This window comes from Toxotes jaculatrix, chromosome 5 (assembly GCF_017976425.1).
Source record: "Toxotes jaculatrix isolate fToxJac2 chromosome 5, fToxJac2.pri, whole genome shotgun sequence".
NCBI lineage: Eukaryota > Metazoa > Chordata > Actinopteri > Toxotidae > Toxotes > Toxotes jaculatrix.
This window is the reverse complement of record NC_054398.1, coordinates 3,101,039-3,226,186: the sequence shown is the minus strand read 5'-3', so window position 1 is coordinate 3,226,186 and position 125,148 is coordinate 3,101,039. Positions and strand designations below refer to the sequence as shown.

Sequence of the window (125,148 nt, the reverse complement as noted above, 5' to 3'; positions counted from 1 at the left end):
GTACTTATAAATATCCAGTTTAAATACACTAATAAAATAGCTTGGACATTTTCGTGACTTGATATATTAACAGCTTCCCAACAATTGAGATACTTTTAAAATTTCAGGATCTACAAACCTGAGCCACAAAAAGAAGAAAAAAAAAAAGATTAACACGAAGTTTGGTAACAGATGCTACACAGTAGCTGATAGAAGACATACAGTTCAAATCCTCCACAAGTTACCACTGTTTTATCACTGTGTTATTGGTACCTCAGTGGGCTGTGATTGAAAAAGAAAACGTTTGAATACATAAGAGCCAAATGAATAATGGATGGGTTCATCCTGTTTTTGTGTTGAATTATTGATAGAGATTGTTGACGGCTGGGGTTTTGAATAACTGGGCGATTGATTGCGCAGCAGTTATATTTAATAAAGCTTTATGACAGTGTGTAACTTTGGGAGATCTGTAAGTGTCGAGCAAATGATTTAGCAGTAGTGTATGCAAGTGTCAAATCAGCAAAAGTAAAATTTACTCATAGATAAAACATACATCCAGACACTTTGAACTACAAATGCCTGGTCTGTAGGGAGGTATATTTGTGCCTCAAGAAATTATTTGTTTGATAATAATTTTCTAATCAAAGCTTTTTTATCTTCTGGGAAAAAAACATCTTTCCCAGTGAGAAATTCTGCATGAATGTGCTGAAACGCCAGATGTCTGAGTTTTCCATCAGCGCTTAAAAACTGCATGCATTTGTGGATCAGAGACTCCACACACAGATTTAACCCAATCCACACGTGTCTGATGGCCTTTGCACACACATTTAACTATCTGTAAGTTAAAGCAAGAAATGTGTTATAATGTTTTATAACATTGCTGCATTTGTTCAGATTGGTTGGTGTTTGTTCGTGGATTGGACACCACCGTCATATCCCATCAAATCGTCATACACGTTCGTCGACCTCATTTTTAATTTGTCACCAATATCGACACAGAATTTTTTCCATAACTTCTCAACAAAATGTATTTTTCTGATCTTTGATTGTCCCATCACACATTCAGAACTGAGGAATATATTCAATTCAGACCCACATATATATCTGTTATTGACTAATTTCACGTTTTCTGGTGCAAATTTCTCCTGAGGTGAATTAAATGAGGAGAAGAGGTGAAGGTAAACATACTGGTTAGCGTGGGTGTTTTCATGCTCCCCACAGTTAGCTGTAGATTTGACGTATATAGAATTTACCTGCTAAAAAATGTGTGTGATTACTTTGATTATTAACTGGTGAATACACAGAATTCAGAGCTTTAAGGAGCGAAAGCACTTATAGAACAAAACAAAAAGAACACGCACATTCACACTCACAGACCCACACACACACACACACACATACACACACACACAAACACACACAGACAGTGTATTTACTGGTTTCTCTGCAAACGGATGCAGCAGCAGAATTTTAAAAATCCTTTCCTGGATTCTTGTCCCCTGTCAGATACCATCCATCTGTTATGGGTGATATAACATCCATCTGTTAATCCATTCCTTTTATGTTACTCATCATATAATTTTTGCACATTCATTCTGCACGATTCGCTAATGATGAGCTGCCTTTCCCAGAATACCTTTTAAAAGCCTGCACAGAAGGAGCTTGACTGTGGTGCAGCTGTGTAGGTGGAGAATGTAATGACAGTCGTGCTCCATTTCAGGGGCCGTTTCCTAAGAAGACGTGTCCTTCAGAGAACTGAAGGTTAACGGGCCGAACCTGCACATCCTCCTGGAATGAGATGACGGTGGATTCATCCAAGTGTCACTGAGATGTCTGCTCCTAAACTGATCCTGTCCTCAACATCTCATGAAGTCAGAAATTTTGGAGTTTGGACTTTACCACCAAAAAAGTTGAACTCAAATTGCCGAAAAGCAGAATGATACCAGAGTTTATAGGTTGTGATGCTTAAAGAATTAAATAATTTGTTTTATTACAACCTGGGACTTATACTCGTAAGTTTGACCAACATTTCACTCACCAAAGCTGAGATCTGAGAACACGATAACATATCTGATAGGAAATCTAATGATGGCCTGGTTTAGCCAGATCATCTACACCACTTAGTTTGGAGGTGAAACTGAAAGTACACGCAGATTAAAGACGGCCTGTGGAGTTTTCTTGTATAGTAACAAACATAATGTTTAATTGCAGTGTTACTCACCAAGATGCTTTCTATCCTTGAGGTTTAATCAATGTGGCGAATCTATTTCCTTCCTCATTAAAACATTTGTAAAGCTGATTTTTCTTAACCGTTTGAAACCAGCATCGTTTCCACTCATTTTTACTGGCTTCTCCTTTTCTGAACAACGTGTTCAGACAAACGTCCCTGGCCACTGTTACAATTTGTAATCATGTTTACATAGCTTTACTTCTTCAGAAACACGACGTAGACCATTTCAGACAATGGAGCACAAAGTGAGTGGGGCACAGTGGGCTGTGGGATACTAAAGGCTCATAAACAATGAAGCGGTTGTGTCCTCCAGATTCAGGCCAAAGAATGCTGCATTTCTTGGCTGAAGTTACGGATGGGGTCAGCCTCGAGTTGGGTTGGACTTTGAAGGAGGAGGCCACTGAAATAATAATAGTGCATTTCATCTACTGAGTGCATGTCTGGACACTCATAGACGCTTTACAAAGAAAAAAATACCTAATGATATAAATCACTGGACAGTAAATATCTGAAGTTTAGTTCTTGCTCTGTTAAAGCTTCTGCACATTTATTTCATATCGAAATAGGCTTTTTTTTTCAATTCTTTTCTTCTCAGCACAGTGTGGCCGAACACAGACTTTGTTCAAATGATGATTGATTATTTTTTAGGCTGCAATATCTAAAAATTTAACAAAACAAATAAATATAAAAGGGATTCAGTGCTCTACATTGCTGTTACATCACTGTCAGTGTAGAAATAGGTTTGAAATGAAGATAAAATTTACAGAGTTTGGTTGGTGGATAGTCCATAATTTCTTCTTTAGATGAAGTTCCACTGTGAGAATTTGGACTCGAGACCTCATTATTTTTTAAATCCAGGTCCAACACGAACACTTTCCACACCATTGCCACTCTTCTGCCCAGTTTTGCTTAAGATATATTATTGCTGCATGAGCCGGAGTCGTGTTATGTGCTGGTGTTACACGAGCTAGCAGGAAGTCTAAAATCTTTAACGGATGAATTTAATGCTCCGTCTCTGAACCCTCAAAGATGGCGCCTGTGCCAGCACGATGGACGGCTCGGCTTCTGATTTAATTAATCACAAAGCACGCTCTGAAACTTCTGTGGGGACAGACTTTCCCTCACAATGTCGGTTTAAATCACTCTGCGGTTATTCTCCATCACACTTTCTCACCTTTTTGTGATCCTGAGGAAAACTACAGCATCTGTCCTGTCTACACTCTGAGTCAAGTGGTGTGTAATAACTCAAAACCTGTCTCCGCAGTGTAATTTGCGTAACAAATCAGCCGGTTATGGATTGTAAAATTGTTCGATTTTTTTTTTCCTGGAATGTGTGCAGTTGCTCACCTTGCATTTCTCGCTCTGCACACAAATATATTGAAACCATGCTCACTCAATTTTCTGTGGTGATTGTGCGATGAGACTGAGGGAGTTCAGGCCCTATCTTAAACTGCAGACAGGGACTCAAAACACATTACAGGCCTGCTCCGGCAATAAGCAGAGTGCTTACATGATTTCATGAGCCTCTCCCCTGGAACAAGTGACTATATTTCTCATTTCGATTGCAGAGTGGGAAGTTTTAAGAGCCCTTCCATCTGTGAGTGTCTTTTCTCAGGTCATTGGTATAAAATGGTTATTAGGTTACTGATGTTCCATGTCTGATTGAAGCACATATATTCTGTGCAGATTCCCATTAAAAAATAGGTCCGGTATCCAAGCTCATTCTTTGGACACTTAGTTCACTGCTTAGGTCAGCATGTTAGTCCGTTTTAACATGCACCAGAACTCCGTGACAGTCGATTTCAGATCTGGGTCAGTTTGGTTTTTCAATTTGAAGGGGGGGAGTCGCTTGCTTTAACCTCCTCGTTTACTAAATTAGTCCATGACAACAAAGGTTTTCCAGCAGCCGAGCGGTGTTCACTGCGTTCACTGTGGCAGGACAGTAAGTACGTTAGTGATGGTCCATTTCTGACCGGTGCAGTCCTGAATGACCAGCTGGAAACTGAACTCTGACTGTTTGCTCTCCACCAGCTCCAGACAACGCTGAGACTCTGTGTTCTGGATGGATCCGCCCTAAAGGACAAGAGAAAGGCAGAGAAAGTGAGCGACACAGTATCCAAACAATAACGATCAACAAGGTTTACTGATATGCTGCTGCACTCTGTGCTGTGCTTCCTCCGCTGAATCCATTTTCTGATACTGAGATACCTTTGAGTGCCTTATTAAACTTGTACACCGATCGGGCACAGCACTGAATCCACCTACCTGTTTTAATGCTGTGGCTGATCGGTGAAGGTCCTTAGTTATATGGAAAGAACAGTAACATGTTTTATGTTTATGAGCCTGAGGCCCTGGAAGAGAGGAGACTAAAGCTATTTGTGTCAAACTCGCTGTGTGCTTTAGGACGGCCGCTTTGTTTTAAAATCAATACGCTTTACATCTCCCCCAATAACACACACACACACAGACACACACAGAGGAATGACCAGAGAGGTTTAGTATTTCTAAGCACGCTGAACTGTGCTGCTTACTCTGCATTCCGTATGAAAGTGGTTGACTGCGCTACCTGTACTGTGTACAACAGTAACATAGTCACGTTCTCCTTGAGGCTTTCAGCTCACTGAAAATATATCGATTCTCTCTGTTTGCTTGTCCGAGTGCACAGCTGCCTCTGCGCAGAGCGGTTCGTCCACGTATTGGCTGTGTAGGAGTGATCACCGCGCACACTCACACATACAGCACGTGCACTCACCGAGCACTTTGTCAGGAACACTAAGGTGAGCTGTTATGCATCTCCACTGGGTGTTGTGTCTCTTCTGCTGGTGGGGCTGCTGGATAGTTTCCTCCCTTTGCTCTCAAACAGCCTCAGTTCTTTGATTCCACAGGATGTTGGAAACTTTCCTCTGAGATTCTGCTTCATATTGACACAACTGCATCACATCAGACCAGGCTACGTTGTTCCAGTCTTCATCTGTCCAGTGTCGGTGAGTCTGTGTCCACTGCAGCCTCGGGTCTCTGTTCTTGGCTGACAGGACTGGAACCTGACGTGGTCTCTGCTGTTGTAGTCCATCCATCTCAAGGTTGGACGTGTTGTTCATCCTGAGAAGCTTCTCTGTTCACCACAGTTGTACAGAGTGGTTATCTGAGTTAGCGTAGCCTTTCTGTCAGCTCCAACCGGTCTGACCTTTGACCTCTCTCATCATGGTTCTTGTTTTTCACAGTTAAACTCTAGAGACTGTTGTGTGTGAAACAGTTTCAGAAACACTCAGACCAGCCCGTCTGACATCAACAATCATGCCACAGATATTTGATGTGAACATTAACTGAAGCTCCTGACCTGTATCTGCAGGGTTTTATACACTGTACTGCTGCCACGTTGTTGGCTCATTGGATAACAGCATGAATAAGCAGGTGTAAAGGTGTTCCTAATAAAGTGCTCAGAGAGTGTGTACACATACATGATCACACCCACACACACAGTCACAGAGAGAGAGAGATTCACATGTTGTATTTACATCAGTTAACCTCTGCTGACACTGATCCCAGGCTAATCAGTGAAATACCAAGCTGTGTTAGTTATATCCCATCTGATTTTCTAATGATTGACCAGGTGAACCCCTTTTACAGAGGTTAAGTCTTTATCAAAAGCACTTTCATGTGAGGCAGGTAGAATATGATGCCTCTCAAAATCCAATCCGCGACTTTATCTTATCTTAATTATCTTTTCAGAGAAGGACGAACGACCCTCTTCAACAAGAAACTGAAAAGGTCCATCTAATTAGAGTCTGAAATTGCCTGTTTATCATCCTTAAATATTGTTGTGGTCTGTTGCGTATTTGTTGATGATTGCAGTATTTACATCTTTATATTCTACACCTTCTCCTCATCTGTGTCTGGGGAAAAAATACTCGGTCAGACTCTGTGTTAGCTAACGGAGTTTCTAAAACACTATCAGGCAAATGATTTTGTTGCAGACGTTACTGACCATGGGGCTTTTTGTCACCCGTGTCAGGTGATATATACTCGGAGGTTTCCTGGTTGTAAAACAGATTCAGCAGTCAGTGTGTTAAATCCTGAACACACTATGTTTTATATGAACTCCAACAACATAAAACCATTAGTCATGTGAGACCAGACCATGAAGCTCCTCTAATCAATAATTTAAGTGTAGAAGTCTGTGTTCTATCTCCTGGTAGAACACACACACACACACACACACACATTTTCATTCTCACAACCCTTTACGCACATACATATAGACATTTGCACAAATAGTATATACACACAGACAGATATTTGACATTTGTCCAGCGCCTTGTCCTCAATTCAGCAGTGAGCCCGCCTGTCAGTCTGCAGAGCACAGAGTTGGACCGCACTATTGATTCCCTGCTATTAAAGCAGGAGCACTAGTTAATCAGTCGGTCAGACAGCCAGTCAGCCAGAAAGGCATCAGACAGCCAGTCAGCCGGTTGGCTGGCAAGCTAGACAATCTGTCAGCCAGATGCTCAGTCATCATGTCACTCACCTGAAAGGATGTGGTGAGTAAGAGCACTGCATGAAGACAAAGAACTTAAAACACCGGAGCACCAAGCATGAATATATCCAGTGTAGATACACGGTTCGGCCACAGCATTAAACACTGGCTTTATTTTAGCCGGTCCCTTAAAATACGCCCGTATCGACCCTGGTACCAATCCTTAGGATCAGCCCGGGACATCTCTGAATATGTTCTGTGTTTCCAGCTCGTTTCGTTGGCCCCAAGTGGTTAGAAAAATCAGTTAATGCACCTTTCACATAACATCAACACTTCGAAGGCTAGGAATACTTCAAACGCCAGACTTACTCTGGTAGTTCTGTCTCAAATGCTGGCGGCACTCAGTACGCTCTACATAAATGTGATCCATGATATGAGTCTGTCTCTTTTCACTGATGCCAGATAATATCAGCTAATCACCATCATCCTGGATGGCAGCGGTGCATTGTTGACAACAGAGCTATTGTAACGTGTTGTTTTGAATCACCTCATCTCCTCTAAGCTCTGCCTTAAGCGGCTGTCTCCACACCTTAATGGCTGTACATCCCACTGGGTATATTCCTGGCCCCTGGGACTACATGTAATCATTGTTCCCCACCTGGCTGCCGTAAATATTCCCCTCTGTAAGGTTTTTATTTAAAATTTTAAAGATGACACGTATTAATACACCTGTTAGGTACGTACTCCCTGTGCAGTGTTCAGCTGCTCTGGGGGGAAAACAGTCCTGCTTACAGAAGGTAAATGGCAAAACTCTGAGAAATCAGGAGGTTGGAAATATGAGGTTTATTCTGCAGCGAGTGCAGTTCTAAGATTTGACGAAGCAGCTGTCAAACCAGTTATGTACTTTCTAAATATTTAAACTCAAAACGCTGTTTATTTCATATCGCACCACACAAGCAGAGGGTAATATTTGCAGTCCAGACACAAACCATTCCTGCTTAGGAGGCTCTGTGGGTGGGTCTGCTGCTGGTGATACACCCTGACTTTTCTCTTGTATTCTGTAGTGAATCTAATAAACATCGGTAATGTGCTCACCGTTTGCAAAACAACACCTTTTATAGGGCTAACTTAAGGTAAGGTTGTACATAAAGGCACACCATCAAAATAAAGAGCTGATGTAAGAAAACCCAACTTTATCGTAAAACCTTACTTGCTATACAAGACAATACTACCTGCTGTCGGGCAGATTTTTGTGAGGCAAATTTTTCTTTCTTTCCTTCTTTCTTTCACTCTCTCCCTCTCTCTCTTTCTCGCCGTGGATGGCTGTTCCCTCAGGGTCAAGCTCAGTTCAGTATTGTAAAAGATCTGCTTATCAATAATTCACAAATACTGACTGCCCACTTCACATGAAAGGCTGCCTCGCTCTGTCTTTCCTCTTGTTCGCTTCACTTCTCTCCATCCCTGCCTCGCTCTGAAAACTCTTCCTCTCTCTCTCCACTCCTTCCTCTTCTTCTCTCACCCTGACTTTCTCTAGCTCTCATCTCTTTCTTCCTTCTGCCTGCATTTCTACAGCCTTTTGTCTTTGTCTACTTTTAATCTACCTGTATGTTTCTTCTTCTTCCCGCCCTCTGCTTCCTCTGTGCCTCATCTCCATCTGATTACTTCTAAGCAGGGAAGACCTCTGATGTTTGCTCCTCAGCCCACACTCTTCACCACTCTTCCTACACGAATACCCTCAGTGTTAAAGATCATAAATGCATAAACAGAAAACTCAAACACAGATGTATGATGTTTGTAAGTCAGTAAGAGATCTCTGTAAAAAAAGATTGGAATCTGTTTTTTTTTTCTTTATAGATCCACATAATTGATTCAGTGTTTGGATAATTTCAGTTAGCTGGCCAGCTAACAGTGGTGCCTGGTTAGCAGCTGTAGGATAATAATGTCAGCAGCCCTCTGGGCACAGTCTCTACATTTCTGCTGCAATTGTTGTCATTCTTACAACTATTTCTGTGCCATTAAATTAAAACTGAAGTCATCCTCTAAATTAAATTAGCATTAGCTAGCCCCTGCATTAAGTCAATGCAGGGGCTAATCTGCATTAGCGTACCCAGTTCAAGGCCAGTTACAGGGCTGGTCACAGCACCATAACGCCAGCAAACCCACATTGAATTATCAGCAATTCTGCAGTTCGCCTCTCTATTTTAGCTCACTGTTTTGGTTCAGACGACACTAAATTACCATTAACATCGTCCAGTTTATAGTGTAAAAGCTCTAAAAACCCAAATATACTACCTGTTGGTGCCAAATACCAGATAGTTTGCAAATTAGTTAACAAGTAAATTGAAAAATAACATTAGCATTTAGCAGCTAAAGAACAGAGAGAGTATTAGATTGGACATTCATCAGGTGGAAATAAAAACATGACTGATAGTTTTGGTTTTCAATGTAAAACCTCAGTATTGTATAAATCTTGTATTTGGAGGATATCATCAGGCTGTAACTGCTCATTACTTTATAATGAAGTGGAGACATTCATATACCCACAGGCTTTTTACACTTCTGCAAATTTTAATTAGCTTTTACTAGAAGGTTTATGAAATGTAATGGTTTAAATACAATTTTATAAAGTAATGGATGGAGGAACAGTATATAATGGGATCAATCACATCTGCCCAACATCTCATCTAACGTTTATAAGGTAATTTGGTTTATCACTTGTACTTGGTGCAGACTGTGCTGATGGACAGAAAGAGAAGAAACAACAGTACAGCACGAGCCAGGGTTCTTATGCTGCTGTGTTGTATGCACACTCTATTGACGCAGAATAATCATGCTTCACTTTACTTTTTAACTTTTTTTTTCTTTCAACAATAGGGATTAGGTTTGACCTGAGAAATGCGATCAAATGTTGAACTTACTGTTTTTTACTTCACTTTGCCTTCCCTCTTGAATCTTTCAAACATCTAACATTTCATTTGCTCTGTTAGAAGAAGCCGGCTGTTTAATCTCAGGCCTTATTTGACTCCTCTACCAAACTTTTCATGAAGAAATAAGAGTTTTTTTTGTGAGATGTGCCTAATGGATTTCATGTCTTTGACTTCTGACATGAGTTAGATGAGAGATTTCTGACTCTGGCTGATGCTAATTAGAGACAGATTCCCCTGCCAGTTTGTCCAGTAGCTACAGATACTGAGGAAACTGGAAAGCTGTTTATGGTGAGGTGTTGTTCTCTCAGGGAGAGGAAGGACTTAAATAAGCTTCTTATTCAATCTGATGTCTGGGACAAAAAGAGCACGCACACACCAGAGATGCCAGAGGCATGAATACAGTAGTGTCTTCTTTATACTAATTATCCAACTCCCTCTACTTATCTGTCACATTTTAAGACAACATTAAAAGTGTGAAGATTAAAAATGAGACAGAGGGTTGTTAAAAGTCAGAAACTGTGGATGTGTGAAAGCTCATTATCCAGCCGAAGTAGATATGCTTTTAAAACGCCTATCGCATAAAATAATAGAAGAATGATCCATGCTTTTAAAAAAAACAGAAGAGGTGCTTCTTACAGTCAGAAGTAAAGTGGACAGGAAGAGGCATGAATCCCTCTCAATTATTTAAAATAGCTCGCTAAAATCATGGAGCTTAAGTCCAGCAGACAAGAAACAGCAGAAGGTTTCAGCTGCATACAGAATACCAATTAAGAAAGCAATGAGATAAAAGGCTGCATACGTCTAAACATGGACACAGCTGGTGTTTGTGTGTCTCGTGAATTGAGTGCCTGGCCGAGCGTGGTTTACCTGAGCAAACGTCCATGTGAGCTTCATGTGCTTGGTAGCTGCGTAGCTGCACTCCAGAAGCCTGGGTCTGCTGTTCACATCCACCAGACACTTGTTATCATCGTCGTCGATTGTCGGACTCAGCACTCCCAGGTGGAGCTGCTGGGAGCTGGTGTAGTACACGTTCTGCTGGGAAACAGAGACAGGGACTCAGGACAGAGGACTTTTCACACAGGTTTAATGACGGACTTTGAGTACCTCCTTTCAGCTTCAGTAACCACGTATCCCCCTTAGCTGTAGAATACCATCATTACGTGATGATAGTGGGTCTGCTCTTGTCATCTCCTTCAGTGTGCATTGTTCAATTCACAAAATCAAGGTGTGTTTTTGTGAGAATTTCTTAACAGAGCAGCTGTAATTTTAATCTCCCACATAGTGTTATTTTTATGCAAATGAGTTTCATCAACATCAAACAATAAAAAGGAGAACTGATTTCTGGGTAATATGCTCACTGTATTATATGCTTGATCTTAGAATCGCTGTAGATGCACCATTATCATGTACCTCAGTCCACTTTGTCCCATGTTCTCCTTGCAGTTGGACCTCTTCACCTATACTTTATACAGTGATTTTTTTCATTTTCCATCCATATATTTTTTTTCTAAGCTTGTAATTTGAAACATTTATAATCATAATTTGTAATATGCACTTTCCTTTTATTCTATACTGTATGCGTTGATGTTCTCCCAGTGATCTGTGGTCTATATTCAGAGTGCGTTCGATCATTAGGATGTTTTACTGAATTTTGAGTGTGTTTTCTTTCACCTCACCTGAAAAAAATTTGCCATGTCTCAAAAAAACATTCTCACTTTTAATCTTGCGAGAAATAAACAGGCCACCTGTAACTGATCTAATTAAAAAGAAAAACAGAAGGCAAGAAGAAAAGGAGGAGGAAATATTCAGTGGCAGGAGATGAAGGAGGGAGAGAGAGGTCAGGGATGCAAAAGTAGATCCTGACTAAATATTAGCTGAAGAAATTTTGCATACCTGAAAAAAAACAACAAAAAAACAAAGGTAATGAATGCAAATGTTGGCCCAGTTTTGAAGCCCGCAGAAACATCCGGCGAGGTGAATCAAACACACATAAGTGGTTTGAAAAATTCAACCATAAAGAGAGACGTGCATTTGCCTGAGTCTGATAGAAAAGACAAAGATGAGACAAAGAATCACAGACAAACCTGACATGAGCAAAGCAAATGAGAAGGATCAAGACCGACATGAAATCAAAACAAGAATAAAAAGTTGAGATCAAGGAGCAACAGAAGAGTAGAAGCACAGAAGCGGCGCTGCTCAGAACAAACGGAAACACTGGCTGTGTGCTCTGACTCCGTGAGCGTGTGATTTTTTCCACAGGAGTGTGTGGAAGCTCTGAGGAGGTAATTGATGAGAGTGATGACCATCTTACAGGAACAGGACATTTCTAGATAGGAGCCATTATCACTCTGTGAAACAGCCACACAGCTTTTAAGCTGCTGTTTAAAAAAAAAAAAAACACCTGGAGACAGACAACACCAGAGACCGATGTATGAATGAGTGTATGAGTGTGCTGAGTATGTGCGACCTGAGTGAGGAATCTGTTTCTCTGTGTATGTGCATGTGAGCTAATACGAGTGATTAAACTTGCATCTGTCAATAGATTGATGCTCAGCTACCAACAGAGGGCTTAATGCTATCTTCTCTGCTGTCACGGCTTCTTAAAACCTCTAATGGAAGGATTAGCATAGTGCTGTGCTAGACGGATAGCAATCTCTCCTGACAGATGTACACATTAGCAAGTGTGGACAGAAGAAAGCCTGTAAGCTCGGCTGATTTTCTGGTGTTTAGTGTCTACCTTCAGCAGATGACATTTCCGTGTGATGTGAGCAAAATCTTTGGGAAGTCAAACAAAAAAAAGTTGCTGTTCAGTGACTTAATCTATGTGATGCATCTTAGACAGAGAGACAGAAGTTGTTCACTGTTGACGTACAGTGCAGAATGGATAATGCTCCATGTTGAGAGGAGCCCTTTATAGTAGGACTGTCAGCAGCAGCTTATATGAACACAACACTCTTGAAGCTGCAGCATTCACTACATTCTGACAAATAATATATTGACAGGTTTGCTATTCATGAAGCTTTCAAAGATTAGCCTTATGGAAAGCATGAAAATTGCACTGGTATTCTGCCTTTTAGATTCTGATATGTGGCTGTTTGGCCTGGTGGTGTTATTCTACAGGTCGGGAGGTCACCAAAACTGTCGCCCCATGGAAAATGGGAGAATCAGTCATTTCAACGGGGGCCCAACAATGTGTGTTTCTGTTCCACAGACAAAGCTCTCTATCAGCCGTAGTAATTATGACTCTGGGAGTCTGGTGGAATGAAATGTTAGATGTGGTCCAGAGGGAGTCCAGTCACATTATTATAGAGTGACACAGTCCACAAAGGGAGGAGGCCGGGGCAGGATGGATGGGTCAACAGAACTTCAGACTTAAACACAGAAGAGAACTGTCTGTTACCAGTATCTAACTGTCAGTCAGTGCTAGTTTCTGTAAACCATGACCACAATCATCGTAGTGATGAACGTCCCCTTACCTTAACAACAAAGCAGTCAGTCATTTTAACCCAGATCATGTTTCCCTAACCTTGAGGGTGGAGTTTTTGACTACTAGTGGCACTAGAGAGCAATGTTTTAAATGTAGGTCCCAATTTTTATACATTTGCATAAAGACCCTCATGCACATGATTTACAACTGGCCAAGTGTTTAGCACAATTTTCTTGATATACAGGTAGTGTTAATGTAGCAAGATATGCAGTGATGTGCAAAGGCAGGAAAGAAAAATACTGCTAACAAGCTAACAAGCCAACAAGCATGTGAAACATTCCAGGTTTCCGAATTTTTCCAAAAAATGTAAAAGACCCAGCAAATATTTTATGAGGAAGGTCATGTATTCAACATTTTTGTTCAGGGACACAAACGGTCCATAATGATGAAAGACACTGAATGTCAAAATACAATTGGCCCCTGAATGGCCCTGAGCTAAAACAGACAGACCTGTTTGTTTGCTACCTGGACGTCATATTGTTCAGTATGACTGTGACTTTGTCCTGAGCGAGGCTCCTGGTGAGCTTATTACTGACAGAAAGGGATGTAATCAGCCAGGCTAATCACTGGTGTTTCCCTCAGCCATCTGCTCTGGTGGCGAAGAGAACACAACACACACACACACACACACGCACACACACGCACGCGCACACACACACACACACACACCAGCTGCAAAGCTGTGTCTGTACATAATGAAAAGATTCATCCATATGAGTGGAGTAGACGGAGGTAGAGGAGGAGAGTTTAAGAGAGAGAGCAGACAATGAAGTTAACTCCAAAAAAGCTGATATTTATAGGCACAGGTAATGAACTGACTAAAAAAAAAAAAAACCTTTCCTGTTTCTACTACTGCACCGCTCACACGCGCTGACAGAGAGAGAGAGCGAGCTCATTACCGTATCGTACCCTGATCAGATCGTTCCCTTTAATAGGCTTACAGACACAACATTTTTGAAAATGGATTACTTCAGCGCAACGACAACCGTAACAACATCTCCATTTTACAACCACCGCCTATTAATGAGCCAAGAAATTAACCAGCGGCCTCTTCTACACTCTATACTGCTGTCACGCCTCGCAATTTTAGTGAAATTTAAAGCTTGTCGGAAATTCACACCTTGGAATAAGTTGCTGTGTAAGCGAAGATGACGTTTGATCCCAAAGGAAGGATGGGAATCTTTTTTCTAACCCACTGATGAATAAACACTGACAAACATGTTCTCACAGATCAATTTTATCAAAGGTTGAAGTTTTAGAAAGTCCAGTAATTGGGTTTCTCTGACACACACACACACACACACACACACACACACGCACACACACACACACACACACACACGCACACACACACACAGAGTGTTTGTCAAAAGTCTGGTAATTGGTTTGAGTTTTCTTTGTGTCAGACTGACTCCCTGGTGATATAACTCTATTTTAAATCATTAATACACTACCAACTTTCCTGAAAATGATAAATCAGTGTCTTCTAAAGTCTTTTTAAAGTGAGAAAAGTCACAGTTGGAAGAAAGCGTTTTCCTTTTCCCACATGGTTGGACCGTGTTTCAAAGTTAAATCTCTGATTAAACTTGTTCTGCTAACTTGGTTTCTCTTTATCAAGGCCTGGCTGTGTTTTATTCCCAGCCTCTTACAAACATCAAGTTCTGCTACAAGATTTCCTGCGGCTTGTTCATTTCTGCCTGAACATACAAGTTCAATATCCTGGTAATTTTTGCTTTGTAGACACCCACGCGTCCACCCACCACACACACACACAGGCGCACCATTGCTCACACTCACACATTTACGACACTATAGTTGTGAGAACTCTTATTCACTACATTTAATCCATAACTCTAAGATTTAACAGCCTTTTAGCAGCACATGCCCTAACCTCAGAGTCCTAAAATGGCCTCATGAAGAAGTGAGGACTCATGAGAGAGTCAAATAGGTCCTCACAAATATAGAAATAAGAGATTCTCATATAAATGCACACACACTCATGCATTCTGCTCTGGTAAATAGCCTCAAAGGTCTAATTTTCAGACTTTATTGATCCAGCCACAAACCAATCTTCTTAGCAAGGCTACACCAATATTGAGGCACAGATCAGATTTCTATTACCTGCTTAGTTTCAACTGGAATTTATCATCATTCTGTCGAATAAATATTGTTTTCCACTCCTCCAGCATTGACCTGAAATTAGCCCCTGACTCACATTAATTTTTGAAACTGCCAAATGTGATATAGAGATGGGCTGTTTTTTTTTTTTTTTATCAAAATGGAAAGAAGTGTGGAATGGCAAACCAACATAAAGTCCAAAATTAATATCATTCAAAAATCAGACACATCTGTAACATTAACTGCAAGAAATGTACTTTGGATCTAAAATCACAGCTTTACTTGTATTTTGGTTCATGTTTCTCATTTTTGGTTTCTAGTTCTTCATTTGCACTTTTTCTTTGTGTTTCTCAGTTTTTCTTACTTTGATCATTATGGTAAATGGACAAATGGTGCAGCGTTGAGGATTTTTATCTGTTGCTCTTCTATTGGTCCAATAAACTGTCAAAATAACTGTTGATGACAGCCGCCACGTTCTGAGCAGTGAAACAGACGGTCCCAGCTTGTTAAAGACCTGATCTTAATCATCACACAATCCTTCCTGTATTTTAAAACACACACACACACACACAGTTTAGCCGATCTCGTTTAATCATTCTGTTGTGAATCAGCTGAATGAGCATAAACAGGCTGTCTGTTTGCAGCTTATTAATGCTAATGTTTACCTCATAATCAAGCAAACCTGAATCTGAAATCAACATAAACACAGCTTATTAACACCACCTGCAGTGCTGAGCTATCAAACGGATTTGGAAAGACCAGAACTCCCATGGTTTCTGTGCATTTACATTTTTATATTTAATGTTGTTTTATTTTCTGCATCATCTCATTGTGTCTTTGTTGAAGATGCCAAAGATCCCACTCGAGGCTCACAGTCCTGAACATTTGACCATAATGAGCAAAGTCTGAAAAAGAATAACCAAGACAAACGGAGAAACACTTAAAAAAAAACACTTTGAAGTACTAAGGAGTCCTTCCCATGAGTCCTTTAAATACATATAATATATGCACTATCAAAATGTCACCTGCAACATAAAACCTTTAGCATTTTGCACCTATGCAGACACATTTGCAGAGTTGTAGACACCAAGTGGCAGATCAGAGCTTAAAAAAACCCCCATGAAAAAACAGAGTCCCTGTCTGTCTAACTTTTAATCACCACCATGACCTTTAGGTTTTCTGTACAGTAAAGCCAACGTGACGTGAACATGACATGAGGTCGATATCTGTGGTCACTTACTGGCATATGTAAAGAAGTGCTTAACTGAACACTTGCCAATGAATTAGCTACAGTGATTTTTCTCTCTCTCACTCTCAGTTTGTTAAGAGTCTCTCTGAGTCCTCTCTCTCTCTGTCTTTCTCCCTATCTCATCCTCCGCTGCATAAGCCTTCCCTCCCTTCATCTGTGTCAAGTGGCTGAAAAGGAAATTGAGCAACGTTATGCATCGATGACATTCAACAGTTCATCAGGTATTCAGAGCCATATCCATTCATTCAGATGGACACACACAGGAACGGAGTGATTCTGTTCAGAAGGAAGGGGACTCGGAGGTAATCTAAAGGAATGGACGAATCAGAATAAAAGAATCTGAAGGGGGAATAAGAAGGACTGGGGGGAATAACATTATAAAAGATACTCCACATGAATAAAGAATAAAGAATGAACAGCAATAAGGCACGATAGAAGACCAGTGGAATATCTGAGTCTTTGATGTTGGCTATGAAATGGCTCCTGCTGTTTTTTGCTCTGCATCCTAAGGCTGTTTATCTCTGATGTCTCCTAAGCATGGCATCTTTTTGGCATTCACCAGTAAGTCCAAGATCAGCCTAATGGTTTTGATGGTTGGAAATAGGTTTGGTATCCTTTATGTGTGGCACTTTGAGTGGGTTTAGTCACTGAGGGCTGAAATGTCATGAGTCTAATGCATGGACTGGACATTTATGTGAGAATGTGTGTGAAAATATCCATAAGCATCAAAGATTATGGATTTATCCATTATATATTAATATTCTTTAATCCGCCTATGATTACCACAGCAGGTACAGGGTAGATAATAACTTCTATTTTATTTTACGTGCGGTTTAATGTATGTATATGCACCTTTGATTCTAAAAGCACAAATATCTGGAGTCTATAAAGTGATTAGGCCCTCTTGCTGATTCTGTACTGTGTAATGATATTCTGCTACTACCTTGATTTATCCCAGCAAAGCTCCCAAATACCCCTGTTATCTTGCAGTTGGTAAATTATGGTTTGCTAGAAGTCATTTTTCTTTTTGGTAAGCTGAAATTCCTCTGAAATAAATATGAGCCAACAAATTATCTGTTCATTTGCTCTGCCTCTAATACCTCAAAATATCTCTATTGCAGCTAGATATCTGTTCACTAACAGACCCTCAGATTTTTCACAAATTAGCATCATATAGGCCAAATGAATAATACTGCATTATTCTGCGTCCCAGAGGAGAGGAATAAAATTGGCCCACAGGCCTCACTTTGGGCAGTGTTGGCTGTGACTGAGAGCAATCTGCTCTGCCAGGGGCTGAATATATTTACCTGCTATCTTCCCGTCCTATGCTCAGTTTGACTGAGCCAAATTCATGTTGTGGATGTGGAAACTTTTCACAAAGTGTCTCTCGAGCTTTGCACCCAATTTAAGCAAAACTAGCACAACTCAGAATTAAGCTTTTTATTGTGACGAGAATAAACTCAAGACCCTTCATGGCGGCTTTGCCCATCTCCATTTCTTGTGTTTAAATAAATAAATAAAGACAGTGAGGGAGATAAAAATGTATTAATACGACTCAATTTCTTTATCAGCACTTGCTGATTATGCTGTCTCCTGGAAAGAGAAAATGTGAAAGGCAAAAAAGACAGGAGAGAGACAGAGAACCGCCAACACAGCTGTTTCAGCAGCTGATGCTGTATTGCTGAGTATGACCCAGATAGAAAGTTGGATGTCTCTGACATCAAGGCACCGGTCAAAGCTATTAACTTTACTGACAATGGAGGCAAGGCTTGGAGTGTCCTCCAGAAAGCTCTTCTAAATACCAGGCTTGGTATGTTGTGGAGTCCGGCTCAGATTATGCAAACCTCTGTATGGCAGACCTTGACATAATGTAGACAGTTAAATATGATTTTTTTTTTTTTTTTAAATTCTGTAAAGCACCAGAGCATTTTAAAGTGGAGAAAAGTGGAAACAGTCACATTCCTTTCCTGTTTACAGTGTTTTTCAGTGCTTCTGTTAAAGGGGCAATAACTGCAGCCTTTACTGCCCCTTAAATTAAATGACCTCGCATCTGGAGTGGGCTGATAGAGTTGTTGATTGGCCTCAGTGGACTCAAGGACTACTTTTACATATTTCAGCTGCAAGGGCTAAGAGTTTCACTCTACAACCATAACAGCACATGGCAAAGTCCCGTTGCACAGCTATACATTGGTTTTTTCTCATTTCCTTTCAGAGCTCTGATTTAATTAACCAGCTTATTCTTTGTGGAAATATGACTCTTTTATTTATTTATTTAGAGCTCCACATTGCTGATGCCTCTAATGTGAAGAGAATCTCCACATTTCCTAAAAACTCCTCTGTTTCATGAACTCAGAACACTGCAGGTTCCTCTTGGCTTGGGAATGTTTAAAGCTGAACTAACCTATATTTTTACATAAACAATGGTCGCTCATAGTAATGAACCCACAGAGAATTATCTCCAGCTATGCAGTTCCTTTTAGCTTTGCATAGCATTTTAGCATCTTGTAGCTCACTGTTTTGGTTTTCTGGCCCATAACGCTGCTCATATCACTATTGCTTCCAGCAGCAGGCAGCCATTTTTCAGCCACAAAGCTCTGATAAGCTCTGATAAACCAGCTGTACTCTACTCTATTTAGCAGTTAAAGAGCCACACTCCCAGACTTCACTAACATTGACAACAAAAACTGAAAATTGTCGTAATATGCTTCCAACTTGTTGTGTTGCTTCCACATGGCCAAAAAAGCAAGCACGCAAACAAACAAACATTAACCCCAATAATTTAATGCAGCGTTAATAATGGTGATCATAATGTCAAAATATATTTGTGGATAGATGTTTAAAACTGGGACAATACAGTGTGTGTATTTGTATTTCTTACAAAGCCTTTTTGTTGTGTAGAGAATAAAGACTTTTCACTCAACCATCGCTGCCATGGTTGCTTTTCTAAACCCCTGACAACCTCTCCTTAGATCTTTCTGAATATTTTTTTTTCCATGTCTTTGAAGAGATACGAACAGAATAGAACAGAACAGAATGAGTGAGAACACACTGACCTGCGGCGTCATACCATGACAGAGATACATGATGGGAATGTTGTCTGTGTCCGGTCCTTGGTCCAAACACAGGTCGTCTCTCAGACTGTTCTTCAACTGAAAAGAGACAGAGAGATTAAAGGATAATTTGAAAATATACATAAACAGAAATCTAGAAATGACAAATTTAAGGAGAGTTTAAGCTTTACATGTGTTGGTAGGTGTGTTTTTTTCATTTTGGACAGAGGCTAGCTGTTTCCACTGCTTCCACTGTTTCACCTGTTTAGCTAAGCTAAGCATATCCTGGCTCCAGGTCTATAATTAATGCACAGATATGCAATTGCTAATGTCAGTTGAGCTAACCGTTTATTAGCCACCATGATAAGCTGCCTTCTGTTGAGAAGTTTGTACAGTGTTTTACTCAGACCACAGCATTTATTACTGAGCTAAAAAAAACAAAAAAACAAAACGTAGTCAGATAGTTGCAGAGTAAATGCTAAATGGACTGCACTGGATTCTTTTTATCTTGACGATTTACAAAGTGCTTTACAATTTCGTCTGTCATTCACCCATACAGACACTCACACACCGATGGGAGCCTCCATACAATGCCTACACATTAGTAGCAACTTTGGTTCAGTGTTTTGGCCGAGGACACCTCGACATGTGGACAGGAGGCGCCGGGGATCACACTGCCAACCCAGAAATTAGTGGACGACTTCCTCTACCACCTGAGCCACTGCCACCCAGAGAAAGGCTCTGAGAGCCAGATGCCCGCTGTCTGCACTCACTAGGCTCAAATCACCTGATTGTGTGATATTTCCCCTCCAGCTTTGAGGTGGACTTCTCAGGAACGATGAGTGACTTTTGCCCTGTGGCCACGGGAGAGGACCTGACAGCTGCTTCTGCATGAACTCCTGACATCTTGATTATTGCTAGCAACATATCCACATTCACATTTTTTAAAATCTTTTTTGTTTTGCTGGCCAGGATTTCACATCCCAATTAAAGACAATTAAAGGGATCCCTCTGGATTCCTACTAAAGAGACAGTAATTGATGTAGTGGTGGCAGGAATAGAGGACAAACCATGAGAGTTGGAGGAAGGTGAGGGGGAGGGAGAGCCGCAGTATCAATAGCTGAGCTTGAGGAATGGAGGAGCGGGGGGATGTGACTTGCAGTTAGTACTTCTTCTTTCTGTCATGTTGGACTGAGGACAGGCTGGATGCTGCAGTGACTCATCATCACCTCTTGAGGTCTAAAGTGGTATTACGAGATGGGACAGGCTGGGGCTAGCTGGTTAGCATGCTAACTTCAATAGATTACAATACAACATGCAACACAATATGTTTTTGACATAAGAACAAAACCGTTATTTCTTCATATTTTGCTGACAATAGTATATGTTGACTGTATATGCACCGTTCAGGCACAACATTCATAGCGGTAACTGGTTTTAACTGGTTTTAATGTTGTGGCTGATTGGTGTATAGGCAGGTCTTTCTGTCTCTCCCTCCCTGCATCTCTCTTCCTCCGCCTATCTATCTTTCCTTCTCTGCCTTTACATTATTAATTACTCCATTATGACAAAGTGGTGCACTACACATCTCTAGCTGAGTGGCTAAAGTGAAGACAAATGGGACCACTGCAGGCTAATTACTGCTGGCCAAGAGAAAGTCATACAAACACTTTAGACTAACCTTCACCTTTTTTTTGGCAGCTACAGAGAAATATTTCAAAAAGGAAAAGCATCTCTCAATTTTTTTTTTTCCACAGGTTACTACTGTAATTTGGCTATATTCCACAGAGAATTATAGACTAATTGGCCAATATATGTAAATCAAAACAAGACAATCAATACATTTCAATAGGGTCATGAAGGCACATTTTAAAGGAAAGTTCTGTTTTATTTAAACTTGGCTCTATTTTCTAAAAGCCTCATCTGCTAATTACCAGATCTCCACAGTTAAATTGGCAAGTAGGTTGTTGGGACATGTAGAACAGCTTCAGCGCTCCTTGACATTGATTCTACAAGTCTCTGGACTCTACCGGGGCGATGAACACCATTCTTGCATCCTTTGGAAGACTTTGGTGTATTGATGATGGTGGAAAGTGTTGTCTAACATGACGGTCCAAAGTCTCTCGTAGGTGTTCAGCTGGGTTGAGATCTGGTGACCGGGAAAGCTTTCACTTCATGTTCATACTCACGATGTTCACACATTGAATATATGAACATGTGCATGTAAACAAAAAGGAATTATTCTAAAAACAAACTTCAGCTTACAAAAACCTTTCCACCCTCACATAAATTATGTATTTGAAAAACAGACAGAGAAGACAGAATAGGAATCTGATTTAGGCACACTGTGGCACACAAGAATATTATATCTGTCTGGTACACAGCAGAGCCTTTTCCATCAATATCTCTGTTTGCAAGTTGTGTCAGGCAGTTTGAAGAGAAGGTCAGATGTCAATAAGAACTGCTTGAGCTGACTGGGATGAGGTCTGTTGTAAAAAAAATGATGATGTGCTGGTTCTCCAGACTACAGTCAGAGTGGAAGAAACTCACTCCACAACCAAAGCATATTTTACTTTTAGGCTAAGACTGACTCATAATCAGAACAAACCAGTTCAAGCCCGTTGGCTCAAATTATATTTGCAGAATGTGAATGACTTAAACTTTAATGGTTTAAATGTGTTACTACCCAATCCTGCTTAGGCTGTAGTGTATTGGAGATTGGTTTCATTTTGGTGATAAAGGTAGCTTGAATGCACAGACACATTCGGACAGCAGCAATGTTGTAGGTGCCTTCGAAATGTTCAGGGTCTGTTCTACTAAAAGTTCAACTCCCTGAATACCACGTTCGACAGCTTTACTTCCCCAGCTTTGTAAACAATCTGTGGCAGCCATCTTAAGCATGCCATTCAAGTGACCTTTAAAAAGAAGTGATTTGAATAGAAATGCCCGTTTATTTATTCAAGGGCTGTAGTCTGAGCCTCGGTCTGCTCCACCATTCCTCATAAACGTTAGCAAAATACAAGCATTAATTTTTAAAGATGATTGAAAATGCTAATTGGCTGCATCTCTGCTGGGTGCAAACTCTACTAAACTGAGTCCCAAAGGTGCAATATTTAGAGTTTATGATGAGTGAACAGGAGGGGAGATCTTCATTTCCTATTAATGTTTTTTACATACAGATTTTTTTCTCCATCTGCAGAACACTTAGTCTCATCCAAGCACCCAATCATGCCCCTTGCTGTTAAGACAGATCACTCACTACATCTCTACTCTGGTTCACTCATTGCGCTTTACCACCTGTCCGTGCTCCTCTGCAGTCACATCGCATACTGTCCTGTGGGGGTTTCTTTATACTTCTTGATCCACAATTGAGGGCCAAGCTGAGCTTTCTATTTCACACCATCTCATGTTGCTGCCACACGTATTACAATGGTTCAATAATCTGATATTTTATTGATCCCCAAGGGGGATTTCTCTTTCCTCTTGCCGCATTTCATAGACAAATCAGACTCTGCTGCTGTACAAAGCAGCAGCCGTGGTGCTGGTAGGAGAGCAGGGTCTTGCTCAAGGGTACAACAGCAAGGTGAATGCTTGTTGAAATAAAGGCTTGAACCTCAGACCTTCAGTTAAAGGACACTGCTGTCCCAAGACATCCAGAGCTGTGGCTACCACATCTCCTGCAAAAAATGAGAACCACATGGTGGTGGTAGCGGAAAAGTCAGGCCATCACCAAAGTCATTACGATTCATCCCATTGGAAACATGAATTTGTCTACCAAATTTTGTGCCAATTCATGTAGTAAATGTCTGAAGGATTTATCCTCTGGGGACCATGACTAGGGGGGAGGTAACAGTGGGGAGACTTGTCATGACTTTAGTAATTCTAAAATAAATGTTAGCTAAGGGCCTGTAACCATCAAGCAATCCTGATGTCAAACTGGTGAGACAGTTCAAGTTTCTGATACCGTGAGAAAGCGTTTCACTTAAAACAGCTTGACAGATCTTATCGAAATATGTCTTTTTTTGTTCAATATGTGCCGTGAGCAGCGCATTTCTCCAGCTTTTGTTTTATATTAAATAAGATATGGGTGTATAAACAGCATCCACAGATGGTATCACACCAGAACACTTGTTGTACTCTCCCATCTCCTGTGAGAGTTTGTTTTTGTCAAATATGTAAACTTCATATCTACATCTCTCAGATGTCACGGTGGCAATGCTTTCATCTCACGCTCTCAAAGCCGAGCCCCCACACACATGCTTAGCGGTGTCAACAAATAACTCCATCCGGCTTGCGCTGTGATTGAAGTGTTTATCGAACAACAAACACAAGAGGTGGAACGGAGGCTGTTTTCAGAGCTACAGACTCATTTGCTGCTGCTAATGTCTGAGCAGAGCCATACCAGCCTTTTTTCCCTCCATTAGTTCATAACTTTTTTGGTCTTTTCTTCAGCGACAGACTTGAAGTCATGCAGAGAGTCAGTAAGGCTGAAAGAATGAGACCTTTTCAACATGAAGGAAGCGGGTTCTGTGTGATGATTATTTTCACACTGCAGTCAAGCTCACATAAGACAGATGACTCAAACTGTATCTGCACTCAGGTTGTGTTTAAAAGGTTAAAATGAGATCCCAATCAAAAATGAAATTATTAAAATTATCAGTGAGTGGACTCAGCCGAGAAGTAGTCATTTTTCTTCCTCTATCAGCAGGAGCAGTCGGAGCGGGGGGATAATTCTGCTCAGGTTTCAACAGATTACTGTCATTTTTCAATTATGCAAAATCCTCCCACAGCTGTTAGCTGATGAGAGGAATAGCCATGCAGAAATTAAAGTGGCGTAAAAAGGTTCACCCTTTCAGTATCCCGCTGCTGCAATCTAAAGTGAGCTCTTACAACAGAGAAGTATATATCACATGTTGTGTGTGTAATTAGACACAGCATTAATGGAAAAGTTAAAATTATACAACTTGAAATACTTGGAAAAGTTGAGTCATGACGAGGTGCTTATGGTGTTTCAGTGCTATTTCAGTGCTTATGACACAACTATAACTGGGAATTTTGTTTGGAAGAAGGCATTCCCCTAATGCCTTCTTGTCGCATTAACTTGGCTGCAGCCTGAGTGAAAAAAACATTAAAAACTGAACACTAAAAAAACACGTAATTAGCCTCAGCATTGAAGGAAAAGTTAAAGTTCTTGCTTGAAAATGCCGAAAAAGTTGAGTTTTAAAGGAAATGTGCGTTCATGAGGTGGTGTTTACGCTGTTTCAGTGCTCGGGACATAACAATAACCAGATAAGTTTTGGTTTGTTTGCATACAGCTCACTTTTTGGAGGGGAAATCAGTGTAAAATTATCACTTGACTGCAGCCCTCCTCAGCTCTCTGGAGCGTTTCGCTGTCTTTTAGCTTATGGCTTTGGTTTTACAGCCCACAACTTCACTCTTTTGGTTCACTCTCACTCCTCACCTCAGGGTCTTTTCCAGGCCACAGCAGGCAGCTGGTTTCAGTGGAAAAAGCCCAGATAAACTAACCAGCACCAGACAGGAGACCTGCAAAGTTAGCGACTTGTGATGCATTTAGTATTGAAAGTTATTTAGGGGCTGGCAGAGACCAAAACAGAACCAAAAGGATTAGGTGACCTCAAATATGATATAAATAAATGCTGCACTGTGTCTGCAGGACAACAGTTATAGGCAACAGTTTGCTAACAGATTCCCCATAAGAACTTTATAAGGCAATGATATGTTTGTATTGTGTTTCCAGCTCGTTCTGCCCCCAAGTGGTCAATTAAAAAGACAATATGACGGTAAAACACAACACTTTTGTTCTTTATCTAAATAGGAGCACCTTAACTGTGGGAGCAGACCATTAAGAGTCTTTATAATTATCGTTGCCTTTTGCCTGAATTGTGACAAGAGAAAAAAACACATGAAAATATGTTCACACGTTTTCATAATTGCTTGCCAGGAAGCTGCCAGAACAAAGGCATATTAATTTTTGATAAAGCTAAAGGAGTGTCTTGCTTCTATTTCACAGTGAATCAAAATATGCCTGAATACTTTATGCTCTGCTTTGAGGTGTTTCTGTGTGTGTAACATCCAGTGGGGACTGAGCGAGGAAGTATACGGATGTAGCGTGTCTCAGACTGTGGAGTGGGATCCAGACTTCATACTGGATGAATGGCAATGTACTGTAATTAATAAGGAGGTCGTATTTCAAGATAGTGACAAATTGATTTACTTAAATTAAGGTTGCAGACTGAAAATGTTTGGAACCCAGAGAACTGGGTAAAAGTTAAACTCACCACTCCATAAGCGACTGTATTGCTGTAGGATCGGAGCTCGGGGTAGATGTTGGAGAGGAACCAGCTGAACGGTCGACAGTTGAGTCTGGATCGCAGGGCCTTTCTCTCAGAAATGTCCCCAATGTCTATTCCTGAGTTCTAGAGAAGGAAATGAACACAAACACATCTGAGTTTACTTTGTGGGTATTTCACAGAAAACCTAGAGCAAAACAATAAATAACTTCCTAAACTCCAATGTTGCAAGAAATCAAAAATAACAAGTGCAGAACTCAGGGCCTCGGGGTCCTTTCAAGCACTACTGCATCCTTAGGATGACAATACAAGAAAAAGAAATAATAACTGAGCAGGAAGACAGCAAGAAATGTTTAAAGAGCAGTCACAGAAAGAAAGAACTATATGTCATTCAATGAAGAGAGGCAGGACTGAGGAAGTTTCCAATCTACAATGAAAAAAAAAAAGAGTTATATGAGGAGGCAGTACAAGAAAATATCTACAGCAAAGAAGGATTTCAGGTGATGTGAAGCAACATCAGTCACTAAAAGCTGTTGGCTGAACAAAGGATGAATTGACTGAACGAAACAAATTTTTAGGGGCTAATATGTGGCCAGTATGGCAACCCCAGTGTTGGCATCACAGGAGACTCTGTGTGGATAGTGCTATACCTAACCTCCCCAGGGATACGCCCCTGGGACCCTGAGACTGAAGGACCACAAGCAACATCTGGACTGAACCAGTTTTCACCAGGATTTATTTGTTAATACAAAAACTTTTATTTGTTAAGACAAAAAAAAAAAGAAAAATCTACATATATTCACTTTAAGCTTCCATTGGATGGTCTGGAAACCCTTAATAACTGAAATGTACCCACACTAAAACAATCTTTATCAGGTGTATTCAAACCTTATTTATGCACAACTGATTTCCATTGACCTCCATGATGGCAGTAGTCATGGTTGCTAGGAGATCTGTGACACAGATTCTGAGCACAAATAAACATGTGCACAATTATGCCCACACGCACCCTCCCACGCACAGAATAAGCACCGCATCAAACTCCCGACACACACGTTTGTTCTTTCTGTTCACCTGCAGTGGAACATTCCAGGCCATGTAGACGTGGCTCTTGTACTGGTCCATCCAGACCTCAGCCGCCCTCAGAGCATTACGGCGCACATGGACCGTCAGGTTCTCTGTGTAGGGCTTGTGGGCACGCTCAATGTGGGCGATCCTCGAGCAGGGCAGGACCTCCACGCTGCCGCCACACTGCCACACCTTTTAACACACACACACAGATATGCACAAATGTTAGTAACTGCAGGGAGGTAAAGGTATGGATATTTTCAGTCGTTGTCAGGTACATGCCAGTTAATCCTGTATTCTCTAAATGGGGGATTAAATCTCTACTGCGACTGAGCCTGCTTGATGGAATTAATATGAATAAAAAGGTATCAGAGGAGCACACTGAGACTGCCCACCCAGGTGCCTGCTATTTTTACCATTCTTCTATTTGTTGACAGTGGAAACTGTCAAACATGTCTACTCAGGCCGAGCTAACATCATGACAGGCCCATGAAATATAAATGTTCCGATTTGGTTCACCATGAATACAACACAAGTGTGCAGCCCTCTGGTGTGTGCTCACAGCTATCTATGTGAGGCCTACGTTAATTTTAGCTACGCTATATGACAGATATGAAAGAATGAGTATATTTACAGGTAGAATAGCTCCGTTTGTGGCCAAGGCACCAGTGGGCATTCACGTCTGTTTTACAACTGTTTTAATCTCTCACTCTTCACCTGACAGTTTCACTGCTTTTATCTGGTTTTCTTTAACCCACAGTTCATCTGCTTTCAGTGATTAACCTTCACCAGCTCAGCTCTTCTCCCATTTTGGTCACTTTAAATCAACACATCAGTTCTGTTCAGTGCCTACCACTGAAACTTTAACCTCTGTTCAACACTTACATTTAATTACCATTTCAAGTTCTGTCACTGATTGTGTTTTTTTCTTACTTTTTTCTTGTTTTAACTATTTCAGATGTTCATTGATGTTCAATGATTTCTTTTCATTGGCTTCCTGTAAAATCAAGAACTGATTTTAAAATCCTTCTACCTTGGGCCACAAACTTATCAATCACTTCTCTTAAACCTATGCTAATTTTAATGGTAGCACTGCTTGAAATTCTGCGGGTACCTGGGGAATTTAGAGTACCAGTGAAACAGGGGCTGGAGAATGCTGATTTGAATAGAAACGCCTATTCTCTCTATTCCAGTCCTGCACCTTGTTTGTGTGTTTGCGCTATAATCCCTCTTGCCAGCCAGCCTCCTTCCCTGTCTCTTTCCAAAGCAAAAGAGCTACTGCAGAACAACAGTAAAACTGTAGCGCTGGCCCCGTGCCCAGGCAGGAGCACAGAGTAGAGCCAAAATCGGAGATAATACATGCTTCCCCCAGAAATACCTCAGCGTTCTCTGTAAAGGATTTACAACATGGGGTTAGAGTAGAAGGAGCTATTCTTCGAGTATAACAATCTATGTCTGAGCATGTGGGTGTGCTGAGCAAGATAGAGGATGAGACAAGGAAAAAAGCGGACAGTGAAGAGAAAGAGAAAGAGGACAGATTCAGAAAGAGTGTGAAACAAAACAGAGAAGGTAAAAGCATAAAAGAATGGAGATAAAGTAGGAAGTACAGGGGGAAGATAAAGGAAGTGAAATACAGGGGAGGGAGAGAATATAAGTTTCTCCTCGTATTCTTGACTCATCCCTTCCAAAAGCCTTTTCTTTTTTGTTTTTGTCTTCTCTTGAAATAAAAAGCCTTCTCCTGTGGGATGAAACAGGGTCATGTGGCAACTACTTCACAGAACATCATTATAATTGTGAGAAGTTGCAGTTGCATGTGTACGTGTGCAGGGATTAAAATGTCTAGAACTTGTGTCTGGCTGATTCTGCGTGTGTTAACCAGACAAAACGCAGTTTAACGTGAAACAAATCTTGCTCGTGGACTTCAGTCTTTAAAAGTTTTAATGAGAAAATGAGAGGCAAAAAGCAACAACAATTGAAGTTGTGATTTATAAATTACTCCGAGAATGACCGCCCATTGTGATATAAGACGGCGGCATGAGACAATGAGCATTAAATATGCACAATATCACGCTATGGTGCACATGAAGCTTCATAAAAGCAATCTTTGTCACAATAGGAGTGTGCAGGCCAGAGATATGGAGCACTTCTGCAGAAAATGGGAAAAAAAAAAAAAAAAATCACATCTCTGATAACAAAAGGCGCCTGTGTTTGGTATGAAGGGGATAGAAATAGAACAAACTGGCTGTTTTCTGACTTAAACCTCGGGTTGAACTCAACACATGATGAATTAGTTAGAGTAAGAGCAATGCCCTTGAGATGTGTGCAGAACTGATTCTGTCAAAATATCACTGCTGATTTACATAATCATTGATCTGAAATAAGGGGCTTTTGCCGTGCAGTCTGCTACTTTAGAAACATTTCCAAAAAATGGAAATATTAACTTTTACTTGTCATTCTTGATGTGTTTATAGTTAAAAATGAGTGGTATGAAAAAAAAACTGACAATGATGATGTGTTTGTGTGTGTCTAGGCGGCTTGTTGGGGCTATATTTGATGTCAGCTTCTGACTTGGAGCTCCCTGTGGCGCTGGAAGTGTTTGTCGTAAAAATGAAATGTCAATACTCTGGCTGAGGTTCTTGCTAACCCTTTGTTGCTTTTCAGCTGTTCAAAAACATCACACACTGTTAGATAGACAGAGGTAAACATGTCCAGCTCCAGGCCCCCTGAACCAACCCTGATGTGCGTACAACCACACCACAACAGTAGCGTTCAAGTGCCTCTCCACGGAAACAGGTTCATCTCAGTTCAATTTGTTGTCATAGCTGCAGAAGGAAACTGACTTGCAGCACTGGATGGAGCATCTGATGTGGGTCAGAAAATCAACAGCGGCGATGGTGAGATCTCATCCACAGACAGACTGGTCTTGCTGCTTATGCTACGCTGAATAAGCCATCCAAGTCTCCTCCGTGCTAATGTCAACAGGTGTTCAAACAATTTGTCTCCACAGGCAAAGGGCTTATACAGAATTATATGCCAAAAGAGCTCTATAATTGAGAATAACCTCTCTGATGTTGCAGAACCACTCATGGTCACCGAACAGCGAGGAGCTAAGGAGAAAGCCATTATTGAACTTGTAATACTTGACTGCAGAGGTTCATTCAGGCCTCATATGGAGACACACACACACACACAAAACTTTTATGAGCCAAAGAAAGACACAGTACTGCCAATGACCCAAAATGTGCAGAAACCACAGGACATCTTAAGCCTTGGGCAGACTTGGTCATTTATATTCATGGCATCAAATAATGTTTATGATATGAGGTGAAAGCCATTTTAAAGAGAATATTTAGTGTGTCATTATTCATATTATGAGTATTCTTTGCTTGTTTGAGCTCAGGCTGAGCCAGCTCCTGTAGTCATTACAAAATGACCCAAACTGATCACCACTCAACACACAGCTGTGGAGGACACTGAGTGGGGTCTAAATATTATAGCGTGTTTGTTAGATTGTCAGTTGGGCCTGTGTGCGACTGACACTTCACTGTAAATCACTGCAGACTTAGCTCAAGCTAACAGTTTCTCTCAGATGTCTCCTGCATCTCAGAGGTTTAGTCTCAAAGCTGTTCCAACAGTCGCATCATCTTGGGACTGATTTGTAGTCTCAAGAGGACGGTGTTTTTGCAGAGCCGTCTCACTCTGGAGATCAGAGATGAAATCCCTGCAATAACTGTTAAGGCTGTAGATGTAGTACCGGCTGAAAATTATATAAAATACTTTATATAGTGGCAGAAACTGCAACAAAACAGAAACAGTAGAAAAATCACATCTATCATGATGTAATAAATGTATGTAATTGAAAGTAAAGTCATTACATTATCTTAGAATGTCATCTGGCAGCTTTTACATCATTAGTAATCAGCTCAGTTTGCTTGAGTCAGACTAAATGAATAATGTGAATGACTGATAAAGCCCCCATTCTGTCAAAGGAAAGGTCATTCTTCTTCTGTACGCTGGACATGTCTGCTCTTCAGGATATTTCAATTTGGACAGTGACAACGGCTGATGCCTCTGTGGTATACGGGATCCAAATTACTTTTTGTGTTACAGGTATTTTTAGTATAAGCAGCACTGTATGCTGGGGTTCAGTGATGTATAGTGATGACACAAGGTTGCCATAGATGTGTGACTAATGAGATATAGGTTCTTAAGCCAACTCACCCTGATGCCAAGCTCCACGTTTTCCCCGCCATAAATTTCCATACCTTCATCTAACAGGCCAATCTCCTCAAAGTATTTTCTGTCGACCACAAAGCAGCCAATCAGAGCAGGGCTCCTATAAAAGAGGGTTAACAGAGGAAAGAGAGGAGAACAAAGAGGTAAATGCGTTTAGAGAATAAAGAGCAAATGCAAAATAATCTTCAAGACACACACAGAAGTGCAGTCCTAACCCACATTTAGCCCCACACTGGGCAACAAGTCCCTGAAGATCTATTTTTCAAGTGTGCTGCACATTTGATGCTCTAAACATAGGCCTTGGCTTTCATGAAAACCCTATGCAGTATGCATTATACTTACAAATGATCCAGCTGTCAAAATGATGCTCTCACCTAACACAACAAATTCATGACATTTTGAGGAAATCCAGGGGAAAAAAAGCAAACAGATCTTTCATCAACGGGAGTGAAAAATAACTTCCATTAGTATTCATGCGATCAGTCCCACACATCTCCTCTTATCAATATGAAATACAGCAGCGCCGCAAAAACAGCTTGTTTGGGTGAATTTCTCCTCCCTGTGGGTGCACAGATTGGCAAACAGGCAGAAACACTGAAACCCAAAAATGCTAATGGAGAGGAGGCCCTCCCACCACCGGCTCTGAGCACATTCTTTTCTCTACAGCCTCCAGATAACACACAATGAAATCGCATTTCATTTCTCAGATTTCAGAGTTATGTATTTCCTTTTATATCCTTTTTTATAGCAGAGTATATGGTGTACAAGAGATAGGCCTAATGTAAAGAGCTATGAAGCCAACAAAACGTCTGCTCCATAACACACAGGTCATGAACGATAAAGGATAATACATGAACATTTGGTTTTTCAGCATGAGATTAACTGTTAAACAGTGGTCATGACCCACACTTAGTCAAGAGGCTGCAGTGTACAGCTTAGCAATGTTTAAGTAGCTAGAAACATAATGTTAGCATCACTGCTTCAGCGTCTGGCTAGCTAACTTAACATACTGTTACACCTCCAGCAGCAGAATGTGTCCATAGGGTTGTTTTTATGAAATAAACGTTTATACTTCCTGTCAGAAATGAGAAAATGTCTGCCCCTGTTCAAAACTAGGTTTATATCAGATATTTCCGCAGACTGTGCCACTCCACCCTGCTCCCTCTTTTTTCCTAGACGTCTGCTGCTCAGTACCGGTGCCTGTGGCTGGCAGAGTCTGTGGAAACATTTTATGTTTAATAATTCAATAGCATTTAGGCTTTCCCCTTAAAATCTGTGTGGGGAACAAAAGTTTAAAAATCTGATGGTTCACAAGTTGTGTAGCGTGAATTCTCTAGGCATAATGGACATCAGAGACAGATATCCCTAGCCAGGAAGTAGGGAGTCACACTGAATGATATCTATAGGTGTGTCATGTCTGCGTGTTTGACTGATGTATGACACAGAGAAGCAGTATGACTCAAATCCATCTCACGCAGTAGGCTATCTTTGCCCCTGTCTCTCCATCCACGCCTCCCCTTCAGCTCTCCCACGCCCTCTGGGGAGGCTTTTGGCCTTCGCTTTCGGATTTGTCCCGGATTTGTCCTCCATGCTCGGTGCATGAAAAACAACTTAGTATTGTTGAGAGATTTTAGCAATAGTTGGAGCAGTAGTTGCTTGGTGTAGAACCCCTAACCTGGTCATACATTTGCTGCATGATCCACCACCAGCAGACTACATGCACAGCTTTAGCACTTGCCTAGAACAGTACTCCTGTGTTAGAATATCACTAGAAGATTGTCTCGACTCATTGTAATACTGAAATAATAAAGTTTTTAAAATACATTTTTTGACACAGTCCCCCTTTAAACAGTGGGTCACAGAATTATTCAATAATGCATGACTCACTTTAGCTGTTATTATACTTCAGAGTGGCAAATTCCCTGACAGATGTCCACTCCAATCAAATTCCTCTAACCAAAGCAATTTACTTCCAGTGAAATATGGGCCAACGGGGCACTTGCTCACTAGCACATGCTCAGGTGGCAATCAGACCCCGACAAGAAAACTCAACTTTTTTTTGTCATTTAACTGAGAAAAATGAGATATACACATTTACATTAGAAATCAGTCATTTCTTTAACAGGATGTTTGTGAGTAATTAAACACTGCCAGTGCTCTGAGTGTGTACTTGAGACCAAATCCAGTGACAAATTGCACTTGAGAAAAACTAAGACTCAGAAGACAGAAAAATAAAATAATTGGGGCTATTCATCTTCCTCCATTTCAATATTGAGCAGGATTTGTCCTCTTGTCTTTGTCCAAATCTATAAACACTGCTTCATTGATTTGCTTGCGATGAACCACAACCACAGATATTGTTGCAGATATTGGTGAGTAGGCAATTTTGCTCTTGTTGCTGGGCTGTTTTCCTGTGGCAGCCTCTGCAGCATATCTGAGCAATCTTTATCTGTCATTTTGGTAATGTTTTCCTGGCCAACGGTAATGAAGATCTGGATCATTATACCCATTTCAGAGTGTGCTCAGCGACTGCAGACAGTGTAGGCTGCACCAAATGTGCTGTAATAGTGGTGACAAAAATTACCTGCTTTTCTTTCGAAATCTGTGTAACTGTGCCCACTGCCTCCGATAAGACTCCAGTCTTTATGTGTTACACTCAATATGCCTGTGTGGCTGTGCTGCACCCCCCAGGTTTCATATGGGTGAGAATACTGACACTACATTTACCAGAATTTACATACACAATTATTCATGGGGATTAGTGTTCAAGAAATTATGATGTAAAAATAATGAGCTTAGTAAGTGATCTTATCAAACCTACTTCGATATACTTCAAGGCAAATTATAATAAATAGTACTGCACTGACTGAGTATTCTGATTATTTCTTGCCTGAGAAGACATTTGGTTTCTTTCTTTCTCCATATATATATTTTTTTTTAATTCCAAAGACAAAGTCTTACAGTCCTTCCTGTATTTACCTGATAGGGGCTGTGTTGTTGCGTTGTGTCCACCAGGACTTTGGTGGGTTGAGGTATCGGCACCACAGCTCCCAGTCAAAGCCCTGAGCAGACAGTGGGTATTCCTCGATCTCGAAGGTGTCGTATTTGATGTTGTCAAATGAGGGAGACACCACCCGGGTCCGGTCCTCCTTTATTCGCTGCAGAATGGGTTCCGCCCTGTGGGGACGACAGAGCACAGACAGAATGTATTTAAATGATGACGGCAAATTAATCCAGGCCTCCAGAGCACCAACCCAACGCTCCAGAATAATCTGTGGAGAAAAAAAAAAAAAAATCACAGAATTGTTTTAAAATAACTTCAGACAAGTTTTGAAGTTTGATTTTCAAAAATGTACAAGAAATATAATACAAAGGTTTGAACTACATATTTCCAGTACGCTCCCCAGTGACCAAGCGGCACACCAACTGTCAGATTCACATTCAAATACTGGTAAATCCTTACTGGTGCTTGGAATTTTAAGAACCTTTAATCCCGGACATCTACTATCACTCAAAGTGTGATCAATATTCTTTTCCCTTACTTAAATAATTTCACAAAGACTAAATTCCTTTGAAAACGTAAGAATAACTTTCAAATATAAAGCCAATAATTGCCAAGCTTTTTAGCCTATTTTATCCCATTGTTTTGTTTTACGATACACTGCCTCTACAGGATGTTGCAGTCTCCCAGTCTCATACCTTGTTTACATGTATTCATACAAAGAGACCGGCTCTCTCTCATTTCTCATCAAGTCAATCCACCAAGCAATTTCCATGCATCACTTTTCAGTTCAGGTTAAGGCAGCTCAGGTTGTTGAGCCCACATCGTAGGAGACATTTGCATTCAGTTGAACCTGGAAACCTTTTATATCTCTGCAGTTGTGGTGAGTGATGCCAGCATGTTTGATTCAGGCTGAGTAGCATCCTGTCTTACGTGTTTGAGTCTGTGTGTTTGAACAGGATGTCAACTCTGTTTGCGGCAGCAGCAGGCAGTAGAAGAAAGAGCTCTGAAAAACTCACTGAACACTACCAGTCAATCACCAAAATGCAGATGATTAAATTCCTCAAATTACACAAAGAAAAAGGTGAAACAAAAATAAATAAATAAATAAAATAAATAAAATGAAAAGATCACCTGGATAAAATGACGTATCAAAGAGGATGAAGTGATATAAGAAAGTGGGGGACTGTCAGTCCAGTCTGGAAGCTCAGGAGTGAGTCTGCAGTCCTGACTGATTCTTAGGGGGAAATTCATGTGTTACAGCAGAAGAAAATGTATTTAAATGAACTAAGAAAGTTAAGGAAATGAAATAAATTACTTTACTGTGCCTCAGAAAATATACATGGCTTTGTGAAAATATTTGTGCAAATACATAAGTGCAAAAACAGTTCAGTCGTGCAGCTGAGGTTGTGAAAGCTTCATATCAGTGATGTACTAACTTCACATAAAGGTAGAAACAAGTAATTGTTGTTGTTGACCCAATTAGCGGAGAAACACACACGGATCCAGTTTTATCAGTGATCTAATAACTTGAGACCTCAAGCAGACTGACAGAGGGATCACATGACCGACACAGCAGGTTCACACACACACTACAGGAGGCCCCCTTCAGTCAGTTACCCAGATGTACTGAGCTCTGAAATCACTCCCCCGTTCACTGCTTCATATACATCAGACATTCAACAGTTTACAGTGAGCAGGAAAACGAGACGTCAGACACAGAAATCATCAGAGCTGCACAGCTGTAACTTCCCCATCTATAAAATGCCACACATTGCTTGCAGACAGTGTTGTTCTGGTAGTCGTTCAGCTGTCCAGCTCGCATGTATCTCACTGAGCAGACGTGCTTTTTCTCTTACAGCTGCCTACACAGGTCAGCTAATGGCTCACGTTTCACTCTTGCTTTACACGTGTTAACTGTGACCAGAAGAACCTTTTTACACTTCAAGTCTGTTTTCTTCTGTTGTCCAAGCACAGCCAGAGTGTTTGTGTCCTGAGCTCTGAGCACTGCCAGCAGCCTGCTGACCTGCACTGGCTTCACAAATATATTTCAACACTTTCACTTGTTTACACATTTTACTGTTGTAGATTGAACTATAAATGGATAAAACTGACATTTTTGTCTGCACTCAATAACCTATAATAACACAGTGAAAACATGTGTTTAGGAATTTTAATTTCAAATGTGTCAAAAATCAGCTAGAACCACTGCCTCTCGGTTGTGCTGGGACTCCACCAGTAAGCTGTGAGGATGGAGCTGAATCCATGAATGTAGATGTGCTGGACATGACTCCTCAGGGAGAGCAGAGCAGGATCAGTGAGGCACCGTCCAGCATGGAAAGTCCTGGAGAGATCCGAATGCACCCTACTCCGCTCAGCCTTGTAAGCCATTTCCCAGGGTTTTGAATTTAATTTGAGGGGAAGGACAGGAAGTGGTTAATGTGGGAGGTTTCATAGCTGCCGAGGGCGAGGTTCGCTGCAGCACGAGGAGTTAAGATGGTCAACAGAGATCACCTCCGGAACTCTGGAGTCCACACAGGAGATAACTAGAGCCTGGATTACAAACTAAGCACAATCCTTGATCAGGCAATATGTGATTCAGTGGATGTTGAGAGCCAAGCAGCAGGGCTGGCTGTGATCATGGCCTCGCATATCGGACAGCTCTTAAGATTCACACAGGGTTTGTAGGAGTCCTGGACAGTAATGAGGGGGGGTGTTGGTACAGAGGTGTTAGTGGGGGAAGTGGAAATGTGGAAAGTGTGTGTATCAGCTTAACTTCATACACCATCACAGTGTCTAAACCACTTTGATTCATCCTCTGATTTTCAGTCCAACTCAAACACTTATAAGAGTACTTTCTATTTCGTGCAATCAGAGTAAATTTGAGTTACTGAAGCTTCACTGATGCAGTGAAGTTCTCATTTATTGGTAAAAAATAACAGGCACCCTCATGTACTCTAAGTATATAACAACAAAATCCTATCACACGTTTAAATGGGTTTTTAATATCAGGTGGATTTCAGATAAAACCTTTAAACATCGAACACTCATCTTTTGATAGAGAGTAAAAGGTTATGTCAGCTTAGGCAGGACAAAAAGGATTTTCAGGGAAAAAGCAGACAGTGAAGTCTTGTTTTTTTTTTTTAATAATCATCATAATCATAATTACTGAATGGGGTTATGAAATAAGATATTTGGGCACAGATAATGTACCTATGTGTTTGAAATGCAATATAAAGCATAACATTGGTGACATATGATTTTGAAAAAAGTAGTTTTACTTACAATGCAATGAAAAACAAACATATATATACATAAGCTGGCTGTTTAACGTGGTAGTTAATGGTAAAAATCATCTTTTCAACAAGATCAAACAAGATAAAAAATTACTCTGAACTATGTCAAAACAAAGTTGACGTCAGTGTCATTTACACCACTGCGCTACAACATTAAAACCAGTCACCGGTTTTATAATGATCAGTGTACATTTTGAATAAAATCGTTAATTTTGAGGTTTCTTACTTAACTTAAGACTGAGCAACATTTCATAACATCTTCATCCCCTTACTACAGTCACAAAGTAGTGAGGTGACTTGGCGTGAAGAGGTGGAACTTGATTGGGTGTCTTGAGTTCATTCTGTGTGCTGATTGGTGCTTTGCAGGCAGAATCTATGTTAAAGAATGACTTCTTTTTTTTTAAGGACCATTAAAGAACAACATAAAAATGAATCTACACAAATGATTAATAACTTGTCAAAGAATATTGCCATGTGCCATTAACCATATATTTCACAATTAAGGCCACAGTTTAAATAATATCCAGTATCTTTGTCAATGTTTTTTTAGGTCAGACAAAAGTTAGGATTTGACAAAACCTCTGTCGCTAAATTCAAAATGCTCAGGTAATTCTCACTATTGTTTTTCATATTTTGTGACAGTGGGAATTCAAAACAAACAAACAAAAGTTCAGCTCTGGAAATTGTCTCATGTGTCCAGCGAAGCAAAAACTCTTTGGTTTCCTTCTCTAATGGAAAAAACACGTCTGGTTAATGAAAACGATAACGAGGATTTACATGGTTGAACTCGGCGGGAAGCTATTTACCTGGTTCAAAACAATACTATTGATCTGGAGAATTCATGACTGCTGAGCGAAGAGAGAAAAAAAAAACACCTTTACATTTGCAGCCATGCGGGACAAACTGCCAAACGCTGTCGTTTAAATGCAAACTACCCTCGACGGTCTCATGAGAGAGAAAACACAAACGAGGAACCTTTCCTCACAGTCATTCATGTTTTATCAGTTCAGCCCCACAGAGGTTTATGATAATAAAATCACAAAGTCTCAACATCAGAGAGGAGGAGGGACTCTTTTGTTCTGCGCACTGATTCTTCGTTAGGAGATAAACCTGGCCTCTGGCTCATTTCTTTTTTCTCAGTTCTATATACACTCACACATAAACACATAAGCACAGAAAAACATACAGCGAGCCCACACACAGGGAGCTCTGAAATCTGGTTACCGGAGGAAAAATTGGGAAGCCAAGCAATTAGTGTGACCTCCACATCAAAGAAAGCTCGACCACTCAAGGTAAAGGTTACACTGTTCACACTTATGTCAACCTAAAGGAAATGATTTTCTCACAGCTGAATGCTAAAACGCGCTGGGTGCTCTGAAAGACTTTAGATTAGATGAAGGCATCCACTGCGAAACTGATGTAACTGATTTTCAAAGTATACTGGACAATGATCAAACTAGTTCTTTGTATGTTGGTGGCAAAAGGAACAAAAACTTTACCGCAGCCGTCCTGAAACCGAGGCAGGAACTACTCTGTAAACACACGTTTAAGATAACTCAGTAAGTGTTTGTTTGACTTACTGTGTCTGACACTTTCAGACTAATAACCAGTGAAGAATCATTGCCCTGTTCTTTGGCCACTTCTGGCCATTAGAATAAGCTGTAAGCACAACATCAATTTAAAGTTGTTGTGACTAATGTGTGAGCAAACAGTTGTCTATCTGCACATTAAGGAAGACACTGTCCAACATTAGCATTCATCTGGAGTCACATCTGTGTCCATTTGATAAATGTAAGTCCAATATTCATTCTCCTTACAGATCGGTTTGTTCTCCCCTGGCTGCCGAGGGAAACATTCGCTGCTAAACACTCGTCTGTGTTCACCAGTTAGTCACTAACTATGTCTGTCTGCTGTTTGTTGCTGGGCAGGTAGTTTACAGTGGGTCTATCTGAACTTTTTCACTGAGAACAACTGCTAGCTGTGGATGAAAACAAGGCTAATGAGAGCTGTGAGACTGACCCAAACACTGAAGTTGTGGCTGTAAAACTCTGATGCTCCACGGACGGGAGCATTACTGAGGGCAACTGCAGACTTTTGTGATGAGTCTCTGTGAGTTTTGTCACCATCAGTACCACTTTTATTACACATGATCATTTCATTACCCATTATTATAAAACTGTTCATTAGCTTTAATTATTAGATCTACCTTTTCTTACATGCTGGATAATTTGGACAATTGTTTGCATCTGTCTTTGTTTACGTTGCAGTTGCTGTGTTGTTTACATGAGGGGAGAGTCTGGACTTCTACAGATCCACAGTCCACTGATATGTACAGTATACCTCATCATGTAATTATGTATTTTTTAATTGATGTTCTTCATGCACGTGGAGATAAGTAGCAGAGCACATGTACAGCACTTGGAGATGATTGAGGATTATTGTGATCACAGTCACAATCTCTGTAACATAAAAGAGACTATAATTGCTTGTGTGCGACTCAAAATAGCCAGTGTTGCAGATAATTGCAATGTATGGTAGAGACAATTATGTAGATTGAACAGTCAATGCTTTGTTGGTAATTATACAGCAATTTCTCAATTTCTATGAAGAAAAAAAACCCTCTCTGACACGGTGGGTGGGTGGCTTTCAGAGCACAGGAGGGCGCAAGGAGGAAGAAGCATCGAGAGGAAGGTGTGAGTGGAGGAAGACAAAGGAAGAGGAGGGAAGAAGAAGAAAGTGATGGAAAAGGGGATTGAGAGGCATGCGCACAATTTTTGGATTACTACGCGTGAAATCAGATATTTTACAACGAGCGCTAATCATGGCTCTTATCAGCAGATACAGCACCAGAAAAAGAAACATTTAAACTCCACTGCAACTGTTGAAAATGTGAGTGTTTAAAGAGAGAGGAGAAAGTAGACAAAGAAGTGTTTATCTCCAGCTGAGCTCCTTTGTTTCTGTAAATGATTTCATTAGTCATAGACCAGTACCCCCCCTGTGACAATATGTGGGAGGTGTGTGTGTATGTGTGTGTGTAAAGAGAGAGAGAGAGAGAGATAGGGTTGGAGTGGGTGGAGGAGTAGAGGGGTTAAGAACCTTGTAAGTGGCTCATGTCTAATCTGGAACACTGCAGCAACAAATGTTATTTTGGATCCAGCCCAGACATCATAATGAAGTGTGTGTGTGTGTATGTGTGTGTAGAAGAGCAAAACAGTGCAAGCAAATGTGTAACCTGCCTGTGAATCTGTGTTGCACTTGTGCGTGTGTGCACGTGTGTGTGTGTGTGTTCTCATTCAAGTGTGAGTGTGTGATATTTTCCAGCCTGTCAAAATGATTAACAGGTACACAGCTCTGCTGTTGTATCCCAGTGTTTTAAGGAGGGGACCTTGAGGTGATGAAGTGTCAGCAGCTCAAACAGATTGACATTAAATTTGTGTTTAAAGGAAAACAGCACTTGGTTTCTGTCAGAAAAGCTGAAGCGCTGCGAAGGATAACGCGCTATGAACCTCAGCTGCCTCACCACGGTGATGGATTAAACATAACCAGCTATGCTAATGAGGTCAGTAATTAACTACTGCTCCCATTACATACCAGAACTTAATGGATTCATTAGGAAATATTTCCACTGAGTGTCAACATGCTTGTCTTGACATAACACAAAAGTTGGTATTAATGTGAACTCCATCTCTTTAAAGGTTAGGAGTGAGAGTTATTTCGAATAAATGGAAATGACTTAATTTAAATGCAAATGAATGCAACAAGAAACTCAAAACTCTCATCAAGATCATATAAAGAGGAAACACTTTGTCTAAATATGAAAGTACCAGCATCAAACACAGGGAGGACCAAATGCCATGGTAATATTACACAGCTATAAGGAAACATATGCACGTTTGCTATCTAACCCTGAGTCAGAGGAGAAGAAGAGAAGTCTGTTTCTTTGTTATCGTGAACCCAGCGCTGTGGTGCAAAGCAGGTCAAGTGCACCCTGCTTAGGGCACTGGGAGTGTGCTGTGGACACTTTTTAAAAAAATTTGTGGCCAGCCGTGCCTGGCACACCTGCGGAAACTTTCATCCTCTTTAACCATGAAATAGTTTTCATATTGCAGCATAAATGTGATCCTTGAATGACACGTAAACTAGGATTTGTCCGCCTGCACTTTAATTAAAAGTGTGGAACAGCAGGTGTTGCTTTGACCACACATGTTAATAAGTACATGGAGCACGCAGCGTTGTTTTGGATGGAGAGAGGAATGAATGGTCCTGAGGGAGTTATTGGCAGAGAGAGAAGTTTTAATTGACCAAAGATTTTTCATGAGGCTGCGTGACATGTTTTCAATGTGTCAGTCTCCAACACGTTAATTTGCAGAAGAAACTGTAGAATAATTAATCAAAATAACACGTTTCATATGCACATATGCACAGAGACTTCTGGGTTTATTTTGCAACAGTCTGATGCTGATTGCACAAAATTTAACCAGTGGATCTGCAGTGTGTAATTGTGGTTTGACAGTGTGTCAATATCACTCCTGAATAAAGGGTGTTGTGTGATTTTAGGAAAGTTTACAAGGGTGTGATTGATGTCACTGAATAAAGAGACTTAAAAAAAAAAAAACATTATGGAGAAAAAGCGTGCTGAAAAGTCGACCTGCTCTGAGCAAGTGGGTGGTCGACTGTGCAAAACACACTCATTCTTGGCACAGAGATACCACCAGAGTTCTTCATGTCAGTGGGATATTTTCAGCCTTGCTTTCTTGAACACTGGAAGCACAGGAAGATGGTTAGCATCCATGAAATGTTAAGAAATGTAATGGAAGACTAAAAGCCTCATTCAGACCAGATTCATTGTTTGATACTTTGCTAGTCTGATAGATGGAAACATGCTAAGTGATTAAGACTCTACAAAAGCTCATCAAATGGACTGTTGTTAATGTCAGCTACAGCAGGTACTGCTATTCTCTTTGGAGCCCGGGTTTTTATAGCCTGTATTTATTTGTAGCTGTAGCTGTTGGCAATGTCCCCATGGTTATATAGACAACCATCAATGGATTACTTTGATACTAAAAAAAAGCCCCTGATGATTCCCTGGTGAGTTCTCAGGCTTCTCTTTGCTAAGATTTCTAAGTGGATTTACGGACGTTTATTCACAATCAACACTGGATATAAATATCCTGGGGAAGAGTAAGTCACACTGAATCATATCAATACGTGTTTCATGTACAATTTTTGACTCGAATTTACCACACAAGGTATTTCTGCCTCACATCTCTCCGTCCCTGGGGGACTTCTCCTTTTGGCTTTGTCCTGTTGAATGTCCATGTCTATTACAGACTAAATCCTGTGATTTCCCAATGGTTAAAACGTCATCCGGAACAATGAGTTAAAGGAACTGAGGAGCACAGTGAGTATTTTGTTCCCTACCTCCCCCTGTAACATTAATCCCGTCCGAATGGGGCTTAAGAGTCAGCAGTCTTGCTGAAGGCTGTTAGAGTGAATTTAGACACAGCAACTCTTTGAGGTAAATGCTAACATGTTTACAATCCCATGGTAATGTTTAGCTGCTAATGTGGTTCTCAAACTTTGTTTGGCATGTACCCCAATCACTGTTAATTAGTCACTAACAGTGATCGGGGAAGCAACTAATAAAAAAGGATCCAAGTTAAATTTTAGTGAAATAAAGATGCAGGATGGCATCAGCAAACTCTTATTTTTTTATTTTTCCTATATAAATCATATTCATTCAACTTAGATTTACTCTATATTTCCCCCCTGGTCAACTGTGCCCAAAAGTGAAGTTGACAGCTGGAACGTGGAGGATCGATTTCCTTGAGGCTCCTGTCTTTGAAATTCCAGACAAATTTTGCTGATTGCAACTTTCTTGCTGCATAGACATTAAATCAAATTTGTCATTTTCATCATAGAACTGGTAGCTGTGGACTCAACATCACCAGCTAGTAACTAGTAGCAAACTAGTTTTCAAACATCAGCATCTAGGCAATCAGTTTTTAGCCACTGCAGTTTTGTTTATGGAGCCTTGTTCAGTATCAACATTCTCTATAAAATTGTTATTAAAATTATATTTGGGTTCAAATTGTATCAAACGCTGCAAGAAGCACATATGAGCCTGTCTGTCAAAAAGTCCAGATCTCATATTAATGAGAAGATCTACATTTACACCTGGATTCAGAGTTTTTCTGTGATGGTTCATAGAGAACAAAGGTTGTCACCCAAAGGAGAGACAGTCAAAGAGAATAACCACACGACTGCAGGTTTAATTAGGCCTTCCTGGACAGCAACAACCTCTACTACTTAACAAAATATCTCAATCACCTCTGTTTCTCTTTAAAACACATACATATTCTGAAAATCACTTCGTCGCCAGCTGCTCTCACAATCAACGTACTCTCCGACCCAAAATAGGAATAAATATGTCACAGCTGCATCTGTGGCTCTCTGGAGCTGAACGTTTGCACCTGTCTGAAAATGGGTTACAGCTTCACCATTCTTTAATAGACCTCAAAAAGGGAGAAATGGAATAATCCCTTCACGAACCAGTTTATAAACAGAGCTGAAATTCGTCATTCAGAGCTGAAATTCTTCACTCGCTTCACCGTTGTCTTGAGGAAAAACAAATTTAAACAGCAACCTTTCAAACAAAGGAACTGAATTAATACTGACATTCAGTTATTCATTCTTCACTCGTTTTTCTTCTCTGTTTCAGTGTCACAGCGCACTGTCAGACTTGGTTACAGCTACACAAGACAAAGAGGAATTAATGTAAAAGACGCTTGCAGCGGTGCACAACATCTAATACTCTAAAAATTGAAATGTCATAGATATGTGTTTGCCCAAATGACATTTGGATTTTGGTGTTAATCACATCTGGGCTGATTACAGGTGAAACACACCTGCAGTCAAATCGACAAACAAACATATCAAACATACAAACAAATATCCTTCCTCCTGTGGAGCTTCACAGCTGGAGGAGGCAAAAATGCAACAGTTTTGTATTTAGCTGCATCTTGTGGAGAAACTACAAGTGCTTTGAACAAACTGAACAGATCAGTGTCTTCAGCCTCACTGAGTGGAGCTCCTTCACCTGTCTACTGCATCGTCACAAAAAGATTGTGAAGCTGAGCGAGCTAGAAGAACGTTATTGTTAATTGTATTTAAAATTTAAAGACCCATTGATTGATTTTTTTTTCCTGGCTGGAAGCAACAAAACAAACCATCAGAACAGCACTGGCACATTATTACCTCAACTCAAAAGGCTGTTGTGGTGAATGTGCTAGCAAGCTGTTGCCTATTTTCAAATCCACCAGACACAGCACAGCATTAGCATTCATTTGGAGTTATGTTTCCATTCCTCTGACAAATATAATATTTGGCTTTCCTCCTTTGTTTAACTCTCCACCAACTCCTGAGGGAGAAGCCCGTCTTTTTAGTTTCTAAATGCTCCACTGTGTTCACCAGCTAGTCGCTAACTTTGTTGGTCTGCCATTTAGTACAGTGGGTAAGTGGGTTTAGAGCATGTTCCTTTTCTTTTTGCTGAAAACAGCTGCCTGTTGTGGCCGAAAGGCGCTAATGAGAGTGGTGAGAGTGAATCAAAACAGTGAAGGCTTTAAAATCAAAACAATGAACTCAAAGATACCAAAATGCACTGTCGAGTAGGGCTGCAGTCATGTAATAATTCCTTGTGTGTCCATGACAGGGGACATTTTTTTTATTTGGCATTAGGTGGTGGGGTGAAAATATTGTGATACTTAAGTAATATAGGTGAAATGCAAGGTTTATGCTGTTAAAATATATAAATGCTCATCCTTTTCATGTGTACTTGAATAGTTTTTAGGCAATGAAAATGTGAGGCGCCCCTGGTTCTCACAGAATATTTTTCACATTGTGTACAAACCATGGCCTAAACAAAGAAACATGACTCTTCAGTCTAGGCAGTCACACACTGGAATTCTGTGAAAATGGCTACTCACCATCCAGTGTTGAACTCCACGTGTGCGTCGAACAGGGCGACCACAGGAGCCGAGGCTGCCCTCCATCCTCTGACTCTGGACCTGATCAGCCCTTCCTGCTTGTCATGGTGGACCAACTTGACGAATCCTGGGCCGTGCTGAGCGTTGGTCTCCTCCACAAAGCTCTGCAGGTGCTCTTTCAGCTCCACTGGGGAGAGAGCAACACAAACACACACAAGTTCACACCGCTATCCTTGTTAGGACATTTTATTGACTTCCATTCATTGTGGGCAGCCTAAACTAAACCCTGAGCCTAACCTTAACCACAACCTCAGAAATGATGTTTTGCCTCATTAGGATCGGGCTTTGGTCGCCATGAGGACAACTGGTCCTGACAAGGTCAGAGTTTATAACGGAAAAGGTCCTAAGGAGATAACAAAAACACCTGCACAAACACACACACTTGGATATTAAAGCAAACTCAGTGAAGCCTGTTGCAATATTGATCTTATCGACAAAGCTCCACAGAAACTCCCTCATCTACACTGGACAGGGGAAAACATGTGATGTGTGTGTGTGTCTGTGTCCTTGTGGATGCCACATAGACCTGAGGTCGGACCATTCGCCCCATGGGCTCAAAACTATTTTTACCAAAACACTTAGCTGTAGTGTGGACACTTAAGGTTAAGGTATTATCCATCCATTATCCATGCCACAACAATAACACACATTCACATTTCATGGAGCTCCTGGCAGAGCTGATAGTACACGCTGATAGTATACATAAGCCCATATTGAATAGAGAAACATATTGAATTTACATAAATTCAAAAGCTAGAAATGATGCGCAGAAGGAGATGTTTGAGTTCAGTCGCTGTGCAGCAGGCAGTGATGTAGCAGGAGGAGGCAATACTCAGCACGCTGTGCAGGATTAGGTTGCAAAAGGAAAGTATGGCTCTGCAAGATGTAATGTTTACAATGGTCAGTCTGGTGAAAACCTAACCTAAACTTAACATAAACTAAGCTTCAGTTTTGGTGGTTTATATACAATTCATGACCAAAAGTATGTGGACAACTTTATCTACTTATTTTAGGGAACTTTTGGTCTGAGGTTCTTTTTTAGGGCTTAGTCCTTATTTCTAATCTTATAAGGGCATGTTTGCTTGTCATGGGTGCAGTTTGCTTGTCATGGGGAGACGCCTGTGTTACAGACATCACCAGGCACAGGAAGTCCATGTTATTTTGCATTATGGGAATTTTAGGATCAAAAGTTTTTGGAGCATTTTTTGCTGTAAACCTTGTAAATCTCTCAACACTGTGGAAGTGCAATAAAGCATCAAATGATGCGCTTCCAACTTTGTGGTGAGAGTTTGGGGAAGGCTCTGTTTGTTTCAGCATGACAATGCACAAAGCAAAATGGTCCCAGTTTGGCTGGAAGGACGTGACTGGCCTGCACAGAGCCCTGACTTCAATCCCATCCGACACCTTTGGGATGAACTGGACCGACTGCAAACTAGCCCTTATCACCCAACATCAGGGCACACCTCACTAATGCTCTTGTGGCTGAATGGGGAGAAATCCCTGCAGCCATGTTCCAAAATCTTGTGAAAAGCTTTTCTAGAAGAGTGGACACCGCTATACCAGTCACTCCACTGCTTTTGTAATGAGGTGTTTGATAACCACACACGTCTAATTCAAATAATTTTGTTCATAACATGCAACTAGAGCTACATCTTGTTTCTTGTTTGATCCCTCATGTGATCACTCCTCCTGCACTCCTTTGCAAAGCTGTGTCACCACATCGGTAAAATATCATGAAGATAGTGACTGCGTGACGCAGTGATTCATCACTGAAAACACTGAATCCTTCAAGACTGTTGTAGTTGCTGCAGTCTTTATATTAAACTCAAAATCACTGGAACAGTTCGGGGCCAGAGAACAAAACTTAAAGAACGAAAAATCCTCCAAGAAGGAGGGAAAAAAAAGGCAGGAAACATAAAACACAATGTAAACTCCAAAAGTCCTTACTTAAGATCAAAAGGCAACCAAGGTAAGTCCATGAGGGGAAAACACAAGGCTCAGGTACAGGAACAACCACAGGGAGTTGACTTGGGGAAACAAGGCAGAATCACACACTGGAACCAATACAGGTACTGACACAGGCTGAGCTGCAGGCACAGGGGAACAATGAGACTTGTATACACGAGGTAATAGGCAACAGGTGAAACCACTTAGGGCGGGGCGGACAAGCACAGAAGGCGGGAAACTAAACAAAGAAAGGAAGTAGACTAGGACAAAATACAAGAGGGTTAGGACGTCAAAATAAAACAGGAAATACTAAACTGAACTTCAGACACCAGAACAAGAGTGACAAGATTTCCTAAACTATACTGAAAATACAGAGCAAACCCAGGAACCAAAACAGGACTAAAAATGAAACCCAGAAATACTAAGCAAAACCTCCAGAACCCAAATAAGAGTCTATGACTTTAACCAGAAAACAGCTCAACAAACTAAACAGTAATTCACAGCAGACTAACGCAGTTCAACAAAAGTTCCAGATAGACCAAAATGAGTTCCCAGAGTCTATATACAAACAAAACATGCTGAAAATACAAGAATATGTCTTAAATAGAGATGGAGTGGACATCTGAACGCTTGCTAGCAAAGCTGAAAACACAGCAAGGAATAATTACAAAGCTCCACACAAGCAACGAAGGATTCGTTGAAGCTAGTTATGTAACAGCTCACAAAACTCCCAAGAACAGCAAGCCGTTCATCAAAGAATGTGTGGCGGACACTGCAGCAACAGTCGGCCCAGACTAGGAGTCGTTTGAAAAAATATCACTTTCAAGATGGACTGTGATGAGGCGCGTTGAGGATTTGGCAGCAACTCTGGAGCAACAGCTGAAAAGCCCTTCGGACAGTTTCACCTACTACTCCTTGTCTGTGGATGAAAGTTGTGATGTACGTGACACTGCCCAGCTACTCATCTTTCTGACTGAGGAATTTGCTTCTGTTCAAGCACTGAAAGGCACAACAACTGGTAGTGATATATTCAACGCTTGGTACTAAAATGTAAAAAACAAAAAAACAACTGAGCTGGTTTTATAATGGATGGAAGACCAAGTTTGACTGGAAAACAATGAGCCTGTTAAATAGGATGCAGGATAAAGTGTCTGAAATTAAAACAGAACTGAAATTAATATCCCTGCACTGCATTATTCATCAAGAGGTGCTTTGTAAGTCAGTGCTGAAACTGAACCACATAGTTGATATTGTGAAACTTGTAAACTTCATTAGGGCAAAGGCACTGAACCATAGGCAGTTTGTTACGCTGTTTGAGGGCCATGACTCTGAGCACACAGACCTGACGTACCACACAGCTGTCAGATGGCTCAGCTTGGGCAAAGTGCTGAAAAGAGTGCGAGACTTGAAGATTTAGGAGTTTTGTGAGATAAAGGGAAAAGAAATCCCCGAACAAAGCGACGATGAGTGGATGACTAATTCAGTATTTGCTGTTGATGTGAGTGGCCTCATGAATGAGCTGAACTCCAAATTAAAAGGCAAGGGTCTTTTTGCAAATTAGGAGTTGAAACTGTGGTGGATCCTGCAGGAACTATGTGCTCCAGCCACTGTGGATTTTTTTTCTTTTAATGCATTCTGTGACTTTCTCTCTCCCTCTGACCGGCCGGAGCAGCACCCTCTCTGTGGTCCGGGGCCTCCTGATTTAAAAATCTAGCTCTGGATGTATATCGCTGTTAAAGCCCTCATGGGGCAGTTGGCGCTTCTCGGTCATCAAGTGGAAAGCAACACATCCGCCCACCTGCCATAACTGCAGTTTGTCATCACAAGAGACATGGCATCACGTTTCAGGCCCCGCATGGTGAGTTTTCATGATGGTTTGGGGATTTCAAAGCACTGGAAAGGAGCATGCTTTTGATTTCATCTCTTTCCATTTGATCTGCAATCTAGTGCAGCCCTGGCAGAGCACTTCAGGTCCAGCACCACTGCTGAGATTCTATTAATCCCTCAAAGAGGAGAATTTATGAGGAAACAAGCTCAGATGATGGTTGTTCATTTTGGATTTACCAAAATATGTACCTTTTTGTAATATATATATAATAAAATCTCTTCAGCCAGGTTCCAAAACCCTGTGAAAAGCAAGTGGACGCTGGTATAGAAGTCACTCCACTGGCTTTTAGATTGAGATGTTTTATAACAGAAGTGTAATTAGGCCTAACTGTGGTCATGTTTAAAACTTGTTTAATCCCTTTGTGGTTGCTCCCTCCTGCACTCCTTTGTGTCACTATGCCCAGTGACTAAAAGGTGGCTGAGTAATTGTGTCTGAAAGCCTACAGATGTAACCTGTGCTTCTCTATAAAGGAAGATAACTGAATGATCTGCTTCAGAAAGTGTATTTCTGCAAATGCGTGACATGGAAAGAGCATTTCTGTTAAAATGACAGGACACTTGTTCAAGTCAGCCACTAACACATGGGCATTTGAATCATCTGAAAGCCTACAGATGTACTCTCTTCATATTTCTGTTCAGAAAATGTATTTCCCTGAATGAGTACTGTATGTTGGCTGAACTGCTTCGCATTTTTGGTGCAAGTAATCGGATCTGTTTGACATCTTTTTGCAAGTGGAAATTAAAATCTCAAAAGCCAATAGTTGAGATATTTAAGTCTGGACCAAACACACAGAACGACCTACTTACCAGCTAACTTACTGACTGACCAACATTGCCATCCCTCGAGCTCTGTGGTGAGCATGGCTTAAAAAAAAAAAAAAAGGTACTTCCAAAAACTCTGGTATGATGCAATGAAGCAGATGCTCCAAGAATATGTAGGAGATCTAAAGGGTCCATATTAAAAAATAAAGACTGGTATGCTGGCTAATAATCAGCTGATGTAGTACACACATACACATTACTGAACATGTTAATATCTGCAGCATGTTTTTTTCTTGCTTCCATTCAAGTGTTATGTTGGGGGTCATGTAATGTCCCCAAAACAGGTTGTGTTGTGTTGGTTGTGGTGGATAGACCCCCCCCCCCCGGTTTTGCCGCTGAGTTGGACAGGGTGATGTGCGCAAGAGAAGAAGAGCGAGAGAACCGGGAAGACGTACGCACGAATGTTGTTGTTTTTCCGAGCAGCAAAAGAAAAAACGCAGTGGCAGACTGTCGTATGACTGTTCTTTTATAAATTACTGAAAAAATAAACTCGCTGCCAGTTCAGCGACAGTTTGTTTGGGTTTTTGGCTGAAACAGTTACATCTGTCTTTCTTCATGAGTGATTTCATAATTTCATATACACTTTGCACACAGTCAGGTAGACAGACACAAAAACACAGTCCTCTCAGTCTCTCTCTCACACACACACACACACAGTGGAACAACAGACATCTTCATTTCCTCATTGTGATATCTCCGTGTTGTAATCCTGCCCACGGGCTATGGCTGCTGCCTTTCCTTCTCTATTCATTATAACCATCAGTCTGGATTATGTATTCTCTCTGTTTTCCTTTAATGAGCCACAGTTTGCTGCTGACCTGGAAGAAAGATGGGGCTCATTTAAAACTGGAGTTGGGACTATTTGAAGAGCACCTGTTTGTGTTACATGTACATGATAACATTCAAACATAAAAAAAAAAAAAATCCAGTCATTAAATCAAACACACCTCCAGTTACCCAGTTAATTTTCAGATTTCTGATGCATGCTGTGAAATATGTTGTTACCCAAATGTAGCTGCCAGTCAGAACCCTCTTCTCCTTCTGCTAAAAAATCTGAGGGACAAAGGAAACTGGGATTTCAACGCCTGCATGATGTTATCACGTGTTTGAACACTGTGAAGTTCTGAAGGGGCTGTTGGCTTGTTTACCAGCCTAATATTAGATAGGGCTGCAACAAATTGTTATTAAATCAAATTACCATGTGATGTGTTGAATTTTATTGTTGCTGCTGACAGCTTGACAAATTCAAGAGTTTAGTCACTGTCAAAGAAACAGTGAAAAATTCCAGCCACGGTGTCTGAGAACCCCACCAATACAAAACCCAAAGGTATTCTGTAGTTTCTTTCTAACAAGACTAAAGGTATGCAGAAAGTGGGGGCTTACCCTAAACAGCCAACTGTAAGCTAACTAGCAATGGATGCACTGATGCCTCTCACTGAACTTATTACTTACGAGGAACTCGCAGTCCATCACATTATTATTAAGACATTTCATGAAAAAAAAAAAAAAAAAAAAAAAAAGGACACCACATGGTGGCGCTACTAGAAATGTCAGGGTATCATCAAAGTCATTAGGATACATAATCTGGGAACTATGAATGTCATGTCATCATCTGCCGCTTACCTGTGCCCAGGTCACAGGGGCGACTGCTGCCCAGTCCACAATGCACCAAAGTCCTATGGCACCTCCCACAGGTGGTGGGCCCATGGGAGGCGGTGCCGCCCGGAGTGGGGCTCAAACCCACGACCCGGAGAGATTGAATCTCATGCTTTACCAACTGAGCTAACTGGGTGGTGGAACTATGAATGTCTTATGGCAATTTATCAAATCATTTTCAGATATTTCAGCATACTGGGAATTTATAATAGGCTTTTTCACAATTTACCGGTACATTTAAGATATTTGTTAGATTAAATTACAGTGAAAACGATCAACATTTGCAACTGTAATTTTGAATAAGTAGCTGAATTGGTGTAGGTTAGAATAGAGAGATTTGGCTAACAGCAAGACAGAGTAATTCAAAGTGATGCCACTGTGACATTAATAGAAGTTTGCATGGTTTAGTGATCTTTGATCAGAACTTTGAGGGTTTATGAATATAATCCATAATGTCTCTGCTAATTTGCTCTTCTGGTGGCAGTGCATAATGATTTCTGAGTGCATCTCCACTTCATCTAACCCACTGCCTTCATCCAACCTCAGATGACCCTCAGTTGTCATGTAATTACACCATGTACAATCAATGAGTAACAGTAATGATCATTCGCTTTCACTGAGTTATCTTCCATCGATTACCTTTATTATGAATTACCACCAAGCACAGTTATTCAGCATTAAATCACATTTTCCAGAGAATTTTAAGAGGGAATTATTTGAGGTAAATGTTGAATCTATTTATCTCCCTGGCTGCTCTGCTAATAGGCATTCAACCTGTGCAACTACCATAACTAAACTCTGATATATTGTATTATTGAAGAACAGAGGAGCACTGAGAGACCCATAAAATCTGCAGGCGACGGGAGCAGAAACAGATTTCTCATAATGGTAATTATAGATTTGGCAGCAGTGAAATATGTTCCATAGTACGTGATACAATTATTAACACCAGTCCTCCAACAGGCAAGTCGCACCCAGGCCTTGCCTGCGACTGCTGTAATAAGTTTTAATCTGTTTTCATACACCAGTGATGCAGCTAATGCCTGCACATGTCCTGATCTTGTGCACTGTCCAAGGCAGAATATAACATAAGAGGGACATAAAATACAGAGAGACTAGGCTGTAGCTCACCTACTGAACAGGACTCCACTATTCTACTACTCTGTACTTTAGATCTTTGCCCCGTAATGCAATGGCAAACCCTTTATCAAACTGGTGTGAATAAAATCAACTCTTTATTTGGCTATTATTTAACTGTGGTAAACAGCAAGTTTGTCCTTTAGGTTCAAAGAGGAATAGATTTTTTTCTACCATTTATTGCCAAATTTCAACAATCATTCATGGACTATATTTTTTTTAGTCTGGGACTCCACTAGAGTAGCTTTGTATGATTCACAGTTCAATCATGAAGCATTCTCCCACTGCAAAAGAGCACTCCATGGGCGCAAGACTAAAGTCGGCATGCTCTGTCCTGCACGTCTGAAGATTTTCACTGGTGGAAATAGCTCACAAGTGTTTGACAATCCAGGGAAGGCAATAGAATCCATCCAGGTGTGGTCTGAATTTTTTATTTGACAACTTTATGTTTCATTAAATAATTTTGTGGTAGTGGTTATATTTTTTGTTAGTGCACTCATTCAAACAGTCAAATATACTAATGCTGCCAGTGACAAGCACTCGGAGGACACTGTGGTGTTCCACCTGCAATGTAAATGGACTAAGATGTGCAATTAAATGATATTGAGGCCACTAAAAAAAAAAAAAAAAAAAAAACAACACTATTTTTGCAGGAAACACTCAGAATCCTTAATTAATTAACAAATGTTTGCAGTTCAGACTCAGGAAGGAGGTTAAGCACGAGGAGGGCAGAGTACTTATAATACTGGCAGATATACAAGGACAGACCCTGGTCCTGGCCAGTGAACTGAATTTGCACCCAACGAAGACTTAGAAAGTAGGTTGCACGATATGGGAACATTATCCCATAATTCCAGAGGAGATTTCAATATTGTTTTAGATAAAATCCTTGATCGCAGTAAGCCAACGCTGAGCAGCACAGCGCCTGACTCTGTTTGAATTGCTAAGTGAATGTGTACTTCTCTGGGCCCTACAAATGTGTGGAGGCTGAACCATCCAACAGACAGGGATTATACTCGACACAGGAGCAAAGGAAGTCTATTCAAGACTAGACATTTTCTTGATTTCTAGGCCCTTACTAACTACCACATTAGCCTTGTTCTGTTGACAGCATTCTGCTAACAGACTATGTCACGGTCAGACTGATATGATCCCATTTCAAGAGGCGTTGAGATCTCAGATGTGTCACTTTGATTCAACATTAATATGAGATGCAGAGTTCAAGGAGGAGCTTAGAACTCAGATTAGACTGCATTTGGAAACCAATGTACCTACAGCTCCCTCTGCCATGGTGGCACGAGAGGCAATGAAGGCATTTCTAAAGGGATTCATTCATTATTCAATATGCCTCTGCTAAGCTAATAGATTTAGAAAGGAGAATTAAGAACACTTAGACCAAACTGAAAGGGATTGCAGCTGAAATGGTTTTAAAAGAAGTGACTCACCTTAAGTATGAGTATAATACTATTGTATCCAAAACACAATTTCTTCTGTTCAGGACCAGGCAGATTATTTTTGAATTGGTTCATTAAACAGAAAGAGTCCAAATCTTGTAATGCAGCAGAGAGAGCTGGTGACGGGAACGTGGAAACCAAAACACTTATCCACCTGGATCAAGTGAGATTTATTAGACATAGTAATCGTTCTGAAAATGTGCAAACCTTTGAGGGTGTCACGGATCTCCCTAAACTAGTACCATATCAATGTATCACTGTTCTCCTCACTTGTCTATTATGCCACGATCTTCCAGCAGACAGCTACTTGTCTGTATCTTATCCTTTGAAGTCAACTTGGGCAGCAGATTTGAACATCGATGTTACAGACGAAGAGTGGGATTATATATGTGAAAACATTACGAGGGTATCGAGAGACATCAGTATTAGATTAATCCAATTTAAGATTCTAAATCGATGTTACTGGACCTCCTCCAGATGGACAGTGCTGACTTTTGGAAGAGCTGCAGCTCAGAGGGGACTCTCACATTCACTTACTCTGGGAATGTCCCAGGATTCAGAACTATTACTTACAGGTTAATGAATGAGTAAAAAAAAAACATTACCCAGACCAACTCTGAGTTCTGTCCGAGGCTATATGTTCTCAGCAAATGACGTCCCACTGTGGAGCCAAGGGCTTTATTCCGACCAGTATAACGGTGGGAAAGCAAATCATAACGAGTAACTGGAGAAACAGATGAGCCCTCTTTCCAGGAATGGCTCATAGAGTTGGCAAAAGTGGCATCATACGAACAAATTTCTTTCAGCTCTATGAACCACTATAATGCCCAAGAATGTAAGATCAAATCTGGGTTTAAAATAATGCAGAAAATCAACTGGCTATCAAATATATTTTGATAATGCTGTAAAGTTTCCGCACAAAGTGATTGATTTCAACAGAAATGATTGCTGAGAATGAGTGTGAGCTTTGTGTTTAAGGTTAAGCTTTAAAAGTCAGAGAAGTGGATTTGCTTTTGTATGTCATAAAAAGGAAATTATGAGGAAGGTTTCTTACAGCTGTTGCTGTGGTCATCGACCAGTATGATCTCTTTGAGCAGGTGGGACGGAGTCCTCTGGATGGCTGTGTGGATGGAGCGCAGCAACACTGACAAGGCCTCGTTGACAAAGATGAAGATGATGCTGAGCTGAGGAAGGTCTGATGAATACGACATGTTTCTGCACCTGGAGGGAGAGAAAGAGATTTTCTTTGGTGTTTTCTTCAAAGGCAAAAAAAACAAAACAAAATGTACTGAGACACAGTCAGGACTTAAATAACATTGTTCCATTAAAGGGGCAATGTGTGAGAACTGGCCGACTGTCGAAGTCATACACCAAACAAATACGGGGCAGCACATTACCAGAACGTTGAAGAAAAAAGGAAGTGCACTCTCCCCTTCCCCTGACAGGCTGTTGGGTATACTGGGATAAATTCTGATGGGCGGCAGTATTGGTGGGCCAGTGGACCGTAAAAAAATCGATAAAGTTTTTACTGCCCTCTCTGAGTACATGTCATTCAGGGAGCACATGAGAGTGTGCTGCGTGTGTGCTCCAGGACTGGGCTCTCTGGCCAATCACAGCCAAGTTTCAACCATCTTCCTCACATTAAGCTAAAATTAGCTTGAATAAATCTAACCTGAGCATGCTGACATTTTACCAAACCTGCATGGATTTTCCACACAGGATAGCTGGTTAACATGCCAACTTCAGTCCACATCCCTGCAACACATATGTAGACATCACTGACATGACGTCATCTGTTATTTCTTCACATGCACATATAATGTGAAGATAATCTTAGTTAATTTTAGAATGGTTTAAACTAAAATGCTTACTCACACATTACCCCTTAAAAGGTTTAATCCATACAGGCAAATACCACCATCACACATCTTGATGAATTAATCAATTAACAGTGCACTCATTGACCAACTGACTAACCCGTCCGGTCGTAAATCTGGGATCGGCCGAGTGAGGGATATGCGGTCACTAAGGTAGCCATTGTAGCCATAGTAACGGAACTTTTTAAGAGCGACCCTTCGACTCTCAGGGCCCAGGTCGTGACCCCAGTGGTTGAAGAGCGAGGAGGCAGGGTCTGAGGCCAAGTCTGACGAAGATGCAGTGTCTTCCCCATCCTTCAGCGGGGTCTCTGTGGAGAGAGAGAGGGGGAGACAGGTTTTTGAAGATGTTTTCTCCAGCAGTTTTCAGCCACTGTGTTGTGCGATGCTGTGACCGCTACCTTACCAATGTTGCACTGTGGAGAAATTTAATGACAAATGAACTTCCTTCAGCTCTATTCAGGGAGCTGTGCAGGAAAAATGACTGTGACCGAGCGCTAAGTACGCTGTGAGGTTATTAAACAAAACCTGTTTGCTGAGGGCTGAAAGAATAATTTCAGCAGCATGGGGGAACAGGATGGAACACAAATGCGATGTGAAATAACAGGGATTTTCATTGTCATGACAATTAACTCATTCTGACAGCCACACTGATCTGTTTCTGCAGAGGTGGACACAAATCCGCTAACATGCCCTAGGTAACAATTCATTTTTTTCCTTTTTTTTTTTTTTATTAGCAGCACTGTAGCTTACAGTTCTGTGCTACATGCATAGCATCGAGCTGCTTCCCGTGCATGGTGGAAAACAGTGACACCACAAACATGGTTGAGGCCTGTTTGGAAAAGAAAAGCAAACAACAGAAAGCAAACCTGCAGTTGTCTGAAATGTTTTTATTTGATGTGAATTATAATGTGCAGAGGGATAAAAAAAAAAATAAAAAAGCTGAGAAGCTGCACTCAACTTGAATCATGATTCGAATGGTGCGCAGTGCAGCTTCCCTGTCACCTGCTCTCACTGCATGGCAGATTTGGGGCAAAGTAGCAGCAGAATTTGAATTTGTGGTCTGTTGTTTGTCCGAGTGACTGGATGATGAGAATCATCTGAGAGAATGAAATATTCATGAGACTGAGTCATGCTAAAATTCCTGACTAAGGCGCACATGTGTTGGAAAGGTGGAAAGTGTATAAACAAAACACAACCGATCCATAAAACTGAAATTTACTCCAAAACAGCTTGTAAGTAATATTTTAAATCTTTATACAGACAACTTTCATGTCTTGCCTGAAAAATGAAACATACCTAAGCTGAACACACTTGTTTTTTTTCCTACTAAAATCTCATTCTCCGCATATTTTGAGTAAGAAAATATAAACTACAATGATACTGCAGATATTGTGCATTACTTCCAGGGGGTTGAAAAGGTCTTTGGATGTATAAATGGGAACAGTGTCCAAACTTCAACCCTCTAAATGGTTGACATTTCTCATTACAGCGGATGCCTGACACTGAGAGTCGAGCATTGTCAGGAAACATGCTGTCCATTTCCTGTAAGTTGCTACTAAGTGGAACATGTATTGATCTTAAATCCTATGATGATGATACAAGATGTTTTTCCCTCTGTTGCAGCAAGTCCACTTGTAGCTATTAACTGTTAGTAATTTAAGACATCTGTCCCTTCACAACACAGAACATTTGGGACAAACTGTACAAAGTTTTTATTCTAGTGGAAGCTAGTAAGCTGGACTAACTAGATCCCAGACTAGATTATAAAATGAATTCTGTCTCTTTCTTTTCTCCTCTGCCTACAAACAGGCTTGCTGAAGGTCTGTGAAGTGCCTCCTCTCCTTCCTGAGATGAATGGGTTTTTTATTAGTTTGAAGAGCAGTACTTCCCCCTTTGGCAATAACATGCTTAATGCTCTCGAGGGGGAAATGCCACCTCCCTCTGAGTCCCCTCTTTGCCTCGTAATAAGCACCCTAAAAGCACTGTTAACGACTGAGTCTGTGCGACACTCTTCTTGGCCACAGATGCATTATGATGCAGCGAAAGTTTCGAGGAGTTTTAAGCTGCCTCTTGCTGAAACCGGACAAGAAAAAAAAATGGAATGGTGCTTGAAAAAAGACATTTCAATCCCCTGATGCATTTTGTTAATGCAATGTGGACTTTAGCACAGGAGGACGGTATGAATGAGACCGTGTACTCTGGAAGGTTTCTCAGTGTAGCCAGATTCTGAGGAGGGAAAAGGACAGATGCATCACAGAGCAAGACGAGCTCAGGGAGTTTGTTGTGTCCTGCCCTGCACTTTGTCCGACATTTTTCATTATTAATTTAGTCGGACCCAGCTACTCTTTCTACGATGGCTCGAGGGCACAGTGTACCTCTGAAGGGGAAGTCACGGGGAATCAAGTGGAACATTGGTGTGGTTGTGTTGAGTGTGTGTGTGTGATACAGTACCTACAGTAGTGTGTGTATAGTGGTGTGGTAGCAACAGCGACAGTGTGCTCAGTTTATTGGAGAGTTTTTGTGGTGATCTGTGCTCTGCATGTGTGTGTGGACTGTCAGAGAAAGGTAAACACAACTCAGGAGCAAAAACCTAAGCATCAGATCCACGTTCAGAACCGTATTCATGAGATTCACGATCATACACATGCATACATATACATAAATAGCATCTTTCAGCTCGTTGGTCATTTGGTTCTCCAGCGCAAAATCTCCACTCTCATGATCCTTATTTCCTTATGTTGTTACCTTTCCAGCGCAAAGCAGCAAAGTTAGCCACTAGCTGGTGAACATAGTGGAGCACTTAGCAGCAAAAACTGCCTAAAACAGGCTCCAGCAACTGGAGTTAAAACTGAATATAGGACAAGTCACAAGAAACACAACTCCAAAAGAATGATAATGTTGCTCGGTGTCTGCTGCATGTGTAAATTTGCTTACACATCAGTGTTGGGTTTACAGGTTGTTTCGCAGGCAAAAACAAATAAATAAATAAAAAATGGATAATTTCTGCTTTAAGACTAAACTCAAGGTATTTTAGTTTTTACTTCGCCTTTCTGTTGTGGTGGGAGTCTGTAGCTATGTTTTGGAAAATATGGTTATTTGCTTTCATTGCAAGAATCTTGGGAAAGTGCCACAAAAAATAGGCCTATTTTTATTTTATTTTTTTTTCCCCACTTTGAACAGAGCGAGACGTCTCCTTACAGTCTTTATGCAAAGCTAGGTTAAAAACTCCAGCTCCATTTTTGATACACAGACATGAAACTGGAATCAATCTTGTCATCTCGCTTTTGAAAAGAAAACATAAGCATTTTTCCCAAAATGTTAAACATGTTAAATGTTATACATTTAATACTGTGCTCTACATATAAACCTAAACTTAAACAACTGAAATATTATTTGAGCTATTCTTTTAGCAAAGTTTACATTTTGTCCTGTGGGTGTTGTTATAGAAAAGTTCATCAAATACAGGAAGAGTTCATTTTCCATTCTATTTTCTTTTTTATTTCAGACAGCTCAAAAAAAAAAAACTTTGGTTGTGTCCAAATTTCTACTCTCTGACTCTAACCGGACAGACCAGCTCGTACTACCTGAAGGCCCCTGAAGGTCAGAGGTCAACACACCCAGGTGCTGCTCACTGCTCAGTCTGGCAGCATCCAGGACTGCATGGTGACAGTAAACACCGTCACTTTGTCCTGTGATATCCTTGTTGGGGATAGGGACTTGGCTGCCTGTCAATGTCTGCTCAGCTGTGATTACACACAGCACACATAAACAAACACATACACACAATGCACACACATACACACACAGGCAAGAATAGTTCATAAAAAGAGAGTGAGGTGATTTCTTTAACAAATCCTCACTGAAAGGATGTAACACGCATTTGCTGCATTGAAAATAAGCTTTAAAAACATTGAGACATACAATATAAATATAGTTTATCAGCTGCCTCAAAACCATAAGATGGAAGAGAGAAAACACAAGAGACAAATAAAGGAAAAAGCAATAATGTCAAAAGCGGAAGAGTTAGTAGAGAAAAAGCCAGAGGAGTTACCGTAGGAGACAAAATAAAAGTGCAGACAGGATGTGGAGCGCGGTACGAGAGAGTGATGAGGAGGAGGAGAGGCAGACAGAGTGATGAGACAACATGAGAATAAAGGGGATGTGACAGAAGGTATTCATCCCTGGGCATCTGTAAACTAGGCGATCCTGAGCTCTGTCACATCAGCTCACAGAGACACAGTCCTTTATTATCTCAGACACCAGGACAGCTCCGTCCACACGCGGACACACACATACACAAACACACAGACACACATATATGTCCTGCGGACCTGAAGACACGCCTGAACTCCCCACAACCCAATGGATTAGGAACGAGCCGCTCTGCTGGGTGACAAAGTGTCTCACCTTGTCCTCCAGTCATTTTATGCAGAAGTGGCATGCTGTTAGCTCGACGGGCCGGATGCCGGATGCTGTTGACTGACTCTCAACCCAAAGCACACACTGTGACAGGCCTGCAGTCAAGACCGCTGTGGTCAGAGCCCAGCTGTAAATGCTTTTACCTCTGAAATTCAAATGTGCCTGCTTTTGTGACTGAAAAATAAATTTACAAATCGGAAAAGTAGAAGAATTTAAGAACAATTTCAATCTGAAACAAAATGTATTCATTAGTACTGTGGCATTATATCTACTGGGGTGTGGTGGAATTAAAAATGACTGGAGCTGGAGACACTCAATTGATGTTAGAGCTGGGCAGATGAATCCTTTAAGTACTGATACAACTGATACTCAGTCACATTCAATGCTCTGAGCATATGAAGTGTGTTTGTAGTGCTGCTGTTGTGTGCAGGCATGCAGTAATCACCATTATCAGTGCAAAGAACTCACAAACATGTATCATGTCTGTCAAATCACCTGGTGGAAATTCAGATGTGATCAGAAGTCACCTATTACAGATGGAGACTGAATGAGACTCGGTGATGTTCAACATAAATTAATTTCATTTTGTTTTTTCTGTATCCCGCACTTTGTATTAACTGATAAATAAAAACTATTCATTTTTTTTAAAGCGCCCTGACTTTACTTCACCTTTTCACAGCATTGTGCTTCTAACCGATGTGGTTTCTCAAGGCATGCAGCAAGAGTGAACACTGCAAGGATGGCTTAAGTCCATCGCCATAATGCAAAGGGTGTGATTGATTTGTGTTGCAGTTAAATAAAGTTTTCACTTCATTCATGTTGGCCTTGTCTGGCTGAACATCATCTTTTTACTGTGGTGAAAGTTACAGATTACAGCTTTAAAGCCACAAGAAAATCCAAACAGACTTGAGAAACCTTGATGCAATAATACATGTATTATTTGTAATATGGTCATAGGTAAAAACCTGTCAGAGCATATGAAGGTTTTTGGATATGCTTAAGGAAAGTTAACCAGGATACTATAAATTCAAGTGCTGCAGGTCTGCTGTTTGAATCCGTGTGCAAATAAGAGCTTGTTCCAGAGCTGGAAACCTGCTACCTGCATCATTTCAGAGAACAGGACTGAAATACCTCTCTGCTCCATGTTTCTATTTTGATTTACATGTCACATAAAAATTTTGTGCTTGTTTGGCTTGATGTAAAACTTGGCCACCCGCCGCATCGTGCTGTCCGTCAAACGCTCGCTCGGCATCAGCTCGATCTGTAAGAGCCTGGCAGCTTGGCTGTCAGTTGAGTTTTGATTGACAGTCAACAGTAGACAGTGAGATGAAGTATCGGATGACAGTTTTACAGCAGGATGCAGTCAGAGGGGAAAAGAGCAACCAAAATAATTTTAAAGTCTGAACCGAGGAAAATCCAGGAAAATCAAAGCCCTGCACAGTCTGGATACGGGACGTATTTTGGTTCCAGACGTAGTCTAAACACAGGCTTTTGACTGTCCATCTTCCAACCAGATGCATTCTGCTGAGTATTTTCTGACATTCTCCACTGGATAGTGTCAAATAATTCAGAGATACAATAAATGCAGTCAGCAAGAAAGTAGTGCAGATGTCTTTTAAGGACAGTCACCATTATTGACATGCATGTACAGGCCTGTTGGCACGGAGGGGAACTGCTCCAGGGTTGTGGTGATGATTCAGTGCTGGATCGTGTTTAGAGAGCTCTCCTCCCTGTGAGTCAGGGCAACAGATGCTTCTAGGATCTACTTATTCTTTTGAGAAACCTTTGCCTTTCCACCTCTTAGTAATGACGCCGGCCTCAATTCAGCTAGTTTCCAAAGACTCACCACAAAACACTTTACATACAATATGCCTCCGCTGAAGCACATCAGTTCGGGGAAATTGACTGTCGCCGTCTAGAGAGGAGCGTTCAGGATCTGCAGTTCACGTCCTGTGTGCAATCAGCTCTCATTCTGATGGAGTGAAAGCGTGGATTCCCCGTGTTTGCAGACATCAGCTGTCTAGCGTTTGTTTTTTATTCTCTTCATCAAATCACACGATAAAATCAGAAGTTTACTCCGCGCCATTGATTTATGCGTGGGATATAACGATGCATGCAAACAGCGTAGACTGATCAGGACCTTAAATGGGACATGAGCCTGATTTGCAAAACACTGTGTGTGGATGTAAAAACACTCAATTATACCTCCGCGCCTCCTCCGTGTACTTTCAAGTTGCTCATCAGCCTCACATTGAAACACTTGCTGTGGCTGCTGCTTCGCAGGAACCTATCCCAGCAGGCTTTGCACTCGTAACACAAACACACACCCACTCACACCCGAGGATTTGAAAGAATTTGTTTTCGTGGAGAGAATCTCATTTGCTCTGCAAGCCCCGCAACATTATCTCTCTCCGAAAGCTTTTTGTGTTCCAATATTTAAAGAGGCATAAGGGAAAACACTGGCAATTCATTTGGCTTTTGTACTGACTCTCAGCCCCTTCACATCACATGACAGCCTCTTTTCATATCACAGTGAGTGATGACTCACAAAAAGTGCTCTTTCAATTGTTTGCTATGTGTTTGATTGCGTTGCCACGAGCATGCTCGCACATGAGTCATTTGCAAAATGTTGTGCTGCTCCCAACTGGGGCAAAGAGTGAGCCCATCTGCACATCCCTGAAGTAAAGGGAAACGAGCTTTTGCAAGTTTTGTGCTGCTGCCGCCGCCGCTGCCGCTGCTGCTGCTTAGGGTATAATGACACACACATACTGACAGAAAGTGTGTGAGTTTGTGTGTGTGTGTGTGTCTGTGTGACAAAAAGAGAGAGGGATGGGAGCCTGCAGCCTTGTGCAAAAGTTCACAAAATTAACTTAATCAAGCAGCAAGCAGATGGTGATGTGTTTTCCTCCTCTCTGCTCAGGTATGAATAATGTGTTTAATGGACCACACCTGGACAAGTCAAATCTGTATTTGCGGTATAACCACAGAGACAGAGCGAGACAAAGACACAAAGAGACTCTGAGTCTCATTAGCCATTTTTAAATGCGGCTTCTTAAATGTGTTGGCTTCATCTGTCTATTAAAATTACGGGTTTTCAGCATCCAAACTTGGGTGTGGAAAATGTTCAGCAGTGGCTGTTTTCAAACATGACAGCACTGTTGCAGAACCGAGATGCTACTGTGAAATTTGGCACCTTTTGTGTCAGAGGGAGCAGAGGTTCTGCCGAGGAACAGCGGTGGAAAACACTGATATAAAGAAAGAGCAGTGTTTCCTGTTCTCCCACAGGCTGTGTCTCTGATGGATTTCAGAAGAATACAGAAGCTCAAAATTTTGGGAAATACGCCTACTTGCTTTCCATCCTTGGGCGAGATGAAACCATCAATAGGACTAATCTCATGTCTGCATGTGAAGTACGGAGCTGGAGTAGGGACATGTTCAGGTTAACTTAGCAGTGAGCTCGTTCAACCCAGCCATAAAGAGAAAAGTAAAAATGTACTGTGTACGGTATAAGGTCCTGGTGAATGGCAGTGTTTGGAAAATAACTGGTAGTTGGTTATTCTTAGTTATTTGAATAACTAGCTATTTGGCCCAGGCATTTTACCTGCATACAAACACCAACTGCTCATGGAGGGAATTAAATCCAAAATCTTAGTGCCTGATTACTGCAGCAAAATTTGCGCTACTTAGAATCAGAGAATCATATCTGAACACACGCACATTAGTACACACATTCTTAGCTTCAGGGCAACTTACACTGTCGCCCAACTGTGGAAAACGTCCATAAATCTCCTTGGAAACGGTAGAAAAAGATCTTCCTTATGAATCCAGAACTTGCCCTAAAATAATCAGGTTTTAAAGTTTGCTTCAGTATCAGAGTAATCCAATGATCAGTGTCTGTACATCCATGGTTACATTGCAAACAGGAACTGCTAATAGCTAATTCTGCTACTTTTAATGGTGCTTAAACAGGCGGCTCAAAATGTATCACACAGCTAAAGTCCCATTCATGTCACAGACATTTAAACTGAAATTACAATCCTGAGTTGGAGATATAAGGAATTTCTAATATCAACGGTATCACCCACGTGGTGAAAAGAACAACAGACATGTCAACAAACTGTTTGTGTATTTACTTGGTGAACATCATACCTGTTTAAATCCCCCTAAGGCCTCTGCCATTATGGGAACTGTAGTTCCAAATCGAAGTGAGACAAAGAATAAGAGGAGTAACAATATCAAAATAATATGAACTTTTTCATGTTGCAACATCAACACATTTTGACAGTGCTAAGGCCCAGAATGGCCCACTGACATGGTTCTTTTACTGCTGGAACACTGACACTATCCACTCATATACAAATATTTGCACTTTGTTGAAAATCTATAGAAACATTGACATAAAAGACAAAAGTTGTACCCAGAGGATGAGGGGGGACAATAGAGAGGGGGCCAACAGTCAACAGACTTTGAAAATCCTTGATTTATTATATTAATACTGTAAGAAACTGGCAATTTACAGAGACTGATGTTCTGGTGTTTTTAATCTTTTGTCCTGAACCCTCAGGGGAAATAAATGAATAAGCACTAAACACATTTCTCTGCAGCTTAAAACTGGCACAATTACTTTATTATGTGATTTATTAAACTGATTTTTTGTGTGTGTAAGAAATGATAAGTCATGACAAATTATTAATACTTATCTATGTTTTATTTATTTAATCTTGTGCTGCCGTAGCCTTTCTTTTCATACAATGTTACTAAATCCGACCCACTCAAGACTTTTCTGGAAATGCGACTCGGGGGATTATTCAATTATGGGACCGACATAAAACTGCCACCACATTCAGGTATAGAGGCACCTGAAAATTGGCTATTCAGCTGTTGAGCTTCCCAAAAGAAGAGAACAGAGAAGATACACCCCAGCGCTGAAATTTCTATCTGCAATTTCCTTGTGCAAGCTGACTTATCTAAATTTGTACTCCCTCGCTTTGATAACCCTCACCTCGATGTTCACTGAGCAGAATAATTCAGAGTGTTTTGTCCTCTCGCTCCTCTCTTTCTGTTGCCTCTCCAACACAAAGCTTGACAGGCTGCTGATTAAAGATCAGAGAAGCAGATTCCATTATCAAGCCATTTCCTTCCTTTACCACACTAACAACCTTTTAAAACCATCAGCCATCATTTTCTTCCCATCACGCTGTCCTCATTCTATGATGGCCTCTACAAATGACTATCATTCCTTCTGCCTGCCTGTCTGTCTCTCTCACTGTACAATGTGTGTGTGTGTGTGTGAGAGAGAGAGAGAGAGGACAATGAATCGCTTCCCTCTGCAACTCGGCCAAAAGCATTATCCATCATGGCTCTCAAGAAATACAAACACATATGCCTGCACACACCTTTGCGCACACACTTGGGGAGAAGACACTTGCTTAAAAAAACCTGCACACACTCTCACTCACACGCACACACAACCACGGGGAGCATACATGATGGGAGGGTACTCAATGTCTTGATTGCAGCTCGACTGCAGTCTGGATTCTCTAAGTCATTCACTTCCAGAAATCAATACAAATTGAGTGGGTCTTTCTGTAAGTCCATATGGCTCTCTGCTGCTACAGACGGCTCCACTGCTCCACTAATTATGTTATAGCACAAGTGATAAGGTTTCATTGTCTCACACAAGCAGATGAGCAGCATAATGTGATTGCTATAAAAGGCATTTCTAGGAAGTAAAATAAATAAATAAATAAATAGAGAAAAATAAAATAAAATAAGAGATTTTCTTATCAGGCACCAATAATGTAAAGTACCTCGATCTCATTCTGCTTTATTTGGTTATTCTGCTGAGAAAAAAAAAAATACTGCATGTCTTTCAACGTGAGGTGAAAGAGCGATAACTGCAGAACATGAGGTGTGTGGCTCGAATAAAAAGCAATCTGAGAGCTTAGTCTTTTAATTGCCTGTAATGTAGATTCAGTGGAAACATTAAATTGCAGCTGTAGAACACAGACAGGGATCATTCAAACTATAAACCATGTGTGATGTCAATTAGAGAGAGTTGGCCAAACAGTTAGAGAGGGCAAAACTAATTGACATGATGGGAAATGTGTGACATGTTTTACTAGTTGGATCAAGTCTTGGTTTGTTTGTATCACATTTTCAAAAACCCAGCTTTAAGATGCAGGTTCATTAACTTATTTGGGTAACTCTGCTGGAACTGATCTGTTTACATTAGCAAATGTTCCTTCTTTAAGGGAGACTTGGGTTTGCAAAGTAATCTGGATGGTGTCACTGATTCAGGGGATTGGAACAAGACTAAGAAAAACTACCAAAATAAAGTTTGAAACAGTTGTAAAAATATATTTCCATTTAACAAAAATGGATTTTGAAGTTAATAAAGACAGATTTTTTTCACACATCCAAGAAGAGTAAAGTTAAGCAAAGTATAAATGCATGTTCAGAGCAAGACGGAAGGTGATAAAAACCGCTCAATAAAGAGCAAAAAAAAACACGAGCATTCTCCTCTTCGACCTCTTACACAACAATACTTCTGGTTGAAAGGAATAAATAAATTAGAGCCAGAGAAATGTCAACTTATGCAATTGAATTACTTACACAGAACAATTCTGTCCGGCGTCCCTCAGTTGAAATATACATCAACATGAGCTGCGATGCAGCTGTATAAAATATACAACAAAACAGATTGGAAAGGTTTTTTTTTCCCCTCCAAACAAGACATTTGCATTTGCGGCAGCGTGTTTGCTCTAACAGCACAATATGTTTGACTTCTGGGGGCACAATCAGAGGAAAAGAAGGTCATGCAAAAGAAGAGACCCTGGAGACACTGGGAGGAAAAACCTGTTACTGGTGCTTCAGGAAGCCAATTAGTACGTTGGAGGAAAACACCAGGTTTGTTTTGAGAAGAGAGGAGGTGAGAGGAGAGAGAGAGGAGGAGGAAAGAAATGAATTTACCTTTCAACACAAGCCTCAACATATCAGATCTCTGTACAGTAAAGATATATGCTGTCTGTGCTGATAATGAAGTGGAGCTTGCTCCAGAAGAGACACATCTGAAAACATCACTGCATACAAGTCACGCTGAGGTTTAGGGTTGCTGGCTAATTTACAGTCCACACCAGCCGAGGTTCACGGAGATTAAAGATGAAACTGTGACCTGGGTGAAGTGGAAACAGCAATGACAAAAGCTCAGAGAACGACAACAACAAGGACAGCTCAGAGAATGACAGGATTTAGGAGCTGTTTGACTGTCAGGAATCCTCTACGAAGCTCACTGACTGAGCCACTGAAACTATTCACGCTGTAAGAGCCGACCTCAAGGCACTGGCACAGATACTGCGTGTACACAAAGGCAGTGAACCACAGGAGGAAACAGAGATGCTCCTTCACAAGGCAAAACAACCACTTAAATTATGCTTTAGACTGAGGATGAGTTCTCAGCCAGAAATTTCTGGCAATCCATCTGATAGTCCAACCAATAATAGACATTTTACTGAAAACAAATATCGTACATAGACTTTATGGTGGCTGTACAAGAAAAACTCAGAGTAGGATCAGTGGGATTCATTTGCTGGGGAATATGAATGAATGAATACACCAAATTTCACGGCGATGCATCCAATAGCTGCTGATATATCTCAGTCTGAACTGACCATCTCTCGAGCCAAACCACGAGCTGTGACTGCTCATATACTGATGTAGTATGAAGTGTTAACTGCTCAGTGGGATAGGTAATGCTTTATGAAAACAAAGGTTAATGCGATTGTACCCTATGCTCTACCTCTATGTAAGCTCATTCGATGTGAAATTGGAAATATCCAACCCTTACACAAGGTTACAAGCTTTGCTGTAACAGGTGGGAACCACTGTTCTCCAGTGTTTGGTTTCAAATTGATGTTATTTTACACAATGTCATGACTTGCTGTTTTTCTAATTTTCTGATGCCAGTGAGCTAAAAAAAATCAACTAGTTCAGCCTGAGTGCCTTCGCACATTGTTGAGTTTGAAGCCAACTTACCCTTTGGTCCTAAGAACCTGCCAAAATCAATTTCCGCTTCAAGTATTCAGCTGTGTTTTCAGACCACATGTCCTGGTTTATTAAACCCACAGTGGGCTCATTCCTGGTTGGTTCCCTCATCATAGGAGCACTAATTTAGTAAAATAAGTCACAGCTCCAGCGGGAGACCAAAATTCTCCCATGGGTGCCTGACAAAAGGACGCAGGACCCCAAACTGTGTTAAAGGCTCCTCTGTTAAAAACGTGTCCAAGAGCTGTTTCATTGATTTGTTCTGTAACCAGAAACCAACTGGCAGCTTTTCAGACGTACTTGGATGAAATAAGGCTTTATATTCACTTCTTGGATATCACTGTGCTGGAGGAGTTTGGGTCTATCAGATGAAATGCACATCCTTTCCACATACGGGCACGCCATTTGCTGATAAATGACGATGAATCTCGTTTGACTTTACAGATCAATGACTGAACCGTCCAGTGAGGCTCCATGACGAGGTTGATGATCCGCTCCCAGCTAATATCTCTTACAGCATGTCATAGTCATGCTAATCACACAGTCATCACCTCACTGTGATGAGGTGCCAACATGATTCACACCCACTCTCATTTCAGCTGCCACACACAAGTACCGTCCAATCACAGATGGTGTTGCTAAGAATGAGTGACAACTAAGGCTGGGTTCCAATGGCCGGCTCTGAAAAAATATCTAATCAAATCTTTTATTTTTCCTCAACCTTTATTTTTTTTTTTTTTTTTTGATTAGCAAAGAGCAGTGTATAAAATGTTCAGACAGCAGGTTTTTCATTTTTAGATGGTTAAAATAACACAGGTAGACATTTTGACACAGCACATGGGAAAGCAGGGGTGTAAATAATCACATGAACAATGGCCGAATTCCATTTAGCTCCTTCAGGTTCGGGATCCTGGTATTGTGCAGTGTTGGCTCACTGTCACATCATCAGGTCTTGCTGTGACACTTGAATGCAACAGAGCCACTGTTAATGTTATTAGTAACACCTGTGCTTTTCTCTGCTATGGTAAGTCAGAATGTGTGCGGTGAAAAGGGCTCACTGCCGGCAGCAGATTACAGCTGTTGCTGCTGAATGCTAATTACACAAGCAACTTCACCAAAAAGGACAAAATGAAATGAAACGGTTTTGCTGGACTTTCTGGGCCGACTGAACACAGACGGCCCAGAAAGTGAAACTCATGCTTGTTTGCTTACTCATTCAGTCAGAACACACCTTTAAAGAAAGAAACACCACCCTGCCACTGTGAATGAAGTTTGTTTTTTCAGTGCAATAAGATCAGGATGGTGAGTCTACATCAGCACTAATCAGAATCTCCTAGTTAAAGCGTATCGGCTTAGTAGCTCTCCATCAGCATCTCCTGCATGTGGAAATCATGAAAAATCAAGTGTACACAGACAAGTGTGATGGTGTGTAGAAGAGCAGTATTTAGTATTCCTGTGGGCACTCTCTTAGCTAGCTTACTCTGAGGTACACATATTACTTTGTGTGTGTCAATAACAAATTGCTGCAGGTCAAGGTGTGTGGAAAGCGCTTGTGCAGAAATACATTTCAATGTTGCTGCACATCCTACTCTTCCCAGACAGAGTTGGATAAAGGCAACAGAGCATTCTGTGCCCCTCTGACATTTGCAGTACTTTTTTTTTTTTTTGTAGCTTTAAATGAAAATGCCATGGTGGTTTCTGGGCATTGTAGCATCACAATGATCTGTGCCTGCTGTGATCTGAATATCACTCTGAATCTTCTGTTTGGTGCTCCAAAGTAGGTTTTCTTATGTGGCGCTCAGGGGCGGTTGCTTCAGTTTTCAGTCGCACACAAGCTGTGACATTAGGTGCCGGCACATCTAAACAAGTCCTGCCGAGGCTTTTCAAAATGCAGAGCTGTGCAAGAGCCCAAGGTCTGCCCTGTCCATTAAAAACACTTTTTACATTTTAGCATGGGAAGAGATGCATGGACCATGGAGGCTTTTATGACATGTAATAAAAAAGACACTCAGCGATGTCTCATGTGCAGGCTGTTGCTGAATCACCGTGTTATTTCTTAGAGCTGAATGCATGAAGGGGATGCAGAGTTTGTGAAGGACATTGTGTTTGCTTGTGTTGTCTCCATCAGTTGCTAAAAGGGTAATGTTGGGCAGCAATATAATGCGCACTGACAAGGTGACTGCTGCTGGCCTTTAGAAAATAAAATCTCCTCATTACTGTACACATTTCATTACATCTGAACAATGACTTTCTTTTCTTCTTTCCTTCCTCTTCCTCTCTTCCTTCCCGTCACAGCTCATCCTCCAGGCTGTTCCTCAGTTTGTTGGTTTGTCGAAGGGTTCGTCTTTCACTCTGATCACCAGTCTGAGGTAGAGGTATTCTTCTGGTCTTCTGTCTTGTTTATCACAGATTTTCCGGCGAGCCTGCATATTTCCCTCAGTACCCACAGCAGTTTTTGTTCTAACCGTTCAGGAAAAAAGAAAAAAAAAAACCCAAAAAACAAAAACAAAAAACAAGTCTTGTCTATTCAAATAGTCTTGTCACTTGTCCCTGTCCTTCCTCATTCTCTCTCGCTCTGATTCATCTGTATGAGAGACAGCTGGGAATATCTGACAGCCGCTGCGGGTCAGTGGACTGGTACTCTGCTCTGTGTGTGTGAGCTTGTTGTGTTTGGGATTGTGTGTGTCTGTGTGTGAGACAGAGGGACGAGGAGGGAGCTGTGGGCTGATGAGGGGAAAATGCTCCAGGCAGCACAGTGTCCTTGGCTGAAACTACCAGAAACAAGCAGACAGGCTTTGATCACAAACTCACAGTTCAAGAATGTAAGACATCATTTCTCCACTGAATTCACTTTGAAAGCACTGACATTGTTTTGCAGACATGCTTTAAGTAAAGTTGACCAAACTGAGCTTAAAGCCGGCCCTGCAATTACTTTCATCAATGAAAAATTGAGTCTCTGTGTATGCTGCTAAATAACACTTAACCTGGTCTTCAGCGGCTGAACTTTAATGTTGCTATTAAGGAAGTAAATTTCCTGAAGCTTGACATATATAGACAGATTTTAAAATGTATTTATCATAACTAGCAGAGATAATGGCCAATACTACATAAGACCCTATAATTATTAAACATTTTGGGAAATGCATGCATTTGCTTTCTTTATGGGAGATGCCACTCTCATGTCTGTACAACAATTAGCCTAGCTTAGCAAAGAGACTGGAAATGGGATATAGCACTCTGTTCAAAGCTCAAAAATAAGTACATCAGCACCTCACAAGTTCACTAATTAACATGTTGTGTCTCCTTTGTACAATCTGTACACAAACAGAAAGCAAAGTTTTTGCATCGCTGCACTGACCCATAGAAGAAAAAACATTTGATGAAATATACATACAGTCAAATCCTAATAAAATTAATTGTATGCAATCCTGGCCCCCACAAATTAAGTTTCTATACGACTGAACTGCAACAGCAAATATGTTTTGTAGGAAAACTGAATTGAAAATTGATTGAACTACGTTCAGAGGCGCCATTTTTTTTTGTTTTTAATCAGTGAAGCGTCACATTTATTGATGGCAGCAGAGTGCAACACTGTCACACCAGAGACTGGGGGTGGCAGCCACAGTCCTCTCTGTGGTTAGGTTTAGGTTTAGGTAAGAAAAGCACACTGGTTAAGGTTTCTGAAAAGTCACAGTGACTGTTTTCTGTATTAAACCCGACCTGGATCTTTTCCTAACATTAACCGAACGCTATGAGAATCTAAACATAACCATTACAAAGCTTAATAATGCTGTAGTCACTACAAGTGAATATTGTACTGCAAGATCTGATATTTTGGTGGAAAACAAAAATGTTGTCTGGGAACATTTTCCTGATACGTTCAGTATTAATGTATTTGCAACTTTGCCAAATATGTAAATTAACAAAATATTTTCATTATGTTAAAAAAAAATCTCGCAGTTGCAATTTGTACAGAACATATCTGCTGTTCCAGTTAGGTTGTATAGAAACATAGTTTTTAGGAGACAGAGCTGTCCCATGTTAAATCACCGGCAGCCTGTAATTTAGTCCAACATCATCCCGTGAAGTAAAGGATTGCGCCCTAGATAGACTGTTCTCAACAGATGGAAATAGGTTGAATCACTGCTACACTGCAAGTGTGGGAAATGCCGTGTTGGTGGTACCATTAATTAATCTTTTCATGTGTAAACAGTTGCAGTCTCTGTTCCACGGTATATATATATATTTAATATATATATATTTAATTTTAAGTGAGCAGACTCCTGAAAACCCAACAGCAAACACAGAAGCTTGTCCCAGTCACTGCTCTGTGACGCTGAATCAATACAAAGCTGAATACAATGAAAAAGAAAAGAGTGAACAGAAGGCTGAGAGAATTCACAGTTGCTCCCCGGGGACAGAGATACTCTCACTAGTTTTGTTTCACATGTAATTCGGGAATAAAAATTCAGACGCTCTTTGATCGCCATCTTCAAGATAGAGCCATCCAGGCTCGTATTCGTTTATCATCCGTGTATCACACCGCGACTTCGGGATAAAATTAAATCCTCACACTTGGTACCAAAGTCCCATCAAACTTTCCTAACTCAACTCTAAAGAGCCACTTAAGCTGAACTCCAGTTTTGTCCCTGGTGCTATGACAAACTGAGGGTATTAAATATATAACTAGAGAATGAGTGGATGATCTGTGTAATACATTATACCTTTGTTACTACAGCAATGAAAAATACTATTAAGTATTCAGTATTCATCCTAGAGTGCTTAGTCTCCCTGCTCCACTGCACAATGACAGGAGAGGGTCGTGGCGGCTGCAGCGATATTAAATCATTTAGATAATGTGTTGACCTGGGGGGAGCACGGACACAGATGACCTCGGCAGAACCGATAGCAGCAGGAGGATGTGACTGGACAGTCAATACACCAGCACACACACACACACACTCACACAGAGGGAAATACATACACTTACATTCAGAGTGAGAGAGAGAGAGAGAGAGAGAGAGAGAGAGAGAGAGAGAGAGAGAGAGAGAGAGAGAGAGAGAGAGAGAGAGACTTGTACAATCAGAGGCCTCCTCACATCTCCAGAGGGATTCATATATTATTCATTTCTGGTGTTGGGACACGTTTACTGCTCGTCTCCGAGGGGGAAAGGTCTCAGTTGGAACAGGTTAGTTTATTTAGGAGCAGGACAGGCTGGAGCCAGTTTTTTTCATTTGACCAGTTTTGCAACATTAGGACTAAATCACTATTTCTTCTACAGAATGTAGCTCCACTGAAAACCTATTCTGCTGATTATCCAGAGTAGTTAGGACATTGTGCCTAGAAAGAAATGTTCCTGTTTAACGTTGCAAGCACCTCAACTTAAATTCAGAATCATGGACAATTAAGGATTTATTTCCAGTTCATTCACTAAATGACTAGTCTGGGTGAGAGACTGCTAATCTGTATGGGTGAGTGAGTGGCATAAATCAGAGCTTGACAAGATAATAAAACTTGCTTGTTCATAAATTTATCCATGTGTTAGTTGTTAGCTAATCGTAGCTAAACTATTATTGTTGTAATTGAACTGCTAAAGTTTACAAGTTGTTGCTCTTTAAGAGTTTTTGGCAGCGACCGAACAGCCTCAGGTGCTGTACCTCCACTCTCTGAACTGGAGCAGGGCCGGCGCTGATTTGCATGTAGCTAAGGTTAGCCAACGCACCGCTGCAGCGAGGGCTCCAGCCACGCCACATATGCCACATATGTGCATCTCACGCAGGCTGTGCGGCTGCTCTAACTCGTTAACATGGGCACTGAAATGATAGGCAAGAGGTTCCACAGCCGTCACACACAGGTGAAGTAAGAGGTGTAGTATGGGCTTAATATGGTGTTTAGTGCTGTTTGGCAGTGCCACTCCAGAAGCTTAGTGGGTGCGGAAGCACAAAGATATCTGGTATGGACAGATGCCGTTAAAGTGACATAATATGTTTTTAAGCATTTGTGTGTGTGTACCAGCTCTTTAAAATCTAAAAACGAATGAGATCCTGAGAATCTCATTTACATCAACAGAGAATTTTCTTCTTAACCCTCTTATCCGAGTAATGTGGATCAAGAACAGGTCAGATAAACCGGGCTACGCTCATACTCACTTTCATATTCATCTGAGCCCATGAAACATTCTACACTGCTGTCTCGTTTGGTTTCCACCATCTGCAAAGCTTCTGCTCACACAGTGTTATTAACTGGCTGGCACCAACATGATGCCCCCCCCCCCCCCCACCCCCTACTTCTCCCTGACTTACAGTAGGTGTGTGAGTGCATGGAGGGATGACATTACAGGCTCTGTGATGCCACATATCATTGCAAATGAGGCTGGGGACATCCAAACCTTCTACATCTGAAAAGTCAAACACCACCTCTCTCTCACAGCAGTCCTGACAGGCCTGGTGGTATATTTATGATCCCAGTTCTGGCACCATCAGCACTTTTCCAGGGCGGAGTGCATCTCCAGCAGCTACAGCTTGGTGCTCCTGACGTCCTGGATTCATTAGACTGAAAAATCTAATTGTCTGTAAGCGTCAGGAAGAAGGCACAGGGACCCATGTATTACAACTTATGTAATATAGCTTATTCATGGAGACAGGGGACAGGAGCTTGCTAACTAGTGGTAAGAAAATTCTGGTCGTTGGTTTATTCATGGCAGCAGGGAGATTATTTGCTTGTCATGGGACAGAACCAGCTTTAAAGCTGCATTATTCAATGTTTTTATATTAACAATGGATCAAATGATAAATGTAATGTTAAAGATGTTGCTCCTTGTGACAAAACCAGAGAGAATTATTTGCCTGTGCAGTCCAATGGTAGAGTCACTTCATTAGCACAACAAAGTCATGTCTTAGTCACCACAGTTTGTTTTCGTTCACCTATTCATTTCAGTCTTTGCCATATTTTTTCTGATCAGCTTTGATCTACAGTAGATGAAACTGAATGCCAACTTCAGATCATCATCGGCATTAATATTATAATTATTATAGTTTCATTCATGTTAGCCTATCATCAATGGCATGGGAATGACTGTACTGTAGTGATGGAATTAGACCGGTGGAAGTACACTGTACTGGCACGAGTACAGGATGACCCTGATTAGAAGACAAGCCCCCTTTTCCAACAGTGGTATGAGATAAAGACTCTTTGAGGATAGGAAACACTTTTATTCTAGTCCTATTGGGAATATTATTAATCCAAGGAGAAGAGAGTCCTCATCATTAAAACCTTCCTCTCATGTAAGTGAAACATGAAATACGATAATATGTAAAACCCACATTTGTGTAGCTTTTCTCTCAGTCACAGGCTCACTCTCTCCTGTCTCCTTGGAAGCGTCCAAAATCATTTTCTCCCATCATTTTCCAGACTGTCTTTCTGAGCTCACACTCTTTGACAGCCATGATTCTTGGCCGTTTGACAGATTTTCTCCCTGGTTCATTTCTGCAGGAAAAGACATCGGGAGATGCTCTATTTTCAGGAGTCATGAATTTATTTCCTTGGTGGCAGCAAAACACATTACGCAAGCCTCCAGAAACTCCTGCAGGTAAAACCGGGCTAACAACACACTTTTAGTGCTGACTAACTGTAAAAGACTCACCCTAAACGCACGTGAAGACGATTGCTATTGCAACATTAAGGCAACAAACAACCCATAATTCAACACTTTCTGGGGGAGACCATGTTACACTGGTAATCACTTACTCACCTGATTTCCAAAACAAAATCCTGTTCTCGTATTCACTCATGCCAATATGGTACATTGTGCTAAATTCATCAAGATAACAGGTAAACAGGGAGGGAGTCTGAGTTTGCATTAATTGGGTCACAGGGGAATTTAGGAATAAAAGCCAGTCTTTGGTATGAGTGTGTCCCACTCAAAGGTCTGGTTCTCTCAGCCACCGTGGTAAAAAAAAAAAGGCCTGGACCAACATTTAGGAATTTAATTTGTTTGTAATCATCATTCGGCAACAGAGAAGCTGAAGGAAACATGGGACAGTGTGTTTGTATGTGTGTGACATGCTCAAACATACTTTGGTGAACAACAGCAGTAAAACAAGTAGGGAAGAGTGTGAACTAAAGTTTTCTGTTGTAATAGGAAGTTTGTGTTATTTTTCTCTTTAACTGGTCTAATGTGCTTGTGAGTGTGGCTGCTGGTGTTGAGCATGAAGGGCACAGAGTGGGGCTGGGGGGGACAGGACTCACGCTTGAGTTTGGACTGGATTATGACTCCCTGACTGGGCCGCTTTGCCTACAAGCTGAGAGTGGCTGGTGGGTAGAGTAATGGCAATGAAAGACAGAGCTTAGAGCAGAGCTGTGCTTTGGTGTTTTTCAAGTAATAATTAGGGATCCAAATGTGGGCTGCATGGTTTCAAAGCTGCAAGAAAATCAGGATAATGAGGCTCTATGGTGTTATTTGCATTTCCCAATACACTGGATATGGAATAGGTTCCTTATGGCATAAAGTAGGGTGAATGTTCATAAAGAAACTCTATTATAGACGTCAAAGACTGATGTACTGGCTCATAAATGGTGACAGGAGGTTGTGCTGCCATAAATCTTACGGACAATAAGACAGGAAGCAACATTTAGGAGCTATCTGATCTCAGTGTTACTGGGTCAGCTGAGGAGTTTTATCAAGTGAACGCATCCAGTCGTAGATGTTTTCCTGAATTAGACTAGGAAAATGAGAAAACCTGCATGAAATCCATTTGGTATTGTGATATTTTTATTTTCTGTTTTACCACTCTGACAGATGGTACTGACATTTGCTGCTGTGGTTCCTGTGGTCTGTTTCTTCAGCAGGCCTTTCCCAGACAGTGATGAAGGAAAAAAAAGAAAAGAAGTTTTCTGATGGTACTTCACCTTCTCAAAATGTGACAAGTGCCCTGCTGAAGAGAAAGAGCATTCAGGAATTCAAAATGTCACGGCACCTCTCCAGCAAAGAAGAGCAGGGTTTTGTTCAAACATAAATTCGCTGTTCTTCGACAGCCTGCCCCGGGAAAATAAAGGTTAAAAATGAGACACAGCCTTGAGTCCTGATAATGTATGGGGCCTGTCCTGTTTCATTCTGCCCAGTGTCTTATAGCCTCGGTCCTTGCCATCCAGCCATCTGTCAGCCGTGACCTACTGGTGGCATGAAAGTGGCAGCACGCCAGAGACCGCAAGAGAGGGGATGAGGCTACAAGAGTAGAGCGAGGGCAGAGGAAAGGAAAGAGATGAGAGAATGGAGAACTGACTCAGGGATGAGTGGACGGTGAAAGAGGATACTGAAGAGGATGAAGAGGAAGAGGTAGAGTACAGATGTAATCCCCCTGACCCATAAAGCCTCCAGCTCTGATCAATCTGTTGACTTTGAAAGGTTTTCACATTAACATGAACTGAAGGCTCCAGGGCTTTGAAACATGCTCTGCACTGAACTCAATCATTACTCAGGGTTTTCAAAAAGCAGGCGACAAATCAATAAGGAAACTGCTATAACTGTACTACAGACTTTTATAGACTGTTACTGTAAAGCATTGGATACACTTACAGCTCTATGCAAAAGTTTGGGCACCCCTGGGTAAATGTCATGTTTTGTTGACAAAGGAGGAAGGAAGCTCTGCATGACTCCGACTGATCTGACAGGTGAGGCAGGTCGAAGTACAAAACATCCCACATCAGAAAAACAGAAAGATCCCAGACGTCCTGCTAGATACTGAATAATGCAATCGCAGAAAAAAACTGAGCCGCTCCGTCTGCAGGTGAAGATGCCCAACAAATATTATTATTACTATTAAACACTAATGTTCAAAGAAGTAAGAAAAAAGAAAAAAATGCTAGCATATATGGAAAGAACCTAAAAATAAATACATATAAGGAAAACAAACTGTATGGATATACATATGTGAGAAACATAGAACAGTAAATTCCAATAAATGCCTTTACAGCAAAAAAGGAGATTCTTTAAGTTTTTTTTTTTTTTCAGTCTATCACCATCTCTTATTGGAGTAGGTATGACTTCAAGGGCAACCGCTTTCAAAGAAGAAGGACTCCCATGTCCCACTTGATAATAATAAAAGGCTGTTGGATAGTTTGGATTTTTTTGTGTGGATGGTAGTTTTGTGCTCTCCAGGTCTTTCTTTGACTCATTTTTTAACATGTTGTGTTGATTTTTGAAGTGAAAAGAAGTAAACACAACTCCTGCAGCGAACAGACATTAAAAATGAAGCTTTCTTTAAATGTTAATGTGCCGTTACATCTTATTTCATGAACGAAAAAAATAGAAAAACTCAACAGTTATTGTCTTATGTACAAAATTTTGGGCACAGTTCTACTTGTATAATCTCAGAACTTCATTGTCTCTTCCTTAAATATTTCAGAGCTAATAAATTATCAGACTTTAAGCCATTTGATAACTTTCAATAACCATGAGCTTCTCTAAGCTCGTAGCTGGCTGATGTCTACAAGATGTCAAATTGGTGTCTACAAGTTATCAAAGTGCTGGGTAAAATTTCCACTGGCCAAAACGTCTTTAAGAAATGGCAGCTAAGAGGAAGTGTGGAAGTCAAAACAAGATCTGCAAAGCTAAGAAAACTTTCAGATCAAACTGTATGTCTGCTGTACAGAAAGGCAAAGGAAAATGGAAGAATGGATTCCATTAAATAGCAAATTCTGAAAGTAAATGTCCTGCAGTGAGTAAAGAAAGTCAAAGTGAAAAGAGTCTGGCTCCTACAACAGGACAATGATCCAAAGCAGACCTAAAAATCCACCATGAACCACTTAAAGAAACACAAGCTGGAGCTTTCAGGTTGGCCCTCACAGTCTCCTGACCTGAACGTCATTGATAATCTGTAAACGTGCTGTGTGTGAAAGGCAGACAAAAAAGGACACGACCACGGTGCCTAAGTGTCTCGAAATGTCTCATTCTCTTACTGACTGTGCCAATACTGTCTTTCCATGCCTTTTGTTTTCCATGATACACAGTGCTCAACGGGAAGAAGAAAGAAACAGAGTGGGTTACATTAGCCCAGGGAACTAAAACCCGTTAATGGGTGAAATAAAGGAAAAAGAAAGCCTTGGGTTTTGGTTAGGCTCGGGTGAAGGTTTGACAGTACCTATCAAGTCATAAAGACAAAGGAAATGAAATGAAGCTGCTGCAGCATCACCTACTGTCAGGTTTTACAAATAAACACATTATATATATATAAAACAATATATATAACATTATGATTATCATATCAAACCGGAAAAACTTGGTTTTGGAAACTGGAGTGTTTATGTCAAACCTGCATCCATGAAACAAAGGGAATCTTCAATGAGGTGGAAAATGTGATCCAGCCGTGCTGGTGTATACCTGCTGTGACTATTGTGTCTTCAGAGAGAAAAACACGGCACCACAACACTCTGTCAGCAGAGGATAACTCATCTGTCCGTAATGACATTCTGGATGATTCTAACATTCAGGCTGTAATGACTTCATCAGCACCACTCTAGAGCAGACATCTGTGTACTGCTTGCTTACAGGCAGATTGTACTTTAAGATGTGCTAACCATTATGCCCTGCCATATACCTGCAGTTGTTTACTGAGGGTTGCGACCCCTAAAATGGTGATTATTTATGAGAAGATGAATGACATAAAAACAAAGTTCTGCCCCAGAAAATTACATGATTGGTTGCCCAGGCAAGGGAGGTGCTGCTATGTGGCCAGTCCTCTTACATCAGAGTCTCCAAAGATGGTATTTAGGTCAGGGCTGGGAGGAAGTGGAGGGCACAGGAGACGGGTGACCAAGTTGAATCATGGCCTCGCCAGAGTGTGTTGGTTGGAACAGTGGCAACGTGACAGGACGGGTTTGGCGGCGTTCTGAGACCTTGCTATGAGACAGCTCAAGGGAAGGAGAGGCGTCACATGGTCCAATGAGAGGTACAAGCAGTGGCAGAGGAAGCACATGCCAATCAGATGGTGAGGATGTGGCAATAAGATAATGTGGGTCTGGTGGGAGCAAGCCATTAACCATATTATTATTATTTGGTCAGAGCTCTCGAAGGCTGAGATACTCCAGGCATTCGTAATCCATTTGGTTTACAATGCCCTCATGTGAGAACAGAAAATAATGGATGCCCCCTGTACCAGAGAAGGAAACCCCTGGAGCACAGAGTTCAATAGCAGATACCATCTGCAGAGAGATTGTCAGGAAGAAGGCTAATGACTTTATCGAGGAAGCTGCAGCAGCACTCAGGATCATCAAATGGGCTTCTTGCCACTGCTCTGGACTGGCAATTGACTTAGCAGCTCAAGTTACCTGACGCCATCACAGAGAACTCATTCAGGCCAGACATGGTCCTGATGTATGAAACAAGAAGGAGAGGAATCCTGCTGGAATTGACTGCCCCTTAGGAAGACTGTATGGTGAAGGCCTCTAGGAGAAAGAAACCAAGGTACACAGACGTGGTAGGTGAGGGCTGGAGTCAGGGATGCTGTGCACAACAAGTGCCCAACCACTCACACCTGAAACCTGAGACACGTGGTGGAAGCAGACACTTGTATTTAAGCCCCCAAAAAGTTTGGGACCCTTCAGTGCAAAACACTCAAAGGCTTTACATTGTTGTTAATAGTAGTTACTGTAAATGTAAATGATCCTAGCTATTCAGATTATTGGTAAGAAAATGAGAGTCTCTGAGTTCCCCCAGTCCCAATCACCTTCCCGCATCCCTGACAAACAGTCGTAGAGAGAGTCAGAAGGATGAGCGGGCAGGCATACAGTGCACAGACACACACATGTAAACTCTTCCTGCATGTTGTAGTGATGTCTTGCTGACAGTGAGGAAGACGGGCAGAAATACACACACCTCCTGCGTTTGAGTAGCCCTCTGCATTCTCCCTCTCCAGTCTCCTGTTCCCCTTCATGACACCCTGCCTTGAATTGCCAGACAAGCTCCCATTCTATCAATCAGCCGTAATGCCTTCAAGACAAACCCTGTCTGCTCAGCGTCTAGCTGGCTTCAGTCTCCCTATCGCTTCTTCTCTCTAGCCTTTCTTTTTTCACTGCACTGCCAACTCTGTGTCAACATAAAGCTTCTCTTCCTCCCTCTCTTCTTTCTTTCCGTGTTTTATCTGTCTGCCTTTCTTTGTGCCTCATCTCCTCCTTTCCTCCGTCTTGTGTAGAAAAATACTTTGGCTGGCATGTGCTTCATTGTGTGGGAGTGACAAAGTCCTCTTTGGCCTTTTACTTGATAAATTAGCTCAGTGCATTCACTAAGCCTGCATCACAAAACAAGCAGGTACTCTAATTATATTCGAGTAAAAATCGAATTCAGCATTAAGGTTTGAAAATTTTAAACATTTCAGTTTCTCATTCTCACACTGAAGCTTTGTTAGAATATATAAGCTATATAAGCAGACTATAGCTAAAACCAGATTTTCATAAATAGAAAGCTAAATGCAACTTAATGTACATCTCTCCACGGCAGCAGAGAGCCTGAATGGTGTTAACTTTATCTCATCTGTGCTAGAGGTAGCTGTTATGGCTAATTAACCTCCTTTGCCCCTTCTCCAGATAGGGGGCCCTAAAGGAAGAGGAGCAGGCTGAGCAGAAAATAACGTGGCCTGGGCAGATGGCAACCTGCAACCCCATGAGGTGGGATGGAGCAAGGGATGACAGATAGTTATTAAAGGTGTCTTTCAAAAAAAACCTTAAGATTTTTTTGTATAGTGGAAATGCAAACATGTACTGACCACTGCAGGTTACTTAAGATAACGTGTCCAGAGACAAGTCCATGGGTGAGTTGAGTGTCTGATATTTGAGACAGCAGAGATTACAGCTAAAATGTTTGAAAAATGATATTAAAAGAAAGCTTTGGGAACAAAGCAGTGCTGCACTGTTAAAGTTTAATGGGAAATGTGAATATTTTCTTTACAAAAGGCAAAATTCCCCCACACTGTCCATCACTTATACTCAATTTATTAACCAGAGAAATTTTGTTCTCTAGTTCTGAACTTTCTTGAAATCAGAAAATGTTCTTTTGCAAATTCACTGTGTCATCACAGGTTTCAACTTTTAATATTAAGACAGTAAACCCCCTAAAAGGGGTTTCTTCTCTCTATGTGAAAGGCAGGCCTACCGGACATTAAACATTCCCATAAAATCTGCAGCTGAAAACCAAATGTTGGTGATTCATGTGGTCCTATATATAGTCTAGACAACAACCTTAGGGCATTCACTGAGGAGAACTGTAGGGATATGAAGAGCAACTGAGAGGTTTGTGCAACACAACAGGGACACAAGAATTTATACTGGAGTCACAGACAGAACGTTACAAAGAGCTGTCCATTTTATCAAAAAGCAGTAAGTCAACCTGTTTTGTGTATGTGTGTCTAAGTGGGAGGTCTGCAGACTAAATACAACACAGCAGAAGCAGATAGTTCTCTTGTCAGCACATTATACCCTGAAAACTGTGTGGAAGCAAAAAAGGAAACATATACTCACACCTATTTAGTGTGTGTGTGTGTGTGTGTGTGTGTGTGTGTGTGTGTGTGTGTGTGTGTGTGTGTGTGTGTGTGTGTGTGTGTGTATGTGTGTGAGTGTGTGTGTCTTGGGGGCATTTGCTTATTTCCCACCTGCAAACCACATTGGGTTCGTGTACACGCACTTACACACACACACAAAGCAAGTGATGTATTTGCAGTTAGATTACGAAAGACAGGCTGTATATGGAGAATGCTTGTTTATGCAGACTATATATGTTTGAGATTCAGAGAGTAATTGCAGTGTGTGTGTGTGTGTGTGTGTGTGTGTGTGTGTGTGTGTGTATGTGTGTGTGTGTGTGTGTATACTGTATGTGTACAGCAGCAGTAATCCAGTTGGTTTAGCTCTGAGAGTCCCAGTCAGGGGCAGAATGATAAATCATTACGAGTGTCTCTGCTTCTTGACTTTATTCGAAGAAAGGACAGCTCAGGCACATCATTCATATTTTCTGTAAATGAAAATCGACATTTCATCCCTCTGATACAACCTCGGGTTTCGCCTTGGTTGCTAAGTGGTGTCTAAGTGTTTGCTCCACTGTGCTTGACACGGTCTTCTTCCAAATTTCAGCTCTCAGCTGCCTCTAAAAGCCTGGAAATTCACCTGCATCAGCTCTCCTTAAGCAGAAGCAACCTTGGGAGCCAAAAATAATACGTGGAGGTGTTGCCTGTACAAAAACACATTTCATCTGAAACAACTACATCTGCATATGGTACAGTGCTTGTACACTAGCAGATGGGATATCCTTACAGTACATCCGTTTGTTTTTGTTTCAGTGGATTCAGCTTTGACAGTAACACTATTTTCTTATTTTATTTGTTCTGCAAAATGCATCTGTTCACTTTGATTGATGAATGTGTCAAATCTGGACTCTTTCTAAGACAGAAGATAAAGAAGAGACAGGACTCTGCTGTGAAAGCAGCCTTCATTAGAGCCTCTTCTGTCGGCTGATACTGGAACGACCATCTAATCTAGCTGCATCATTTGTTGCTAATTAGTGTTAATGCTCTTAAATTGCACCGACATTTTTCTTTCAGCAGCTAGTGGGAGCCACGACTCTGAAGGTAAGAGCCACAGCCTCAAACAACAACAAACTTCAGGCTCATTATTTTCAGTCTCAATCATTAAAAACAAACCAAAAAATAAACAACAAAAAACAAAACTAAACACAAACAATATCTCATCTTTTTTTGTTTTAGCATTTTCTCCTAATTATGTACTTCACGTTCTTCTAGCTGCAGAGGCAGGTGTTTACAGTAAAGTGTGTTTGCAGTGTCCTCTGGCAGCTCAGCAACTTTTTGATTCCTGAGAAGTTGAAAACAATCACAAAATTGGTTTGTATTTTTGGTTTAAAACAGTCATAAATTAAAATTACTGAGTATTTTAAATTTAAATGCTGAGCATTTTAATTTATGAGATAAACTCAACAAAACTCTTAAACCCAACTGTGACAATAACATGAATTAAAGGGTCCTAATATGTTATTATTAATGTTAATTTCTAACAACAGAGTTAAATAGCATTATCTCGATTCAGCCCTGCAGTAAAGCTGAGTTCCTGCACACACAGAAGTTGAATCTAAAGTCAGTTTGGGACAAGCTGAGAGTAAAATGGCAAATCATCCACACACATCAACAAATCACCCAGAGCTGGACAGCAGGGTTGTGATGCTGTGGTCTCAGGATTAAAATGTGCCACACAGCCCTTCATCCGCTCCTGATCCTCTGCCTCTCTCTGCCCATTTTTACACTATATCATTCTACACACTCATAAAAGAGATCCCCTGCTGCGCATGTAGCCATCCCCTCCACAACCTGGGACAGAACTACTTGGGTAATTAAATAGGTATTTCTACATGAGGTAATGAAAGGCTATCTTTATTCCAACAGGCTGTTTTCTTCAGAACTTCATTAAATAAAATTATTTTTAGACAAAGTGGTACAGAAAAATTCAAACTATGGCTGACAAATTAAAGGTAAAATCACATGAGGCATCTTAATAAAGTGTTGTAGTGCCTCAGTGCTCCTTGTTCACAGACTCTCCAAGTCTCTGAACTCTACTGGTGGGATGACCAGCATTTTAAAAATATATTCCCTCAGGACAGTGGTGGAAAGCAGTGTCAAACATGATGCTCAGAAATCTTCAATATATGTTAAAGTGGTTTGACATCTAGTGAATGTGATAGCCATAGCACACGATGAGTGTGCCAGTAAGGTACAAGCCAGTTCTATGAGGTGTCTGAAGTGAAAGTAGTGGAGGAAGCAGTGCCTCCTCCCTCCATCTGTCCTGAGGCTTTTAGAGGTTCATTCCTCCTTCTAAATGACCTCGGTGCCACTTAATGAAGTGAATTTCTCTAAACTTAAAGATTTGAGCTGGGTCACACTTTAGGGCATGAGCAAACTTTGCCACTCGCCCGCAGAGCAGCGGAAAATTACATATCATTTAATTCCTGGAAAACAGCTGTGAAAACGGATGGCTGCTCCGGAAAGTTGGTTTCCTTCTGCTGGTGTGTACACGAGTGTGTCCTTATTTGAGAGTGCATACGTGCCTGGATACTGTCTGTGAGTCTGTGTGCAGCTGTGATTGCTGTATGCACTGAATCTGCAGTGCACTCAGTCTGTGACAATGACAGCACTGCAGTGATGAGAGAACATGAATGGCAGATGGAGGAAGAGAGAAACAGGGGTGTGTGGGGTCAGAGAGATACTGGGTCAGTATTTGCTTATCTGGAGAGGGATTAAGATTACGGTCACTAATCTGGACTGCACAGATGGATGAATGGTCCTACACTCACACACCCAAACATCCACACACAGACACATAGACATGAACACATATATGTGCCTCGTAAGATCAAAGCCAAGGAAGCACTCCTCTGTGTGATTTCAAGCCAACAAAATGACAGTCACCATGCGTAAAAGCACCACTCATGATAGAATACCTACATCTGTTAAATATTGTGGCTATAGGAGTAAAGCACAGGTACATGGGTGTTATTTTCTGTATTAACCCCTGCAGGAATTTGGGGTTCAGGTACTTAGACCGGAGGACCCAGGGAACCTGGTGACTGGTGAACGAAACACCTCCACCTGCTGAGCCACAGCCACCCTGATAAAATAACTTCTTTCGTGTTGCTTTTGCTGTTTCACTGCTGATTTCTGACGACCAAAGAGTCAGAGAAGCTCATTAGCTGTGTTGCGCTGACTAGCGCTATAGTATGTTCTTGGCTAGCTAGCTTGTTAGCAATTAGCTAACATAGCCTCCTTCCAGCGTAACACTCACAAACATGCACAGAAACAAGCTACGAGTCTGCCGTGGGTGTTCGTTGCACACTACACCAAACTGCTGACAGCCTTTAGAGCTAAACCAGTAAACTAAAATATAAGTTTGTTGACATTTTGCCCTGTGAGGCAGTGAAGTAAAGTGTCAAATGAAAGTCTTCATCCTCTCCAGATAATGACTGTGCTCAATAAACTTCACAGAAAGCTGAGCATTATATTTTTATGTGCCATATGTACAAGTGGGAACTCTTGCCTCGCCATTGCTCTAGAGGTAAGATCAGAGGCTTTTCAAATGCATTAGGGTTCAACATCACCGTCCTTAGGCCCTGCCAGTAGCTGGAATAAATTCACTGCTTATCATTCAGGTTACTATCACTAATATGTTGCAACCTAAAAGGCCCTTTCACAGCAGTAACCCAGTAATCTGTTTACCACGTTCTTTGAGGTAAACCATTAAACTGTAATGGATTATACCACATCTCCCAACTTCAAAGTAGGTTATTGTAAATCCATCAAATTTAATCTGTTATTCCTCTACTTAGGGTGGATGGTTAAATAGTGCAGGTGAACTATGCACACAAGACAACTCAACTTTTTTTTCTTCTTCTTGAAACTCACTTCTTTGTATGTGTGCTACAAAATTTCCATAGTCTGTCTGACATTTCATTGTCTTATTTATAATCCCAGTCTTTGGTCAGTCTTCTCACTGCGTTTCCCTGTAGAGTACTGTGTGCACAATAATAGCGCAGTGACCATAACAAATAAAATATGGATTAGTGTTAGATATCACATCCTCCTGCTATATGATACAGGTATTGATAAAAGAATATAAAACAGTATCCCCAGGAGAAATGAAAATATCCGAGCATCCAATATCATCAGCCTGAGTTGTTTTTCATTTGACACTGAGAATATTCTTCTGCTCAACCTTTGTTATTTTCGTTTCTTTGCTACCTCCCATATCTGTCCTTTGTTTTAAAATGAAGCTGGCTAAAATCAATATATGCAGCTAATATTTTAAAGCTGTAGTAATTAATACTTTTATATTAACAATGGCTCAAATGATGAAGTGTGAAGTCCTCCAACCAGAATGACCATATAGATCGTTTGTCCCGGCCCTCTGAGTCTACCCATAGGACTGTCTCATGAGACTGCAGGACTACATGACCTCCTCATAGTAACAAAATAAACACACAGTTAAGCTTATGTAATGGTCACAGTAGGAATAAAAACTACCATGATAGGTTTGTGGAAAGATGGTGGTTTGTACTTAATTGAGATTTGAGGACCTCCATCATCCTGGTAACAATAATAAACACCCAGTTATGGTCAAAAGAAACAATGATGACTATTAGTTTGAAGTGAGAAATTTAAAGCCCTTTTTTTTGACCCGTCCATCCATCACATCCTTTGCTCCTGTCACCTGACTTTCTCCTTTGGCCCCAAAACAATCACTACCACCACAAGAGGTTGTCTAACAATAAAACCTACCTATGGGTCATAACAAGTTGCTTGCACAGACAACCAGTAGAGTTGGTTTTTAGGGGACAACAATCTCAATGTGAAATCTGTTGTTAGCAAAGGCAAACCTATAGAGTACCAACCATCAATTCTGCACTTTACTCAGATCTACAAAGCCTTATAGCGTATTTGAACTCAATGCTTTGGTTCTACGGTCTGCAAATGAAGTGTTGGTTAAGTTGTCATCCTCGTTTCCAACTGCAGCAGACAGCTGCTTTAAGGCACAAAAGCTCTCATGAGCCATCTGTTTGCTGCTTGCCCATTACCGAACAGTAAACAGTTAGCAAGTGGCTAGTCAACATCAGCTATGGAGCTACTGTAAACACAGGAAACAGATTAAGTTGTTATCTGTATCAGCTATAAACTAATGTGATTGTTGTGGACGTTCACTCCCTGGTGAAAAGAAAATGATGCAGCTTTCATGTCCACGACTTTCAAAATCCTAAATCTTTTTACTCAAAATTAAATTTGTTGCCAAGAAAAAGAAGACTCCAGTACTGCTTTTTGATCATGAGACAATAAAACATAACTGAATCCAGTATTATCCGGGAGTGAGATGGACAGTGCATCCATACTTTAGAACCAGTCCAAGCTTAATCTTTTCCAATAGGCAATCATCATGATATTGATCAATTGTACTTTGAATATTTGATTCGTTAACGTAACCATCTATATGACTTTGAACTACACACAAATACTTATGTTGACACAACAGAACTGGTCCAATCTTAGCAGAGACCATGAAATATGGTAATGGATTATAAACACACATGGAAATCCTTTTTACACAACAATGCAAACTGTCGTGTATATTTGACCGATTGCACATGTCGGGGTGTGTTTGAAGACTTCGTCCCGTTCAGCGAGCAGGTCTTCATATTCCAGCAAACACGTCTTCTTCGATTTTCCTTTTGCAGTATTTTCTGTCATCTCTCACTCTCCTCCCCTCTTTTCTTCTGTCAAATCTCATTCTCTTTAAATATCTCACCCTGCCCCTGTTTTCCTCCTCGCATACTCTCGCCCTTGTTTTTTTCCAGAAGAGAAAGATGCAGAGCTCCTGAACCTGGTGAAAGTTCACGACCTAAGTTTCTTGTCAGGATCCATCTCGAGTAGTACAGAAGGTGAAACATTGACAGCTGAAGTGCTGGACATGATCTGAGGATCTGAATGTGTGTTGAGCCTTCCAGCTCAACACACACACTTGTCATGAGCTATGATGTTTTCCACAGCAGATCCAACCAGCGAGAACCAATTAATCACTACAGAGATACAACTAGCATAGATAATGTTTTCTGTGGTAGATTCCTTATATAATGCATCAACATCTAAATGTAGCAACATGACTAACTCATAATGAAGTGATGTGTTCACTCACATTTGACTTAGCTGGTGAAGGTTCTGAACATGTTCATGGACAGAGAGAAATTATTTTTGTAAAAAATATTGAATTTCAAATAAAAAAAAGAGAAAATGAATAAACATAATATGAAACTGAAAATGACTGAAAAAGCCAAATATGACTAAAATTATGCCACATGCCAGGACAAGATGATTTTCCAGCACCAAATCCTGGAGGTCCAGATTCTGAACCTGTAAGGTAATAATGTTAAAATGTTGATATGATGCTTCCATGTTTATAAAGTTACTGGGAAATAGTGACAGTTCTAGCCACTCACTTTTTGTCAGTCTGCTTTTCTGACACTCAATGGCTTTTTTTTTTTTTTTGGCCACTTTTGGCCACCGGTTGGTTTCTGTCTGAAATCTACACAGGCAATGTCCTCTATGTATTCACAAGCCACTAACTGTAAGAAAGAAAACAAGATCAGAGGGTGGTTTAAAGTAAGATACCTCATTCTTTTACAGTGAGTTTTTAGCTGGTTTAATAAGATTGGAAACATCTTGTCTGACTCTATAATCAAAGCTTAACTGTTCCACATCTGTGTATGACTTTGTGACAGCTGTGGGTTAGTGGTCCTACAGGTTTGACAGAGGTGACAGACTAACGGCTTTGGGTGGAACGTACATCACTTTTTTTTATTTTACAGAACAAAGACCACAAATACACACAGTAGTTAAGTGACACACAGTTGAGCAGTGTCTGCTTCGTGTTCCTTACAGGTGAAAAATGATTTTGCTTATTAAATCTTGTACTGACAGGTTGTAAAACTCAACATTGCCTACACTACACTGTAGGGGCTTAATTATTGGCTCAGTTGGTGAAATATGAAGGAACTGACCAGTTTATAGGTTAATCAATTAATTTTTTTTACTCTCAGCATCTGTAATGTCTCTGTCAGGCCACTGTATTTGTAATTTGTGCTGCTGGTTCATGCTGTGGGACATTGTTGGGATCAGCTAATTTCCCACTATCGCAATTTATGCTACCAGCTGCCATTTTCCATTGGAGTCATATTTGCTAGTGATTTCAGTTGTCTATAAACATGTAGCATGGGTAAAAAAAAAAGCCTCTTAAAAAGTGAGGATCAGTTTCCCAAATACATTTACTTCTAAAAAAACATTCTATATATATGAGTTTGCTGATGAAGACCCTGCGATACAGTCAAAAACTGTAGAACAAGAAGTAAATGAACCTTGTGAATGAACACTGTTTTATCATCTGTAAATCTACTGTTCTTACAGCATATCATACAATGGTGATTTCCCCCAGCTGCCTGTGCATCTTCAATAGTTCTCCAACAGGAAAACCATCCTGTTTTACAGTATATCCACACTACCAGTCCCACAAGATTGTAATGCAAGAGCACACACACCGGAAAAGAAAATCATTGGATGGATAAATAAAATGGTGAGACAAGAAAAGGCTTCATCCTCTGTGTGTTGGCCATGTTGGAATTCAGACCGAGCTCCTCAAGCTAAGTTCTACATGATCACACTTGGCTCAACTTTCATCATCTGATGGGAATTCGCTCATGAGATTTAGAGGCATCCTGTCATGTTTAAGAGATTTCAGCTTCACTTAGCACTTTACATGAGATAAGCTCCCCAGCTGTATCAGAGAACACAGTGCGGGCTAACTTAAGTGCCTCATGTCAAAAAGTTTGTTTTCCCTGTGTTATGAAATCTTGGACTAGTGAAACAAGTCTTGCATGTTGATGTAACAGGAGGATATCAGTCTGTCTGCACAGCAGGACCCAGATTAAAAAAAATAAAAAAAACAAAACACTGAGGTGAGAAACTCCTGGAGCCCAGAGGTGGTTATCAAATCCGAGAATGCTGAGTCAATACTGCTGCAGAAAGTTTTTCACCAGGTGTTTTGGGGAAAACAAACAGTGGAAAAGTCTCAAAAGTAGAGTGAAGTGTGCTTGTACTCTGAGATGGACAGTGTGTTTGAATTTGCTCCATCAATTAAGACACACAGCTTTTCATTATCTCCATTCATTCATAGATATAGATAGATAAATATAGACAGAGACAGAGAGACAGAGAGACAGATAGACAGATAGATAGATAGATAGATAGATACATACATACATACATACATAGATAGATAGATAGATAGAGTGATCAATAGTAGCAAAAGGATCAACAGGATCCTTTTGATTATTGTGACGAGAATGAACAAAATAAGATTGGTTCCTGAAATGAGCTGTGTGGCTCTCTATGAGTTCAGTGCTTTAATGTTGCCATTCGCCAATAAAAACCACTACAAATCTCTGCAAGATATGCAAAACCACTGCTGAGGTCTGTTTTTATCAGAGTGCCTTGGTCTATTAAGTCAAATCTTGCATTTAAGCCATGTAAAACGAGGATGAAGCAGAAATCTACATCTGTGATCATTAAAAGGTCATTTGTGAAAAAAAAAAAAAAAATGCTTATCGCTCAGCGCCGCTACAATGAGACAGTGCTGTGGAGGATTTTTGCGATGAATAGAAGTTTGAAATCCATTCTGTAATTACTGCAAAGCAGATTCTTTTTGTCAGAGACACATTTTTGAAATGATCAGGAACTGTGCTAGAAGAAAGAAAGGTGTCCACTGTTTCACTTTAGAAAGCAGACAGGTAAAAAGCGATAAGAAGCCACTGAAGCAACTTGTGCATTACTTTGTAATACGGGTAGGATTTCAGCAGCAATGAAGACAGAGATCACATGGCTTGTGTGTGTGTGAGGGGGGGCAACCCGGGAGCAACTGCTCCAACGCCAACAGTTCCACCTGAGGTACTGCTCCAGGTTACAAAATTAAACATCATAATCATTACTAATTCTCCCAAGCTTCATATCACGACCTTGAAGTTGCTAGAAATCAGAACTTGATGAATTAAATTAATGAATTGGAAATTAACACAAAAGTGGTCACATGTTTTTGGGTGTGCCACATTGACATGTTCCCCATAAATGCTGCTAGGCTGTGTGGGTCATGCTAACTTTACATTCGCCACCACTGCTGTAGAGACGATCAGTGTGAGCCTCCTACAGGTTCCCAAATAAACATGACTGACCCAAAGTAAACACAGAAATCAGCTGCCTGGAACAGCCATGCTGGCGATCTGCATAGGGATCTACATTTGGGGCAACCTGCCTGACGAGCTGATGAGCCTGTATGAAACTGCTCTGAGATATCACATTCTTTTTATTTTCTGATATTTATTTATTTACTTATTTATTTACTTATTTGCTTATTTACTTATTTATTTTTGGACCAGGGGATTATTTTCCAAAACACATCTCATCTCTCTCAGCTCACAGTGGGTCCTTATCCTATGGAGAGCTGAACTTTTGGAGGAGTGAATGCTGTTCACAAAATCCTTCCTTACTAATGAATCACTCTCATTCATGGGCACGTCTATAGTATTTTTGCCTGGACTCAACAGGTCCTGTTCAGATGGTTGTTTTTTTCAATGAGCAATGAAATTTGTAATTTCAAGCAACTTCCCCAAAAATGCTTAAAGAATTAAAATCATCCAAAACGGTGGGTTTAAAGCAGAGCAAGAGATAAAAGCGTAGCAGGACAGTGCTTATTCACAAATAAAATTAAATCAGAAAAATATGTAGCTCACACACACAGCTCACAAGTTGCTGTTCGAGGACATCAGTAATATGCCAGTGTCTTTATGTAAAGACTCATATTTTTCCATCTACGTTCCTCTATTTCACACTGTAGCCACTGGCCTTGGTTTTATTACACTGACTCTGCTTTGACAATATTGCATTTCCTTTCTTCTTCTTCTTTTTTTCATACTGTAACTGTTTGCAGATATCGCCCTTGACCTTGAGACCAAGCCTAAGCATGAATAATGCACTGTGAAATGTCAAAAAATCTTCGGGCCTCACAGAAGGAAAATTAGACATTTTTTTTTTCTCAGCAGATTTTTTTCCATGGCTGCAGGTTTTCTGCTGCGCTAGAAAAAAAAATCTCCCACAGAAGCAACACTCTACTGTCTGAGTCTTCCATTCCAACTATTTCAGACCTTATAGAACAACAAGTAATTACTCTAAGGACAGGCACTGTGCTGTTCATCTACTGTACATTTCACTTGTTTTGATAAGACCAAAAGAAAAAAAAAATCTCATTTGTCATTATGGTGTGAATTTCACCCAGGCATGAAATCCAAAGCCCATCACTGACAACGCAATAGACATTAACCAGCATGGATATTAATTTTTACAACAACAATTTTTAACAAGATACAGTGCAACGATACACTTCAACAGCTCAAACAACATTAGCATCCCCCAAGTTGTGCGAATCACATTATTATCTCTCTGTCTTCATGGTGTGAAATCCACTTGAAAGGCAGAACGAACAACATGGGGATGAGCTTGAGCAGTGACCCATGACGATGTATAAGAAGAACACATTATAAACTGCGGGGTATAAACACATGAACATCAAGAGCAAAGCCCATCACAGATGACCAACAGCGGAAAACTAATTATCTTTTAAGTGGCCTTGTTATATTTTAATAGAGAGAAATCCATCAGAAGTAGAATCAAAGCACAGAGCAGAGAGCAAAGACATCCTGCCAACTGGGGACATGGACGTGTTGTAACCATGAGAAGAATCTATTGAGGCTTGAACATCTATTATACATTTAATGATACTGACTCTAAGCAAATGGCTTAATGTGATATAATAAAGTAACAAATATCCACACATCTTAAAATAAATGTAATGAAGAATATACTGTAGGTATCTAGCACCTATAAAACAAAGCCCATAGTGCCTTCTTTAGCTTCTTTGTGCGTTTTAAAAAGTTAATTAGGCGTGTTTTCATTCCAGCATGCAAAAAAACCCCAGAAGTAATTAACGACAAAGGAAAGGCCTGAGAACAATGCTGTGCAAAACTTTAAGCTCTAACAAGCTGACAGAGAGAGGAAGAGATTTACTCTAGTTTTCCAGCCAGATGGTAAATACGACGGCTTTCCCTAAACTCTTTGGTGACAAGGAACCTTCTAAATAACTTCAAGTAGCAACTAACTTAACAAAGGTCTAACGTAGGATCCAGTGTTTTTGGAACTTGACCCATACTGGGGAATAAATGTCATGATATCTCAGCCTCTGCTGCATCAGTTTCACCATCACAGAGTCTGTCAGTTCAATTTGAATTTCTTTAAAACGTGTAAGTTCAGGAAAAAAAAAAAATCCTTAGGTTTTACTTATTTAAAGTTTAACAGCCATAAACTCAGCTAAAAACCCAGCTTCATCTGAACTATGTGGACGTGATCTGATCAGATTTGACTTAAAGTGGCCTGGCAACACAAAAAAAACCCACCAACTGTCATCACGTTTTGTTTCAGATTTAATAAATCCTGACTGGTGCACAGAGATGCACAATGTACAGAGAGATACCCATCCACTTCAAACCAGTGAACCCTAATCTCTCATAAATGTACGTTGACTGAGAAAATACGAATCAGGGCCTTTCTGAAAGCAACATTACTGATATAAACATTTACATTTGGATTGTTTCAAACACTTCACCCCAAATATATCAAACTGCAATTTTTTCTGCCCTTATAAAGACACAAATACATGTTTTTGGCTTGAACGTTTATTACGTTATAAGAACTGAATTTCTTAACGTCTGCTGCTAACATTGCTGGAAGAAAGCTGTGCTTCCTGTTGCCGCTGGCGGTCCTAACAGGGAAACTGGTCTGCTCTGATTAAACAAATCTGGCAGAATAAGTTTGCCACTTATTTACTGCATCACTTTCTTTTCAGTGCACTTCACTTTAGCCTTTAACTCTTTCTAATACAACATAAAGTGAATGAAAAGGGTCACTACTTGCCCTGTTATGTAAATTTAATTGCTATAAATTGCTCTAAATATAACAGAAATTAATTATAGCTTAAACTTAAAGTTTCAATACATAATGTACTGTCTGTGTGCCAGTGGTTTGTTTAGCGTGAGCAGGGCATCAAGAAAAAAAATATAGCAGCATGTAGATGTACGTATGCATGTATGTGTCTCGCAACTGAAGACTTCAGAAATGGGTAACAGAGGGTGACAAAACGATCTTAACCCAAGGTTCACTTACTTGTTTTCTTTTTTTTTTTTTCCCAGGGCTAAAGTGGGGTCGGGTTTCATGGAATTGGCTCATTGTCATGTTATCTAAGTAACAACTGAGTCAGCGTAAATTTGCTGATGAAGATCGTGACATGTGAAGGCTCTGAAACAACTTTTTTTACATCTCAGGATGAAGAAGAATGAACTTCAACACTTGATTCAATATATCCATATCTACATTTTACTTTTTGATTTTTAATAAATCTGAAAAAAAAAACTGTTTTCACTTTGTCATTATGGATTATTGAGTGTAGAGTGTTGGGCAAAATGAGAATTTTATCCAAATTAAATCTCCAACACGGTCTTTCTGAAGCCTGTGTATGTGATATCAAAACCGTGCTTAAAATAAGAAACTCACGAAAGGAGCATGACTCAAAAATCAATGTGTGAGCTGAGCATTAAGAATTAAGAGCATTAAGAGGATTCATATTTCCAGGGAGAATTTCATACAGGAGATATAATTTCCTTCACAAAGGGAAATATGTCACTAAGCAGGATTTAGCTTCTCATTTCCTCTGGTTAGGAGAGAGCGATTAGTGTCAGGTTGTGCAAGATGTACTCACAGTTTGTTCAATATAATGTGTCCTTCAACGTAAAAGTCCATTTTGGTGATCAAATCATTTCTCTGCACTGAATCTCAGGTCAATCAAGGAAAGTCAAAGTTATTCCTAAAAAAGAATATATCATTCTATCACTCATTCCACCATGAAGTGAAAATTTATATTCTGTTTTGCTGTCATTAAGTTCGGAGATGGAGTCAGGACGTGGTTAAAGTAGCCGAGCACACAGAAGCATATAAATGTAAAATTTGTGGTTTTATATAAACAGATCCAAAAGAAAAACAACAATATGTGGTTTTAAGGGGAGTGATGCACGGGAAGTAATTTTGGCAAACAACAGCCAGGCACGGTGAGTGTGTGAAATGCTTCCTGAGGTTTTTCACCACAATGAGATCGCCAGGTTTGGCTGCATCATCACTGCACAGTCAGCAAAACTAACACCTGTATCCAAAAGCGGTGCACAGAGGTGTTAGGCATCTGGACAAACTGCTGAAGACACAGATACACAACCCCGAATAAAATCACACGTCTGTTCATGTAGAAGTTAAACAAACAAGACACACTTTGTAAATATGACAGCAGTCTTTCTGCTAAGCTAGGCTAAACACCTCACGAGTCCACCTCTGAATGAGAGTGGAATCAATCTTCCTACCTCAATCCTGGAAAGGAGGCAAACAAGCACATTTTGTCAAATACTGAACTATTCCTTTAAACTTGTGTCCGCCTTAGGGGCAGTCGTCCTGCTCACTAAACACCTGCCTGTTGACAATGCGACTAACCGTGTTCAACTCAGGCTGTTAGGCTGGGAAAAACCTTACATCCCTGTATATAACTTACATTAACTCAAAACTAGGCTATCACCCTGTAATACCCATTTAATAAGAACACTGATTAGACCTGTCAGTCACCTTCATTCTCTCTGCCTGATTAGGTTTCAGGAGCAAAGGTGGAGATATCGATGTAACAGATGCATCAAAGTAATAGATTTAAAGTCTTTTGTGCCTGAACATATTTTGTTATGTTTCTGTAAATAATTTTTTTGGGGGGGGGAGCTTTTATTTTGTTAATTTTTTATTCCCTTTGAATTCTCCTCATTTGGATGGAGGCCCTGACGAGGAGAGGTGACAGCACTGTTCTCCAGTCTCGGTGGATTCCAGTTCTCATTTAAAGTGTGCAGAATGTGGATGTTGCAGAGATTTGTGCCAGTCTGGTAAACAAAGAGAAAACCTGAGCCGATCATTGAGAAACCACTGTGGAGGAACAAGTTCTGCTCTTTGATTCTGTTTGTTTAACAGACCTACAGCTAGAGAGACGAAAGTCTTGGGGAAATAGCTCATAAATTAAACTCCCCATTCTCTGTCTTCTGCTTCCTTCTACATCTAAGCTGTAATGAGTATGAGAGCTCTGGATTGGCCATTCACCTAGAAGAGATCTCTGCTGGATCATATGACTTAAGTTTCCTCCTCTGGCACTTTATTAAATCTGAAAGACTTGAATGTGACCTGAAATGCAACCTTTAAATCCTATTCCCAGCCATAACAGGCCAATTTCTTATGCATAAACCGCTGCAGATGCACACAATCTACTGTCTGTCAGGTGGATGAAATAGAGGCCACGGCAGATTCCAGGCAGCGGGACAGACAGGAGGGTTTGTCCTCAGCAGCAGGAGTGCCAGAGGAAAAGAAGGATGGTCTCCTTACACTGATCTCTGTCTTAGAAAGATGAGAATGTCTTTAGGGGGAAAAGCCAGCACCATTTGTGGGGATGATTGAAATGAGGACTTGACCAGTCTTTCTTCATTATGAACAACACTCCATATTTCAACACACTGACAAGTGAGATTTCACCTGTCAGTGTTGCTAGGAAATGGTGTAGGGAGCTCACTGTGGATTTACCTCCCAGAAGGGATAAAGAGAAGTAAGTAAGTAAAGTAATAGTTTAGGTTATAGTTACCAAAGCAACATGTCATCACTCAGTCCCCTCTTGGTTCTGTTTTAGTCTCCACCAACTCCTGAAGAATATCACGTTCTTTAGCTGCTACATATTCGCCAGTTCATTATCTTTATTTGTTGTCAAAACCAAAACAATGAGCTAAAAGTGGTTAATTTAATCCTTTGTTAATATAAAAATATGAATTAGTGAAGCTTCAACTTACACCTGGGTAATCTAAGACCGCAAAGAATTTAAGCCCCAGCGAATAACATTACTGATCCAAGCTGTATACAACACCCTTCCCAGCCTGGCAAACCTCCAACTCTGGGGCAAGGCTGACACACCTTCCTGCCCTCTCTGCTCTGGGAGAGGAACACTCGAGCTCAACCTGAGCAGCTGCCCCAACGCCCTGAGGGAGGGTCGCTACCACTGGCGACATGACCAGGTGCTGAGGAGCAGCCCAGACCACAACCCATAGCTTCTGAAGCTCTTCTCACCACTGCACAGGACTGGCAGCTGATGGTCGATCTCAGCATACGCCGCAGTGAGATCTTTGCGACCTGACATCTTCATTTTGTCAGAGGCCACTAAATAACTTTGCCCTGTTAGAACTGATGGTTTGAACTGATGGCTGCAGAGGCTTTGCTGGCTGCTCTCTCTGCAGAGTCTACACCTGACTGGGCATGAGTGGGCCGACAAAGAAAACAACCATCAGGGCCACGACAGAAGCAGCAGAGAGGCAAGTCGAGGCTTGATCGACCCCAGCTGGGTCGTCTGGGTGAGGGCGTATGATGTATGATGCAAGACTGTCTTTGCTGTCTTGCTCTACTCAGAAAGGCAACTCGTTTTTTTAAAGATCAAATTTGGTTAAATGCACATTCATGATGTGTTTTGTAAATGAGAGTTTACATGTATGTGGTGCTATGTTTGGAGCAAAGCCCTGTGTGTGGGGGTGTAATATTTAAAGAAGGAAAAAAAAAAAAAGGAAGCACAAAAAAGTTTTGCCAGACGTGGTGTGAAATCTTCTTAGAGTTGCACTTCAGCCAAAGAGAAAATCAGAATCTTGAGTTCACAAAAGGCAAAATGCTCCCATAAATGTTCCACTAGACCAAAACCTGGTTTGAACGTTTTTGGAATATTTTCCCACTGTATCTCCAGCTCCGAAACGAGGCTTAGATTGCAACCTTTTCAAATAATTGCTTCAAACAGGATTCAGGAAATTGCGAAGTGTTTATCCAGTCTATTAAGGCAGTAAGAAAACAATGAAGAGGCAGAGGAGTGCAAGCGCTTCCTCAAGGCACAAAGCCAAACATTAAAGCAACAGCAGTTCATTACTGAGCTTTAGCAATGCAGTTTTATAACCTGGAATAAAATGCAGCGTGCTGCAGAGACCAAAAGAGTTCTGGGAATTTTATAGCTTTTGTGCTCAAACCACACACACACACACACACACACACACACACACACACACACACACACACACACACACACACACACACACACACACACATACATTACTTTGCATGGATGCTCACACACACATGCATTACAGAGGCAAAAAGACATCCTGCTGTTCACATCTCATAAGCAGCCAGAGGGTAGTGTAGAAGTGTGTGTGTGTGTTCATCTCAGCTGAAAAGGCAGGATTTTTCTCCCTGAAGACACAAAACACCACTGATCGACTCATTTCTCCTGTTGCTGCTTCCAACACACACCCACGTACACAGACATACACACGCGCATGCATAACTGCGCTGCAGGTGTGCACTCACATGCTTCACATGAGAAATCATACTGTTTACACACACACACACACACACACACACACACGGAGAGACACGGTGACCTCTTTCACATATTCCACAATGATTTTGAGACATTAATATGGACAAAGAGATGAAAAAAAACAGTTTACACAGGTTTGAAGGGTGAGAGTGTGTCTGTGTGTGCTTAAGTGTGTGAGAGAAAATGTGTGTGTGTGTGGGTGAGAGAGAGAGAGAGGATTCCTGTTCTGTAATCTCTTCTTAGGACCCTTGGGGAAGTGGAATTGCAACACCTGATTATCTCCAAGCCTGAGCATCAACAGGAAAGGTGATTCTCCGGAGACAGATTGAAACGCTTTCTCTCACCCTCGTTCTTTCAATTTCTCCATTGTCCCATTTTTGTCTCTGTTATCTTCTTTCTCAATCACTTGCACACACACACTCGCTGTTCCTGTCCTCCACAGACACACATACACACACACACACTCTCTCTTGTCTATACGGCCTCCTTTTTTTCCTGCACCTCTGTTTCTCTCAATCCGTTTATCCTCTCGATGCCTCCTCCTACTATTCTCTCAATTATCCCTGTCACCCACGTCCCCCACGTCCTCCCTGTCTTTCTCTCTTCCACTTCTTCTTCCTCTTCTCTTTCATCACTCGGCTTGAAAGGCCCAGTGGTTTGACGATGATTGCCGCAGAGAATTTTCCATCACTGAAATAATTCTGCAATCTCCGCTGCCATTTCATTCCCTCACACTGCTGAAGGTTGCTATCAGGGGGGGAAAAGGCAGAATTACTCTGAACAGGTGAAGGAATCTTGGAATAGGTGTTTTCATGCTTGTTTCATAGTGAAATACTACTTTGCCAAAAAGCTGCTCACCTCTAAGGAAGCTAACCTATTCAGTGCTGTGCTATGACCTATTCTGTAGGTATTCACCTCTTGGAGAATTAAATTTCACTTCACTTCAGATTCAATTTGCAGAGGCCCCACCCCATACCCAGGAAAGTTGCGGCAATTTCAAATCCATGTGTTCAGAGAGATTGCATTGTGTCCCCTCAAGTGACTGACAGCTAGTGAGGCAGCGCAGGGCTGTGTTGCTGCAGCAACAATAACCTTCGCTTCATCTTCGTTCCACTGCATTCAGTCAACGCCACTGTTCAAGAAGTGCTTTTTTTTTCCGTGAAAGTCATAGTAATCATAAGCTCAAATGATTCTGATCATTCATAATTCAACTGTGAGAAGGAGGACTGGAAACCTTTCCACAGCAGAACCAAGCACACTCAGTGTGTGTTCTCCGGAAGGGCTTTTATGCTGTTTAGAAACCACAATACGTTACACAGACCTGACTGTATGATGAGACGTGAAGAGGAAAATCAGTTCGAGCAGACAATACTACAGGTCTGTCAGACTGGATGTTCACCACAGGACCAGCAGTGTCCTCATACAAAACTCATAAATAAGATTAATAACAGCTATAATCTCCCCATTCAGTCCTGTTCACAGATGGTGGTTTTGTGAAAACTTCAAATTCAGGGACATAAAAAGCCAGTTTCTTTAATAATTTGATTAATCACATCACATTTGGAATTCACACACATCTGAAGCCATCTGGGGCTCAGGGTTTAGTTTGTAGACAGGAGAAACCAAGCCACAGCCACCCCGGGTGCAACCTGTGGTGCATCACATCACACAGTGCATTTTCCTAAATTAACTTCAAATTACCGCAAATGAGCTGAAATACAGAAAACCTGAAGCCAGAGAGGAGTACTGGCGTGTGAAGCCTCAGGGGCCCCACAGGGACCCAACTAGAGCTGCTATGGTTAGTCATTCAATCAATAGTATATACTGTAGCATATACCAAAAACTGTGTCAGTATCGTGCTACCATTGTCCTCGCAGCAGGCTGGTCTCATTTATTTAGCTTTACAGTCCATGTCTTGCTGTGATGACAACAATGTTGTGAACTTGCTGCCTCACACTGCATCGCTCTAACCCAGCATTTAAGCTGTGAACCTGCCTTTTCTTTTACTTTACTTCTCTGCCACTAAGTGTATTTCCTTGCCCCTGCTTTTATGTCCATTTTCAATTTGCGACAAAGAAAAAAAAAAAAAAGTGTAATTTGGCTCCAGACGTCTGTGATCAGGCTCATCGTCTTCCAGCAGAGACTAAGCCAGTGTTCTGTCTTTGTTAAAAACTGTTTCTTACATCATGTCTTGTCTGCAGTGAACTGCTTCATCTTCTCTCTTGTGTCTCTTCTCCCTCTGTGTGAATGGGATTCTTGAGTCTGGCCTCTTCTGTGTATGTGGAGTCTGTTCTCTTCTCAGGACCGAGGTTTTGTGGCACAGGTCCCACCAGTGATTGGCGGGGCACCTGGAAGTTGCTTAACATCTTCACTGGTCCATATTTTACATTTAAGTTTGCACTTATATACAAACTTAGGTTATTTACCAAAAAATGTCATTTTATTACTGCTACTTCTGTCTACTGTGTCCACTATCGTTTCTGTTTCTGTTCACCCTCTCCACTGTTACTCTTCTTGAGGTTTTTTTCCTCTTTTTTTTTTTTTTAGTTTGTCCTTATCGGAATTAAGACTCGCAGGTGTTGTATGGGATTTGTGATTTGGGTCAACATAAATAAAATTGACTTGACTCGTCTATTCAGGTCTGAGTGTAGCAGATAAAATGGGTCTGTAGGAAAGCTCCCTGGCTCTCTCTCCGTTTCCTTTCTACACAAGAAGCACTGGAGCTATCTAATATGCCACTGTAATCACCGTGATAAAGTGAACATAACCAGCTATGCTAATGAGGTCATTCATTTAGCTAATTAATGCACTAATTAGGAAGTCTTTCATTGTCTGAACATAACTTATTGGTGGTATTTAGATGAGCTCTATAACCGCAAGTACAAAGGAGTGACTGTAGATTCAGGGAAATTAGTGTTTCTTCATTAAAACCTGATGCAGAACGTGGACCTAGAATCCTTGTGGGTAAAAAAAAAAAATGAAAAGAAAACATGGCATGGACTCAGATGTGATCAGGATAAAACACTGAGCAAAAATTGTTCAGGGAATTGCTTCTCTCTGTAGAAATGATGATTGGGTGTAGTGAGCTCCCCTGGCCTCGCTGTCCCAGCAGCCTGCCATTTGTCTGGCTGAGAGGCAGCTGCTACGTAAAACCGAAAACTCTCCACACCAGAGACGAACAGCCTGAGGGCACAGGGTACTTCACTGGAGCACAGTGAGAAAGTCAACACCTGTGGAAGAGTCACTAAATACAGGTTACCTCCAATCACACAAACCAATACATTACACACAGCATCAAACTATAATAGAATTAATCAGTGTTCCCAGTCCCCAGAGGCTGAATCCATTTTAGTTTTTTTAATGAAATTTCTCAGTAACTGTTGGATGGATTGGCATGAAATTTGGTACATTCCAGTTCCAATTCCTAAAATACAAAAAAAGAAGTCACAGTAGTTTGACTTTATAGGACATCTAACTGTTTTTATAAGAGAGGAAGTGTGTCCTCATCCTGTCCTCCACTCTGCCTCTGACACTCAGCCTCCTCCAGTAGGCTCAGACCCAAGCCACTACAAAGACCCAAGATAAGCAGTTCATTGAAAGATTGGGATTGTAGGATATCCTTCAGGCCAAAGGCAGTCAACAATCAAACGCTGCTTTGATGGTACAGAGAGACTGGAAGGATCTGAAGGGAGGGAGGGGCTGCTGAACAGCCTTTGGGTGAGTGCAGGCTGCTGAAGGCCTCAGATGGCAAAGAGCTACAGTGGGTGGCAAACTCACACATCTTAGATAATCTTCCCAAAGCACAATGCAAGTGTCTTCAGTCTGGAAAAAAAAAAAAACGCCTCCTGAATTTGTGGCATGAAGTGCAGAGCTCTGAATCTTACAGTGAATCTGCAGTGGAACAGCACGGTGAGATGAGCTCAGGTGCTTCCTCAGATTTCTCTTTGAACATTAAGAAAATCAGTGCCATCCAAATCTGGGTCTGGGACGGAAGATAAATATGTCTGCTAACGCTCCTACACGTCTTTCTATATAATTTTCCACATTTTCCACTGCAGTGACTCACAACTTAAATAGGTTTACAGTTCCTTCATTTTCACAAAATGTGCCTTGGAATTTAGTCTCGCCAACGTATTTTATTTCAATATTTTAAATCCTGTGATCAAAGTGGTAAACACTGATGTCAAGGATTTAAAGGACAACTCTCGTTTAGTTTAACTAACCATTGTTCTATAGGTTATGATAACATCGTACTTGCCAATTTAATTCCTGAGATCTGTCAACACTGCTACAGCAAAGTCTGACGTGTTGAGTCAGACGATCAGACAGGCTGTAAAAAAACAGTTTATCCAGATAATCGAAACCACTTTATCTGGAGGTCAAAGTGAAAACGAACACTTTGACCTCCCGTAACAAGAACAAACTCCAATGAAACCCATTTAGCATAAAGGACTGGAGTTCATCTCCATTATTATTCATAAACGTAGTTTATATAGCGCTCACTTTTTTCTTCTGAAAACCTACACACTTTGCTCTCTTCCAAATGTTTTTCTAACCTCGGGGTTTGTCTGTCTGATCATCCGATTGTTTGTGTTTCTTGAGTTTTTAGAGACGTTACAATGATCCCAGATGTCAGCAGTTAACTTGATGAGTATCATGAGGGATAAGAATGATGGCCAAAACTACAAAAATGAGATCAGAGCTGCAGAGTGCACCAGCCTAAAGCAAAAAAAAAACAAAAAAAACAAAAAAAGAGTTACCCAACACCCTGAAAAACAACCTCTCATCTTGTAGAAGTGTACTGCAGAGACAGGCTGTGTCAGTGCACGATGCATACTGCTGGGCGTAGTTACTGGTGCAACAGTAAACACTTAGGACTACACACATTAATAATTCTGGGTGTAGTCACAAATGAAACAGAGGGAAGTGAAACAAGGTACATTTTTAATTTGTTGACAAAAAGAGTATTGTATACTTTTTGTATACTGTATTGTATATATGCAGTTCAAATGATGCAGTCTGTGTATGTGCGAGAGGTGACAGATGTTATTGCAGCTATAAACACTTGTAATGTTGTCTCACCATCATGTGAGAACATTGGAGTGTTAGCATACACATTAGGTACAATGCTCACAGAAATGTGGCTCTGAGGCCACATTCTGAAGTCCACATTATCTGTCACGCCCCGAACATGGCTAACTACATGAACATTTTGTTTTTCGTAACAATTAAATATGGTGGTACCATCGGTACCCTGACAGAAAAAAAGTTCATGTCAGTTGGTTAAACAGATCCATCTTATGGATCCATCATCACATTTGTTCTAAAAGTGTGGGAAACTCTTAAAAGACACAAAATAAAACGTCTCACTTGATTCATGTGAATACGTATGATTAATTATTAATTACATATACACTGTTGCCCATAAAGTTGGAATAATTTTGTTTTCAGACACATTCCTCTTTTTATTCCTATTTATACACATCAGTAATCACATTGGAAGAGACTGATCAATAAAGATATACACTTTATCTATCAAGAATAAATCACATTGTCACAATCATTTCATGAGAAGAGGTAAATATATATTTTATTCCAACTTTATGGGCGATAGTGCATATCCTTATTTGTACTTATGTCAGGTAAACACACTAGACATCATCCGTTAGACACAAGAAGCTGCTGTAGGATCAGCAAAGTCCACGAAAAGCCTCAGGGCAGAGATTAGTCTTTGCCTTGTATGACTGTGAGCAGCAGCAGACTAAGTGCTAGGCATCCAAATGATTTAGGTGTTTTTCCCGTGACCTCGATGATAACCTATTCCCACACGCAGGAAGCAATCCTTGCATGTGACCTGAAGCTATTTCGCTGGAGGGGACCCAGCAGTCTCCCTGCTGTCTGCAGGACTGCAGTCAGCGTGCCTCATATCACCGAGAGCCAACATGACAGATTCAGGGGACCTGAGGTAGCACTGATTAAAGCAAACAGATTCAGTCGCCGGTAAATCCTGCATTCCGACAAGCCACCGGCGTTCCACCAGGCCTGTGTTGTGACTGGCAAGCAGGGAGCAACGTATCACAACAAATCAATCAGTCCACCGTCGTGCCAGCAGAGACACACAACAAAACAAAAGTATCATAAAGTTGTGTCTGCACTCCTACAAAGGAGTTTACTCTAAGCCTGAGGGGATTGAAGAGCAGACACTCCTGCTGCTGCTGCTGCTGCTGCTGCTGCCGATCGACAGACACTGAACGACAGTGACAAATGTGTTCAGTCAAGTATGTGACAGTGTCATATTAGTACATGTCTGCTCTGCCACTAATTGAAAGAAGAAAACAATTATTAAGCCAACAGTATAGTCACGTCTGCTGTTCTGACCATCTGGGACAAGATGAATAACGCTCACAACTAAACTGTGTGTGTAAAATGCATATGCCATGTGTACGTACGCAGCTTGCATATCAATCCTTTGTCTCCTCCATCAATCTTAAAATTACACCTGTCAGTTACACGAATGGTGAAGGAGAAGTGCAGTTTCACAGACTGTCTTGACTCTGTTGTCAAGGGGGTAAGGGGGGGGTATGATGGCCACATAAGTAACAGGAACTTGCAGTACAGACATGCCAAAGTAAGAGCGCCACCTAGGTTCTAACTTAGTAAATGCACCGAGGAGCTCATTGATGAACATCTACTTCAGCACTGTTAATCAATTTCCGTAGGACACAGTTCTCGATGTCTCCACTGAGTTTAATCAGGATGGCTCTAAGACAATCAGAGTTATGGCCAATGTCCTGCTGAGTTTGCCCTTTGCAAAGTTTTTCTGATTGAAGGCGGCCATGTTTTTGACTGATCTTGCCCATTTATAATAGAATTGTGCATCTCAGGCTCACAGGACTATATGCTGAATTGGGTGTTGATGAAGTTGAAATCAAAAATATTGCTGTTCTTTCACCGTGAGTCCATATGATTTGAAATTTAGATATAATACACTGACACACATTATTAATAAACTGGCAGAAACAGTAGGTTTCTACTCCTTCTGGGTTAGAACCCAATAGTTAAATGTTTCCTCTTTCAAAAGACAATAAAAACTTGTAGTAAGCTACAGAGAAGCAGAAGCAAAACCCTGTTTCTCTGCAGAACACCCTGAGGGGGAGAGACATCAGTCTCACAATCAAGCACCAGAGCTGACCAATGACCAGAAGCAGATTTGTGTCATGGTACATTTCATGTCCAATGTTGCTGTTTCAGAAACAAAAAATTGAACTTTTTCTCAGAATAAATCTTCAGGACAACGCACAGGCTTTGGAGCCAAACAACCAAAAATGACTGAAAGCTAATGAGGATCAACAACATGTAAAACTGCACGAATTGCAAAAGTAGTGAATGGAAATTTTTAATTATCCCAGGAAGGAAACCTGCTTGTTAGAGCCACGGAGTTTATGAAAGCAGTTGATTGTTTTGCATTGAAACTGCAGGAATAAACATCAGTTTGAAGGTCAGACTGTTCACATGGTTACTGTAAATAATACTGCTAATGTTAAAGGTGTTTAGAGTTTCAATTTGAGAATCACTGACAGCTGATAGAGGAGCAGATATGCTTATAATATCTGCTCAATTAAATAGGCACGCAGAGACTTTTTCCATGATCTTGTGTAGCTGATAAATAACCCTGTATTGACACAGTGTGTCAGGAGTGAAGCTTTTCCTGTTTACACTGCAGTCATCTCTAACATTGGATTCTGCATTAATGTAGCACATCTGGCATATATCCAGGGTCTGCTATACTCTGAGGAAAGAGCAGGATTTTCATGCATAATATACAAAATGCTGATGTTACAAATAAAACAGCCTGAATGAAAAGTGCCAGTGCCTTTTAAGGGCAACTTGCAGGTTATTTATTTTATTTTTTTGTTGCAAAATCAAGACTTAACTTGTTTTGACCATTTGATAAAGTGACTTCAGTTTGCTAACATCAGGACCCTGAGGTCTAGCTACAGAACTTGGTGACTTGACATGATTTTCATGCAGGGTTCTAAGGTTTTGGGAAATAATGCAGGTCATATAGTCACAGATGCACCTACAGCCAGTGCTGCAGTGCCAGTGAACAAGAGGATTTGTCTCCACTGTCTCTTCAACTACATCTGACCTTCACAGTGTTCCCTTCCATCATTTATCAGACAGTGTAAATTTACTCTTATGCATTTGCTGTAAGTGTCTATAGCAAACACATTTGTCCATTCAGTTTACATAATGGAGGGAAAAACAGTCAGTATAAAGCTGCGCAGTCATAACAATAATCAGTAATTTAATAATAATAGCAACCAACATTATGATCCTTGTAAAGGCAGTTCTCATGGACTGTATTAGTTGGTACAGGTGTACCTAAAGTGGCCATTGAATGATGTTACACAATCACATAAGCTCAATCTCTTTTTATCTTCGCTGTCCAGGATAAAGAAGAATGTTTTCAACAGAGATCAGAGATCCAAGGAAAACATGGTTTGAGGTAGAAAGTCTGACGCACAGCACTGAGTTTTTTGAGGTGCAACACACGCAAGAACAAATGTATGCGTACAAAATCTCTGCACACAATATTCACATAAGTCTTCTCATGATTAAAGGACTAAAGTGTTGTGGTTACCATGTTGGTGCAGGAAGGGATGCGTCCAGAAGAACATTTTGTTTCTGTTCTGAAATAAGTGAAGGGAAAGGAAAGGGAGAGAGAAACTGTGAAGGCCTGACACCACTATGAACTGAGAGATGTGAACTGAGAGGACAAGTGGCAGAGCATAGTGAGCCATGTTCAGGAAGTCCATGAACACAGCACTCCTGTGCACACCCACCTCTGGAGGGAGAAGCACTGAAGCATTGTTGGCTGGAACCAGGTACAGCGTACAGTCTACAGCATGGGGATGAAAATATGTGTGGTCCAATATTCAGCGTGCTGCTTGGTGCTCGGTTTATTTTGGTTCCAGTGCTCTCCGGCCATTAAATATTCTGGTGGTAAATGCTCGTACTCATCAGTATAAAACCCAGAGCGTGTTAAGAGGTGCTTGTGCTGTTATTTTATAAATGGGATGCAACACACCAGAATTTGTTGAATTAAATCACAAGCAATTCTGCAGGGGAAACATGAAAAAAGAGTTAAATTCTCCAGCTCCTTCATGTATAAATCATATTTTATGTCTACTGTCTCAGCCCAACAGCCTTTTTCCATATATATATGTATATATATAAAGAGAGAGAGAGTGTGTTAGATCACATTACTTTTACTTTTAACAAATTTTCTATATCCTTTGCATGTATTCACATCTGTAAAACTTGTGAACTGCACAACCTGATTTCTCTGCAGGCTTTTCTCGGGCAGCCCTGCATTTCATTTCAGCCATAATGACAGTGGAGAGGCTGCTTGAGTCAGTGATGGTGAGGTGTGTTATGTGGTTCACTACCCAAGGTTCCACAAAGGTGTCTGAGTAGTCTGCCCTGTCGAGGAGAAGCCACCGTATGGTTCGCAGTTGCAGTCAGTCCCTGTGTGTTATTTATTACGTGAGTCAGAGCAGAGTCAACTGTAATATCACTGAATTTAATCTAAACATTTTTTTTTTCTTTTCCCTACAATATGCATCAGCTCTGATGGAGCGCCTGAGAGAGGTCTGCTCCAGGTCACAACTCTCTACGAGACAGCAGTGCTGTCTTATCCTCCGCTGCACCTACTCCTTCTTTCCACATCCTGCCAAAACATCACAGGGGGATGAAGCACTTGGTCGTGTTCCCAGTTTTCAGGTTGAGATTATTCTAAGCCAACACAAAGTCAGATCAATTCTGTAATTTATATTCATATCACCCTGCAAGGTTACATATTCAATCACACTTGTTTGTTTTTGAGTTTCCTCAAAAACCTTGTGAGAGATTTTGATAACTGGACAATTAGGCCATGGGCCAAGGGCCAAGTGAGAAGGTTTTTGTTCTCAATATTTCAAGATATAAACAAATCAGGTGACGAATCAAAGGAAAATACAGACATGCCTCCACACAGGGCATGGAGGGTCACTGAAGGGCCGGATGAGAAGGAAAACAATGTGAATCTCCTGATGCTAGACTATCATATGAACTCCTACTGGAGACAGCTCAGCACAGGGCGTGTGGTTTCAGGTGAGACGGTGAAATACAACCCAGGCCAGGATCCTGTTTCACCAAATTCGCAACTAATACATCCCTGAGTTTAAAGACTTATCAAACGCCAAAACACTGCACAGTATTTGATCAAACCCTGAGACAGGGTTTTACAGCTCTGGGAACTGATCGTGGCAGCAGTTGTTTTACCCTCTGTGCTAATGATCGCCTGCTGAACAGCACAATTAGAACTTTTTACCAAGAATGTGCTCTTATTGGTATTTGATTGACCAACACAGTGAGTTGCCATTTGATGTCATGTTGTGTTGCAGCAAAACTTCGACAAGTTTAACTTTGTGGCTTCACAACACGACATTTTCTCTCTCTCCCCCCCCCCCCTCCCCCCCCCACCAAGGCCCTCTGCATCAGCTGCATTTACACAGTCGGACTGTCCAACTCTCTCTTCCCTTAAAGGTCAGCACTGTCAAGGTGGCTCGATATAGAGAGCTGAAGTCATGATATCATGTCCGGGCTAGTCTCTGCTCCCCTAACGTCTGTGACTCAGTGCGATCTCTCATTCAGCTTTTCTTCCATCTCGGAGCGTGTTTCCGTGGTGTACTGTCCATAATCTCAGAAGAAAAAAAACAAAACAATCTACAGCAGTCCATATATGAAATAGAAAACTTTGCAAATTTATAACAAAGTTAAAAAAACACTTTGTGAGTACACGAAAAAAGTCCATGAAAAAACTACCAGTGCAGGTATTAACATCACTGTAACTTAGTTTTGTCTGGATCTATAAACCTCTAAATGCTATAAAACACTTTTTAAACTTATTTTTCAGCAAAGGTGAAATGTCATGAAAAAGAACTAACCCACAGGGTGACTGAAGAAAAGCTTCAGGGTACATTTTGCCATCACCGTGATTTGGACAACAACAGTCAGAGCTCAGAATGTTGCCTACATTTCCCTCGACCCTCTGTGATGACTTTATCCCTGCACTGAGGGAAATCTCACTGTGTGTGATTGCCCTCCCCGAGAGCAGGAAGCTGGTATTTAGCCGCAGGGCAGCAGAAGAGAAAGTACAGCTGCAGTCTAGGGAGCTGAAAGTGAATCTCTGATGATGTTAGCGTCATAGAAAGATAGTAAGCATGGCAGAATTAGGAACAGCGAGGGGCAGTGGATGAAAAAGATGAATTAGGAGACACGTTCCACGACTAACAAAGAGAACAGAGTATTAGCTTGTGACTGGAATACTAGTTATTTTGGAATGTGTGTAATTGAATGAAGTGTGGTACCTGTACAGCAGTGCGTAAAGGAGTCGCTCTATGATCACATATGTGTTTGTAGGTGTTATGTTTTGTAATTTGTGCTTAATTCATGCAGCAAATCTCACGTTCAGTGTATTATTCATATACGACACACCAAAACTATTAGAACTATATATGTGTAGACTAAAGCTGGAACGAAGACACACCTATCCACATCCTATACACGCACTTATATAACAACACTAAACAGTCACTCTGTTATATCATATGAAAGTTTGCTCTCACAGTATTTTTGTATCCAGTATCATTTCACTTGATTAACACAATCTGTGTCTTTATCCTCAGGCTCACATTTTCTTTTTTCAGATTTTCACTGAGAAATACTCAGATATATAAAAGACTTGTTTAAACAGCTGAAAGAGGACAATGATCATAGCCACTCACAGGTAACCAAGTCCTCCTGCAACCGTTCACCTCTGAAAACCCTTTCATTGTACAAAATGAAAAGAGAAATAGGAAGGAGCTGCTCTTCAAGTGTAACAAGAAACAATTCAACTTCTTAATACACTGTCTGCAAGTTAAATCTACGCTATTGCACTGACTCTAAATGCTTTATCATCTACTACAATTTGGACTTCCATATTTATCCACTGCTTGAGAAATGCTACTTTAAGAAGAGACCTGACACCAAATGTCCCCGCAGCCCCAAGATGACAACTTTATGAGGCTTACAGCCTGTGATAGTCTTCCCAAAGCCCTGCTGGGGGAATTTAGCCGTGGGACAGGGAAAGCCTCCCTGTGGTGTCAGAATGCAGCCTCACAGAAATACACACGACAGTGAGTGACAGTGGCATCTTCGCTAAATGTTAGACTCCGTGTTGCACGCATGGTGTGAAATGTGAACAGGTGCAGCCATGCGGCCTCCCGTCGTGACAAAGGCAGTATACAGGTAGGCACAGACTGGAAGATGGATCGAGAACTTGTGCAAACACACACAGATTCACAAAGGCACACGTAAGCACAAAGTGCACACACATATCTCCTTACATGCTCCTTATAGGATGAGATGTGTATGCATGAATGGCTGAATTAGCAGCTTGTGCTTTACTGCATTTGGGATTTAGAAGAGGTGTGTGTGTGTGTGTTCGTGTGTAAAGTGACAGGGTGGATCCTGACCACTGTAAACACAGTCCCCTTCTCTAATGGACCGCTGTGCTTGCAGCTCTCACAGGACCATCACAGAGCTCAGGAGCCTGCCTTGCATTTCCACTCTGCACTTACGGACTCATTATGTGTTTAACACGGACGACAAAAAAAGCTGAATCTATTTTAAACAGCAGAACCGATTGGATGAGTATTCTGGTAATGCAGTTCAACATGTCATTCGACCACGACGTAAAACTCTGAATTCAAATATGGAGCAAACTTTACTGATGTTTAATTTCTGGTAGAGGAGAAACTACAGCAGTCTGCGTTTATTACTGTAAAGAGCAACATCACTGCTGGTGTTTTGATGAAAATGTATATCACTGAGTCACATTTTTGTCATTGAATGCAATTTTTGATGTGCAATTTGAATTTTGGATGTTTTCTGAGCTCGGTCAACATCTGTCACCAGCTACAGTTTCAGATAATATCAGTGCCAAACTATGCTTTTTTGTGAAGGACTCATTCCTCCCAATAGCTTATAGGCAAACAACAGCTGACTCCAGTAATATCAATTAGCCTTTGATCATGTTGTGTTAATGTTAGCTTACTTTATAAGCGTCTGCCACTGATTAATAACTCTGTTGATTTTTTCTCCTAAGAAATGAGATTTAAGTCGCTGCAACATCCTGCTTATCTGTGCAACAGGTCGAGCTGATAAATCAGCTTATTTAGTTTTAGGAGCACTGTCTGCTTCATGTGTCTTTTTTTTACTTAATGGTGGAAACTGATTTGCTGCAGAAAATCATCATAAACTTATTACTAATATTTACTTACTTTCTGTTAATCACTGATGTACTAATATTTTTTGTTGTAGCTTTTAGTGACAAAATTACCGCTCCTCTATTCCAAAAAAAAAAAGAAGAAGAAGAAGAAGAAAATGTGTCTTTGGCAGCCTTTGACACATCCTGATGATGGTTAACTTGCAGGTGCACATTAGTCAGAGTGAGGAAAGACAATCTGAACTGAAAGTAAGAGAAGCAAATGAGACTTTGGCTAAATTTGTGATAACTACTGGAGATGAGACAAATAATGCAAAAGCAACTGAGGAATGGTGGTATCAGTGTTGTGTCAGCTGCATCCACAAAGCCTTTTGGGTAAATACAATGCATATTTTACAAAGATAATACTTGTGTAGAGATACAAAACGCATTTGCAGAGCCAAAACGCCAAAAGGCTGATTGTGTGGCTCCTACTGATAAATTTCACATAATGTTCCATCCAAGATCGAATCTTGCAAACCAAAAACTATGGTGTTGTTTGTGTCTGTGCATACAATTAAAAATGTAAAAAAAGAAAACAACACTAGCAGTTGGGAATTTCCTGACACTTAAAAAAAAAAATCTTTGAGCAATACTTTACATAACAAGAAGAAAGTTTCCAATTTAGGCCCAAATAAAAGATAACTGTCTTAATATTAAATGAAAGTTTATCCCATGTGTTTGCATCTAAATTAACAGTCAGATTTAAATCTGATTAAATAACTATTCCCACAACAGGGAGCTGTGTTTTTTTTTTTTTTTGTTTGTTTTTTAATGAGCCTCTAATGGCGCAAGAGCTGAGTTTCAAGGTTGTCACGGTCAGCGTTTCCTGCACAAACATTGAGCTTATTGTGTCATTTCTCACCCTCGTGTGAATCGCCTTATATAACAGTATGTCATGAATGAACACCCAGCCGCCGCTGCTTCCACACATCATTTCAGCCAAATGAGTTTCATTCCAACAAGGTGCTAACAGTTATGAGCTATGTCCCTGGAAAAATCAACCCGCACAGAGTCAACAGAGCTGCTTTCTAATGTGGTCTCAGAGCAACAGAGACACAGGCTCCTGTTTGATTCCGTCTTGGCGTTGTGTCTCTTACACTTACAGTACAGCTCTGTGAGGGTTCGTTATGAGTAATAATCACAGTGTAGGCTTCCTGGCTGATGGAAGTGATACCAATGTGACAAAGAGCTCGATCCATCCTCTCTTATTCTTATGAAGAGAATTTCTGTCACTCTTGCGATGCTCTGACTCAGTCTGATCCGTATCTCTGTGGACTTTTAGTACTTTTCCAGAACTCAGCAGCCTTTTTAGGAACTCAGGAGCTTTACCTGCATTTCAACCAGAGGAACCATGGTCTGAATTTGGCTCCTTTACTGTAGCTCATGGTGCCAAAAGGCTACCCACTCAGGGGACAGTATTTTTCCAATGGTCCAGGAAGCTCTGTGCTGGAATTTGCAGCGCTGAACTTTACTAAACGCGCAAACACAAGCTTCACACAGTGAAAAAGTACTAGCTGCCACTAGAATCAATGTCAGGATGAGCAACAAATATTTCATTTAACATTTATTGATCCTGATACACCTCACTGATGAGAACAAGAATACTTTCCTTTGAATTTGAGTTGGTGTGAGAGTGCAGATTCAGGCAAGGGAGGGGAGATCTTTAACATTCACAGGAACAGACGTCACTCTTGATTTAATATAAAACCCCTTTCACTGTGGGCATGATCCAGCAGTTTGTATTGTCCACCTGAGTCCGTGTTTTGCTTCTTCCCTTGCTTTCCATCTAAATTGCATTATTTTGTATTATACTCAGGTACCTCAGAGCACAGAGCCAAAAAAAGGATTGATTTCTCTTTACAAACGTTGCTGTGTACCTGTGTGTTACAGTGTCACTGCAGCCTGAACTGACTGATGCTCGGATGTTTACAGTGATGGTATTCTTCACGCAACGATACACAGGCTCCATAGGCAGACTGTGACATCCACATCAGATATCACACCACTGCCATGCATCTTTGATGACACACCAGACACGCAACTTACACTGTGTGACACACATACACATACACATACACGTACACACACACGCACACGCACACGCACACGCACACGCACACGCACAGCCTTAGAAGTCCACACTCCGCCCTGCACACTCCTCCTCTTCAGCAGACTGTCAACATGGATCAACTTGCATTGACTCATAAAGAGACTACTAAAAATAAGACTTGTACTTGTCAGCATAGAAACAAACAATGCAGAACACAGATCCAAACACAACGTTGCATGTGAGGAGACAAGATAGATAAGCAAGCACAAATTGTGTCCACGAATCCATTTTGTGTCTTAGAAATAATTATTCTCGTGCTCTTAAGTCGTGTGTATCTCTCATCTAAGCAGCCCTGCAGCGCTCAGATGAACGGCTGTAAACAAACGTGTTAAAATATGCACTGTGTCATGACCTGAATCCCTTCTTCACTGAGCCTCTGCCTCAGCATAGCCAGCAGTGTAACACGGCCCCAGCCAGAGGGGCCACCTGATACCTTCACCACAGCCAGGACTCCTCATTGCTGCTTCGCTAACTGGCTGGAAAATCCACCCTAAAACTGAATTTGGACATAACTTAACCATAACACATAACTTTTTATTTCAAAATGCCTTTTTGTACAAAAGTCTGTTTTATTTTATAATGTTTTCCCCCAGTGAGCAGAAGTCAGCTGGGGGAAAAGAGACTGAGGATATGTGACTGGCTGAAAATGTCATTAGTAAAAATGTCACAATGAAAACAAACAAAACTCCAATACAAAACAGAATGTTCCTTCGATCTTTAACGTTACATATCTTACACTATTGATCCAAAGGAGTATTATTTCATTATTATTTAATACTTAACACTTTGGGTCTCCATAGCTCTCTGATCTTACTCTGATCAGTTCAGGATTTTGAGAGCCAAGACTCTGAGTCCGAGGTCATGAAGTGACACAACGAAGGACTAATGGACTGAATTATGACAACACCACTGTATTTTTAGAAGTACAGAAACGTTTAGTGCTTGAGAGTATTATTAATATGCTCATATAACACTCATTCAGACATTACGAACCCTCTGAGTCAGCCTTCAGTTCAATGCCAGTGAAAGTACTGTCACCAAAAAAGTTTGGTTTTTTTTGTTTTTTTTTAAATCCAAATACTGCTTATATTTTCTCTGTCCACTCTGCATCGAATTATCCTCATTCAAACCTGAGTTTCAGCTCTGCAGTCTGGTCTTTTTGTATCGGTGACAAAGCATAAACACATAAACACATCAGCCCCTGGCTGATAATATAATCTGGCACCAGCTCCGAGGACCGAATGGAGTGTGGGAGAGGAGTGTGCCAAGCACTCCGAAGGCTAAATTTACTCACCCGCTGTAACCCCGGAGCCTATGCAGATTCTATTAGCACGTCTGAACAGTTCAGTACACCATCAGTCTGCCATTCTCCATGTTAATGATGAGTGTGCTTTGTATTATACCAACATCTCTCTGCACAAAGACGAGCTGCACTTCCAGCAGTTAGGAGGATTCAAAGTGCTGCATCAGAAAACGCTGATGTTAGTGTAAACCAGCACAAACAGGTGTGAGGAAAAGTTTACGCCTTCTTAGTTTTGCATCTCATTCTGTCCCACACTGACGTTTATAGATAATGTCTTCTGTTCATCTTTTCCCACAAGAAGCTGATGCTGAATCACTGTGAAAACACTGCTTTAAAATTCCAGTCCAGTTTGGAAACACTGCCCCCTGTTGTAAGGTGACACTCTGACCTAACAGCTGGCTTTTTACCAGCCATTACAGAGACGCTGGTGTTGTTTTCACCTTGTGAGTCTCTGTATGTGTGTGTGTGTGTGTGTGTGTGTGCCATCATGGCAAAATGTGGCCCTGGAGACACCTACTGTGGCGGGACACAGAGGTGATGGGTGTGGTCCGACCCATGAGTGCTGGGTACTCTTGGGTCAGAAGGTCATCGTGCTGACTGGCATCACAGCTAATGTGATCCAATCGCAATGTGGCCTCTAGTTTTTTGTGCCCTGTCATCACCCGAGCAACTAACACACAACAGCAGAAAGAGTAGAAGTGTTTAAAAGAATGAACTCGTTGGCTCAATCAGTCTGTGTGGACAACGTTCATTAGTTAAAATTTACAAATTATTTCCATCATAAAATTCAGGCTCATTCGGAAATTTAAATTAATTAGGACCAGAGGTTTGTTAAATAAGTACATGAAAGGTAAAAATCACTCAAAGCCGTGCTGCTGACGGGTTGATCAATACAAAGTTCATTCATTTGCATAAATTAAAAATACTCTGTATATAATTACTGCTCAAGCATTACATGTTGAATTCTGCGCAGCACCTTCTTGTGTTCATATTACGGGGGAACAGTCTTATCTTTTTCTGCACTAAGAAAAACCCCTGATCAACAGCATTAATTGAGCCTCTCTGATTAGCTGCATGTTCTCCACCAGCTTATTTGAAACTGAAAATTAATCCTGGATCAACAGTCTTTCTCAGAGATGTTTGATAAGTGACGGCCCTTATCTTTCCAGGGGATGGGCGTTCTCTAGCTGTCTATCAGTTATTAGAGGAGAGAGCGCTTCTGTGTTAATCATCTCAGTGCCTCCACAGAGCGCGCATTTCACCCTAAATCCTGCATTCAGTTAGTGGATCGTGTACTGTCCCATTTAGCTGAGGATAAAGGAAGAGTTTGTCCCATTTTTAATGTGTTGACTCACTGATGTACAGCTCGGAGGAGGATAATTAAAACGTGGAGCGCCCAGACGGAGTAGTATTAGTCCTGAATGTGTATCACTGAAGCTTTTCATCAATGAACACAACTGTCCTCTCCTATTGTAAATAAACAGACCAACACGACTGCTGCTTGGTGTCCTGAAGAAAACGTTACGCAATGTAAACGTCACAATCTGACTGAGCTCTGGCCTGAATGTTGCTGTTAGACAAACGACCTAATCTGATTTCTGAATTTAGGTTGGACTTTAAGAGTTGGCCAGAGGGGGCTGTAAATGGGGCGACGATACAAATACAAATAGTGCATTAAAATGGGACACTAACTGTCAGTGGACTTGATGCTGTACTCACTTTGAACACCACTCAAAATCCTGATTTAGAATCACGATGAACCAATTATCACAGTCCATAACCCTGAAAACCAACAACAATAACAACAACAACGACTCAATGTGTCTGTGAACGCTTTAAATCAAAAAATAGAGAACAAGCTTTTTAACTCCAGACATTGTACTTCCTTTTCAACACCCGGTGCATATAATACCCACAATGCCACTTGGGTGCTGAAAGCTTGGCTAGAAGCAGCCTCAAGCCTCTGTCCTCAAGCAGAGATGAGGAGTGAGCTTCACAGGTCTGATGTTTGACCTTCTGCATGCAGACAGATGTGTGTGTGTGGAGCTCAGGCTGTTTTCACATTAATCCGCTAAAGGAGGAAAGTTTCTCAGTGTTGTCACCGTAAAGTTTCAGACCTGTGAGTAAGAGCATGATTTGTTTCATCACAAGTTGTCAGGATGTCAGTGGCCATTGTTCAGCACGTGTGATGTGGAAATTTGAAGCCTCAGGGTCACATACACAGAGAAAAGGAGAAGGAGTTTTATGGAAAAACCATCTCACAAAGCTCATTACTAATATGATGCCAGCAGAGAACATTGAATGTAAGGCAGTGAATGCTCACAGGGGCTGTGACTGATGGCTTTTTTCCCCAATATCTAATCATCTGTTGATTGTTTGTTTGTTTAATAGTTTAATGTTTGAACATTTTAAATGTCAGAAAACAAAACAGCGGAAAACGCACACCACAACAGTCTTAAACATATTCAAATTGCCGTGATTTAACACTGAGAAAAGCAGTAAAAACTCCCTAAGAACAGAAATATTAGTTGTTGTTTTTTTGCTTGATGATGTTTTTCAAGATGAATCAATTATTAAAATTGTCGTCAATTGATTTTCTGTCTTTCTACGAACTGATTAATGGACTAATGTTCAAAGGATTCTTTTTTTTTCTAAAGAAACAAGAAAAAAACCTGTATTATGTATAATATTCCTTTAGGGAGCTCAGGTTAAGATGGTGGTGATGTGCAGTAAGTTTATAGTAAATTAAAATTGATCCCACTTTTCTCTGGAGGCTGGTTCAGACCATATAAATCTCTCTTATAATCTAATTTTTTTTCCAGGTGGTGACTGTCACCAGATGAACACCATGCTGTGCTCACCTTTGATGTGCTCGTTGACGACGCTCTCCAGCCGGTCCAGCCTCTCGATAATCCTCAGGGTTTCCCCTTTACTGTCCTCCTCCAACTTTCTCTCCGCCTCGCCGCCGCTCTCCGCAACTTTGGGACCGCTGTTGGCCACATAGTTGGTGATCCAGCCGACGTACAGCAGGCACACAATGTTGGTCATGCCGCTCAGGATCACGCATGTCGACACCAAAGTTTTAGTTCTCCTTGTGCACAGCATCGCGACAATCCCTCCATGGGCTTTTTGTTCCCGACGCGCTCAGGCAGGTGAACTGAGGAGGAGACTCACTCGAGAAATGTGTACAAATGAGTCAACAGCGATGCGATGCTGTGGATTCACTTCGCGTCCGCGCTCTCAGGTCCCAGGTTGAGGCATTGTTAAATTCCTCCGGGAGACTTTGACTGTTTTAAACCTGCTGGAATAATAATATTTCTGACGGTAACACTAAGAAGGAGAGTCCCCGCTGAGCAGCCGGCGAATCAAGCTGCTCTCCGCCGCTGCAAAAGCTGTTACACTCGGCTCAGAACAGCCGCCCCCTCCGCCTGCCTTTAGTCCTCAAACAGCCCAATAGGAGAGGAGGAGGCGGGATCTGCTCACCTCTGCCGCCCCCCCTCACAGCTGGACTGCACGGGAGAGGGGTGGAGGGAAGGCGGGAAATGCAAGGAGGCTGAAGCGTATCGACCCGAACAGTGATGGATGGGCGGGGTGAGTTCATGAACAGGTGCGTTTATGCAAAGGCCGGATAGTCTTGGGCGTGTGCGCGCGTGCGTAAACGTGTTTGCGGAGCTTTAACCAGGTGTACCACGGTTGTTGTTTTTTTTTTTTTTTTTAACCTTTATGCTATGTATAAAAAAAACTATAGTGTGTTACAGTTATTAAATCAGTGAACTGCTACAGAGAGAACGAAATTTTATTTCTGCATGTAACAAAAAACATTTTGTACTCCGAAAAAAGACGCTTGGAATAACATTTAAAAAACGAACGAGCTAAAATAAAAGTACATTTAAATGAAATACTCATTATTTATTTTCCAAAGTCACGGGGAGCCACAGCAGAGGGATGAAAGAGCCAGTTTCATCATGTTGAGAGCTGCAAACATGCAGCTAAGAAGTGATAGTTGATACCATGGATGTTTGTGTTTTGAAGGATTTCATTTACTTACTTGTGCTAAGCAGATGAAGCCACATTGGAAACATCCATTCAGAGTCAGTCTCATCTGACAGAGTGTGAAAACGTAGCTCAGAAAACTTTCATCTCCAGCACAAATAAAGAAATGTCAGAGGAGTGAATGAAGATTGAAAGGATGTTTGGCTGCCCTTTCATCTTTGCAAGTTAACCTTAGCTAAATAGAAATAGTAATTTAACCCACTGTGCCACTCAAAGGTTACCGGCAGCTTCCAGCAACTTTTAAGGTGGAGTGTTTTCTTGCATGTTTCACATTAGTGGTGACTGGCTCTTCAAGCACTTAAAAATGTATATGAATTTCAACCAGATTATGCAAATGGAAAACGTTCTATTTCCTCACATGGGGAAAAAAAGTGGTGGAGCATCGTTTTAGTACGCTCCGACAGGACCACACCTATGGCTGGAATGCTCAGTAAACAGGACACACCATTTTATGTTTGCCATAACTTTAGTGTGAGGTAGGTCCACTTGTTTTGGGCATTTTGGTGGCTATGTGAAAATTAGGTTTCCATTCACATATTTATTCACTATTAATATATTATTGTGAGAGACTGGGGGAGGTTGTTGCAGTTTCCTTTCATCCAAACAAAGCATCCATAACACTGGGCAGCTTCTTTCTCTTAGAAAAAGGGAACTCCAGTTCTCAGCCACATCATTTTCATACAGTCCCTAAGCATATTCGTGTGTATATTGTACAGTAAATAAAAAGTATGCCTTCCTGACTTTGTTGCTAGCAGGTGGTTTGTCCAAGAGCCTCTCATCTGCATCCCTTCCCCGCCTCGTTGATTTTTTTATGAACACACACACTCATTCACGCCGGCCACCAAGGATGCCTACCTGAGAGCTAAAGTAACTTCAGAGCTTCACACCATCAACAGATGGATCTTGCAGTTAGAGCCTCTAGGCTGCCGCTTTCATCTTTGTCTTTCATCCACGGCTTCGCCAATCACACACACACACACTCGCACGATGCTGATGCTGAATCGAAAACTCTCCATTCACCCAAGATCACTCTGGCAGATTCAGCCGACTCGCCTAGGCTATAAATAATGCATTAGATCTGAAATATTAAGGCTCTCTGCTCTATGCTGCTTTCAATCTTGTCTGACTGACTGTCTGTCCATCTGTCAGTCTGTCTGTTTCGCTTCCATCTTTCTTCTCCCTCATTTTGGCCAAAAAAGGAAGCAAAACAGTCATTGATTTTTCAGAGCATCCAGCGTGGGAAGACACATTATTTTAAAACCCTCTAAAGAGGCTCGATCATTGTCATCCTTTAACGCATACGCACAGTTGCTGAAGTAAACCTGATGAGCAGCTTCAAGGCAATCATCCGGGGCATTAACGCCAGATTTTTCTGGGCCCAGTTCTATCAAAAATACTTAATTCATACTAAAATCCAATGTGACAGCCTGTTCACACATGTGGACTCAAAGGGCAGACTCTGTCTCACGTCCTAAGGGCCTGAAAATTGCAGTTGTTTTTAACATCAAAGGTGCCCTTTAATGTAAACCAACAAAAGTTATATTTTTTATTCGCTGTTTCTCACCAGAATCCATTGTGTGTATGACTGAGGCCTATTAAACATGAATGCATTTCGCTCCTCGTAAAACATTTGCAAAGCTGAACTTTGAAAGAATTTGAAACCTTCATTGTTTACATGCACGTTACTTTGATTGGTCTAATTCTGAAATATTGCCGAGTCATCACCATAACGGTTGCTTGGAAAACGGCTAATTATCTGAGCTACGCATCCTCATCAGAAAAGTTTCCACCTGCACTCTCACACAGCAGTGTACCTGTCTTTACTCTCTCTCTATCCAACATAGAAGGATTAACGAGTTTGCTTCCTCAGGCCTTTGAGAATCTGTAGGTCACAATGCTCTGTTTCTCTTCTCCACCACTCTGTTCATACTTATGATTAAATGTACCATTTCTATCCAACTCTAAGTAATTATCTTTATTGAATACAGATCAGAACAAGTACAGGAACATCACAGTGTCCTTGAGCTTATATTTCTTTCTCCATTACCACCAACTGTTTGATGATAGTCGACCTTCATCAGAACTGTGTATCACGTTACCCAAGATACCAAGAAAACCAAGGACCCTCTCTTAATCACGTGGTACCTGTGCACTACAAATACTCCACAGTGTGCCTTTAAACCTGTAATTTCTGATTGGGCAATTATCATCTGCTGTTGCTGTTATACCACTGAACAACAAAGTTGTCCATTTCCAGTTGGAGTTGAAAACAACTGTTTTAAGAGGGAATTATATAAACTCAACTGATCTGCACATTGTCACATCACTCGTGTGCATCAGAAGACATTTGCATGAAGTTGTACCTTTCTGGACCACCACAGCTGTCGGCTCTGGCTCACTAACGTGTCACACGTTACAGTCAGAAAACACCAACACAGACCAGACAAAGTCAGCTCTACTCTGCTCTACACACATGACTTCACAATATACCAAACACTACATACATGCCAGATGCAATAGTGCAAAAATTCTTATTACATTCGCTCATACTGTTTCAATATAAGAAGTATTGTTCTTATAATAGTCAACAATCATGAAGATGTTTTTTTTCTCTGAACAATTGTAAGAATAAGAGTATGATGCATTTTCCATTCAAAGCCGTCAGGGTGCATCTCTATCAGCTGTTACCGCTGAAACTCTGGGCACACGTCAAACTGATCAGACTGATCAAAGCATCTGTCTCTGAGTCTGACAAATGTTTGCACTGTTCATCCTGCAGCTTTAAACACACACCAAACAGTGAGCAGTTTATTCCTGCAGTTTCAGAGCAGAAACCAGCTCACAGCCTTCATAAAATCCAGAGCTGAGACCACATCACTGGAGCTAACAGCCAATTCTGCTCTCCGAGCAAACAGTTTTCCTTCTTGGGGTAATGAACATTTTCCACTAATGGATTTTGTGTTTGTGCCGTTTAAGGCACAAAGACAACTCTTCATGTCATTTCCATTCGCTCTCTACCCCTCGTGTGCGTTCGTAAGGTTTAAACCTTATGGCACGTTCCTGTGCCCTGTGAAGGAGACTGGTGCTGTGTCAGCTGTAATGCAGGCATTGCACTGGACCTTTGCGGTACAGAGGGAGCTGAGCCGGAAGACAAAGCTTTCGATTTACCAGTCGATTTGTGTTCCAGCCCTCACCTACGGTCATGAGCTTTTGGTAGTGACCGAAAGAATGAGATCACGAAATTGAAAGGCCGAAAAGATTTCCTCCATAAGGTGGCTGGGCTCAGCCTTAGAGATAGGGTAAGGAGCTCAGAGGGAGCTCGGAGTGGAGCTGCTTCTCTTCCACATTGAAAGCTGAGGTGGTTTGGACATCTGATCAGGATGTTTCCTCTGTGCCTTCCTTTGAAGGTTTTCCAGCCACATCCAACTGGTAGGAGGCCCCAGGATCGACCCAGAATACGCTGAAGAGCCTACATATCTGCTCTGGTCTGGGAACGCCTCGGGGTCCCTCAGAAGGAACTGGAAAACATTGCTGAGGAGAGGGACGTCTGGACTCCCTTGCGTAACCTGCTGCTGCTGTGAACCAACTGTATGTCTGCGTGCGTGGGAGTGGTAACCACTCACAATCATCACAGTTCCCCTGGGAAATGGATGCACAGATGTATTCAGCTCCACTTAATATGTAAAACTAATTCAAACAAAATGGAGGAAAAGCTGATCATCACAGTCAACGACATACTGACTCTTTGTGATAGGATAGGAATTAAGAAAAAAAAACAATGCATGGGAAACATATTGCTAATGTGGCTGTATAGTGGCAACGGGGAAGATAAGAAAATAACTGCCTTGTTGGAGCTGAGCATGTTAATTATTGGTTTTACTCTAAACACACCTGCAAGCTTCAGGCTCATGGGGAAAGAAAGAGCCTGTCACAATTATAGATGTACTTACAGAGGGCGTCCTTGAAATACTGTTTGTTTGTTTTTTTTATGGAAACAGTGCTCTGTGATTTCAGATTAGCTTGTTTAGAAAAATTATGTGGATCCATCACCTGGATTTGTTTAATGTGGATTCCAGTCTAATAAGACTGTGTTTTAAAGGTGCAGTGGGTAAGAGAGGAAATGGCTGTTCAACCATACGCTCATGTTTAGTGCAGCATACATCAGGATCTCTGGTGACACGACACCCTTTTTCATGAGAGGACTTAGAGGAGACTGCCAGGCGGGCACTGCCAAAATATTCTTGTCATTTTGGCATAACATCTCAGTTTGATATCAGCGGACACCGTCTCTCTGACTTGTTCAGACAATATCGAGCTGATTATGTGGGGCCATGCCTGACTGCAACCAGGGCTTAATTAAATCAGTTTGCGGGTGGATCAATTGAAAAGCCCTCTGTGTTGACAAGTGTTTGCTCTGATGGAAAGGATGAGAGCCGTGGCTAATAGCACAATCAGCTCAGATG

At 41.0% G+C, this 125,148-nt stretch overlaps 1 protein-coding gene across 2 annotated transcripts; it reads right to left on the bottom strand.

Moving 5' to 3' along the window:
• Window positions 1-3,865: 3,865 nt before the first annotated feature.
• LOC121182562 (polypeptide N-acetylgalactosaminyltransferase 18-like) lies at window positions 3,866-119,997 on the bottom strand. 2 transcript variants are annotated; one of them, XM_041039142.1, is made up of 11 exons: window positions 119,494-119,997; window positions 56,352-56,559; window positions 55,429-55,595; window positions 45,412-45,598; window positions 34,109-34,306; window positions 31,115-31,229; window positions 26,900-27,085; window positions 25,814-25,951; window positions 19,518-19,613; window positions 10,478-10,645; window positions 3,866-4,282 (listed from the first exon to the last, which is right to left on the bottom strand). In XM_041039142.1, the coding sequence occupies exons 1-11, from the start codon at window positions 119,735-119,737 to the stop codon at window positions 4,136-4,138; spliced, it is 1,854 nt and encodes a 617-aa protein (XP_040895076.1). In that variant the 5' UTR covers window positions 119,738-119,997; the 3' UTR covers window positions 3,866-4,135. The 2 variants fall into 2 exon arrangements, with proteins under 2 accessions (XP_040895076.1, XP_040895077.1); XM_041039143.1 differs by having other exon boundaries at window positions 10,478-10,642.
• Window positions 119,998-125,148: the final 5,151 nt, after the last annotated feature.

Bases quoted from the DNA above. Each gene is read 5' to 3' on its own strand.
- LOC121182562 (XM_041039142.1), bottom strand. From the start codon at position 119,737: ATGCTGTGCACAAGGAGAACTAAAACTTTGGTGTCGACATGCGTGATC. The intron at 19,614-25,813 runs GTGAGTTTAACT...GTCTCTTTTCAG, and splicing joins ATACAGTCGCTTATGGAGTG to TTGAAGAACAGTCTGAGAGA. The intron at 4,283-10,477 runs GTAAACCACGCT...CTTGTCCTTTAG, and splicing joins TCACATGGACGTTTGCTCAG to GGCGGATCCATCCAGAACAC.